Source organism: Mytilus trossulus, chromosome 1, assembly GCF_036588685.1.
Source record: "Mytilus trossulus isolate FHL-02 chromosome 1, PNRI_Mtr1.1.1.hap1, whole genome shotgun sequence".
Classification (NCBI taxonomy): domain Eukaryota; kingdom Metazoa; phylum Mollusca; class Bivalvia; order Mytilida; family Mytilidae; genus Mytilus; species Mytilus trossulus.
In genome coordinates this window covers 64,308,428-64,452,606 of record NC_086373.1, presented here as the reverse complement: position 1 = coordinate 64,452,606, position 144,179 = coordinate 64,308,428, and the positions used below count along the sequence as shown (strand labels likewise).

The window sequence follows — 144,179 nt, the reverse complement described above, 5'->3', positions numbered from 1 at the left end:
TAGTAGAAAGATATTAATACTATCCATAGCTTAATTTATTGATCTGATCGGGTTATGGTTACAATTTGCCTCTTTTCGATTCTTAAATCCAGTAAATTTCCGTAGACCACATGTAAATAAACGCCCCTTTTCCAGCGTGAGACTTCAATTTAAATAAAACTTCAATTTTGGCAGGTCAATGTTAGCATTTAAATTTTAATTAAAGATTTACAGTTGTGTAATGCATATGTTCTGATTTGTTTGGTTGTCTCGAATTGTAAAAAGGTTAATATTTTTATTTTTTAACCCAAAAAGTGTGACAAAAAACACAAAAAACATATAGGAAAAAAATAACTATCCCCAGGATAAAGGAGGGTTCCAACTATATGTCCCCATTCAAATGCATTGATCGTCCCCAAAAAAGGGAGATTCCAATCCCTGGAACCCTATCCCTGGATCTGCCACTGGGAACTATGACTATTAAAACGTATAAAGAATTAGAGAATTATTACTAAAGGAACAAGAATAGAGAAAATTTACCATAAAATAAGTAAAAAATAGAGCAAATGACATGCTAGTCCAAATAATTATGAAGTCTGACAAGACTACTTTTTTTCTGGGACGACTTCCTATGCATTCCAGAAAAAAATCAAAATATTCCTAGCAGCAAGCCAGAGGTCTGGTCATAATCATTTTGAACTATTGATGTGCTAATTTATATATTGAGGAAAGAGAAATTATGGACAAAAAGTTTTAAAAAAAATAAAGACCAATGAACTAAAAGATTAAATGATAAAGAAATGCAGAACACCCCATCCAGACCCTTCTCTATGTGAACAACAGTACTATTATTTTTGCTGAATGGTGCATATGGGCATGTAAAATATCTTTTAAAGATTTCAGGTATATGAAATATTCACCAGTAGGAAAGTATAAATTCTGTCCCTCCTTCCATGCTAAAAAAAAATTATGTGATTTATTGTTGAATTTTATTGCCACCTTCAGTATTGGCTAGGTGTTGTGGCCAGGTTTTATTGGCGCTGGATACATTTATTATCAATTACTGGTATAAAGAATTAAAAATATGAATGATTGAATGAAAATTTATCTTTTAAATAAAAAATATCTGTAAGATAATTTAATGTTGCATATTACGTTATACTTTATTTAAACATTATGTATATCTATTAAAAAGGTTGATATGTTATTATGGTGATGAATTTTAAATACTAAGTAAATGAATTTATAAGTAGAAAATTTTTCCAAACATCTGTTGGTGTGTATAAGTATTACCTTATCTAGAGGACCTTTTTTTTCGGGACGTCTGGATTGGGTATTTTTTAGCTCAGGATTTCGGGATTGATCCTTCGGATTCCAGAATTTCCTTTCAACATTTTTTTTTTAAATTGGGACCTCAGAAGATCATGTTTTTGTCAGTAGACAATTAAAATATATATATATATAATTTACTGATCATATAGCAACTCTAGAGAAGTTTGAAATTAAATTCATTTGATAATATCATCTGCATAAATTATATATTTTCAGATAACAATAGGAATGAGAAGAGCAGGATTTCTATATTGAAGATTAACATGTATGGGACAGAGGACTATTTGACTTGATTTTACTTTAAAAAAAAACTTTTTAATTTTAACAATAGTTCTCCTTAATTGTTTAAAATACTTTTTACATATTTTTCATTTTAACATTATTTTTATGACTTTGTATTTATTCATCATTTAATAAACTTTTATTTCTAAACATTTTTTATTTTCAAATATACATACAATGTGAAACAATCCACCATTTTATATTGATAATGTGGGGTAAATGTACATGAGACACTTTACTGTTGCAAAACAATATTACTCAATGTCATTGAAAAACCTGAGATTCATTGATGCAAAGCTAGCATATTCATAGGGCACCCCTTTCATAGGGAAAAAAATTGATTGATTAAATAGGGAATCACTGGAGCGGGCCCCTCCTAAGTTAGTCAGCAGCAGCAACCCCCCCCCCCCCTCCCCCCCCCCCCCCCCCCAAATAGAAAAAGTTCTGGATCGGTCACTGGTATCAGACATATACATGTATGTACTGTAGTATTTGAGACATAAGAAAAATAAAAGATATAAGAAGTCAAAATGATGGTCTTTTATTCTTTATAAGGTTTGAATGACTTAAATGGAAAGTTTCTAGAATTGTTCACTTCTCCTAGACATAGTGAGGTCTCTTAAGTAGCCTATCATGACATGACTTTTCACTGTTTTGCTTCCATGTAGATTTCAAAGTGTGGTAACCCCTGCACCTAAATAAATCATTTCCAGGTGCTCTGGAAGAGTAAGCAGATCCTGCTCCTTGTGTAGTATTATGAATGAGATGTCTATGTACCCTTTTCCTAGATATGTAAACACATGATTTTGCAAATTATTGCAATTGTGTGCTTTTAGAATGGAGAAAAATGTGTGAAAAGGTATTCTATTGCAGAAAAATCAGCACACAGATATAGGAATGGTATGATTCTTAATAAACTATAGATCCTGTGTCCAAGATTTGTTTTCTTGTAAACTGGTGTAAACTAAAAATGTGGGTCAAGCAGTTATATCAATGCAACAAAACAGGATCACCAAAATCAGAGTGAGACATTCATATACCATTTTTAAAGTAGACCTTGGAAGTGATATAGCATTTTGTTAATGCTTTAAATGGTCATATACATGTAGCTCTAACATGTATTAAGAATTTGATGTACTAGGCATTGGGCATTCCTATTGAATGTTAATCTCAAGTTCTCAAGGGTTAAATATGCCCCAGGGCCCAGAAACACTCAAACATGAATAGTTAGTCACAGTGTACATCAGGTTGCTTGATAAGCATGATAAGGACAGACATTTATAAACATGTGTGAGTGTTTAGGCAGGCAATATCTGTTGATTGACATGTACTTTTTAAAATTGACAAGTTGAAACATTTCAGATTTATAATAATTCACAGAATCAAAGAATGACTGTTACCATTACCCTAAAAATTGGCTTAAAACAAAGACTAGCTGAGTGCTTACACTTTGCACTTTTGCTTATTCAGACAACAACTTTTGACTAACTGAATTTTTGTTGTTGAAAAAAGGGGGGTAGGTCTACTTCCAGACAATGGAAGTTATTTATATGGACAAATTCGTTCATAGATTAAACCAGTTTCAATGTACTACATAAATCTCGCCCATAAATCTGTTATACATCAGCAGCATAATTAAATAACTACAGAAAATGTGATACGAGGAGTTTGAGCAACTTGTAAAAATCAACAAATGACGTTGTAAAGCCTTCAACCACTCAACATTTTAAGTAAAATATGTTTAAAATCCTAAAAACATCATCACCATGTTGTCTCAATCAATTTTGTGCTTAAAATCTGTAAAATATGACATAATTTGCTTGATTTTGCACCGAAATAACTCCCAAAACGTCTGAAAAATGTTGAATTTTGACCTCCGGTTGAAGCATTTATTATGTAAACAAGACTCAGAGTGACGGGGAATCCTGTACATAGTCATGTGCCCATATGTTTCTAGGTCACATTTATTTATATCTCGACCAATGCATTTGTGTCAGTTGTTTGTAGTCGTGGGGATTACCCGCGGATTTTTGGAAATCAACGGAGGTAGTCTTTTGGTTTATCATATTTCAGTAACGGGGCACTTATTTGAATACCGAATTTGGTAGTCGTGTGACAAAATCTATTCTAATGAAAAATTAAACTCAAATACTGATGGATGATAAGTTGTTTTAATAGATTTATTGTCTGAAGCACAGGTTACGTTTTTGTTTACACGCTGGTTACAGCGCCACCTCAAATTTTTTAGATTATGTCCCCTTTCCCGCGGGACTACCGGAAGTAGCTCTTCAATGTCACTGGCTTTCCCACTGTGTCCTAAATTTATTTGGCTCTTTAAATTTTCTTTAAATGCTGACATCTACTTTCACTTATATAAAAAGTATTAGGATTTCAAAAACTTGAACCACACACTTTATCAGAAAAAAACATTGGGTATATAGCAGTTTGACCAACACTAATTTGATAATTAAAAAGCTTAAACATGCAAATAGAAAAAAAATTGTCAAAATTATATCTCGCAGTGTTTTTTCATGAACAATCTTACCAATTTAGGCATCTTTCAGCGACTGATAGCTAGATATAAAGATATGATTTCACGTCCCCTCACGCATTCACGATGTCTTTAATCAATACCGATCCCCTCATGTATGAAATAAAGAGAATTGTAGTTTTTAGATTTATTAAGACGCGTTTCAACTTTGGACAGCGTACACGCCTCCCAAAACAACATAAAATGGGAAAAGGCTCACAAAAAAATCTTGAACCCTTGCTTTAATTCAGTAATAAACATAGTTGATATACGTATGCAACATTTTTAGGAACATTTTACTAATAACAACAACCACAATAAACCTATTTCTCGTATTCGGAAAATACAAATACATTCAAAGTTCCAACTATGTATTGGCTTGAACACTTACAAATATAGATTTATTTCGTCTTCAAGCCATTGTTCCACTACTAAATTGTATATTCTTCTTACCAGTACACTTGGTACAATCAAAAACTGATAATAAATTGTTTGAATAAGGCTTTTCCCGTATTTTGAAAATAGTGGAATTAATTTTGGAGTGTCAAAGACTTGTTGGAAGTACTTGATAAATTGCATACTTATATTGGTGAATTTGAATCTGTTCAAAGTTTTGATTTTTCTACCCTATATACCACATTGCTTCACATTCTTATTAAGAAAAAAATCACACACCTATTAATAATGGGTATTTAAAAACTCAGAAAGTGAATATATGTTCAAACTCCTTTAGCAATAAACAAAAGAACTATGTCAATTGGACATGCTATGATACTATATATATCTACCCTAGCATTTTTACTAGATAACATTTTTGTTCGCTTTGGAGATTCTTATTGCCATTAAAATGGGGGACAAACTGTGCACCCTTTATTGCGGACCTGTTATTGTATTGATATGAGTTACAATTTATGACAAAAATCAGCAAAGACCCATCGAAACAACATCTGATACAAAAAATGTAATGATACTTTTAGATATTTGGATGATATATTGACTCTCGATAATAACAACTTCAGTATGTATACTAAAGAAATGTATCCTGTTGAACTTACTTTAAATAAAGCTAATACTAACAATGACCACTGCCAATTCCTCGATCTTGATATCTATATTATTAACGGAAGGCCTAATACTAAAATTTATGATAAAAGAGATGATTTTTCATTTCCTATCGTAAATTATCCATTTTTAGATGGTGACGTTCCCTTGTCACCATCTTACGGTGTTTATATATCCCAACTTGTACGATTCGCTTGTGTATGTAACAACGTTTTAGATTATAACGAGAGAGTTTTTTATCCTGATTTAGAGTAATTTCTCGCAATTTGATTGGCTGATATTGTCCTAATAAATTTCAGTACAAATTTTTATTACGTCAATTGGAATTATCTCCCTTAGTTATTACGTCAATTGGAATTATCTCCTTTAGTTATTACGTCAATTGGAATTATCTCCCTAATACCATTGACCTTATAAAAAAATAAAAAAATGTGAGTTGCCTTATAGTCTTAATACTTTAAATGTTTAACATGTTTAACAAAACATTTACTAAATTTTATCATCGGACAAGGACATCATTCGTAATATAACTCTACATGCAGACTTCTTATACGTTCAGGTATTTCACATTCAATCTTTTATGGTAATATTTTTTTATAAAGCACAATAATGTCAGTATTCACCTCAAAAGCTGACAAAACCTTTAAATATACTTATTTTAAAAGAAGGGATAAAGTAACGATACTATTGTCAGGTCATTAAAGATTGCATATTTTGGTTTTAATATTGATTCACTAAGGGTCTTCGCATCGGAACTTAACAGATTTATTTAAAAACTAGTTGTTGGCATGACACGGGTGGTGTTCTTCTCATATATGTTATGATGGTATGATACTAAACCCCTAACGGGAAGGAGTGTGCCTGATATTCATATAATGAAGACAGAATCTTTCAATCAGTGTAATTGAAGTCTGAAGCTGGCATGTCAGTTTACTGCTAGTAATCTGTTGTTATTTATGTATTATTGTCATTTTGTTTAGTTTCTTTTGTTACATCTTCTGACATCGACTAGGACTTATCTTGAACTAACTTTTATTGTGCGTATTGGTATGCGTTTACTTTTCTACATTGGCTAGAGGTATAGGAGGAGGGTTGAGATCTCATAAACAAGTTTAACTCCATCGCATTGTTGCGCCTATCCCAAGTCAAAAGCCTTTGGCCTTTGTAAGTCTTGTGTTATTTTTAACTTTAGTTTCTGCTGTATAATTTGGATTTTAGTATGGCGTTCATTGTCACTTAAGTAGTTTATATGTTTATTTAGGGTCCAGCTGAAGGACGCCTTCGGTTGCGGGACTTTATCGCTGCATTGAAGACCCATTTGTGACCTCTTGTTGTTGTCTGTTATATGGTCGGGTTGTTGTCTCTTTGACATATTCCCCATTTCCATTCTCAATTTTATTCCTACCCATTGAAAAAAAACTAAATTTGAACTTGTAGGTCTGTTAATAGAACCCTTTCAAAATATAAATGTCAATTTTTTAAATAATTTCTCGTGGGGCAACTTATTTTGTAGGAGTTTAACTCCATGTACAACAGTAAATGATAAATATATCTTTTTGTTAATGTATTTACCACAGCATAGCATTTTCTGATTTTCAATATTTAGATCAGTTGAATTAGAAAATTGCGATTAACAAATGTACTTAATTTTTGAAGCGGTGAAAATAACTCAACTCAAGCACAACCGGTTTTCATTGCAGAACCAATTGTTTGTAGATTAACAGCCGTGAGACACAGTTGCAAATTTGAAATTTTCAAAACAGCTGTTATATAACAGTGAACTTACCCTATTTCAGTTTCTAAATTTGAAATTTTTGTATTCAATTCGTTACAAGTAAGATCTAAAGATGTTTTTTTCGCCCTTAACCTTAACCATTTGTCGAAAACAAAATGTGTTTTTCACGTGTTCTGATAGTAAGGCGTTCGTCAATTTCTAGTAAATATCTTCTTTTTTTTTGGGGTGTGAAAGAGTATATATAAATGATTTGTTTCGAAATTAACGTCGAACTTGGTTGAATATAAAGCTCTGTGTATAGCATTGCTATGGAAAAAAAAGAACAAATGCAAATAGAAAATTATGATCGAGACTAGTATTGCCTACTACGTTCTTTGGTCTCCTTACTTACTATAACTAATTAAGATAAAATTGAGAAAGGAAATGGGGAATGTGTCAAAACGACAGCAACCCGACCATAGAGTAGACAACAGCCGAAGGTCACCAAGGGGTCTTCAATGTAGCAAGAAACTCCCGCACCCGGAGGCGTCCTTCAGCCTTTCTGCTTCTGGGAGCAAAATAAAACAATTATCTAGAAACCAAAATTGTTATCAAGAATTTTTTTATAATCAAATTCTCATAAAAAATTGTTCGGACATGAACTTCGAATATATTAGACTAGTTTAAAGTGTTAGAATACTAGTCACATGTTTATATGATTATACATGTCGAAAGTCATGTACGCAGTGACCTTTTTTGTATCTAACTGTTTGTTTATCATTTTAAATTTGTTTACATAATTTGAAATAGTACATGTGTATACATTTAATATGCAACACTCTTGACCAAAAATTATTATTGTAGACAAAGAATCGGTTATCAAAAATAGAGCTTTTTAGGTAAAATCAACTGAAGCATAACAGAGGACCAAATAATTTTTGTAAGGATTTTAATCATTCAAGACTACGGTTATAGAGGATAGTTTACATCAATTTCAATAATGACTTTAAACTTAAAGTTTGGGTTGTTATTCCAAATGGAAGCTTCCGGAAAAAGACAACGCTGACATTTAAGCCAGTCGTTTACAATTTTTAAGATGTTTTTGATATTTTTTTATAATTTAATAATATAAAAAACTTTGTTGTTATTTCTTAACTGTTTGTATTTCCATAGTTTATGCATACTTTACTTTGTACAGACGAAATTCAGACAGTAACATATGTTTCAACTAGCTACTTGGATTCACTATGCCTCTTTTATCATCTACAATGAATAAAGGTAACAGTTTTATACCGATGTTCAAAGGTTGATTGAGGGAAAAAAATCCGGTTAACATACTTAAACAATAAGAGGAAAACAACAAAAACACCGAAGTGCAACAAGAACAAACGTCAATGCTACATACATAGAAACGAACTATTTGAGCTCGTAACGGTAAATAATAAATTATACTAATTGCTTTCATATTAACTTTAATAAACCATAAAACACATCTTCTGATTTATATCTAACAAAATAAAATACTTTCAACGTACTTGAATGTGTAAAAAAAACAAAATACAAAAATACAAAAAATGACATTTTGTAAAGAAATTGTTAACAATATAATTTGTCGATCCTATATATACCTTAAATATTAAACTTGCAACATCATTATCTCAAACAAATGACACCGCAAAAATAAAAGATAGATTTTTTTATAATAGTGCTATCAAAACGCGTTCATCGTTTACGATCTGCTTTAGGTGGCGCGTGGGTACAAAATTTTTAGCAAAAAATTAAACCTTTATTTTTTCATTACAAGTTTTATTTATTACACTATTAGTTGTTACTTTATGATATGGTACAAAAAACAACCCAAAAAATTAATTTGGTTTGGCCCCAGATCACTTTAAAAATTGAAAAAGCTCCAAATTATCTCCCTTTGGTTCAAAAATGCCATTTTTTGGCCTTAAATTTGAAATATCTTTTTTAACTTATCGGTGACCTATATTTTTAATTATTGTTTTCAAATAAGCTGTACATAAACTAAATAATTGTAAAATTTAAGCGATTTCTTATATTAGGTTATTTTTTTATTTCGATATTTCCTCTTTTTCTCCTATTAGTTCAACAGAAAAAAAAGGACATTAACAAAAATGTTTGCTTCTTCCAGAGGCAGAGTTTAGCTTAAATGAACGGTGACCCCATTTTTTTATTCCATTTTTCTTTTAAGTATATGATAAAGTTCATTTATGAAAAAATATATCGAAATCCTATATTAGGAAAAAAAAATCATTTATACCTAGGAACTAAATCAATTTTTTTTTTTATTTAATATAGGATTCCGCTATGTTTTACTATAAATGAACTTTATCTTATATTTAATAGAAAAATTAAATAAACAAGAGGCTCTCAAAAGCCTGAATCGCTCACCTTAATTGTTTTGGTTAAATCTGTCATAAATGATTATTTTGGCTTTTCAATTAATTTAAATGTTCTTTTAATCGGCATATTTTCTTCAAAAGCAAAAAAAAATCATTTTCTCCTATGTTCTATTTTAGCCATAGGAGCTTTTGTTTCTTGACATACACAAGGAAATAAAATATAAAATGTTTACTAGATACTCTGAAACTCATTTAGCCTAAGTTTGGCTGAAATTGATACAGCAGTTTCAAAGGAGAAGATTTTTTTTAAAGAAAGTCAACATGATGAACAAATTGTAAAAAAAAATCTTTAAAGGGCAATAACTCCTTAAGGGGTCAATTGACAATTTTGGTCAAAATGACTTATTTGTAGATCTTACTTTGCTCAACATTTTTGCTATCAACAGTTTATCTGTATCTATAATAATATTGAAGATAATATAAAAAAAAACTGCAAAATTTCTTTAAAATCATCAATTCAGGGGCATTATACCTGAAAAACCAGTTACCCAATTTGGCTGAAAATTTCAAGACAGGTAGACCTTGACCTAATAAATACTTTAACTTCTTGTCTTATTTGCTCTAAATGCTGGAGTTTTTGAGATATAAGCCAAAAACTGCATTTTACCCTGTGTTCTATTTTTAGCCATGACGGCCATGATTTTTGGCGAAATAGAAAATAAAACACACAAACTTTATTTTATACACCCTACTGATCATTCAGTTGAAGTTTGGTTGAATTTGGTTGAGTAGTTTTTGAGGAGAAGATTTTTTAAAGTTAGCAAATATGATGAACAAATTGTGAAAAATTGTCATTAAAGGACAATAACCCCTTTTGGTCATATAAACTTATTTATAGATCTTACTTTGCTGATCATTTTTGCTGTTACAGTTTATCTTTATCTATAATAATATTCAAGATAATGACCAAAAACTGCAAAATTTCCTTAAAATTACCAATTAAGTGGCAGCAACCCAACAATGGGTTGTTCGATTCATCTGAAAATTTCAGGGCTGATAGATCTTGACCTAATAAACATTTCTGTCAGATTTGCTCAAAATGCTTTCGTTTTTGAGATATAAGTCAAAAATTGCATTTGACCCCTATGTTCTATTTTTAGCAATGGCGACCATGTTTGTTGATAGATCAAAACTTCGGATACAATTTATAAACTAGATACCCTAAGGAACATTCAGTTAAAGTTTGGAAGTATTTGGCCTAGTAGTTTCAGAGGAGAAGATTCTTGGAATAGTTTACGACGACCGACGACGACAGAAGACGGACGACGACGTACGCCAAGTGATGGCATAACCTCACTTGGCCCTTAGGGCCAGGTGAGCTAAAAAATGGGGTCACCGTTCAACTACGCTTTCAAAAGAAGCATAGATTTTTGTTTATGTCCTTTTTTCTGTTGAACTAATAGGAGAAAAAGCAGTAATATCGAAATAAAAAAAGAACTAAATTACTGAAATCGCTTAAATTTTACATTTATATAGTTTATGTATAGCTTATTCGAAAACAACAATAAAAATTATAGGTCATCGATGAGTTTCAAAAGATATTTCAATTTTAAGGCCACAAAATGGCATTTTTGCACCAAAGGGAGATAATTTTGATGTTTTTCAATGATATTTACATTTTAAAAGTCACTATGGGGCAAACACGAATGGATTTTTCAACATGATTTTTTGTACCATATGATAAAGTTACAATTACTAAAGGTTATTAATAAAAATTGTAATGAAAAATAAATGTTTATTTTTTTTCTGAAAATTTGATACCCGCGAGCCTCCTTAATTGCCACTCGAGTGGTTATGCCGTTCCACATATAGCTACACTATAGATGTTGTGTTGGCGTCCCTAACACGAAAACTAAATACGTCTACGTTCCCACTGATAAAAAAAAAGAACAATAGTAACATGTAGTTTAAATCTGTTCAGTCAATTGTCAATGTCGGCCTGCTGTAGGTTAAGTGTGTGTTTAGTTAGATAATCAAAACGTGGATTCTATAATAAATATATTTAGGCATATAAATTGTTCTGATAAGTATGGATTCAGTTACATGTACATAGCAATTTATTTGTACAAAACTCAAAATATTGCTCAGGATATACGTTTTAAGAATGATCTGTGTTCGAATACAAACAAATGATGTGCAAAATTTGTGTTAATAAAAATTCCGCACTTCAGATTAAATTCAAAAGGGGAAGTCCATACAAAACTGACAAAATCAACATGACAATTCGATGAATCTAAATGTGACTGATATTAATTCAGTAAATAAATTAATCATAGATACCAGGATTAAATTTTGTATTCACGCCAGACGCCAGACGCTCGTTTCTACAAGAGACTTATCTGACATCAGTGACGCTCTAATAAAAAAAGTTATAAAAAGGCAAAAAAAAAGAATGAAAGTGTTTAATATTACATCGAGCGGTGATTGTTTGTCATAGGTATGCGTGAAGTGCTTGACGAGAACTTAGAGGAACTTACAAGAACATTCTTTCACAGAAAACTCTGATTACGTAATTGAGTTTTATGTTTAGGTTTAGTCATTATCCAACAGTAAAGCACCCAATAGTAGCTGGATGTCTTTACTTCAGTAATTTGCAGTATATTTTGTACGATACATGTTTATACGTTAAGAAAATCTCTGTGTAGTATTATTACATGTTTTCCAAAGGGAAGCAAAACGACAATGAAAAACAAAATGTACGTTTTTAAGAATAAGTTTGAAATGAATGGTATATTTTTCCTAAAACTTTTGTTTATTGGGCTATGTTTATGACAGAACTGGAGACGAACCAAACAAATTTCCGTCATCGTCATCGTAAACTATTTCAGGAATCGTCCACCCAACACGAAATAATTACATAATTGGGTAGGATTGCTACGGATGGTTCCGACAACAAAAGTTGGCCTGTTATACACAATTGTGTAGAAAAATCAATTTAGATTTACGACAGAACAAGATTTAGTGGTGTTGACAACCGAAAAATTGGCATATAACGGAATTTCGCGACGGCTGATATTTTTCAAAAACTCGACAAGATAAATAAAATTGAGAATAGAAATGGGGAATCTGGCAAAGAGACAACAACCCGACCATAGAACATACAACAGCAGAAGGTCACCAACAGGTCTTCAATGCAGCGAGAAATTCCCGCACCCGAAATCGTCTTTCAACTGGCCCCTTAACAAATATAATATACTAGTTCAGGGATAATGAACGCCATACTTAACTCCACATTAAGTACCTTGTATTATATTAAGGTATATAGGGAGTTTTTGTCTGAGACAAGTGCTTGTTATATATGGATTTTTGATATTTTAAAGGACATCAATACGCTTCATTCCAACTTTATAATTTTGAGCTAAATTGGGACAGAGTCGAACCTCTTATTATAAGGTATATGCCACCCGAGCTTCCGACTGATCGGATGTTTACATTTTGAAGAAACTATTATATCTTACACTAACTTGTCATTGATTTAGACTCTGTATGGGATAGTTATCGCATTGGGAATCATACACATATCCTTATCTTTTGTTCAGTTTCAGAATGAACCTCAGCAAAAAACAAGCCCCTTGTAGATTTTATGGTCAGTAGGTCAGAGGTAAAAGTGACAGCACATATTAATAATGTTTTGGAAACGTTATTCCATCTTGTGGTGACAAAAACACCCTTATTGGTTTTTAATTTACATTATCAAATATCTAGGTTATAGCGGCTTTTAATAGACTGAAAAAGTGAAAGTATGTTAATGTTTTTTAGTTCCATGAATTCGAAAATAAAAAATAAAAAAATATATCAAAATAATCTTCTGGTGTGCATAATACATTAGAAGAAAGTCAACGTTACTAATTCCTTAAAAAAATCATAGGGAGATGTGGTAGGATATTGCCAATATTGTACGAAAAAAGTAAAATCACAAAAATACTGAACTCCGAGGAAAATTCAAAGCGGAAAGTCCCGAATCAAATGGCAAAATCAAATGATAAAACACATGAAACGATTGGACAACAACTGTCAAATTCCTGACTTGGTACAGGCATTTTCAAATGTGAGTGGTAAACCATGGTATGAAATTTATAGTTCGAATTGTACACTTTAGGTAAGAAATGAGATTGGTATGAAATGACTTACTATTTACTATTTAGGGGCCAGCTGAAGCACGCCTCAGGGTGCAGGCTTTTTTTGTTGCAATGGTGACATTCGAAGCATTTGAAGCGCTTTTCTTGATTTACCTTCATCAGGAACACTGAAAACCAAACATCTGAAGGCAAAGGATTTATAAGAATCGAAACAGCTGGAGATATTATCAAGACGGACCTAAATGTTTACTGACCTGCAAAATTTTTAATCACGTGATTTAATAACGTGTTCCGTCTTGAAACAAGAAAAATCTACAGTCATCGTTTTGCATCCGTTAACTAAGAGTGCATGTATACATCTTATAAGGATAATTAGGACTCTTAATTCATTATCATCCTATTGACTGCTTTTTGCTTAGTCAAATACATGCATAACTTTAGTTCACTTATTATATATAGATGGAAGACATGGATATAAAATAAAAAATCTCATCATGATATTTACAAAAATGTATTATGACAGAGAAAAGTTTAGTTGATATATTACTCCCTATGACTGAACGGTAAGTTTCATGGTTTACTTCTTGGAGACTTTGAATGAATTAATTCAAATAAAAGTTAAATGAACTAAAATTGAGAATGGCAATGGAGAATGTATCAAAGACACAACAACCCGACCATAGAAAAACAACAGCAGAAGGTCACCAACAGGTCTTCAATGTAACGACAAAATCCCGCACCCGGAGGCGTCCTTCAACTGACCCCTAAACAAATATATACTAGTTCAGTGATAATGAACGCCATACTCATTTCCAAATTGTACACAATAAACTAAAATTAAAATAATACAAGACTAACAAAGACCAGAGGAACCTGACTTGGGACAGGCGCAAAAATGCGGCGGGGTTAAACATGTTTATGAGATGTCAACCCTCCACTATATCTCTAGCCAATGTAGAAAAGTAAACGCACAACAATACGTACATTTAAAATTCAATTCAAGAGAAGTTCGAGTCTGATGTCAGAAGATCTAACCAAAGAAAATAATCAAAATGACAATTATACATAAATAACAACAGACTACTAGCAGTAAACTGCCATGCCAGCTCCAGACTTCAATTAAACTGATTGAAAGCTTATGATTTCATCATATGAATATTAGTCAAAATCCTTCCCGTTAGGGGTTTAGTATCATACCATCATAACATATATGAGAAGAACATAACATGTGTCATGCCAACAACTGGTTTTTGAATAAATATGTTTAGTTCCGATGCAAAGACCCTATAAGTGAATCATTATTAACGCCAAAATATGCAATCTTTAATGACCTGACTACAGTATCGTAACTATATCCCTTCTTAATAAGTATATTTAAAGGTTTTGTTAGTTTCTGCTGTGAATACTGACATTTTTTGCGCTTTATAAAGAATATTTCCATAAAAATTTGGATGTGAAATACCTAAACGTATAAGAAGTCTGCATGTTGAGCTACATTTACGAATGATGTCCTTATACCGAAGATAACATTTAGTAAATGTTTTGACTAGTTTGTGATTGATATCAAAAACCCTGGTGTAATAATTTTTCAGTCATACATAAATTTCTCTCGTTAAAATCTAAAACATTGTTACATACACGAGCGAATCGTACAAGTTGAGATATACAAACACCGTAAGATGGTGACAAGGGAACGTCACCATCTAAAAATGGATAATTAACGATAGGAAATGATAAATCATCTCTTTTATCATTAATTTTAGTATTAAGCTTTCCGTTAGTGATATAGATATCAAGATCGAGGAATTGGCAGTGGTCATTGTTAGTATTAGCTTTATTTAAAGTAAGTTCAACAGGATAAATTTCTTTAGTATACATACTGAAGTCGTCATTATTGAGAGCCAAAATGTCATCCAAATATCTAAAAGTATTATTAAATTTGTTTATCAGATGTTGTTTCGGTGGGTCTTTGCTGATTTTTGTCATAAATTGTAACTCATAGCAATACAAAAACAGGTCCGCAATAATTGGTGCACAGTTAGTCCCCATTGGAATTCTGATAACCTGACGATATATTGAATCTCCAAAGCGAACAAAAATGTTATCTAGTAAAAATTCAAGGGCATATATAGTATCAAAGCATGTCCAATTGACATAGTTTTTTTGTTTATTGCTACTAAAAAATGACCTAAAAGTGTTTGAATATATATATTCACATTATGACTTTTTAAATGCCCAATGGCATATAATTAGGTGGGTGATTTTTTTATTAATGAAAATGTGAGGCAATGTGGTATACAGTGAAGAAAAATCAAAACTTTGAACAGATTTAAAATCACCAATATAAGCATGCAATTTATCAAGTACTTCCAACGAGTTCTTGACACTCCAAAAGTAATTAATTCCACTTTTTCGAAAGTCTTATTTGAACAATTTATTATCAGGGTGTTTTTTTTTGTACCAAGTGTACTGGTAAGAAGAATAGACAATTTAGTTGTGGAACAATGACTTGAAGACGCAATAAATCTATATTTGTAACTGACTGTTTCAATCTGTGTTTGACCCTTGTTAAATTGTTAAATAACCAGATGTATTAATCCTCGACCCTCCCAGTAAATTAAAATTATAATATAAAAAAAAAAAAAAAAAAAAGTGAAATCGTACCAGAAATTTGGTTCAATTAATTTTTAAAATTGATTTAAAAAACAAGGATGTTTCAATTAATTTGATTTCTATTTTGTTTGTATTTATTGGTCTTTGTTGATTTTTTATCGTGTAGAAACGATTCAATGCATGCAAAGAGTTGGTAATTTCTCCCAGAATGATAAAAGCGTTTGATAATCTTTAAAGACCAATGTTTGATTTCTAAAGCCCTGTAAATGACAATCTTGGTAAAGTTATTTCTCGGGAGGGGAAGGGACACTTACTGTTTTGAAAGGGTATATATGTTTACTATTCAAAATATATGAATGGTTGAGGTACTGCTTATCAATATCATAAAAAAAATTGAGTGAACCACTTTTTTAAGAGTAGTTTTGGGCCCATTGACGTTATGTTTACTGTAAAATTTTAAAAAAATCCCGCATCATGTTAATGTGTTTTACCGAAATTAAGAAAATAGCCAGTTACTCGTTTGTCACATTTGTGTCGTGTTTGTCATTTTGGTGTTTCATGACGGATCTGTGTTATAGTCTCTTAGACTTTAAATTTTAATCTAAACTTTTATGGATCGAGGCAGCTGAGAGCTTACCATATATTATGATGTTGATGATTCATCCAAAACCTTAATTTACTGATGATCATTAGTTTTTCATTGATAAAAGTATAAACGGAAACTGTCATTGTGCGCTCCCTACTCCCATGTTTAATTTCTACATATACGATCAAAAAGGCATGTACGTGTTCATAGACATCTGGGTCTTAACATTTTACATCATTAGTTAAAGAAAAAATTATCGAAGGTACTTATATTAGTCAATGCTTAAAACCGGTATATTTTTTCTTTGATAGTAAAATTTTGACAGGAAACGGTAGTAAGTGTGATGGATCTAGATTGGTTAAAATTTCCGGTTTCATTTTACAACTTCCACTTTAAAGTTTCATTGTAGTCTTAGTAACATCTATATTTTCTAGTTAGGAATACGATAATATTGATGGTTTCCGTGAATTGGTAAGTTTCCTTTGTTATAATAGAATTACATTGCAAATATTTTTTAAGTTGATTAGTTCTGCTGTTGTAATGCGAAATTTGTAGAAAACACATCGATAAAATCATGAATTCGTAGCAAATAAGGTACAATTTGTAGATTTAGGTTCTTTTTGGTCTAAAAGCTCTGCAACTGTTTCGGTTCTTTTTCAGCTTTCGTAGTTCAAAATTCGACGTGGAGCATTCTTGGTGAAGGAACATCCAGGATAGCGCTACGGACAAATGAAAATCATCATATTGTTCGTATCTTTTTTATTTTAAATGTCTTTCTTAAAAGTATGCAACTCTACAAGATATTAAGTACACTTACTTTTTAAATTATTGCAAATCAAATGAAATAGAGTGTATAATTATACGTAGGAGTGTATCCTCCAGCGTTATAATTTGTTATTGTAATTAACTGTCACCTTAGGTCATTAGTAATAAATAGTTGACAAAACAAGTGTATAGTCATGTCGTAAGTATACCTTTTTATTGAGATATGTTGGGAGATACTACACAATATATTGTTTTATCGAGGTTTAGGACTTGTAATCTAATATAATGTAGTAAGGATTTAACCCACACTATGCTATAGGTTCGTATTAAATACTGTATTTTTCGGGTCCATTTTGGTCGACAGCTTATAACGTATCTAGTTACTAAAATATACATTCCAGCTTTCAAGCGTCTAAAATTTGCTGATGATGGCAAAATCTAGAAGCGTGCTTTTTGAAGTGATGTTTTATATACGGCATCTTTATCTGAAGATATTAAAATATTCATTGTCTACATGCACTGCTATTTTTCAATTAAACGCTTGGTATAATAATTCCACTGTATTGAATCTTTTCGTGGTTTTAAATATATTTGAAGAAATGGAACTTTTATTTGTAATTTCTGCACATTTCTATGCTTAGTTAATCTGACATAATGTATCTAATTGCATAGAAATTATTTTTTCATGAGTTACAATTTTTATTTCCTCAATCATAAATAACAAGAAAAAAATAATAGTCACGTAGTATATGTGTGAGTCAGGAAGAAATAAAATGTAGGAAACAAATGATTATAGTAGTTATGCGGCAGTATAGTTGTGATATGGGGCGTATTATAAACATGCAAATCACATTGTAATGAGATCATTGCTTTGTATAGGATAAAACTAACATGCTTGTGTCTTCTGTTGGTTTTGTGGTTAGCCATGCTTGTACCTACACAACAAAACGTTATTACTTGACATAAAACATATATATTATATTAGATGCTTATTGATCATAATATACATGCATGTTGACAATAAGCATATTAGTTTGTTGACTAAAGCTAAACACATGTAGAAATACATGTATACATACATGATTAATGAAAAAGTCCGTAAAAAACAAGAAAAGGTCAAAGTTCATTATTCAGAATCATCAACGCTTAAAATTTAAAATGCGATAATCATGTTTGAACAAAAACAAACAACCTTATCAAGTGAATCGTTTATGAGCTTTTTTTTTTTAAATTTATTTTTATTTATCATTTTCAAGACAATAAGATTTTCAAGTGGTTTCAAGGAACAATGTTTCAAGGAAGACTTCCTACATATGTATAAACAGGGGAAATCGTCTTAGGGATACGGATACTGTTACAGTAAACTGTTCTTCCTCATATTGAGATGATTTTATTTGTCTACGTCCTCTTAAATAATAACGATACACGGTATATATATTCTTTGCACTTGCCATGCATTTTGTCTATTTGAATATCTAAATAAATGATTTATTGTTTTAAAGGAAAATGTATAAGGCTTGACTGTGGCCGATCCTGGGGGGAATTCTGGAGGTTTAAACCCCTCCATTTTTTTTTGGACGATCAACGCATTTGATTCGGACATATATATAGCCGGACCCTCCCTTTTTTTTATCCTGGGATGGGAACTACCTTTTTGAAAATGGTTGGATCGGCTCCTGCTTGCTATCGCACTCAAGCTGTGTGATACGTTTAACCCTAATTCGGTGCATATGTCTAAAGCTAACTTACAATAAACATGCATTAGAAACAATCTATACCCATCAGTACCATCCCTGAAATGTTTGATCGAAACTTTGTATTCGAAAAGAAATAGAAAAACAATACCCCAAAATAGAGTAAAGTATACACAGCTGCATGACACTGTATATAAAGATGTATACAATATATCAATATCATACCATACAGGGAAATGAAAACCGCTTCTTGGCGGAGTACACCAAATATATAAGAGAAGAAATAGTCCAGGAGCGATCATAGCAATATGGCATACACATAATAAACTTGCACTCTTGGAAATTTTATTTTATTGTTAAAAGCTTGAGAAACAGGAAGAAAAGCGAGAGTCAGAAGATCTTTTCCCTTATTACATAGCAAGCACTTATCAGTTGTTCCTTTCGACGATGAACGTAATTATTTGTTACACGTTTTCGATAGTTATTTATTTAGTCCGTTTCTCCATTCTCGAAGCTTTCCCATGATATTGACGGTTGCCTGAACGCGGACCGTGAGGAGAACACTAAAGAAAGCTTAACGTTAATTTATGTGTTCGTTCATAATCGAGGAGACAATATTTGTATAGTCAAAGATTTGCATATTTTTCTTAGTATATATAGTATAGTTATAGTAATCTCAGAGTACACAAATGTAACTTCTGATTCTTTTAAATTACCCTGTATGTATTTTATTTGACTAGAACAGAAAAAAACCAGTAGCCGATATAGCTGAATAGACAATAAGCAGAAACGAACCGACGTTTTCGCTGTTTATAAGCTTAACAATCGTCCCTATACAAATATATGAGTGACCGGAATTCATAAACATACCATGTATATTTTATTGTTTTGTCTGGATAGACTTTTGACAGGTATATAATGTATGTCAGTGTGTTGACGTCAAATTTATGTAATAACTTTATTGTACCTATATATCTACAAATACATGTAATAACAATGTTACAACGACAGTATATATTTGCAATATTAATAGCATGTTTTCTCGTGCGTGTCAATTTTCTAGAGAAAATGTGTATTCAACAAGTATACAAAAAAGTCATGTATGTACAAAGCTAATTCGACAAAAGTGAATGGGATTATGAATTATTACAGTTTCTTATTATATTCTCATAATACTAGTAATTGAAAACGGTAGGGCTAATTTTCCTTAATTTATTCCTTTTAAACTGATTTTCAAAAGCGTTATTCGATCTTTGCTTTAAAAAAAATGTATGCATTGAAATTCTAATACATGTAGCAGTGTGGATTGTTTTAAAATATATCATCAAGTTACAAAAGCAATATTGATAGATTTAGGTTAATTTGGTGTAATTATCCATTGAATAGACATTAAAATTATATTCGCATAAAAAACAAACTTTGTTGAAGTAGAAATTTTCTTTCATAAGTTAACTAATTCATTTTATTTCATAATAAGTATTTCAACGTTGTTGTTTTTTAGTGCTAGCGTTGGATTTTTTTATGGGCTCACCCTTTTAGAATTAATTTACTTGAAGTTCTCTTTTTGTTAAACTTTTTTTCAATGCTAAATTTAAAACTACAGTAAATGAAGCTCGAAATATAATTTGTTGTTAAGGTATAACATATGTAAGATGAATCATTTTGTTAAGTTTACAGTTTAATTTTAACCTTCTAGTAGTTTTTATTACAACTTCCTTTGGTTGACCCTGTTAGTGAAACAAGTAAAGGGGAAGTCAACCAACACTGTAAGGAGTTGATGTCATCATATCTTTGCTCTTTTACTTCACAAGAAATAGAAAAATACAATGCACAAGGGGAATGTTTTCGGTGGTTTTGAACATTATCTTTCTGACTCATCAATTGAAAACTTAAATTAATCTTCTTAGGACAAGCATATGTGGGACTGTAAATTGTTTAAAAAACTGTTATGAAAAGCGTATCTCTTATTTACTGTTTAAAAACTGCATGCACTCAACCAGCTAGCAAAATAGATGGACAATTTTACAGCGGTTTTACAAGTTCCCTATACTTGTTGGTGGAATTAATGGCCTTCAATGCTCTGCTTCGTTATTTGGCCCTTTAACTTTTTTGATACGAGTCACTTATAAGTCTTCTGTAGACGAAACGTACGCACGCATGGCGTAAAAAATTGCATGTAAATGGGGACATCAGATTGAACCCCCCTTTTTTTCTCCTGGGTTGGAAAACCCCTCTTAAAAATGGCTGTCTTATTTTCACTGTGAACAATCTTCAACATTAAACGATGCTTAAGACATTATATATACTCTATAAATAAAACTATCAGAATAAACAAGAGAGGGGTGAAAAACAAGTGAAGAAAAGACCGATAACACTACAGCAAATTTTTATAAAATACATAAAGGCAACTATCACAAAAAACGTGCAGAAAACTAAAGAATGAGCAAAACAACCCTTAAATTTATCTTGCTCGTATAGTTTATGTTCCTTATTATCTCAATTTTACTGTCAAACTGTAATCTTCATTTTGAATTCTTTCAGGTGAAAATGGTATCAACGTTAGTAAAATCATCTTAAAATGGATACAACGACGACCACAACTTCAACATCAACAATATCAGTAACGTCCACTGAAAAGAATATAACCGATGATGCAGCTGCCACCAACAACACATTGCCATCATCAACATTGATAACAACAGTTCTGACGAATGTTACTGAAACAACCTCGTCATACCTTTCGAATGTTACCGATTTTACTGAAACAACAACACCAAACAATTTAAATGCTACCGATTTTACTGAAAGCATACCGAATTCAACTGTATCAAACTCGTCCATTGTGTCTTCTGAAGGATTATCAGTTAACGAATTAACTAATACAACTGGAAATCTTTCTTTAGGTATAGTGCAATTTAAAGCAGGCGCTAATGACACGGAAATTCGGGATATTACATCAAAATTACAGACATCAACGCCATTTACTTACACGGAACGTTCTGATGACGTGACGATTGTGATAGGAATTATCGTCCCTTTAGTGCTTGTGGCTATTATGTTTGGGATATGTGTTTGTTATCAAAAATACTGGAAACCGTAAGTATTTTGTATGAGGGTCCCAATGGGGCTTACAGAATAGAGAATAGTGATCAACTGGTACCGAATAAAGGGCAAACAAATACAGAATTAAAAACAATAGTTGGAAAAAATAAACCGAGGAATAATGGGGGTTCTCAATATAAAGAATAGAGAATAATGCATGGCCAATAAAACGAAAGAATAGCTAAAAGGAGTAGGTTCAGTAAGACCCCTTTTAGGCCCCAAAATAGAGCAGTTTTACAAAATTGTGAAAATGTATTTTTTTAGCTATTTATTGGAAAGAATGAAATTGAGAATGGAAACGGGGAATATGCCAAAGAATGCTTCTGCTACATAAATATGGGCTGTTATTGACAATAAAATGCACATATATCGGGTACTAGCATCATAAAGTCATGCTAAATTACTGAAATCTTCACAATTTCAGCATTTTAGTTAAATTTTAGACGGTTTCCGTCAAAAATGAAAGTGACCGCATTTGTGTTCATTCATAATATTGAGATGTAAGTTGTATTTGATGATAAAACATAACATGTAGAAAGTTTGAGGATGAACACGGATGTGGCCACTTTCATTTTTGACCCAAAAACACTGAAAAGTGATGTTTATTTTGCATATTTGATAGATTTTTCATATTTAAGCTTAAATTGGAGCGTAAGTGTCCAACATCTTTTGTTAAATGAACCTGAAATTTGAGGCCAAAATCGATCCTTACCGGACCTACTACTTTACGTTAAGAAAAAAGAATACAGATATGAAAGACCCCCACCCAAACCCTCTTGAATGATATATATACTTAAATGAACTAAAATGAGGAGCAAAGGTATGTCATCTTATGAGGAACATCTCACCTTCCCTGCACAACATGAAACTCTTTTAACAGTTCATGAAAGTTTTGTGACTGAAGTTGTCCTAGACTCGGATAAGCATTTATTAAAATACTTGCCACACAAGTGGAGGCTAATAGTTTCCTCTCCAATCTCAGTTATGTTAGGTGGATATTTAAGACGGCTTTGTTATACAACGCCTAATAGAGGTCGGTCATTTAAAAACATCTTTGAACTTAAATTAAAAAAACCTTGTAAGATGTAGTAAATATGGCGATCCGATGGATACATCTGTTGTAGAGTTGTCACTGACTCAGACGTACTTACATTTGTATGAATATAATTATTTTCTGTGAACGTATCTAACGTTAATTTGTAGGATCCTTTACTATAGATAATTTAGCTGATCTGTAACAATAACATCTTCATGCCTTATATATCATGTACTGTAGTACGCCGCTAGATTAAAACTGACGTGGAAAGGTAACACATGGCCAGCGAAAGCTCTATTATTGTAGAGCCCAGGTGGTCGTGTGGTCTAGCGGACGGCAGCAGTGCAGGCGATTTGGTGTCACGATATCACAGTAGCATAAGTTCGAATCCCGGCGAGGGAAGAATCAAAAATTTGCGAAAGCAAATTTACAGATCTAACATTGTTGGGTTGATCGGTTTAAACGAGTTGTATATACATTATGTACACAGCCATGTATCACCATCATTGATGGCGATCCGATGGATACATCTGTTGTAGAGTTGTCACTGACTCAGACGTACTTGTAAATAAGCCACATATTTACTCTTAGAGATGTTTCCCCCTTTAATGTTTTGTTTTTACTTAGCTGTGTACGACTGTATTTTCAAAATATCTCTTTGTGTAAAGCTATAAGTTAACAGTAATTTGCACATTTATATTTAGACCATAATTTGGAGTGCAATGGCTAATTCAGGTAAAATGTGTAAATTTCGACCTGTTTCTGACGTCATATTGACACCAAAAATTACTTGCATCATACTTAACCCTTCGACTTATGTAAACCTGTTCTTTTATCAATGAAATTAACATAATTTTGACAGTCTTGAATAAGTTTACTATTCTTGCAATTACAAGCATCAAATACTGGCTCTATTCATGGCTCCTCCTTTGATGGGTTAATTAATTAATTACAGAATAACTAATCGAAGAAATCAAATAGAGAAAAATATGTATATTTACAAGAAATGTTCAACAAGGCAGATTAAAAACTGTCAAAATAGCCTCATTTTGAGATAGTGCCAATAATATTGGATGATGAGCAACCGCTTTAATCAAATAAATTTTGTGTTAAATAAGTTGTGTATGAGTGTAAAATACATTTTTGGGGCAAAGCTGTGACAATGAGTCATATATATTTTGACCAAAACCTATACGTGATATGGTCAGGTCAGATTTAAAACTGTTTCTGACGTCACATTGACACCAATAGGAACTTTTCTGTACTAAACTCTTTAGCTTCTGTAAACCTGTTCTTTTATCAATGAAATTAACATAATTTTGACAGCCATGAATACGTTTACTAGTTTTGCGATGTCAAGCATCAAATAATTGCTCTTATCATGTCTCCCTCTTTTATGTGTTCATTATTTTATTTGGTGGCATTTTAAGTGTCCATGCAAGGTTATGGTTGTCTTTCTAACATCGTTTCAAATATCCCCCCTTATTTTATTATTTTGTATTAATATTGTGTCGTAGATTCGTTCAGTGTATGTTCACTTATTTGTGGTAATATGTCTTTTGATTGAGTTAAACCTTTTCAATTGATATTATATAGTGTGTCTTTCTATGCTGTGATGTTACACTATTTTTTTCTGGTAGAGTTGTTGAATGTTGGTACTCTTTAAAATGTTTATACCCGCTGCATTTGTTTGCATCTGTCCAACTAGTCAGGAACCTGATGTTCAGGGGTTGTCGTATGATAATGTGGTTCATAAGTGCTTCTTTTTTATTTATAGATAAGACTGTTAGTTTTCCTTTTCAAATGGTTTTACACTAGTAATTTTGGGGTTCCTTTATAACGTGTTACTCGGAGAGACTAAATGCTCCGTGTTGATGACCGTATTTGGCCTGCTTATGGTTGACTTTTACAAATTGTGACTTGAATGGAGAGTTGTCTCATTGGCATGCATACCAGATCTTCTAATATCTAATTATTTTTAATTCGATAAATGTTTACAATAATTATTGCCAGAACCAAATCAGCAGACAGAACATCAATTTGAATGGGCTCTGCTCAAACAAATTAAACCGAAAAAAAAATTGTAGACAAGGCAGTGAAACCGATACTTAATAAAAGTTATTCGCACGCATAACCAGTGAAATGTATATGAACACGAGCTAATCTACTGCCTTAGTGGTCCCTTAGTAGCGTGTTTGCATCGGTTATGGAATGTCATTGGTTCAAACCTAAGCCTGGTCTAACCAAATATTTCAAAAATTTGCATTTGCTGCTTATCTGCTTAGTATACGACATTTATGAATAAGATCAAATACTGGCGGGCTATCAATCAGAATAATGTGTCCGGGGAGGGAGGGGCATGCATGTCTTTTCTGTTGACGGTTGATGTGTGAACATTTCTACAATGTTTACTTTGTATTGTTATTTGGACTTTAAAAAAATGTCTTTGTGCATCACTGAAGTTGTTTTCATGTTGAAATGCGAATATGGTGTAATAAAGTTGGTACCGTTATTTTCATTATACGTCTAAGCGTATTAATAATATTACTAAAGAGAATCTTATTTTTATCTAAATGTTAATTAAACTGATAAACTATGTGTCCTACACTAGACCTGGTAAATCCCTAAAATCTGCAGATCCTCCACCAAAAAGTTTTTAGGGCTGTGGATACGACTACTTTGAGATGGCTTTTTTAGGGAAAAGGGGGGGGGGGGGTAATTATAACTACAAATCTGGTTAATTTTCGTTCAAAATTTATGTTTGTCACAAGATACACTTATTGTGGAACGGCAAATTAGGGATGGGCTTTTATGATACTTCAGTTTTGTAATGAGTGCATTTTGATATTCGAATGGTTAGCCCGATCTCGTCCCTCGCTTTATTGAGACAATCATTAACCTTGAAATCTGACAGCGTTTAAAAATAAAGATAAAAAGATTGCCATGACCTTATTTAGTCTTGACGTTTTTATTCCTATTTTATTTTGTCTCTATGTATATATATTCCTTTATGGGCACATCTGATGGTTGAAATATGGGTCAGTTTTCATCTTATTATCTGTGTTTTAGTGTTTTTTTGTTCTTTTATCTTTGATATGCCCATGACCATTTTTATAAGAAATACGACACTTGAACCACTTTGAGTAAAAGCTGAAAAAGGGATTCCAATGCATATTTTAAAATTTGAACATTTCTGCAAATATATATATATTTTCACAACAAATAATTAAATAAAAGGGTTTGACTAGATGATAACTTTCTAAAGAATGTATTTTCAACAAATGACTTAATGTTGTTCTTCTCTCTTTTCTAAGCCTATATCCTATAATTCTTCAACTTTTGAGAGAGAGAGATATACCCACACTGACCTTAGCTATAGAAAAGGGCACACACACATATCTATATACTGTTCTCCTCATGATAACGAGGCTTCAGAGATATACAGAGATACATGTAAGCATACTAGGATGATGGCGAACTGACCAGTATGCTAGACATATGCATATATAGGAGACTCTTGAAATACATGCATCAAACAAACAGATCCAAACAATAATATTAAAATGAAATATTAGATATGAGTCAAGTATTCAATGAGACAGCAACCGAATTACTGAGAATGCAAAAAGAAACCACTAGAAATCAAGAGGTCCACATCACAGTCTTCAATAATAAACAAGTGTCGATACTATTTCAAGCCTTCAAATTTGTCCTGACATGGAAAGTTGAGAATTCTGATAGAGAATAAAAATAGAGATCTGACGTCCTCACCAAATTCTACAAGGTTTAATAAATTACAATCACTGGGGGCAGGCACATTATCATATTGCAAGTTGATTATATATAATTAAGTTTTTCATATCCCCCTCCCTTTTGGTATTCGTCAAACGATTGATAAATTTGTACTTTGTAAATAATATTAAATGTGTCTTTATTTGTAGGAGAAGTTTTAAAAAGAGGAGGAAAGAAAGAGGGAAAGTCAGTTTTAATGATAATCCGGTAAGTAATATCCGAACTTCAGAACTAAATGAGATGCATTATGGATGCAATAAATTTTCACTTTTGGTGTTATTCTAAATAATACATTACAAATAACAAATCAGACCTCATGCTAAAAAATAAAATCAAAACAAAGCAATGAAAAATGATCACAAGGAATAAATAAAAAAGAAAATAGCGATTCTTTCATACAATTAACAATTTTTAAATAATTAAAAAAATATTGAAAAAAAAAGTTTTATTACAAGATTCCACTTTCTTGCATGAATGGCACGTGTTAACAAGAGGCTCTCAAGAGGCTGAATCGCTCACCTTAATTTTTTGGGTTAAATCTCTCATCAATGATTATTTTGGCTTTTCAATTTATTTAAATGTTCTTTGAATCGTCCTATTTTCTTCAAAAGCAAAAAAAAAATCATTTTCTCCTATGTTCTATTTTAGCCATAGGAGCTATGTTTCTTGACATACAAGGAAATGAAATATAAAATTTATACTAGATACTCTGAAACTCATTTAGCCTAAGTTTGACTGAAATTGATACAGCAGTTTCAAAGTCAACATGATGAACAAATTGTAAAAAAAGTCTTTAAAGGGCAATAACTCCTTAAGGGGTCAATTGACAGTTTTGGTCAAATTGACTTATTTGTAGATCTTACTTTGCTTAACATTTTTGCTATAAACAGTTTATCTGTATCTATAATAATATTCAAGAAAATAACCAAAAACTGCAAAATTTCTTTAAAATCATCAATTCAGGGGCATTATACCTGAAAAAACAGTTACCCAATTCGGCTGAAAATTTCAGGTCAGGTAGACCTTGACCTAATAAATACTTTAACTTCTTGTCTTATTTGCTTTAAATGCTGGAGTTTTTGAGATATAAGCCAAAAACTGCATTTTACCCTGTGTTCTATTTTTAGCCATGACGGCCATGTTTTTTGACGAAATAAAAAATAAAACACAAAATTTATTTTATACACCCTACTGATCATTCAGTTGAAGTTTGGTTGAATTTGGTTGAGTAGTTTTAGAGGAGAAGATTTTTTAAAGTTAGCAAATATGATGAACAAATTGTGAAAAATTGTCATTAAAGGACAATAACCCCTTTAGGGGTCAGTTATCAATTTTGGTCATTTAACTTATTTGTAGATCTTACTTTGCTGATCATTTTTGCTGTTTACAGTTTATCTTTATCTATAATAATATTCAAGATAATGACCAAAAACTGCAAAATTTCCTTAAAATTACCAATTAAGTGGCAGCAACCCATCAATGGTTTGTTTGATTCATCTGAAAATTTTAGGGCTAATAGATCTTGACCTAATGAACATTTTTACACCATGTCAGATTTGCTCTAAATGCTTTCGTTTTTGAGATATAAGCCAAAAACTGCATTTGACCCCTATGTTCTATTTCAAGTAACGGCGGCCATGTTTTTTGACGGATCAAAAATCGAAGCACAACTTTGTGCAGGATAATCTAGGGAACAATCATGCTAATTTTCATTCAAATCCATTCAGTAGTTTCAGAGGAGAAGATGTTTGAAAAATTGTTAACGACGACGACGACGACGACGACGGACGCCAAGTGATGAGAAAAGCTCACATGGCCTTTTAGGCCAGGTGAGCTAAAAATAGCATGTAGCATTTTAAAGGTTTTAAAAATAATAGTAGAACTCAGCGAAAAATGATATCTCTATAAATCATACTTAAAACAATTTTTATTAAATTCTTCCTTTGTAATTAACGACAATAGTATGTCATAAAATAGGTTGAAATCATTTCATATGAAGGTTATATTAAATACATAATTAGTTTTTAATGGTTTATGATCAGAATCTCACCAAAAAATCTTCCCTAACAGTAGTCAGTTATGGCTAAAACTGAGATGTGGAATAATTATTATATCGCTTTGTCTTTTCGTGTACTGCTTAACAATTTGTAAAAATTCCAAAATTGAATTAGATTAATGATAGTTTATTTTCTAAGGCAAAGACATAACCTTCTTGCTTTATAGGTATTTTTGGTTTGAATAATGGTGTTTACATAGGGCGCATACTTTGAAAATAATATTTAATTGGTGTAACTCCGAGTCCATATCAAATCCAACTCAAACTTCCAGACATTTTCTAATTCTGACTACTAGCCCCAACAAAAAGGTATTATCAAATAATATTACCAAGACGATTCATGTTTTTTTTTATGTTGAATTAAAAGTAAAATCACAAAAATACTGAACTCCAAGGTAATTTAAATCAAATGGTGGATTGAACCTGAATGTTTCTTTGACTTTATGTTTTTGAACAGTGCGCCGTTAAAAGAATCTGTTTAGGCAAAAGTAAAATCCTATTATCCATGCTTGCAATATGAAAATAAGAAGATGATGTATGATTGCCAGTGCATTGAAACAAGTATCTACCAGGCTAAATGACGCAGATGTAGATAACTATAATACAACGGTTACCGTACGGCCTTCAACGACGAAAGGGTTGCAATTTGCCAGTTATTTTGCGTTGTTAGATAAAATTATAAAATCGTATTAGATGACGAATTGATACAAATATAAGACGAGTATATACCAGTATACTAGTATACTAAAAGTTGCTACAGGGTATGAATACTAGACATATACGATACAAATTACATCTGTTGTGAAAGTAGACACATTTATTATACCGGCATGCAACAGAACATATAAGGCTACTGTATCATATCTGTCGGGAAGTTCAGAACATTGAACTGTACATACACTATTTGTCAAACGTAATAAAACATAGCTTTCACAAGGTACACTTGTATTTGTTAAAATAGTGCTGCCCGAATTTTGAATTTTACGTCTTTTTTTTTGTGACAAAAGTTCGGAACAGAAAAGAACAAACCGTTGTGTTTTTTGTTTGTTTGTTTTTTAATTTGTTTTTTATTGTTTTACATTTTATGATCAGTTTATCATATCTGTACCTTCTGTAGATTACTATACGGCTAGGATTTCGCTCAATTAATCGCTGCATGACGTATGGTGAACTATAGCCATGTCTTGTGGACTCTGGACGATATTGATACATGTATCATTGCCGGCCAATCATTTTTTTCCTAACATATTTATAGATATGTATTCGTAATCATATGGTTTGAAAGAGCGTCGGCAAAAATGGAAATCAACATATTTTTCTTCTTTAACGTCAATTGTAAGCTTTTAAATTACATTCTCACGAAGTGTAAATCAAAAGTGGTGAAGTTATAAATTTGATGTGGTTTCTACACCTACAGTGATATTGACTTATTAATAAATAAAAAAAGGCTGGGAGTTCTGACTTGTTGTAAACGATCCACATTTCATAAAAATTACGAGCTCCGATATAAACGATCATTATAATCATGCACGTGTTGTTAATCTTTCTTTAATCCGAAATACTATTTGAGAATACTAAGATTTAAACAAAATAAACAAAATATTGGGTCAGTTATCTGAAAGAAATCCTTATTTTTTCAAAGAATTTATTTCAATTATACCTGTTACCCCCCCCCCCCCCCCCAAAAAAAAAACACAAAAAGAACCACACGATTAAATATATGATTATTGCTAATGCAACCATTATATGTCATAGAGCAGTTCAATGGGAATACTATGCTGACCGTTATAATAGGTATCGGGTATAAAAATAATTTTGCATGTGTTTAAATTTTTTTAGGTGGTAACAGGAGATGTGATAAAATCTCCGAGATACTCGGATTCAGAGGAATGTAATAAGAACGTGTTTGCTGAATTACCTGACAAACAAGATGGTTTCGTGACGATAGATCTGTCTGATAACCATAAAGAAGAAAATGGTGGTATAAATATTATGGTACCATCTACTAAAGCAGATAATAATATAAGTAATCAAAACTTAGAAAGTATCTGCGAAAAAGACGAGTTATATATGAGTGATGATGAACATCATGGTCGCAATAGAGCTGAAAGTGTAGAAGTTAAAGAAAGTGTAGTAAAACATTATAATGATATTGATAAAGTTACAGATAATGGATCTGTGGTATGTTCCGAAAGTAACCTAGTTTCAGATAGTTCGTCAATAAATTCAAAAAGTGATAAAAATGACCAACACGTCAATGATGATGACATTGAAAAAGAATCATCGATAGAGCAGTTGAATAGTATAGGAGAAACTGAAGAACAATCTCTGAAGAGTGAACAAAATTGTGTTGACATTGAAAAAGACGCGTCGATAGAGGAGTCTATTAGTATAGGAGAAACTGGAGAACAACCTCCGAAAAATGAACAAAATGATAATGACTCGGATACAAGTTTAAGTGAAGAAAACACAAAATTTTAAGTCAGACATATTAAATACATGTGATTTATGAGAGATCGCGTCAGCAGTGTTAATTCGTGTCACACATCACTGCATGGTTGTTTATCATTGGCATAATATAGGTGTTCTGTATCAGACTAAAGAATCCGGTTGAGCAATTTATTTACTATGCATCATACTTATTATAAATTAGTCATAAGTATATGTTTATATATAGATGTAAAACAATTATTTTATACAATAGTTCCGAAAGTGATTATGTTCAAACAAATCCGGTTTGCAATGTGTTAACTCATTCAACTTATGTATTAGTTTTAAGTATATATACATTAAAATTATTTGATACAATAACTCATTTTTTCTCCGATTTTCAGTATTTACTTCAACTTGTATACAGTTTCTCATCTTTTAATTGTATCTCTAATATTTCTTTCATTCTGGTGGTCTACTAGAAGCGGGCTTGCGGTGAGTGCACGAGATCTTGAGTTCGATCTCCGAACAAAGACTTTACAATTGGCATGTGCCGTTAAAACACTTGCATATATTGGTGGCATAAGTATTCATAAACCCGACAAGTTAAAAGTGTTTGTATCCATCTCTGGTTTAAACAATGATAATTCTATAAAGTGTACATTTATCTTTGAGGATCGATATGCAGGAGTGTGAGAGAGGCAGGTTTGGTTTTCTGGTGACACAATTTTCATTTTCACTTAAAGCGAGGTTTTGACTTATTTTCAGTATTGTATACACATTTATTTTAAAATTTTGTTGGGGGAAATTGTTCCATCCTATTTTGATCCTCAGTATATTTTTTCGGACGTAACATTTGTTGGACGCAATCATGAGTTTGTTGATCGTTATGACGTATCTGTTTTACAGATGACGAAGGATACTCCATTTGTCGTAACTACAATCCTGTCTGTTTTCCCCGGAATGTGACCTACCAGTTTTTATTGCATAAACAACACGACAGGAACCACATGTGGAGCAGGATCTGCTTACCTTTCCATAGCACCTGAGATCAACCCGGTTTTGGTGGGGTTTCGTGTAGCTCAGTTTTTAAATTTGTATGTTATGTTTTGTATATACTATTTGTAATTTGTTCTTTTTGTAGCAAGGGCGTTAAAAACTCAGTTTGTGCGGTTCTTTTGTATCTTTCGACTCTCTTTTTCTTTTTTTTACATTGCCAGAATACCATTTAAGTCATTTTAAAAATCATTAATCTCCCTTATCCCCTCCTAAACCTTAAAAAATAGTTAATGGTCGTTCCTATAATGCCCAGGGAATTTGAAAAGTCTGATCTTCATATAACACTGAAAAATAGAGACAAATTTATAACTTTGAAAGATAGGTATACTTTGTTTTTATTATACAGATGATAATAAAAAGAACAAACTGAGGATAAGAGGATAAAAACGAGCAAGTTTTCGTTCCTTGTTGATAGTTTTCTCATTGGCTACCATACCAATGCTTCCTATATGTATTGAAGTAGGCATCAAGAGTCACGTGATCACACAATAAAAACTACTGATCAAAGGATGATAAAATCACCCTAAATGAATAACATAATTAAGGTGGATACATTTTTTTAACCATACACGGACATTTACAACAAATTTCTGACTATATACAATACATCAGAAAAGACTGAAGGAGGATTTGTGCAGCAATTATCAATAACGTTTACCACATCAGAAGAATTTATACTAGTACTATCATATATGACAAATGCCAGCATCTGATACAGAATTATTTCTCGTTTTTTTCCTCATAACATATAGTTTACAATTCTAATACATGAAATGAATAGGATTCAGAAGCAAGCAAAAATTGATTTCATAATTTGTGACAGTCTCCTATTTCTTATTTCCTCATAATAATGTTAGTTTGGCATGTTCTGACTGAGATAGGCAGTTTGTAATCAAAGAAAATGTAAGATATTGTAGTTTCACCAAAAACAAAATACAGATACTATAAAGTAAAAATGATCGATAACGAGCTCTTATTCGACAATGTGTCAAAAACATGATGACGAAAACGACGATGACATAATGATAGCAATGTCGCAGAATCTCTAAATGACTCGTCATTCGAACAATAGTTATCAAAGGTACCAGGATTATAATTTAGTACGCCAGACGCGCGTTTCGTCTACATAAGACTCATCAGTGACGCTCATATCAAAATATTTATAAAGCCAAACAAGTACAAATTTGAAGAGCATTGAGGATCCAAAATTCCCAAAAGTTGTGCCACATACGGCCTATGTTATCTATGCCTGGGATAAGAAAATAATATTTTAATCCTAAGTTTTTCGAAAAATTCAAAGTTTTGTAAACGGAAATTTATATAATAAAAATGACCACATAAATGATATTCATGTCAACACCGAAGTGTAGACTACTGGGCTGGAGAACACAAAACCGAAAGCCGAAAGGAACATTATTAATAGGCAGTTCGATTATCCATTAAAAAGTTCTGAGACAAGTGTCTGTTTTGTAATATAATATATATCAAAAGAAATACATTCCAAAAGTATCCTTCTTTTTTTTTTAAATTTAAACTAAATGCACAGGTCACGGCCATGACATTTCAATGATGGTCAATTTTATTAATTTCTATCAGTGAAATGACAGTAAAAAATCAAAGTGACATGAATTACGTACGGAACAGTCTTTACTAAAGCTAACTAAACTATGAACAATATACATGTATATACTATCATAATTATTCAAGCTTTTGGAATCAAATTAATTTTATTTGTGTATTACTGAATGTTTCCACATATGGGAACACAGAAAGAACATTGTCTGCATAATGGCTTCGTTCTTTGTCACAATACTTTGGCTCAATTCATATGGTTCTGTGAATGATATCTTTAATTTGGTTTTGAGAAAAAGTGAAAAAAAAACTCTACAGGAAAAAGAATAAACAGTAGCTCTAATGACACGTTTTGTATTATCAATGCGTCGAACAAAATTATTAATGATATTATTTTAGAATTTTGGGAGGAAAATGTGGCACAACAAACACATGAGGTACCATCAAACCAAAATACAAAAAACGATTCAACCAGGCAGAAAAAAAATGTCCGGTGGTTAAGCGACGATGACTTAAAGCAGATAACAAGGACTTGGTATCAGTCGCCAATAGTTGTGTTAAAATACAAATCGACATTCTTTTGGAACGAAATTTCCGGCTGCACGTAATGGAAGAAGCTGCTTCAAGTTATACAAGGACTGAAAAATCAGGACATACATGTACATAATCCTCAAAATAATGGTCTTAATATCTTATCAATTTCAAAGATAATAAAATAACAGAAATGATGTTTGATGAATCTTGGACAAAAGCGGCTTTTGTGAGGGAACTGATATAGCGAATATTGTCAAGTTATCTGGAGAATTTCATATGATGTATAATTGTAATCGCTCTGTTAAATCATTTTCAGAGTTTTTAGAAATTGCTAAAACCTGCAATGATACCCATTGGAAGTCGCAGGTAAGGGTCCCGAAATATTTCTATAAATATGATTGATAAAATGTCTGATATCTTAACGTTTACAAATTCTGCTAGTAAAAATAGGAGCTTGGAATAAAAGTGTTAAAGTTTGGATATATTCAAAAGACGGTAAAAAGAAAACAAACTAGCATGCGAAAAAAGCTAATGACAAATTGTTTCAATATTACAATGATACAAAGGAGTAGGTCCGGTAAGGACTCATTTTGGCCTCAAATTTCAGTTTCATCTGACGAAATATTTTGACCACTTCTTAAACACTTAAGTGTCTATTTCACTTGATTCAATTAGTTTTTGTGAAAGATTTTAACTGGTTTAGTCATTAAAAACGGTCCGATTCAAGCTGAAATATGAAAAATCTCTCAAATATGCCAAAAAACGTCACTTTTCAGATGGTTTTTGTCAAAAATGAAAATGGCCGCATCCGTGTTCATCCACAATCTTTATATATGTTATGTATTATCATAAAATACAACTTACATTTCAATATTAAGGATGAACACGCATGCGGCCACTTTCGTTTTACACGGAAACCATCTAAAATTTAACTAAAATGATAGAATTTTGAAGATTTCAGTAATTTAGCATGACTTAATGGTGCTACAACCCGATATATGTGCATTTTATTGTCAAAAACAGCCCATATTTATGTAGCAGAAGCATTCACCTGTACAATAAATAACTTAAAGTTTACATTTTAATAATTTTGTAAAACTGTTATATTTTGAGGCCAAAAAGGGGTCTTACCGGACCTACTCCTTTTCAAGATATGATTTTTGAAAGGTATGCAGATGATTATGAGGTGTTTAATTTTAAAATGGAATACTTTGGTTTTGACAAAATTCTTCAGAAACAATACATATACAATATAAATGACTGACATATGATGGATATTTTGTTTTTATTCTGTTGAAAAATAAGTTGCATAATTCTCATATAATCGAAATTTATATTCATCTATTTCTTTTTTGTAAGGAAAACGGACTGTCAAACTTTTTTTTATGGTTTTCTTCTAAAAAAAATGTTGCTTAAATACATGTATATATATAAATAAAAGCATTACCAACTGGTACGAATTTTAGCAGAACAGCTGTCTATTTTTATAAATAATGTCTCTTCTGTGATGCCCGTGGTCGAAACATTTAGTGACCAGTCTACACATGCACCTTATTCGAAAGAGACGGAAGATGAAAAAGGGATATTCAAACTCATATGTCAAAGACAAGTTTACATGTACCGACATGATTAGGAATACTCAGATAAACGTGCAAAAGTCAAACAAGATTGCAAAGCACAACATTGAGTAACACCATGGTGAGTAAGAGTGTTCTGTGCTGATGAATTGGTCCTGATATGTTCTGGTGTAGTGTTCATGATAAGTTTGGTACATTGGTCTTGAACTGTACTGGTGCATTGGATCTGAAATGTTCTAGTGTATTGGTCCTGGTCTGTGCTAGTGCATCGGTATTGTCTGTGCCAATGTATTGGTATTGGTCTGTGCTGGTGCATTGGTCCTGACCTGTGCTAGTGCATTGGCCCTGGTATGTGCTAGTGTATTGGACCTGGTATGTGCTAGTGCATTGGTCCTGGTCTATGCTGGTGCATTGGTACTGATATATACTAGTGTATTGGTTCTGCTCTATGCTGGTGTACAGGTCCGGATCTTTGCTGGTGCATTGGTCCTTAAATGTGCTAATGTATTGGTTCTGATCTGTTCTTGTGCATTGGTCCTGATCTGTGCTGGTGCATTGGTCCTACTCAGTGATGATGCATTTTTTCTGACCTGTGCTGGTGCATTGGTCCTACTCAGTGATGATGCATTTGTTCTGATCTGTGTTGAGGCATTGTTCCTATTCAGTGTTGGGGCTCTGATCTGTGATGGTGTATTTGTCCTGAACTGTGCTGGTGCATTGGTCCTAATCTATGCTGGTGCATTGGTCCTAATCTATGCTGTTGCATTGGTCCTAATATATGCTGGCTCATTGGTCCTGGTCTGTGTTGGTGAATTGGTCCTGATCTGTACTGGTGCATTGTTCCTGACCTGCACGTAATGGTGCATTGGTCCTATTCAGTGATGATGTATTTGTCCTGACCTGTGCTGGTGCATTAGTCCTGATCTGTGCTGATGCATTGGTCCTGACCTGTGCTGGTGCATTGTTCCTATTCAGTGATTGGGTTCTGATCTGTGCTGGTGTATTTGTCCTGAACTGTGCTGGTGCATTGATCCTAACCTATGCTGGTACGTTGGTCCTGATCTATGCTGGCTCATTGGTCCTGGTCTGTGTTGGTGCCTTGGTCCTGATCTGTACTAGAACATTGTTCCTGACCTGTGGGGTACATTGGTCCTGGTCTGTGCTGGTGCATTGGTCCTTGTCTGCGTTGGTGCTTTGATCCTGATATGTGCTGTTGCATTGGTCCTTGTCTGTGCAGTCGTTCGTTTGAAAATGTGTAAACAAAAGACAAAACTTATGATATTCGACGTTTTGTTGAATAATTAATGAAAAAAAATAATTTAGGTCTTCATTTTTTTTCTTTAATATGTTGGTTCAAAGGCAGGCAACGAAGATAATTGAAGCTGTATGCCGCTTTAGTATGCGTTATCCATACATGTGCCTCCGGGTGCGGGAATTTCTCGCTACATTGAAGACCTGTTGGTGACCTTCTGCTGTTGTTTTTTATTTGGTCGGGTTGTTGTCTCTTTGACACATTCCCCATTTCCATTCTCTATTTTATGATTATTCTTAGAAACTTTGGGACGAACAAAAAAGCTCCTGCAGTCCCCTTTTCATACAAACATCCACACGACAAAACACTTTTGTTAACTCGATTTGTTGACATCCAAGATAATGAAAATATAAGTAGTATATGCACGCAGTTAAAACACAGTCTTTAATCTCATCTAATTAAAATTAGACTAAAATTTCAACTTCCTCAGTTTCCGTACAGATAAAGAAAAAATCTACGAAACTTTTTTTTAAATCTTTTATCTGTAGAGCTCTTAACCTACTTGATATTAAAAAAAAACAAGTGTATAAGCAGCTGCACATTTAACATATAATACACAGCACACATATAAATATCACATGCATGATATAAAAGTAAGCAACATGCATGATATAAAAGTAGGCACTGGCTACGGTTACATGGAAATGTAACAATAATAAAAATATTATTGTTACATAGGAGACTAAATGCAGGAATGCAAAGGCGGATAAGGAACCGATTAATTGCGAATGTAACAATAATTACTGAGGCTACGGTTACATGGCGTTATTGTTACATGAAAAACAGCAATCATTAAACTTAAATCTTGTATAGTTTTGATGCCTTAATCTTGCATATGTACGAAATAATACTTGTAACAATGATGAATAATAAATATTATCGTTAACAAATGGTGTTTAAATTGTTTTTTCTAACGTATAAATGGTTTTGGTGTTTTAAAGATATTACTTAAGATAAGTAGTGCCAAAGGCGAAAATATAGACCAATGGTTTGTTGTTGAGAACTCGGGCTGAGAAAAGTGTTCGGAATCACCTTAAGTTTAACTGCACAACTCCTCGTATTACTGTCATTATACAATGCACAATGGATGAAGAGATTCTTGTGACCAATTTTGTTGTGGACGAAAAATTTAAAACTTGGGATTCGTTTGAAACAAAACTGAAACAATATCAAGACACAAATTTCATTTAGCTATATAAACGCAGTTCTAAAAAAAATAACGGAAATGTGACCATACTGAAAGATGACATAAAACTACATCACATGCTTCCAACCAAAATATTAGATGAGAACATAAACATTGCTCGAGTGAAAAAGTATTTCTCGCCGGAAGCATGGCAAACATTAAAGGTTGCATTATCATCAAAAAGGGATATCGCAGAATGGAACTGTACAGTATGTGATACGGACGTTCACAGTGCGGCATCACTGGTGTGTGATGGCTGCTTTGAGTGGTTTCACCAAAAATGTGTCGGACTCAGAAATGCTCCAAAAACCACTTACTGGATATGTAGAAAATGTCATTGCAAATAAATAATTAAAGAATTTATATTTAATAATTGTATGTATTGAAAATATAAAATAAATGTCTTTAATTTTTATTATCTAGTACATTTTAATAGACCCATCGTATATTGCTGTTTTTCATGTAACAATAACGCCATGTAACCGTAGCCTCAGTAATTATTGTTACATTCGTAATTAATCGGTTCCTTACCCGACTTTGCATTCCGCCATTTAGTCTCCTATGTAACAATAATATTTTTATTATTGTTACATTTCCATGTAACCGTAGCCAGTGCCATAAAAGTAAGCAACATGCATCAAACCAATTAAGCAAAATAAAATAGTTGGCAATACAAGAAGCATATTCACAGTTAAAACAGATCCGGCCCGTGACTTTCTTTAACCTCATGTACTGGTAATTTAGATTAAACTAAATATGCAACTTCCTCATTTTCTGTATAGAAAAAAACAAGATATTCGAAACTTTGTTTTAAAATTTTTGTAGCTTAAACATTTCAATGATCGCCTGACTAGCCGCTTTGAAAAGAAAGTTCTTTTTTTTTAAGTTCCATTTAAATTCTAAGAAATTCGTAGAATGGCAGAAGATGTTTTTAAAGCAGCGCTTAGACACACATATATGTCTAACATAAGATAACGGTTACTTTAATAATAATTATAGACATGAACTCTATCACAATAAATATCTAAAACAAAAATATACAAAAATAATTATACTTATCACAATGACCAATCTAAGTTTATAATTGAAGATTTTACAACATTTCAATACGATCATATTACTGTTAACTTCAGATCTGTTTTTACATGGATACTTCGTATTATATCTAGGATTCAATGTTTCGGTGATAATAAACAGTTGTGGAGACTTTAAAAAAAATATATTGAAATTCTTCCCCTATGATACAAATGCAAAGGATATGGGATATCCATTCATAACACAAAATCTAAGTACAAGCGCAGCAAAAAAAAATGTTCTGAATGGTCGTTGTTATATTGAACACATGATTTTATATCATTATACATTAAGAATGAAATTACAGTAAAAATTGTTGCCTTTTATACCACGGTTTAACTTCTGTAGTATTTTTCTACACTCCGACTGTCACTCTCCGGCCTCTCAGTGAAAACTGAGATCTCGGCAGTATTAAAAAAGTGTCAAATCCGTCAAGGGCCATGCAAAAGTCGACAAATGAGCACACATTTGGTTAATCGTCGTTCTAAAGAGAACAATAGCATCTTTTAAGTACAAAATTGATCATTTACTAATGGACAAGCATCCAGTGACATTTATTACTTTATTTGTGTGATTTAAATTACGCGCGCTTTTAACTTAAAACCTTCAAAATATAATTGGATTGTCTCCCATTTTAAAAATGGCAGCCTCCATGGTGAAAATCAGTTCTCTAACTAATTTCTTGACAAAGAGTAATAGCACTCGTTTACTGCAGAAGTTATATAGGAACAAGCAATATTGCCGACATGCTAGTTCTACAGAGGCACCAGAACCACAAACACTCCCAGAAGAATTAGAAACATTCGAAGAAAAAGAGTGGGTGATAGAAAGGTTGAGAAATTTTTCAAATTTGCCACAACACCTTCAAGACAAGGAACATGGCCAATTACCTGATAGAGAAATCCTTGAAGAAATGACTTTTAAAGATAACACTAAAAGAAAAATATTTCTAAGAAAACTGTATGCAAAGTATGGAAGTGCTATTGACATTGACCCTGGAGTGTGTTGGCCTTCAAAAGAGGAACTCAAAGAGCTCAAAGAGGATGATATGTTTTTTGAACCATCATTTCAACAGATGTTAGCAGATCTAAAAGAAGAAAAGGGGAAGGAAGCTGAATTCAATATGAATGTGTAAGCAGTAATTTCATGTCATGAGACATATATCTGTCGGTGTACATTTTTGTACAAGAACAGTTACCATGGTTACATTGTACATAATACACGTAATAGTCAAAGTTGTGACTGAGTGCGGAAATATGAAGATAGATAGATAGATACATGTACATGTATCGCAAATAATTATGACGTCTTTAAGGCTATTTTTAAATTTTTGATTTTACACTGTCCTGCGATGTAAGGCGCAAAGAAGAAAATATAATAGCCTTTCAAGTTGTATTTTTAATTTATTTGGACTACATTGTACATGTACATCGGAGATTACTCTGAGTGTCTTTAAACGGCTCATTTGCCAGACAAGCTGGGTCTGGCTCAGCTTGTCTTGCTAAAAGCCATTGGACGTCAGAGAAATCTATTTTGTAATCTTGGACTAAAGAACAGTGTACGGCAAAAAGACCTTAGTATTTGTCTTTCACCATTGTTCACCTTTTATCATCAGCTGATCATGTTTATTATTCATACATGCATGTACAGTCATTGGACAAAAGTGAGTTCCCAGTCAAAAATAGTCCTATCATTTCAACTAAAATCCATATGTTTCAAAAACTAAATAATCCTAAAGGAAAGACAACGCATACTGCTTGGGAGATAATTGGACGCTATTCTCATATATCGTATACTGACCACCATGTGTATCTGCTGCAAACACATGCAATTATATATTTATTTTATAAAAAAAAAATTAAAAAAATTGTCAAATGATGTGGGTGCTTGGGCATCTGAGCAAACATACAAGCTACACCGGTACCACTGACCATGAACACATTGCAATAACTTTTGATTTTGGTATATATAAAATAGGTAGTGAAAAATCACAAGTGAATACACATATACAATGCACATGTATGTACAAACATTTGACAAAACATGTACATTGTAATTTGACATGACAAACCATTAATTTAAATATCAGTTAAGAAAGCTAATTTGATACGTCTGCTGCTATTGTTTCCTTTCTCATTCTGACATTTTCTTTACACTTTATCCCTGACATGTCTTTAACTGATATTGTGAATCAAATATGATACATGTACAATCAAATTGAAAAATTGATATAAAATGTAGTCCCATTATCTTCTGGATCGAGGTTTCATAACCTTTGTTTCTTCGATTTTATTCATTTTATATATGAATACATTTTATACTAGGCTTTCGATTTGAATGTGCACTAATGTTCTAATTAAGCATTTTCAATATTTCTTTTTGACATACTGCAATCATCATTGATAAATATATTGATGTATTAAAAATTAAAACACAACCATTTAATTCTGTATTTAATCATTACAGATTAACAAAAGTAGAAAAAGGTATGGCTAAAATGGACACTTTGATAAAAGATTTCAATGCCAGACAGCAGAAAGAATTAGAAAAAGAAGAAGAAGCAGAGACAAGGAGAAAACAAATGATGGAAATGGCTGAAGAATATTACGGCTATGCTGTTAAGCCTAGAAGTCCAGAGTTTATTAAATTCATGGAAATGAAAAGAAATGACGAAAAAGTGGCTAAAAAGGCACTGAAACAGGCATCAAGGAATAAACGTTCTAGTCCTCAAGTACAACAGGAAGCTGCTAAATCATGATGTATTTTTTTTCCAATAAAAAATATAAATGTTACAGTGAATCAATATTAGATATGAATATTCTTTAAGAACAGGTGTACAGCACTATTCATGTACGAGCAGGCAAATCAATGATTTTGGTTAACAGGAGCTTTGTAAAAACAAAATACATGTAAAACTTCTACTAAAACAGTTGTTTATTAAAAAGATGTGGTATGATTGCCAATGAGATACTCTCCACAAGAGACCAAAATGACACAGAAATTAACAACTATAGGTCACTATATGGCCTTCAACAAAGAGCAAATCCCATACCGCATAGTCAGCTATAAAAGGCCCAGAAATGACAATGTAAAACAAGAAAACTAATGGCCTAATTTATGTACAATAAATGAAACAAAAACAAATATGTAACACATAAACAAATGTCAACCACGTGCACTGAATTACAGGCTCACAGGCACATACATAGAGAATGTGGCGGAGTTAAACATGTTAGCAGGATCCCAAGTTTTACAAGTTATGTATGTTCTTTTCATATATTTTATGGTTTTTGTATGATGCAGACATAATCTTTCAGTCCGTTTAATTGAGGTATGGAGAATGAATGTCAAGTATCTGATAGTAGTCCTTAGGCTTTGTTAGCTCACCTGGCCCTGTTACAAAATCTTCTCCTCTGAAACTCTATCTAGTTTATAAAATGTGTCTGGTGACCCGGTCAACCAACCAAGATGGCCGCCATGGCTAAAATAGAACATAGGGGTAAAATGCAATTTTTGGTTTATAACTCAAAAACCAAGGCATTTAAAGCAAATCTGACGGAAGTTAAATTGTTTATCAGGTCAAAATCTATCTGCCCTGAAATTTTAAGATGAATGGTACAACCTGTTGTTGGGTTGCTGCCCCTAAATTGGTATTTTTAAGGAAAATTTGCTGTTTTGGGTTATTATCTTGAATATCATTATAGATAGAGATAAACCGTAAACAGCAATAATGTTTAGCAAAGTAAGATTTACAAATAAGTCAACATGACTGAGATGGTTAGTTGACCCCTTTAGGAGTTATTGCCCTTTTTTGTCAATTTTTAACCATTTTTCGTAAATCTTAGTTATCTGTTACAAAATCTTCTCCTCTGAAACTACTCAGCCAAATTATTCCAAACTTGGCCACAATCATCTTTGGGGTAACTAGTTTTAAAATTGTGTCTGATGACCTTCCAAACTAACCGAGATGTCCATTATGGCTAAAAATAGAACATGGGGGTAAAATGTATATTTTGGCTTATAACTCTGAAACCAAAGCATTTAGAGCAAATATGTCATGGGGGTTAAATTGTTAATCAAGTTAAGATCTATCTGCCCTGAAATTTTCAGATGAATCAAACAACCTTTTTTGGGGTTGCCGCCCCTGAATTGGTAATTTTAAGGAAATTTTGCTGTTTTTGGTTATCATTTTGAATATTATTACAGATAGAGATAAACTGTAAACAGCATAAATGTTCAGCAAAGTAAGATTTACAAATAAGTCATCATGACTGAAATGGTCAAATGACCCCTTAAGGAGTTATTGTCCTTTATAGTCAATTTTTAACAATTTTCTTAAAATTTGTTAATTTTTAATAACGTTTTCCACTGAAACTACTTGGCCAAGTTCATTATAGATAAAGATAATTATAAGCAACAAGAATGTTTGGTAAATTAAATGTACAAACACATCACCATGTGCTGTTTACAGTTTATCTCTATCTATAATAATATTCAAGATAATAACCAAAAACAGCAAAATTTCCTTAAAACTAACAATTCAGGATCAGCAACCCAACAACGGGTTTTCTGATTCATCGGAAAATTTCAGAGCAGATAAATTTAGACCTGATAAACAACTTTAATCCAGATTTGCTCTAAATGCTTTGGTTTTTATGTTTTAAGCCAAAAACTGCATTTTATCTCTATGTTCTATTTTTAGCCATGGCGGCCATTTCGGTTGGATGGCTGGGTCACCGGACACACTTTTCAAACAACATACCCCAAAGATGGTTGTGGCCAAGTTTGGATTGATTTGGCCAAGAAGTTTCAGAGGAGAAGATTTTTGTAATAGATTACTAAGATTTACGAAAAATGGTTAAAAATAGACTATAAAGGGCAATAACTCCTAAAGGGGTCAACTGACTATTTTGGTCATGTTGACTTATTTGTAAAAATTTTTTGCTGAACATTATTGCTGTTTACAGTTTATCTCTTCTCTATAATAATATTCAAGATAATAACCATAAACAGCAAAATTTCATTAAAATTACTTATTCTGGGGCAGCAACCCAAAACCGGGATGTCCAATTCATCTGAAAATTTCAGTGCAGGTAGATCTTGACCTGATAAACAATATTACCACTGTCAGATTAACTCTAAATGCTTTGGTTTTTGAGTTATAAGCCAAAAACTGCATTTACCCCTATGTTCTATTTTTAGCCATGGCGGCCATCTTGATTGGATGGCTTGGTCACCTGACACATTTTTCAAACTAAATACCCCAAAGATGGTTGTGGCCAAGTAGTTTCAGAGGAGAAGATTTTTGTAAAAGATGACTAAGATTTACAAAAAATGGTTAAAAATTGAATATAAAGGGCAATAACTCCTAAAGGGGTCAACTGACCATTTTGGTCATGTTGACTTATTTGTAAATCTTACTTTGCTGAACATTATTGCTGTTTACAGTTTATCTTTATCTATAATAATATTCAAGATAATAACCAAAAACAGCCAAAATTTCTTAAAATGACTAATTCAGGGGCAGCAACCCAACAACGGGTTATCCGATTTATCTGAAAATTTCAGGGCAGATAGATCTTGACCTGTTACACAATTTTACCCCATGTCAGATTTGCTCTAAATGCTTTGGTTTTTGAGTTATAAGCCCAAACTGCATTTTACCCCTATGTTCTATTTTTAGCCATGGTGGCCATCTTTGATGGTTGGCCAGGTCACCGGACACATTTTTCAAACTAGATACCCCAATGATGATTTTGGCCAAGTTTGGTGTAATTTGGCCTAGTAGTTTCAGAGGAGAAGATTTTTGTAAAAGTTAACGACGCAGGACGACGACAGACGCCGGACACAAAGTGATGGGAAAAGCTCACTTGGCCCTTTGGGCCAGGTGAGCTAAAAATTAATGAGGTAAGACCATGATCTCAAACACATCCAAAATTAAACGGTACATGTACTTGAATGCTGAGAACAGCTGGTATATCTAATATGTTCCTGATACATGTAATGAATAAATAATAATGATGAGTCATTTCAGTGTATCATATTTTATATTATGTATGGAATGATTGTTAGATTTACAAGAGCATCTTATTTACTAATGGATAGCAATTTTCTGCAGAAATTTTGCCTCAAGACTTTTATATCACCTTCTGTTCAGATGAGCTTTAAATAGTGTATTTGGATGTTGAATGTGAACAAAAATCTTCTCTTCTGAAACTACTGGGCCAAATTAAACCAAATTTGGCCACAATCATCATTGGGGTATCTAGTTTAAAAAAATGACCCAGCCAACCAACCAAGACGGCAACTATTGCTAAAAATAGAACATAGGGGTAAAATGCAGTTTTTTGCTTATAACTCAAAAACCAAAGCAAATCGGACAGGGGTAAAATTGTTGATAAGGTCAAGATCTATATGCCCTGATATTTTCAGATGAATCGGACAACCTGTTGTTGGGTTGCTGGCCCTAAATTGATAATTTTAAGGAAATTTTAATGTTTTTTGGTTATTATCTTGAATATTATTATAGATAAAGATAAACTGTAAACGGCAATAATGTTCAGCAAAGTAAAATTTACCGAAATGGTCAATTGACCCCCTAAGGAGTTATTGTCCTTTATAGTCAATTTTCATAAAATTTGTAAATTTTTACTAACATTTTCCACTGAAACTACTGGGCCAAGTTCATTATATATAGAGATAATTGTAAGCAGCAAGAATGTTCAGTAAAGTCAGATGTACAAACACATCGCCATCACCAAAACACAATTTTGTCATAAATCCATCTACTTTCTTTGTTTAATATTCATTTAGATCAAGGTGATATCGAGCGACACAGACTCTTTAGAGCCTCTAGTTTTATTTGTTGCTTTTGGTTGGCATTAGCTGTTAGTATGTACAGAGTATTTTTGTTGTTGGGATGTAAAAGTACCCATCTACTTTGTGTTTCTGTTCATGTATTTCTTTATGTTTCTACCTGATGAGTAAGGCCTTTTTATGCCCCACCTACAATAGTAAAGGGGCATTATGTTTCTGGTCTGTGTCTGTTCGTCCCATTTGAGGTTAAAGTTTTTGGTCAAGGTAGTTTTTGATGAAGTTGAAGTCCAGGCAACTTGAAACTTATTACACATGTTCCCTATGATATCATCTTTCTAATTTTCATGCCAAACAAAATGTTTAACCTCAATTTTACAGTCTACTGAACATAGAAAATTAGTGCAAGTTAAAGTTTTTGGACAAGGTAGTTTTTGATGAAGTTGAAGTCCACTCAACTTGAAACTTATTACACATGTTCCCTATGATATCATCTTTCTAAATTGAAATGCCAAATTAGATTTTTACCCCAATTTCAAGGTCCACTGAACATAAAACTAGAGGCTCTCAAGAGCCTGTGTCGCTCACCTGTTACTGTATTTACTGATGTCGGTCATCTTAGTTGGTAGGTGGGGTCATTAGACACTTTTTTTAAATAGATACCATAGTGATGATTGTGGCCACGTTTAGTTTAATATGGCCCATAGTTTTAGAAAAGAAGATTTTTGTACAAGTTACAAAAATGACGAAAATTTGTTCAAAATTGACTATAAAGGGCAATAACTCCTTAAGGGGTACTCTTACAATTTTTATCATGTTGACTTATTTGTAGATCCTACTTTGCTGAACAAAATTGCTGTTTACAGTTTATCCCTATCTATAATAGTATTCAAGATAATAACCAAAAACTGCAAAATTTCCATAAAATTACCAATTTTAGGGCAGCAACCCAATAACGAGTTGTCAGATTCATCTGAAAATTTGGGAGGGGATCGATCTTATTCTGATGGACATTTAAATCTTGAAAGATTTGCCCTAAATGTCTTACTTTTAAAGATATAAATCAAAAACTGCATTTTACCACTATGTTCTAATTTTAGCCATGTCGGCCATTTTGTTTGGTAGGCGGTGTCATCGGACACATTTTTCAAACTATATACCACAATGATAATAATCGCCAAGTTTGGTTTAATTTGGCCATGTAGTTTCAGAGAAGAAGATTTTTGTACAAGTTACAAAAACTGATGAAAATTTGTTAAAAATTGACTATAAAGGGCAATAACTCCTTAAGGGGTTGACTGACAATTTTGGTCATATTGACTTATTTGTAGGTTTAACTTTGCTGAATGTTATTGCTGTTTACAGTTTATCTCTATCTATAATAGTATTCAAGATAATAACCAAAAACTGCAAAATTTCCTTAAAATAACGAATTCAGGGGCAGCAACCTAACAACGGGTTGTCCGATTCATCTGGAAATTCTAGGGCAGATAGATCTTGACCTGATTAACAATTTTACCTCATGTCAGATTTGCTCTAAATGTTTTGGTTTCAAAGATATAAGCCAAAATATACATTTTACCCCTGTGTTCTATTTTTAGCCATGGCGGCCATCTTGGTTGGATGGCCAGGTCACCGGACACATTTTTTAAACTAGATACCCCAAGGATGATTGTGGCCAAGTTTGGTAAAATTTGGCCCAGTAGTTTCAGAGGAGAAGATTTTTGTAAAAGTTTACGGACGACGGACGACGGACGCCAAGTGATGAGAAAAGCTCACTTGACCTTTCAGGTCAGGTGAGCTAAAAATGATAGTGCAAGTGAGGCGTCTGTGTACTGTGGACACATTCTTGTTTCCAACTGATTTTCATAGAATACTCTTGTGTTGTACTGTTAAACCACTGTCCCAGGTCACATGGGGGAGGGTTGGTGCCTTAAAACTAGTTTAACCCTGCCACATTCTGTATGTGCCTGTCGGGAGCCTTTATTTCAGTGTTTGTCGTTCGTTGCTGTGTTACATATTTGTTTTTCCTTCTCTTTCAGCTATGCTCATTGTTGAAGGCTGTACAGTGACTTTAATTTGTTAATTTCAGTGTCATCTTGTCTCTTGCAGAGATTTGTCTCATAGGCAATCATAGCACATTTTATTTTTTTATAATCATTCCATACACCAAATATAGTTACCCATTTCGAACAGTATTAGAAAAAACAGACTAAAACACAAAAACTTAACTTTAACCATTGAACTGAAATGAGGTAAAGGTCAGATGACACCTGCCAGTTGGACATGCACACTTTACAATCATTCTGTTCACCAAATATAGTTGACCTCTTATATATGGACTTGCCCACAAACACTTGAAATCCTTGATCCATGAAATGAAGTGAGGTCAAATGAAAAACACAGAACACCATCATAGTGGGTCTCATTGGGGTCTAAGCATGACGCAGGATTGCCAATTTTTTTGTAAGTCAAATTATTGTGTCATGAAAACGGGAAATGAGGTCTTGCGGGACCCGGGAAATTACAAAAAAATAAAAATTGCTTTCGTACATAGTGTAAGCGGGATACAGGAATCTGACAAAACAGTAAGCGGGATCCCGGATCAGAACCCCCCAATGAGACCCCCATCATATCCATCTTCCTTACTGTAGCAGTACTTATTGCAAGAAGGTTCATTTTAACACGGTCGTTGTTGTTTGGTTTATTGTTTATAAATGCAGTCACTGAAATATATATGAAATTTTTTTTACACCTTTTTTTTTTATAAATGAGCTATTCATGTCTATGTTAAAATTATGTTCATGTTTGAAGCATCTATAAAAGAAAGCAAGAACTATGTCTTCAAGTTATTTTATTTTCAATTTACATAACAATTTCATTTGCCGTATTTTGATCAATGAAACAATGGATTTACAAATGAATGACTAATGAGAATTTTTAACAATATTTTTTACAACAATAAATTAGTTACAAAACAATATATCTAAATCAGCAAAAAAACATATATCAAAATGAAGACAAAAGTATTTTTGGAGAATGATCTTGATTTGCTGTTCAAAACTAAAATAAACACTTCTCTTGCATGCAGAGAATAACTTTTTGCTTTTCAAATTTTGAATAAATTAGAAAACTGAACCAAATTCTTTTTTAAACTTCAAGGGATTTAAAGGGGCACTAGCTGTCAAATTCATGGTCACCAATTTGACTCAAATTCTCATATTTGATTAATAACAATGTAAAACATTTATCCAATCTATCAAACGTTTAAAATAAACAGTTTACAGAGCATGGGGTAGATGATATGTAGGTTCGTTTCGTGTGTATTTAAATCCAGACGCCATCTAATTAACTATCGATTTGACCTCAGATGACCATATAAGCGATGTAAACACAAATAAAGATATGAATAGGTTAAACCAGCACGTGCAATTGGATTTTTATAGGTCTGTTTGATTTGAATTTATAGATTAAAAATATAAGTTTCTCATTGTTTTTAACCGTATAAGAATGATTTATGTGGATCGAATTAGTAATCAAATGATTTACCGTAGTTTCACTTTCATTGTTGACATTTTTTTTCTTTAAATAACCAGTTCACGTACAATGCATGCGTTGTCAGTCTCTAGCTAGGGGTTAAATTAAGTTCACATGAATACCGGTTAGAATGATGATGACGTTTTCACTTGCAAGTGAATCAGTCAAAAATTATGTATAATCGCTTATTTCAACAAAATTAAAGCAAATTGATTGCTAAAAGCAAATTATTATTTCATTATTCCAATTTAATTAATGATTAATCTAAAAAAAAATATACTTTAATTTTTTATATATATCGTAGCTAGTGCTCCTTTAAAAAATGATGTTTGGAAAAAAATCCACTAAATAAGTACATCAACTTAATATATATTTCATAAAATTGGAATAAACTGAACTGTCTAAATACATGCAAGTGAGATGAAAATCATTGATTTAAAATAACTTCTTTTATTTCTATTAATTTAAAAGAAACTTAAAAGGTTATAAACGAAAAAAGAAAACTACATTCCATTTTACTAACAATTTTTGGGAACGCTTTATAAATTAGCATATAAAAATATAATACACACTGTGATAAAATTAAATATAAAGATTTAAATAACTGTTATTTAAAATTGTAAATATAATAATTCAAATAACTGTTATTTAAAATTGAAATATAATAATTTAAATAACTGTTATAAAGTTCGGATTTCATGGTAAATTTTTGGTAGATTTTAAATACACATTAAAAAAGTATAAAGCAGATAAATAGTTTGGCCTTAAAATTCATTGAATTGCCTGCAAGTTCAAGAAATTTCAAAGCAAAATAGATAAAAAATTCAAAGATCAAAAGAAAAGGTAATCCCCATAAAATTGAAAATGTAGTAAATGCAAATTATTAATGACATTAAAATGCACATATTTTATTGACCAGGTAGATTGGCAAGAAGAAAATGAATTAAATGCATAAAAAATCAGCAGCCTCACTTTCAAAAATCTGAAATGTTTACCTGTACAATAGTAAGTAAGTCATGTAAGTATAATGCTGGATTAAAAATATATGTAGATAATAAAAAAAAATAATTGAAAAATAATTTTTAAAATGTTTTTTTAAATTTAAAATTGACATTTTAAAGATGTTTGCTGCAAATCTTTTGAATAAACGATGTCTTTTTCAATACAAAATGCAAAAATATACAAATCCTTGCATGTATCAAATTCTGCAAATAATAAAAACAGTGAGAAACTTTGTTCTTGTTAAATATAAAAAACAAACATTTTAAGAATTGTCTGTCAGGAAATAATATAAAATGTTAGGAATAAATGAGTGTTCCACTGCAGGAACAGATACATATACATATATCACAAATTTCTTAATATTTTAGTGTATTAGAATTAGATGTTATATTCTTTACATACTGTGAGTAAGTTAACATGATAACCTTCATATCATATAAACAAGTTATAGAAGTTACTAAATAACAAAGAAAAGTTGAAAATATTGCTTCAGAGAAATAAATTCATAAGAATTTTTTGAGAAAATAAATAATTAATTCAATTCAAAGTATGATTCATTATATGGTATAGTTGAGAGAAAAATGTATGATATTGTAAAATACAAGTTTTACAATAAAAAATTTACAAAAATATATTATGCATAGAATACCACATTTATAACATTTAAAACAACCTATTTGTATTTTGGACGGCTCCATATTAGCAGAGATTCAACAATTTATGCATAGGAAAATTAAAACATTGTCACTAACTTCAACTTGTATAAAAACATCAGATCATCTTATTTTGTTGTTGAATTTAATACCTTTAAGTATGAAGGGATCAAACTTGATTTCTTTTCTACAAATTTTCCTTTTTCTCATACATCAAGAAAAAGCAAAATATAGTGATTGCAGCGGTGTTTTTTTTGTTCTTCAGGTCAATTTAAAATCACAAAAGATTAACAAAAATAAGAATGGAATTCATTCATCACCCAGGTTCAATTTATAAAAAAAAATCACAAAATGTTTTGCAAAGCTACAAATTAATTATGTATATCTTTTGTAAATTTTCATTTCCTCCATTTGAGAAAGAAGTTTTTTCTGCACCTATATTTGATAAGGGCTATTCCAGAAAAAAATGTATGGAGGGGTTGGAAGGCACAATGTATTAATAATACATGGGTGATGGGTATCAGAGCAACTTTTCACACTATAATTCTCAATTACAATTGTCTGGGTGGTGGGTGCTGATAAAAAAAACTGCCTTCCAAATCCTCCATACATTTTTTTCTGGAATAGCCCTAAAATAAACAAATTTTCAAATAATAAAGAAAATGTTGATTCTTTGAAAAATTATTCTATGAAATAAATTCCTTTAAACTTGAAACTTGACATACACAAAATTTCCACCTATATAAACCTAAGTTATACCATCTGATATTATAAAATGAAATATACTTTTGTTTTTGCAAGTGTAATCAACCACCCCAATTTAACAATCAAATAATGATATTGGTAAACAAACAAACAAAAAATAGTTATATGCTGCCAAGTTTAAGTAAAAGAAAATCTATTCCACATATTACTACACCCTAAAAACTCTAGTCTCTAGACTGGCCATATAGTTCCATGCCCTGTCACCATAGGTGATCTGATAGCATCTTATAGTCAAACTCGACAACACTTTTACATTAGTCATTATACTGTTGTTTTGACAATCAACCAACTGCTCTTTCTATGTTAAAAGTACTATTATAAGAATGGAATTTTCTTAACAATAACTCTCTCATCATATCACTGTCCTTCACTTGAGGAAAGTCTTTGTCTTCAATGACTGAGTATAAACCCAAAACTCTCTTTTCCGTGAATTGGTTCTCATAGAAACTGTTGTCTGAAACACTATCCTGGAAAGGGTTGTCATAGAAACTGTTGTCTGAAACACTATCCTGGAAACAGTTGTCATAGAAACTCTCTTTCCACGTAAAGTGAGACAGTCTTACTGTTCTTCATCACACCCACAGCATCATCATGTTGAACATTATTAAAATCTTGCCCATTCACCTGCAAAAAAAAAGAGAAATAAAAAATTAAATTACAAAGTTCCTACAAATGTTTTATCCCATTATTTCTGTCTTGAAACAGATTTTGGTATAAATATAGCAGAATGAAAAGAATTTCTTCATAAATACTTGATAATATAATTTCAACACCTAACAATTTTTTCAATGAAGAATAATTACTCTTTCTTAAAAATATTGGAAATTTTTGTTAATTACAGTTATTTGCAATATCTTGAAAAACATTCTGTTTATTTACAACTGAAAATGTTTCAAGAGTTAAAATTTCAAAATGTCTTTTGTAATAATAATAAATAACCACAAATGAGCACTTTTTCAGAAGAAATTGTATATCAAAAGAACAGAAACTCTTAAGGATGTCTGCTTGTCATGTTTTGGAATTTTTGTCAGATTTTCGAAATCCTCTGGTTTTATCCATTTAAATGTGTTAAAAAAAATTTGCCCATGAACCCCCATATTTCTTTTTATAAATCTTTTCCATGTACAATTATAAGCCATTTGTAAAAGTCTTATAAAATTTTATTTATTTTTTAATAGTTTTTGAGAACTTTAACTTGTCAATGATAAAGCTAGGAAAAGTCAAGAGAGAACATTTTCCCGCCAAAATTTCAATGGCTAATATCTCAAAAACTAGCACATTGACCCCTATATTTTTTTTGCTTTTTTGATTCTTCAATTAATTCCCTATCATTATATACTAGTTTTAAGGAAATTTATTTATTATGAAACTTAGCAGCAAACATCCTTAAGATAGGTTTGTTTAGGCTCAACATTGTTTGGATCATGATGCGCTCAAAGGTTTCAAAATTTTGACTTTAAAAACTTTTGGTCTTCAGGATACGATATGAGACTTATTTTCAAACATGACTTTGCGTAGTTACCAAGTTTGTATGTGAGATAATAGTTTTATCTATTTAATTCGTATTATATCACTTAATTTATTAATTCAAATAAAATATCAAAATACGTACCTAAGAGCATAATTTTTTTTTCACAGCAATGAAATATATTAGCATTATACACATAATTGTAATTTTTTATATATTAGTATTATAAACTATGAATATATTACAACAAAAACCAGCCATTTTATCAAATCCAAGTTATCACAAACAAGCAAACATGTTCTCGTATGAAAGACCTACATGCAAGCAGTTATACAAAATTGTATCTTTTTTTAATTTCCTACCCCATAAAAAAAAATAAGTGCAAAATACTACTGGTACAGATATGAGTTACACAGTAGAAAAAATTTAAAAAGACTTTCACATACATTGTTTAAGTACAAACATTTCCTTTACTGATTGGATTTTTATTTCTTTTATTCCTTTTGTTCAGATTTGTTTTTATCGCCAAAAACAATTGATCTCCCTTGTTTTGTTTTAAAAAATATTAAATGAACAAATTAATTCACAACCAAAACATAAAAGGGGAAAAGAACATTAGTGCCAGAGCAAATCATTTGACAATCAAAAATATTTGCAAATTCCCCAAAAAACTATCAAAAATGACCATTCAATAAATCACTGTTAGACTGTCATGATGGTACATTAGTAAGGAATTACGATGAAACTAAAGGTGTTACTATGTGAGCAGTTCTTACTCTCGTCCTCAGTTATAGGGTAAAAGAAATGAGTATCAAAATGAGGGTGCTGTTCCCCATGCTGCAAAATTAAATTATAGACGAATCTCAATTATCATGATTATATTGGCAAAACTATCAGAAATTTGTTTATAATTTATCAGAAAAAGTGATTTTCAAACAAACTTATTTTCTTACATAAATAAGGCTGTTAGTTTCCTCGTTTGAATTGTTTTACATTGTCTTATCGGGGCCTTTTATAGCTGACTATGCGGTAGGGGCGTTGCTCATTGTTGAAGGATGTACCGTGACCTATAGTTGTTAATGTCTGTGTCATTTTGGTCTTTTGTGGATAGTTGTCTCATTGGCAATCATACCATATCTTCTTTTTTTATATTATCATTCTTCTATACAGAATATATGGTCATCATGCATGTTATGTTTTCAAATAATTTTTTTTTGAAAAATCATCTCCTTCTCTCTTTTAAGAAAAATAAATCTATATTAGAACACACAATATATATATTATTATTACTACTAACTATCCATTACTTTTCCACTATTTTTCCAAAGTGTGCAAACGTAATATATACCTTCTCTCAAAAAAATTAACATCAACTATCAATGTTACAGTGCATAGTTTTTAGATGTAATGCTTAAATTAGAGTGTGTCCTTAGTACACGGATGCCACACTTGCAATACCATTTTCTAACGTTCAGTGGACCAAAATTGGGTCAAAACTTAGAAATTTCACATGTGTGCTAAGTTTCATGTTGATTGGACTTCAACTTCATCAAAAGTAAGCTTGACAAAATACTCTAAACTGAAGTGGGGGAGACGGACTGACGAAGAACGAACAAACAATCGTGCGACGCACAGACCGGAAAATACAATGCCGCTATTATATCAAAAGTGAGGCATAAAAAGATTTTCTAACAAATTGTACCACTCATCAATTAAACACAAACGCCTTGCACACTTTGGAAAGAAATAGCCAATAATTCTAACTATTAAACACAAACACTTTGCACACTTTGGAAAGAAATAGCCAATAATTCTAACTATTAAACACAAACACTTTGCACACTTTGGAAAGAAATAGCCAATAATTCTAACTATTTAACACAAACGCTTTGCACACTTTGGAAAGAAATAGCCAATAATTCTAACTATTTAACACAAACACTTTACACACTTTGGAAAGAAATAGCCAATAATTTGATAATTTGGTAATGTGAATGGTTAAAATAGTTATTACGATATTCATTCAAAAGCAGACTGATTAAAGTTATACCTCTAATAATTTATCTCCCGGTCTCAGTGACATAGTGGCAGGACCATCTGATGAGACTTTGGTTATAAATATACCCTGAAATATAAAAAATATATATCTTATTATTTGTTTCTAGGAATAGGAAATAATAAAACATATATGCAATAACACTGCATCAATTTAAAATGTGAAAATGCAAAATTAAGTGATTTTTTTTAATCACAATTTTTTTTTATTTGACCAAAAACACTTAACCCATCAACTGACTAGAGAAATGGAATTATACACTTTTGAAGGGGAGAAAGTTTTATGCATTTACATGTAATATAACATGTCACAGACATGGGCCCTTTGCTGTTAACATTTTAATACTATATCAGTAAATTAGTTGTAATGACAAATATCAATCATATATCCAGATTTTTACAGGCCTAAAAGGAATTTTACAAGCATGTGCTGTTGGGCCTGCGATTAAGCATGAAAACTGAGTGGTATGATTCTCCTGTTAACTCAAACTTTTTCATTACTTTTCTATGACTATAAAATTTTTGGGTAAAATAATCATTGGATAAAAATTCAACAATATTTCAATATTAGTACCAATTTGAACATCTCCACAATAACTGAGAGTGCAAATAGATTTCTATACAAGTTTGTTACTTTGTATCTTATCTAACATTCAAATTAGTATATCTAATTATACAATTATCTAAATTTTTAGTTTACAATATATATTTCTATTGTAGCTGTGACTTAGTCTAAACAATGGTTAGTAATTTAAGAAGTTCCATTCTAAAACTTGACGCAACTCAGTCAGCCAAGTCACAGAATCTAGAAGCATTTGTCTATTCATCCTGAGTTTTTAAAATGTGTGAGTGTAACTCTAGCATAGACTTAATCCTACTTAGAATTGTGCAATACATCAGCCAAATTGACACACATTTGGACTGATGTCAAACATCAACCACTTATACATAATCAGTACTGGCAAAAAAGTACAATATTAAAGTTGTATTGTACTGTTTAGCTAATATATTTTTTTCTACATTTAAAGGGTAACTGAAAACTTAAGGATGCACTGTTTGTTGGCTTGTTCTTTAATAGGGCTCTTCACAGTTAGTTCGGCCATATTGGAAAGGGAGCATATTTTTTGGAAAGAGATGGAAATAGTGTGAAAGTATGGGAAATCATATGCATGTTTCTAAGCAATTGCTCTGTTTAAATGATGTGTTCCCATATTTTCACACCATTTTTACCTCCATTATGAAAAAAACGTGAAGAGCCCTATTGATGTATAGCCTACATCTTCTCTTATAAGAATATATTATAAGAACTTTATAACAAACAGAACCCTCAGAAAGATTTCTGGTCTGTATTACTTAATCAAAACATTTAAACAATTGTGGACAGCTCTGCTGCATACCTAACGCCTATGTCTCACATCTTCAACAATAGAAGGCTAGACAAAAAATGTTGATATTATTAAAAGTGACAACTGCATGTTTGTTAATGTAAATGACTTATCAATATTATTTTGTCATGATTTTCAATAATTAAATTGGAATCATAAATATTAACCTAAAACTTAAAAAAAAATCAAAATATAAATTGACTAAAATTAGTTTCCAAAGAATTTGTAAAACATTACTTTTTTAATAAAAGAGCAGTTTAATTTTTTTTTAAAGATTTTAAATGGAATTCAAATTGATCTAAATTTGATAAGATATGGTGACACACCCATTTAGTACTTTACTATTGTACTTATGTTCCTTGACATTTAACAAGTGATGAATTGTAAGCATTTAAGGATGTTTTTCATTGTAATACTTAAAATAGTTAATATTTTGGAGACGCATGTGCATCATTGCATAATATTGATTGCTCACTTACAGGTACTTATGTTGCTGTAAACAAATAAGTATAAGGGAGTTCTTTGAACTAGCTATAGTTGGATAAACATGAAATACGAGCAAAGAATGTACAACTCAATTTAGAAATGTAAATTTAAGAAAGCATAATAAAATAAAAATATTTTTGAAAGAGAAATACTACTGCCAACTAAAAGATAAACGTCCAAGCTACATGTATGCCACTATAACCTGACAATATCTGACTTAAATGTCTTTGAAATTTCCCTGTTTTGCAGTTTTGCTTATGTCTATTCTTATTTTAAAGCTCTGATCACACAAAAAACAAGACTGCACAAATTGCAGGTCAGATATCTTATCTACATCAGAAACAGAATTTTACTCATAACTGTTTGAGCACTCTTGTTCAGAAAAGTATGATACCTTATAATTAATCCAACTGAAGCATGAACCCTATTGGAGGTGAAATATCCATACTATGGTGTTTTTTTAAATAAGTAAAAAAAATAACTTTTGAATAAACAAATTACATATATTGTACACCCTTAAAATGATATACTCATATTAAACTATCATCTACCAGCAAATGAGTTATATTTTACAAATCACTTTTAAAGGATCTGTTTCTATATTATTTTTAGTTTATTTCCAAATTTCATAATTCAGAGGTTATCTCCAGTTTGCATGATTTTAATTAAATTTGTTTTTATTTTTCACCAGAAAACTGTGAAAAAAATTTTAAAGAATAAAATGAACATTAGCCACTTCCAAAAGTTAAGAAATTGCTATATGAGAAATATCTTCTTGAAAAATAAATGTCAAAACTGATTGCAAGCCAAAAATGGGAAATAACTGCACTGAAAATAGGAAATTGCAAATTTACAATATTATATAAATCTAAATTTCTATGGTGATATTATAACTACATTAAACTACAGTTGATGAAACTTTTTAAACATACATTTATGTATAGGAGTTATTTGAAGTGATTTGTTAAGGGTGTGCATGTCAAAATATCAGAATCAATGCATGGTTTGAGTACAACACAAGATATATATATTATATATATACACATGTATAGTATTTAGCGTAGTCAGGTGTATAAACTAAGAATCAAAATCTATATTTGAGTAAAATTTTAGTACTTAACAGTTTAGCATCTTATACTAAACATGGAAAGTCTCATTTTAAATATTTATTTAAAGTCCAATAAACAATAAAAACAATGCCACAATATTAACGCATATTACAAATGATGGATACCAAAACGCACACCCTTATTTATCCAGTAATTAAAAGGAACCTTTCCCTTTTATGTTTTTTTATTTAAATTATCAAATCACAGATACAAAAAAAAATGATAAAAAAAATACAAGATGTAGGATGATGCCCACCACCGTGATATATTAGCAGATATTAGTCCACAAGGTGAAAAGGTTAAAGGTTAGGAGACACTCACATTGTCGTCTGGTCTGTAAGGGTTCCCTTGGGAACCAATGCCACCTGCGATGCTAAAACCTAACCCCGGATTCTTTGTTATTGCTACATGGAACTGTAAATATATATTTTTATTTTTTTTTATTGAATTTAACAAAATTGAAAAGTTACCCAAAAGAAATGGACATTTGAATGCGCCAGGTAATTCTAACCTCCTTCCCAAATATTCTTTGGTGTTTTTTGAAAAAAAACCATTTTTTATGATTCCAAATACACCCTCATGTTAATAATAAAAACTTTTCAGAAGATAGAAATTCATTTGTCATTTGCTCGACACATTTATCCCCCATTTGTGGCATTAGCATAAGGGTTCTGCAATATAAAGCTGTTATGATACTTTTTTTTTTTAAATACTATTACAAAGGAAACACACTTTAATAAAAGTTAGTGGATTTTAAAAGCAGTTGTGAAAATGATACATAATGAGATGATTACAAATAAAGACAATATGTCACACAACAAAGATTACTTCACACAAGACATATTATTTGTGGCAATGGTTTAGGATGATGTATCAGCAACATTTGATTTTAAAGTGATGGCATCATTTGGAAATAAACTTGAATGAACAATTTTTGGGAAAGTTTTGGATAAGTCTCAACCAAACCTACCTCTTTAGGTTTTAATTGCTATGACCCTTTACTAACTAAAAATGAATGAAAGAGTTGAACAAAACAAAAAATTGAGTTTCCAAAAACTTGAAAGTTTGTGCTACAACTATAAGCTACAAATAAATTTAATAAATAAAATTTAAAAGCTCTAGTCAAGTATAATGGTGTGCAATGGCCACTGGCCAAACTGAGACAAATCATTACTACCTGAGACTTCCTATAAAAATATGAAGCTTTAAAAATTGCCTAAAAAATTACCTGCCTAAAGAAGCTTTAATGTAAAAAAACAAAAAAAACTTAGAAAACTAAATATATGTGTACAAAACACTAACCTTATCATATTTCTTTGGATTCTGTGTATACACTGGTACAGATGAGGATGAAGCTGTTGATGAATGATCTGGTGTTGCCTCCCTTGATGGGAAATCTTTTGCGTTGGGAGTTGAATAAGTGTATGAGGATGGATCAGGTGGTGCTCTAGATGGGGGTGGCATGCCATACCCTGTGTAACAGAACATGCATAATGTATATCCCATGAACATGATCTTTTCATTCAATAATACAATGATAACTTCTTAGATGCAGAAATATGATAAATGTTCAAACAAGTACCTATATTTGTGTCTATCATTGAGTATGAGTAGATCTCAACATATATAGCATATACAAAACATTCTGAATTTATAAAAGCACATGCGTCAAACTCGATTAAAATGTATTGAAATGCAGAAAATGTATAAATTAAACATAATTATCTTTCTCTTGAAGAAGAATTTCATTTCATTCAATATTTTTTTTTTTATAAAATATGCATACATGCAATGACATGTGAGTTTATAAGACATGTAAGATATATGTGAAAGGCAATAACATTAACCATATACATGATATATAACAGGTTTTGCATATTTTTTAAATGTTTGGTCATCATGCATTATTACCATTTCTTGCGCAAAGGCCATATTAGTTTTTCTGGTTCTCAGATATTGATTTCGAAAACATTTTTTTAAAAAAGAGAGAATGGAACATGCAGTCAACTCCATTTAATCACATACCACTCAATTACTTAATTTGGTAAATTACATAACTTTTTCCGGCACAAAACTATTTCCCATTCCTCTATGTTAAATTAACATCTCATTCTGATTTTATTCAAATTATCTCCCTTGTCCCCGTTCAAAAATGAAAAACACCACTCTTTTTTTGCCTTACATTCTATAATTAATTAATGCAGATTTGCTGCAGATTTTTCCCAATTAGGAGTTATCTGAGAACCTTGAAGTATTTTTCATATGATTTAATCTATGAAAAAAAATATGTGAAATGTATACAAGACCTTATGCACAAATTGTAAAAAGAAAACAGCCCATATGTTCAGAAGAATACAGGTTTAATAGGCAAAGGGTGTTCAATTAACATACAAGATGCATTTGATGTTTCTGAATGAACTGGCATAAAAACACCTGGAAGTAAAATTTAAATTCAAGAAAATTTAAACAATATAAATTTTGAGATGAATTCCATTTGTTGGTATTAAAACAAAAATAATCTTGTTAAGGTCAAGTTACAGTAAATGGGCTATGTCTTAGATTTCAGTAAAATTTAGCATACAGCTCTGGCTCGATGAACTTCAACTGAAAATCAAAATAATAATGCATTTATCTCAATTATCATTTGAAATATTACTGATTGAATTCTTACAAAATGGGTGAACATTTGTATAGAAAGCACATAAAATCGGCAAAAACCCTTCTAAAATTTGTCTTAAAATCGACAAATCTCTAATTCTACTCCATAGATTTTTCTTAAAAAAATTGTAAGGGTTCCTCGGAACCCAGTGTCTCGCCTACTTTTGCTGTAAATTGCAGGCTCAACAAAAATGAGGTAAAAAATCAATAAAAATATTCCTCTTGATACTATCTTATGATTGTAAGAAGCTTCTGTCCAAGTTTGGTAAAAATTAAAAATAGTTGATGAATCTAATAAATGTTTTGAAAACTTTAACTGCAGACTGTATGTAATGTTAACTGGAAGAAAATCTAAGTCCATTTAAAAGTAAAATATGGAAAAAATGGATTTATTTTTTACAAAATTTACTTCTGGATACTATCTTATGATCACAAATAAGCTTCTGTCCAAGTTTGGTACAAACCCAGGATAGTTTAAGAAAGTTATTAAAATTTAAAAAACTTTATCCACAGAGTGAATGTAATGTTTCCCCGCAGAAAAACTAAGTCCATTTAAAAGTAAAATACGGAAAAAATGGATTTATTTTTTTTACAAAATTTACTTCTGGATACTATCTTATGATCATAAATAAGCTTCTGTCCAAGTTTGGTACAAACCCAGGATAGTTTAAGAAAGTTATTAAAATTTTAAAAACTTTAACCACAGAGTGAATGTAATGTTTCCCCGCAGAAAAACTAAGTCCATTTATAAGTAAAATACAGAAAAAATGGAATTTTATTTTTACAAAATTTACTTCTGGATACTATCTTATGATCATAAACAAGCTTCTGTCCAAGTTTGGTAGAAATCCAGTATAGTTTAAGAAAGTTATTAAAATTTCAAAAACTTTAACCACAGAGTGAATATTTGTGGACGCCGCCGCCGCCAAAATGTAGGATCGCTTAGCCTCGCTTTTTCGACTAAAGTCGAAGGCTCGACAAAAACTATATGTTGTTGATACATAAATTTCCGTTATAATGATGCAAAATAAAATACAGACTTCGTTTTTACGGTATACACCATTCAAAGTTGCGTTCTTTGTGAAAAAATCCAACAAAACGTCGAAATAATCGTAACTTTATCGCGTTGCAGGCTGTAAAATGTTGATTTTTTACGTTTTTCACTACCATTAAGGTAACAAATTGATTATTAGACAAAAAACGAAGTCGGTGACCCTATGATTATTTTATATCATTAAAACAGAAATGTATGTGTCAACAATATATAGTTTTTTAAGAAAAATCTATGGAGTAGAATTAGAGATTTGGCGATTTTAAGACAAATTTTAGAAGGTTTTTCGCCGATTTTATGTGCTTTCTATACAAGTGTTCACCCATTTTGTAAGAATTCAATCAGTAATATTTCAAATGATAATTGAGATAAATGCATTATTATTTTGATTTTCAGTTGAAGTTCATCGAGCCAGAGCTGTATGCTAAATTTTACTGAAATCTAAGACATAGCCCATTTACTGTTCCTTGACCTTAAGCAAGTTCAAATTTATTCTAAGGTAAACTAATGTAAATCAAAATCCCTTCAATAACATATTCAAATTTAATGGCAGTTTATATTTCTTTTTTTGAACTGCTTAAAATGGCTAACCAGAGAGAATTTTTTCTTGTTGTTGAAGGCTTCACTGCGACTCTGAGATGAAGGAAAGCAATGCTTTTTGTGTGCATTAACTGAATCCAGGATATTAACCATTATGGCATCGCCTTTGTTTTTCTATTATAATGCTCAGGGTGTACAGACATTACTTAATCAGTGGAATGAAATAAGCACATTTCCTGTAAGAATTACATACTATTGCTCAGAAAGTTTTTTTTTCTAGAATATGTTTTTACCTGAGTATTTAGATGGAGAATCAGTTTGATCTAAGTGTAACTGATGATAGCCGCTATCAGTAGAACTAGAGACTTGCGACACCTGAGAGAGAGGATCATCAGACTTGTACATCTCAACATCATCATATGTTGACATCACTGGGTTACGACTATCACCAGGTTCAAAAGATGACCCTGAATTATAGGGGTCATAATATTGTTTATGAGAATGATTGCTATCGTTTGGTGAATTTCGATGACTACTTTGTTCACGGCTGCCATAACCTGATTCTCTTGGCGAGTCTCTAGAATTTCGTCTCTCATCACAAACAACAGACCCTGGTGTCCTTGACCTTTCAGGGTTGGTCTGAGATAATGGGGTCATACTCCTTTTTGACATTTCTGGAGTCCGTAAATTTTCATTTGTGATATAACTAGCACTATACACATTGTCTCCATAAGAAATGTCGTTTTGACGATTATTTGATTGATGTTGGTTACCATGGTAACCTTGTGTCCGATGTTCATTTTGTCTATCACAGTTTTCTGTATTTGGGATTTCATTGATTCTTTGATACATAATCGGTGAATTACTAGTCCTTTTGTCATAGTTATATACACCATTATAGGGGGAGGTTCTATTAGGTGTGGGAGGTAACTTCCTCACTGCCCCTGCACCCTGCAAATAGGGTGGGGCAGGTTTGTATGGTGGTGGTCTATCTGTTGGCGAACTATTCTGTTGTGTCTAAAAAAAGTATTGGAAAATGTTATTTATATCACAAATAAAGACTGTAACCATTGGTAACTGTATTGACATGATTGACAAGTATTACATGTATTCAGAATGTATATATCATATATATATAAATATAATAATAATTTTTTAAGTCCTTCATCTTAGTATAGTTAGTATGCTGTAAATGAAGTTTACGTCAAATATCCCTAATTTATAAATGCATTACTTGAAACTGTTTTTTGGGCTTATCTGCTTCAAGCAACCCCTCCAAAAAATTCAATGAATCTGTCCCAATAACCAAAAGTTCTACATCATGTACATGTTCTAATGCAAGGTATTTTTTAATTGTGTAGCAATTCCTTCAATATTTTTAAACTGTGTCTCTATGATTTAAAGCAATATACACAATGATATGTAGACATATAGACTTCTACGTCATTTGGTCTCTTGAAGAAAAGTGGTCTCATTGGCAATCATTCCACATCTTCTGATCTTTATATATACTGTCATTCAAACTTAGACTCAATTATGAATATAAAACATAATCTAAAATTCATCCATAAAACCAAAATGCATTGACTATACATACCCTTCTCTGATAATTCTGAGGCGGCACATTATCATTATACATATCTTTCCTCCAATCAGATGCCCTCACTTCATTATCGTCATTATTACTTCCACTAGCACTATTTGACCTTGACCTTGAGGTATTAAATGTGAATCCTGATGGAGGGTCGGATGAGACAGGAGTACTTTGGTCTATAATTTTACTGTGATGAAATTGACTTGGTGAGGGCGGCTGATATAAAAGAGTTGATAAATTTTTATTTTCAACAGCTTTTTGACTGTTGTGTTGTAACTGTTGAGAATATAAATCGTCATTCCGTACAACTACACGTCGGTTATGAGACAATTGTGGAGTCCTATTCACATTTTCACCTTGAGGTGTCCGATTGAAATTTTCTCCATAAGGAGACTGATTCACATTTTCTGCATGTGAAGCCCTATTCAGAATTTCTCCATGTAAAGATTGATTCACATTTTCACTATGAGGCGTTCGATTAACACTATTATCACCAAGTGGTGTCCGACTAGCACTCTCAAGCTGTGTTTTCATATGCCCAGGATCAGCTTGATTAGGTCTATTCATATTTTGAGGATTACTATTTAAATTATAAGGAAGACTATTTGATTTGGACTGACTACGTAAAGGCTGCTGTTGCACCCTGTAGGCAGTATTTTGTGTCCGTTGTGAATATCCTTCAACATCACTAGAATATCCATCTTTACGCCTTGGTTTACAAGGAGTCACTGTTATATCACTATTACCACCATACTGTGCTAACATTTGCTGCCTGCTATATCTCGTTACACCAGACTCACTCCTATAACCCGTATCAGAATCGTAATCTCGATGACTTCGATGTTTTCTATTTTGTGATTGATTCACTGGAGCATATCCATACTGAGAAAATGACTTGGCGAGTTCATTAGGAGATGCATATGCAAATCCTGGAGACTGCTGGGGTTTACCTCCCCTTGAATAATCCTGATTTTGTGTCGAAACATTAGGATTTGATCCATATGCTGAATTTGGACGAGAGTTTTCTCGTCCAGAAAATCCTCCATCATCCTCATCTGCTCCATTTATCATTTTATCTTTACCTGGAACTAGAATAATAGAAAAGTCTAAATTGTGCTACAGAATTCTGGATGTGTGTTTCTTTATTCTAGATTTGCGAGAGATATAGGGGGAGCGTTGAGATCTCACATAACGTGTTTTACCCCGCTGCATTTTTTAACTTGTCCCAAGTCGGGAGCCTCTGGCCTTTATTAGTCTTGTATGTTTTTTAATTTAAGTTCATTTATATGTTTTGGATTTTAATATGAAGTCCATTTTCAATGAAATAGTACACATTCTTATAAAGGGGCAAGCTGAGGCCTGCCATTAGGTGTAGGATTTTCTCATTACATTGAAGACCCATTGGTGGCCTATGGCTGTTATTGGCTCTTTGGTTGGGTTGTCAGTGTAGGACACAGCCGTTGCCTGGTCGCCAAATGCGACCAAAACCTTGATTGGGCGATTAGAAACTGTAAAAAGATAGATAGTTACTGACCCAAAAATAAATCATTGGGTGAGTGAATTATTATTCTCAAAATCGTAATTACTCCTATAAATAACACACCCAAACTTTGGAACAATCATTTTCAGAAATCCTCTGATCACATCATTAAAACTTACTAGTTGAGGAGGTGTTCCATAATTGGAAGGATATACATATAGAAGGAGAATAAGTGCAGTAGAATATTTTACATGGCGGGTGACAAAAACGTCGTGCATGATATTGCTTGTTTAGTGGGTCAAATAAGGCTTTACTGGCAATGGTGGTCGCTAAACAAATTGTGTTTAATAAAAGATATCGACAGTCATTGACAGTGAAATCTCGTCTGACGCACTAAACCAAACAAGGACTCGGGAATTATGAAAAAATCCAAACACGGATAAAACTGAGAAGCTGTCAAAATATTTTTCATACGAACCCCCAAGGACAGAAACAAGTGACTGTGATAAGAAAATATTACGTTTATAAATGTTTTGACTTTGTTTTTCACTGACATTTTGTACTGAAATACAAACTTTTGAAATGACTGACCGGATAGAATATCGTGGAAATTCCCAGTACTAATTTCAATAGATCAATTCGCAGAAAAACTGTAATTTTAAACGCAACAACAAAATCTTCATCTATGGGCACGACATCACTATGCAATCAAAACGGTAATGGAACTTCACTTCTGGCTACTCTCATGGAATGAGAGGTAACTTTTTCCTCTTCAAAACCCTATATTGATCTATATTAGGCACTGGACAGTGAGATTTCATTAATTCAGTGACAATGAAGACTGGGAATGTGTTTTTAAGGGTTATGTGTCGGCAAGGTTTGATTGAAGAATTTAGAACATCAATTTATATTGTTTTTTTTCAATTTTTATTGCTCAACACGGAAAAAAATTTGAGTAAAATAATTGGGCTACCAATTGGCATTTTGGGCCTGTGAAGTAATTTTTTTACTGGCCCAAAAAAACATTTTCGGGCCAGCCTTTTGGCTGGCCTGACTGTCCTACACTGGTTGTTGTCTTTTTGATATATTCCCCATTTTCAATCTCAATTTTATTAACATTAACTAGAAATAATGGAAGATAAATAAAGTGAATAATGCTGAAAGTGTGAACAAAACCTGATGTAAAAAAAATGATAAAGATATAACTCTCTTCTAGTAGTTCAAGATGATATACAAGTCTCAGTCTGTGTGACAAAATCTGGAAGCAATTTAAACATATCTTAGGACGTAAACATACCTTTAATAGGAATTTGTGGAGGCTTACAATCAGGAGTTATCTCCCCACTATGTCTCTTTGCTCTCTCTTTAGATAATCTGACTTGAGACAAGTCAAGTGTCAATTCTTGTTCTCCTGAATTCCCTCTGTGGTGCATTCTAGCTTTATCTTTGGCAAGCTTTTCCTTGAAAAAAAAAGAAGATATATAAGAATTAGGTTATCAATAAAATTGAGAATGGAAATGCGGAATGTGTCAAAGAGACAACAACCCGACCAAATAAAAAAACAACAGCAGAAGGTCACCAACAGGTCTTCAATGTAGTGAGAAATTCCCGCACCCGGAGGCGTCCTTCAGCTGGCCCCTAAACAAATATATACTAGTTCAGTGATAATGAACGCCATACTAATTTCCAAATTGTACACAAGAAACTAAAATTAAAATAATACAAGTACATTGTTTTAAACAGCTGATTGCATAATGTCTCAAGATTAAGATTTTTCTATTGGACTAATGGTGTATTCTTTTTTTCTTAATTTCTAATTAATGGTGTCACTATCTTCTTTAACATGGAGAACTGAAAAAAACCACACCTCAAGATTTATCCAAGATTATACCAAATGACCTCTTCCAAAGCCAAATGAACACAATTTCATTGTTGGTGTTTGTCTTTAAGATAAAAAATTACAAAATGATCTTTCTGTACCAGCATATCAAATTTTAGTACTTACAAGCAGAGTTTGAATATGAAATTCAAATATATGCATTTGATTGTAAAAATAAAATAAATCTTCAGATGTGTTAATGAAAATGCATATGAAAGCAATAAATAAAAAAATAATTTTCAACAAAATAATTCAGAGTTCCAATATCCTCTGTGTTGCATATTTTCTATAAGTCCAAGAACAATGGCTTGAATATCAATTCTTTTAAAATTTCTTACAGAAATGAAGGCTTGAGAGCAAATGTGACATTTTTACAAATCAATGATTTTAAATAAAAATAACACTTGTTTTTCTAAATTGTCCAAGACTGTGCTGATATTTTTGGATTTCAATGTGAAGAAAACCTGATAATCTATACATATCGTATCCAACAATAGAAGTTATATTATTGTCCCTTACTTTGTCATAACGGTAGAGTCTATGTGTCTCATGTAATGAAGGAGATGACGGTTTGGTGATTCTAGCTTCTCTCACATGTACATCATTGAGATCAGCTCCTCCTGTTGGGGACACCTAAAAAAGAGATTACAAATATTTTCTTTTTATCTTATATTACAAATGCACATCGTAAAACTTTTGAAGTTTTAATTTTTGCTATTTCATTGAATTAACAGTCATATGTGCTGTGGGCGGGCGCCCTGTGTCATCATTTTAAGATACCATGTAGCTGCCATTTATTCACCTTTCTCCAATAAGTGAGTGCTTTTCTACAAGACTAAGCCAGAGGAGTAAAGTTATTTAAAACTTATGTGAGCGAAACTGTCTCGTGTGATTTGTGATTGATACTTAATTTATTATCTCATTTCATTTGTAGCTTTGTACAATTCTCTTTCATTTTTGAGCTCCTTAGTAACAATATTTACCCATTTAAAAAATATATTCTTGCCTTTTAAAATTGGTAGCTGACGTAAATCTAGCATGTTAAAAATCTAAAATGTCAACATCTAAAAATCAGTCACAACAGAACGAATCTATTTACGGGCCCTATATAGCATGCTGTTAAGTGTGAGCCAAGGCTCTGTGTTAAAAGCCATAAGTTGACCTATAAAGGTTTACTTCTAAAAATTGTTACTTGGATGAAGGATTGTCTCATTGGCATTCATACCACATCTTTTTATATCTATATACAACAATTTGGTTTGCATTTCAGACTACATTTGACCACCAACAGTTCTCTCTGTATATGATTCTGCATGTACCATATACATTTTTTGTATGTTGTCGCTTTATTCATTTGAAAGTAGTGTTGGAATTTTTTTTGATAGCTTTTTTCTTTTTCCAATATTTAATTCTGTTGAAATCTCTTCAATTAATTGTTTCACTCATGAAAATCATTCTTAATCTCTAGAATTTCAATTTTACATGCAGCAATAAAATGTTTTCTATGGTTATCCCAAGCAAACTAAATATCTAATCAAAAGTGCAATAATAAACTGTAGTTACAATGAAATATGATCTACAGCCAGGTTATTCAAATATAAAAGGTGCAAAAAGTAAAATATGACATGCAGTTAGTGCACTTCCACCAAGCTAAAATATACTCCTAGCTGGATTACTTAAGTGAGTGAATGGAAAAAATATTGAATGTTTATTTATTTTTTTATAAAGTTTGTTTCAAAAACAATAGAAAAGTTGAAACTTCTTGTCTACAGTTTTAGTCTATAGAACAGATTTTTTTACTTAAGATTTATTAACAGTCAAGGTATACCAATTCATTTTTTGAGAGTTCAACAATGAAGGCAAAAAGTCAATACAAATTTTTAAAAATACTAATTTCCTGTTTAACTGTAAATATAGCAGTGAATAACCACAGAATAATCACAGTGTAAAAATATTTAAACATAATTATGGTTTTCATAAACAAACAAAAAAAATAAATCAAAAAAATCTGGTGCATCATTTGGATCAATAGAAAATATCACTAATTCAATTTCCAAACAATTTAGCCTATAAATTTGAAAACTTTATAAAAATGTCTGTTAGAATCACTCATGGTTTTACCTCTCCATCAGAAAATGCTTTGTTTTCCGCTCCATCACTCCATGTTACTGAGCCTCCCACCATCCTTTTCCTCATGGCAAAATTTTGAGCATGTCTATTTTTTTCTCTCAATTCTTTAGGGTATGGGGTCGGATGTCTTATTAGTTTACCCTACAATAACCCAGTGTGTTAACAAACAAAACATTCTTTAGGACAAAAATATGTTTGCTGTCTCTTCATATACTGATATCTTGAAATACTTCACAATTAACAATTAATAAAAAATTTTCGAAAAATTGCTTTTGTTTCTAAAAGAGTTCTACTGATGCAAAATAAAAGCAATACACATGAAGCAGCCTAAAAATTAATAGGAAATTGTAAATAAAGACTGATTTGCCTTTTTTTGTCATTTTTAATCGTTTTCAATCAAACTGATGTCAAATTTAAAGTAACAGCAAACATTCTGTTAGTAATAGAACAAAACAACTACATGTACTGTGAATGCATTTGTTATCTAGGCTAGCAATTTTGGTGGATTTAAGGAACATTGCACTCTTTTATATTTGATATTTGGGGTTTTTGCCACAGTCTGCATTCAATGCTACAGAAAACTTCATTAAACATGAAATTTGTGGTTTACCTATACCCATGAAAATTGTCATCCAACAACAAAAAATAAATCCACAGTACTGGACCAACATGATTCATTCACTTGTCATGTTATAAAATTGTATTTAATACACATGCAGCAACCCTCAATGCAGTAATACATGCTTCAAGCCCAAAATGCCTTGCAAAAAAGCATGACAAATTTATTATTTTATGAATGATGCATTTGTAGGGATTTATAAGTATCAAAAATATATCTGTACACATAAACTACTGCTATTAAAGATAAACAAGACTTAAGCTTCAATATGCATATATATAATCCCTATATATCTAATAAGTGTAATTAGCAGGAACTATTAGTAAAGAAGGTGCATTGATATATGTATGTTATCATATTTTTTCGTCTTGATATCTTTTATTCATTTTTCTGCTGTTATAAAGAAAAACCTAAAAGACCATCATTGCTGGAAATTAAAACTGTCTTTCAAATCTGATAATTTTTTATGAATTTCCAATTCATTAGCCAAAAGAGGGTGGTATTTCAAGACAGATTAGTCTCCTCATATTTTTTAAAACTGCCATCATGTAATTTACCCTTTTCCTATGCATATATGACAGAATAAAAAATACCTGATCGCCCACATCATCGTTGAATTCAAAATGTATCTGTTGACGCCTTTCTCGTTCCTCATCCCACATAGAAGGATGAAAACTATCAGTATCTCCTCCATGGTCACCACCTAATAAATTAATCGTCACAAAATATAAGAAAGTCAAATAGATGATGATGCATTGCTGTTTTTGAAAATATCAACCAGTTAAATTTAAAATTCACATTCAAGATGTAAACATGTTAATCTGATATGAACTATGCTTTTTCTAAATGGACATCCTAAGTTTGATTTTTAACATGCTCATAAAACCAAGCAATATTCGTCATTTTTGTGTACTTTAATTTCATCTCATTTAACAGCTATAAAGAGAACTGCTTCTAAATTTTAACAAACTCAATACTTATCAATATTGGTTTTTCAAACAAAGCTCCTAAGAAATGTACCTTAATTTATATTTAAAGCATATCCATCTATCATGTTTAATACCAAGAATCAAGATACTATCTGTGACTATCCTTTTAAGTAAATGTGTTTTCCTCTACATTTAAATCTAATAAATCTCAATCATTTTGTTACAATTTAAATTCCTCAAAAACCAAGACAGTAAAAAAATCTATCATTTAGTTATTTTGAAATAAATCTATTATAAATGAAAATTACTATACACTAAGCCGCAAAAACCAAATAAATTTAATTACCAAAAAATAACTCCTGTAACTAAAAACAAGCTAAATGTAAATCATGATATATATCTTAATCTCAGCATTTTTGTTCAAGCAATGCAGGTTTTATACTTCATATTCCAGTAAATTTCAAAGTGTGTTATTTTAGTATAAATATATAGCGAAAAAGGTTGTAACAGCTGAGGTTACCATACATGAATTCATCCCAAGTGTTTTGGTTGTTGATTTATGTATGATTTTTTAGTTTTCTCTCTTAGTGTTTTGTATGTATTTTTTCATAGATTCATGGTTTGGCCACAGTCTTGCCTTTTCTCTTCTACAAGTTATTACAGCTTTAATTGACAAACTGTATCTTTACACTTTTTCATATCTAAAAAAATCAAATTGCAATTTCCACTGCACATGAACTGTAAGTCAATTAAATCATATGATTTGACAAGGTAAAATTCTTTTAATAACACATTACCATTATCAGTGTTTGGTTCCTGAGGTAGAAGGTAACAGGTCAGTATCTTCCTCCCTGTGTCTGGATCATGGTCTGACTGTAAGGGAACCAGTGGACGTGTCTGAAAAACAAAAAGCATATATTCTTTAGAACCTTTCCAGAATTGATTGTATTGGAGGTCAGAAGACAATATTATCTTTTTTAATCTCAATAATATTAGGAAGTAATCTATCATAATTTTATGCTTGGCAGGGTTAAAAAAAACCAGTACCCTCCCTACCTCCCTCTCCCCAGACATTTATTCTGAAAATCCCTAAAATTTAGGTTCAATGGGATGTTAACATTACACATTTTTACAACAAAATGAATAAAAATTGTTCTGTATTAAAATTCATATTGAATTTTGAGTGTATAAAGATTTGACAAAAATAATCTCCCAAACTGTTTTTCATTTATTAGAAATTTCAGTCATTTTAGTGTTGTTTTCTGACATACTTTATGATACAAATTTATGTCCTAACCCTCACATTTATATTATAATTCAATTTTAGCATAACCATGTCATCAAAATCCTAAACTATATAAATTTTCTGATTCAACAGATAAGATTCCATTTACTTAAAAATAAACACCGTTTACATATAAAATACATTTCTATATGCTTTAATTGGATATTAATGGTCTTAATATGCACATTTTATGTTCTTTAGGTATCCTTCTTTAAAAAAGTGTTATGTAATAAATTTCAATTCAAATCTAAATTTGAATAATTTACTTGGTCAACAACTGTTAAATAAAACTAGTTTTAGACACCACACACATGCGAGAAATTTTATTACATGACAATTTTTTTTTTTTTTAAAGTTTATGATTAACGCATCAAATGATTTTTATAAGGAAATGAAAACAAGATTATGCTAATACATAAAGATGACATAACAAACAGAAATGGGCAGGTAACTCTCTCCTTATTGTTCAATGAGATTAAATTATTCCAAAGGCAGAGCATCTGTGAAACATTGGTCCAGTTTCTCCAGTAACCAAGGACAATGATTGCTATATCTTGTAAAATTTCAATCACAGTAGATATAAATTATCCCTAAAAGTTGTAAGACCTAACCAGCCTAAATATGCAGGTGATTTCCAAGTGCAATATACATGTAATTAAATATTTTGCTTATTCATGCTCTAGCAGAAAAATAGAAATTCCAGAATTACAATGACAACGGGAAAAAAATTTGGTACGAAATAAAATGAAATCAATCTTCTACAAAACTCACTCCTTTTTTTAGAAAATTATTAGGAATAAAATTAGGATGGCAATTATCAAAATAAATAAAACATGAAAGCCTCAGTGACAAATGATATCTGTTCAAAATTTAATTTGTGAAGCTCACCTGATTTTCTGACAGCCACAGTGCTTGTAGTTCTTTCAATTTGACGAAAGTAAATGGCAAACATTTTAATCTGTTGTCACTCAGGTTCAGGACTCGTAACCGTGGAATACGACCTATTTCATCTGGAATGTATTCTAATTTGTTACCCCTCAGAGACAGGACAGTAATACCATTACAACTGCCCACCTGAAAAATAAATGTAAAAAGTATTTATAAATTAATTCAATTTTTTACACATTGTTCAATTTCAGCCATAAGATTCCAATTTTTAAACCAAATAGCCAGAAGTGTAGATGATGTCTGCTTTGAAAATTCAGTTACTGTTTAAACATTTGGAGAAAACTTGATTCTTATCCTTGTAGTTGTAGAAGTTGTCTTCAAAAATGGAATAACACTATTTTTATTTTTTTAAATGACACTTAATGATCTAATAGCAAACTATACAGTTTTGGGTTTTTGTCATGGTTGAATGCCATAGAGGTGGATAGTTGTCTCATGTACAATCATACAACATCTACTTATTTTTATATTAAATCTTAGGTAATGTCTTTAAAGGAAAGTATTTTACAATTAGTTAGTTATTTTGCGCTCTGTTGTACTGGATTATATTTATTTCTTTTATACATCTTTAGAACAGTATGGTATGTCAGACACGTGAGTTATTTCAAATCTTATTTCTTTTTACATCTTTGGATTATGTCTGACACGTGGGTTATTTCAAATCTTATTTCTTTTTACATCTTTGGATTATGTCTGACACATGGGTTATTTCAAATCTTATTTCTTTTTACATCTTTGGATTTATCTGACACGTGGGTTATTTCAAATCTTATTTCTTTTTACATCTTTGGTTTATGTCTGACACGTGTATAAGATCAGAGAACCGCTAGGATTATTAAATGCATATTAAAAAATTTGTGCATTACGCAAATTATCATTAAAATACCAAAACATAATTACCAAACACCTTTTATTACTTAATTGTCACCATGATCAAAGTAAATGCATATTTTTACAAATTACCTAATATCTTTCATTTTTTTTCTTACTGGGGTTCCACTAACAGGAATATTTTTTTACTTCTTCAAGGAAGTTGCAACCGAATTAAGTTATTAATAAGGTATTAAATTTCACCAAATTACTTCATGCACGTTAGATGTGTTCATGCATAATCCATAAAATACCTATTAAGCCAAAAAGAGGCTCTTCTTTTAAGTTTATATACTTTTATTCAATGTCTACCTCATTGATCATATAATTGTTGGAACCATAAAATCTTTAATTTTAATTCTGATCACTCAATCATTCGTAAATTTACATGTTTATCAAACTTTCCCTATAAAAATAATTTAAATGTACATATATTAACCATGTTAAGTTGCAACAGCGCATTTACCCTGAGATGACTTATATTGTAACTTTTATCTTGACTAATTTCTCAAGAGATCTTCACTGAAGTAAACAATAAACGGTTCACTTTTTCAATGATGTGTACACGACAAGTCTTTAGCTGTGTTTTGACATACATGTCATGAATATCAAACATACTTTGAACTGTTTAGAGAAAAAACTATGTCTAGCCTAGATTCTTTACGAATCAGTACCTAGTTAATTTGTAAATATTAAATTGAATGGTTTCTTGAGATCTTTTACTGGATTCAAAGATTAGTTAGATAAACCTCAATCTAAAAACACAAAATAAAATTGATAGACTATTCAAGGTCAACATTCAGCTTTTTAACAATAGAAAAGGGTTTATACAACATGTCTGGTTACAATTCACCTAGATAGTATTTATTAGAAGATATAAAAAAAAACATTTTGGTCTTCCTGTTGCCAAAAAAGCGCTTTAGAATATCAAATGAGATTTTTTTCAAAGAAACCTAAGACATGTTATATTGGCAAGTTTATTTGTCTATGTATATATATAGTGAACAAACCAATGCCTAGTTCATTAATTAACCAAAACCAATTAAAAGTTAATTTGTGCATCTTTTATTTAATGTATGTGAGTCCAATAGCCATCTAAAGGATATTTATTTTTCTTTCTCACAATCAGGAAAACAACACATTTCATTTTTAACTTTTGGAACATCAAGCTGTTCTTGCCCAAGTTCTTTCATTTTTAAATTTCAAGCCTGTAGGTAGAAATTTTCAAGAGGGGTTACATTGACTTGCGACAAACGACGGTGACCTATAGCTAAATTAGGTAAACTACCCTCCTTTGAGAATAGACTAGTTCGACTGATAACCAATCTATCAGTCTGAAGGATTCAGGCTACTTTGAAAGGAGGGTAGTATACCTTACCTGATAATGATTTCATGGTTCAGCTACTGCTAGCAAGCAGGCTAACCAAAGATATCATCTTTAGCCACACTCATTGAAATCGGCTGTAATCTCGATTGTCTTACCTCTGATGGTACAAATTTCAGATAGTTCTCATCAGCATACAGTGTTCTTATATTTCGTAGTAAACCTAGACTGGCTGGTAGATCTTCTAACTCATTGGTACTAACATTTAATTCTGATAATGACGACAACCTATAAATAAAACAATATGGAATAAAACATATAATAATTTATAAATAAGGGTATAAGACAATAAGACAGGAAGAATCAAACATACAAAAACCAGAAGGCAATATAGTGGTGATTTTGCGATGCTAAAATCTTCAAAATTTACAACATGTTTTACCAGTTTCTGGCAGACTCAAGGCCAAAACACTTTTGCAAATTTCTTCTATTTTGTATGCTATTCATCTTTTGAATTGTTTTTGCCTTCCAAATAATTTGGTCCAAGCATAATTGATGAGTCTCGTGTAGTCTGAAACATGCTTCTGGCTTATCATTTTCAGCCTGGTATTTTTTATGACTTTTTGGACAAGATTATCTGACCTAATAATATGTATCTGAGATGTTGCCATCTTAAGCTTTTGAAGTTCCATGTAATTCAAAGCAAAAAATATTATAAGGTCAATTAATAAATCAGTCTGATATTTTCTTCAAATTTCGAATTTCAACATATTCAGAAAATATTCTTAGCTTATAGTAAGTTTTACAGGAATGCGGTATATGTGAGAACCATCTGTGTTGTTTGTACACCCGAACTGTAGGTATTTAACCATACAACATGGGTTACTAGACAGATAGATGAAAAATCAAGTTCCATCTATTGAAGGTACAAGCACTTAAAAATGTTGAAGTGCTCAAGTTTCAAAATAAAGCTACACCCAACAAAACTATCCACAGATAATTGTTAATACTGATAACCTTTTGCCAACCATTAAATAAATAAAAGGATAGTTTACCCTCCTATAGTTGTGGGGAGTGATACCAAGCGATTGTCATCTACTTTCAGTGTCGTCAGGTTCTCTAAATTACCTGTAAAATATTAATGATTATGATTAAATTACCACTTTAATAGATAAATAATGCAAAGTAATTCATATGGAAATATTTTCTTCAACAATATGCTTAATGTGTAATCTAACGAAAACCACAAAAAGGAATCTGCCGAAAAATTGAATGTTAGTATTACAAATGTGTTCGTGCTATTCAACAAGTGTTTCACTCCAGTCCGGCATCGTCTTTCAACGTGTAGATAGCTAATAACAGACATGAGTGCAGACACTGCAAGGAACTTGTGTATAGTAATGTATAACCTAACATTAAATCGTATAAAATGACGCATTATAATGTCATTAAAGTCAAATTATCGTGAATACTGACATAATATGCAAATTCTTTAATCTTAACAACTAACAATTCTATTCTTACTGTACACTGTCATCATTGCAGAAATTAAAGAGAAATGTCTGTATTTAATATCGGATTACGTATGACAATCTGCCGAGGTAATCTATGATACTTTAACATTAGAAATGACGTTACAATGTATTATCCCCAGCCATGGGGGGTTAGATTGATCATTCCCTGTTTAAAAAAAATGATATTATTGAACAATTGACTTAAGATTAGCGATGATGGGGGGCTATAAAAGTGTTATTGGTCAATTATTGAGACCAATGTCAGTAAATGAACCCTGATAGTTTTTTAAAACAAAATTCCTTTAAACAGTCACCAATTTACATAATAATTCTATCCTACATTCCACATGATGTAACCAGTTGACCTATCCTTAAATTTCAACTGCTCTAACTAAGAAAAGCTTTTTTTCCCTTCTTCTTTATCTTAACAATTCAATCTTTAATCATTTAGTTATATATAAATAAAGGCAACAGTAGTATACTGCTGTTCAAAACTCATAAATTCATGGACAAAAAACAAAATCGGGATAACAAACTAAAACCGAGGAAACGCATTAAATATAAGAGGAGAACAACGACATAACACCGAAATGGACCAAGCATCAGACTATACAAGTGTCAGTGCTTTTGAAATTTTAATCATTTTTGCCTTATTGTTTATTTGAAGTAATAAAATACAGTTATAAAATTTCTTTAACCTTTCTGAACATATTTGTTTTGTATGGACATCTTTTTTTCCATAGATCATTGTTTTTATCATACTTGTTTGGTTTCTGTCACCTTTTATCACCTTTACGCCCCCTTTATATTTCCTAGCTATTTTCCATTGGCAAAGGTTGTGAGTATTTAAATTTTGAAATTTACAAGAAGATCTACGGTACTGACTTTTTATCAATATTGACAATAAAACATATTAGGTATGTGTCAATAATCACAGGTAAAGTTTTACACACATGGAGGTGTTTCGATTACCCTGATTTTATTTGAACATGCTATGCACTGAATTTTAAATCGTAGTTACCACAAAATCTTTTCAAATTAGCCTTTTGAAACGGAAGAAAATTGTATGATAACAATTTTATAAATAAATAAATATGAATCCTCTTTTTATTCGAATTTTGTGGATAACCCTAACTGTTAACAAACCCATTTTATAATTTGTTTATTTAATAATTTTATTATTGGAAAAATAAAGCCAGATTATTTGAAAGAATCGAAAACTATTTACACTACATGACAGAAGTGTTTGTTAGCCAGTGTTAGCAAGGCATTGATTGACAATAAAATAACATCAGCCAAAACATAGGCCTCTTATTCTTAAAGTGAAATACTAAATGAAAAGTAGAAAAAACAAAAAGGTACGTCTCATGGGAGTTGGAATAAAAGATTTGAAAACCTGTGAAGTATGAAAGCTGACAGTTCCATTTTAAACTTTCTTTGAATGAAGAAATTTTTTTCTTTCCCTGGTTTTCACACAGTTGGTCAGTATCCTCATAAATAGTGTTACAGCATATATACTGCAGAGTGTATAAAGAACAATGAATTAAGTTTACTTGTTTGCTAGTTAGAGCATGAATCCATTTTTATTTACTACCTATTGATAGAGTAGCAAAAAGTATCACAAGCCATTCATATCATGTGAAGACAAACCAAAAGATATTTTGTGTCCACAGGACACACTTTAGCTCATAAATTAACATGTTCATTGAACCTCTAAAATCTGAGCCAAACCCCTAATTTGTCATATCTTTAAAAAGATCACATGATAATGAACATAAGTGCTAAGTTAACAAAAAGTTGACGTGACCACAAATTTTTGGTTAAGTGCTTAAATTTTGTTTTAACCTGATACAAGAGGGACAGACACACAAACAAATAGACAGACAGATGCAGACAAAAAAAAAAGAAATCTAATTGTCTTGTTCAAATTTTCTTGTTGAATTCCTGTTCACTGATTAAGATATTTCAAATTTGCAATAAAATTGATTCCAGAACTACTTCTATTCAAATCGTAAAGACAGCTTTCAATTACAAGAAAAAACCTCTGCATACAAAATAAATACCCCTTTATACAATTCTTTCTGCTCTGCATTTTTACTGAGTAATGGCTTTATATTAATTCAAATCTGTAGATATTTTAATCTGACAATCCATCAAATTTTGACAGGTTAATCTGCAGGACTTTTGCATATGTAAATGACTGTCAAAAATTCATCCATAAATTTTCAATTAAATCTTTTTGTAATTCAACTACCTTGACTGATTTCTTAATTTTAAGTGATACAAAAAATATTCCTATACATGAATGAGAAACCGGTCTGACCTGTATTTGATAACTTAATATTTCAAAAATAAAAAATTTGCAGAAGTAGAAAAAAGTATCTTTTCAAAACTATTCAGTACATATAGGTAATGTAAAGGCAACAAAATGAGATATATTATGGACAAAACAGATATTTACTTGACATTTACGAATTAAAAACATAATCTGGCCATTTTTTTAACACTCATCTGTCCCATTAACCCAAACCTCAAGATTGCAGTCTTTAAAATTAATATTGTCGCAATCCCCAATCTACATATACCCTTATATTGAGAAGAATCATATTTCAACAAAGTTATGTGAAATCATTTGTTTAGAGTTTGTCAAAATCATTAGTTTAAAGTTTGTAAAATCATTAGCTAATAATGAGTTAAATTTAGATTTTTTTTATTCAAAATCATTGATAAAAGAATTGTCCAAATCATTAATCTGTAAGTTTGTCAAAATCATTAGTTAAAATTTTTAAGAAATCATTAGTTTAAACTTTGTCAATATATTTGTCCAAATATGCGTTATAACAATTTGATAATGAGTCATGATCACTCCCTGTTGCCATTATTTAAACGTGGGGCGAAATCTTTTCATGTGAGATCACCTGAATCGGGTAGATGCATTTTATAATTATCAAAACACACATGGTTTACAATTATTAACATATTTAAACACATTTAAAATCTCATTCCACAAAATCGTAAATTAGTATTTGAATATCGGTTTCAAGGACAGAATCACTATAAAAACTAATAGCGTAATTATAAGAATTCATTTCTTGTTTACTTTTAATAGAATTTATAAATTTCAAATACAAATATGAATATATCGGTAAGTTCGAAGACCTGACAAAAAACTGCAGCCATGTATGATATTAACATGACTTGGCAGGTTACATATTTTTTTCTCACCAGGGTGTTATTTATAATTTTTAACTCGTTAAAGACTTTCACTTCTCTTTTGTCAAGACAATTAGATTATAGTGTATTTCACAATTTTCTACCCATACTAAAAAGTCTAGATTAAAGTCCCTCATTTCCTTTTCCTAACTTTATTGACCATTTTATTTTTACCCTTATTCTCTATTCTTCATGTTCAGAACCCTTTGATCCTTATTCTTTATTTTATTGCCTATTTAAATCTTTTCTTTATGAACATTTTTACCTTTTTTTTCACGAATCTGAAAACCCTATTCATACCCTCATACTGCCTAATGAGATGGCATTTTACCCAAAATAACATCATTTTAAGGTGATTGGTCTATTTTCGTACATTTGCTTTTAATTAATAACTTTTTAAACATACTTTTAATACTAAGTGTTTACATTCTTAATGTACAATGTTATTTTCATTAGATGTCAGTCCAAAAATTCTATTTGAATATATGTGATTATATTTGAGTTTAATACATTACTAGTCTTTTAATTTATTTGCAGAACATTCATGAAATATCTCAACTCTCAAGATACAGACAAATTTACAGTGAAATTAGTTGACAATTCCCTATATATTTATTTAAATAAATATCTGAGCTTCCTTAACAAATTTTTCCATGATTCTTACTAGCTTACTAAACAATTTGTTATTTTTTAACACATATGTTAAAACAAAGTTGATAAACCTTTAAGACTTCGGTGTAAATCAATTTAACATAATCATAAATTTAAAATATTTTAAGGTTGAACTCAATATGTATTTAACGTGACTTTGGTCAAAATAGACAATATAAACTACAAAACATTGCCGATTTATCTTTAGTTATTTGATTAACATCCTATTGTTTTATTGAACGCTTGCCAAAATCAATTCATTGTATTCCAATCGAGGTGTTCATATCGGTCTTCAAAAATATTTCAAATTGATAACCTAAATTAGTTATATAAATATCTAGTTAAAGAACACTTCATTGTTAAAAGTACCATTCGTAAACTGAAATTAATCAGAAATTTTGTCATCGAGTAAATAATGTTAGAATGAACAGGTCATTCTCCAGTAATTCGCCATGTCTAATTACAGCAATCCTATCGCTGATTTATTCAATTTGTTTAAAAAACTTCAGTGATTTTTCAATTCTAATAGGGCAATCAAACACCCCATTCAGAAGTTACAGTTATAAATTAAATATTTTTCTACAATCTCTATAAGTGTCACGGAACTCAAAAATCAATATAATTCTCAACCCATTCTCAGATATAAAAATTCCCAACAATGATGTTGATTTGATTTGAATCAATCCATTTCGGCAAAGAACATTTAATGTGTAATTTTCTACGTTGGTCCTTTGAACGTCAGACATTTATCTTGTCCGCCTTCATTTCGGTGGTCAGACATAAAATTAAGCTTTTCAAGTTTCTTGATTGTTTTGACATATCACTTCATTGACAAAAGAAGTGTTAAAAGCTTTCTCACCTGTTTGGGTCTTATTTATGATTTTGTACTTTAGCTAAAAAGTTTCAGCTCGGGGCTACGAAATCACACATTAACGGGGATTTTAAATCTAAATTAGAGATAAGTGAATTGCCTTTGAAATGTGATTCAAGGTGTGTTTTTATAATGTTTTAGTTGGTGGTTTATGCTTTTTGATTTCCCCTCTGATAGCAGTAAACCAAATATAAACAAAAATCCCAAGTCTTGTTTTCCTTTCCATTATTCCAGACTAAGAGATTATTCTCCCACTTAAACAAAATGTCTAGATTACACAAAAAGTAACCTTGAATGACCTTTAGCTATAATATTTATGTAGGCTTTTTTTCCTTCACTTTTTATGAGCTTTAGTTAAAGAATTTGCACTCCAAAACAAATATTTGCACACCTGTACAACACCTTAGTTATTACATGTTTTATTAACATTGACATTGACATTAACACATATATATTTTTCAAAGACTTTTAAAGCTAACTATGGTATTTGTATTGCTCATTGTTGAAGGTCATACTGTGACCTATAGCCATAAACTTTTATGTCATTTTGGTCTCTGGTGGAGAGGTGTCTGGTTGGCAATTATACCACATCTTCTTATTATCATGTATAACTTTCTTTTAATTTCAGTTTCTTTTAATTTCAGTTTCTTTTAGTTTCAGAAAAAGTAAAATATCTATCTAGTGTTAGTTGCCTCACCTATGGAGTCTGGGAGAGACTGTAGCTGATTGGTTGTCATATGTAGGTCAGCCAATGATGTGCAGCCTTCTATCTCTGTAGGCAAGGATTGAAGTTTATTCTTAGATGCATCAAGAAACATCAACTGCTTCAAATTCCCAAGAGTCTAAAGTAAAACAAAACAAATATATAAGATTCCACAGAGCAAAATTATCCTTTTCTGCAAAAGGTTCACAAAAGATTGTACATCAGAAAATCAGGATCAATAAATCACCATAAAACATTTCAGATGGTCATAAGTAGATTTAAAAAAAAAAATACAATTCACATGCAAAAAACTTTGTAGAATTATTCTACATAAGGCATTTGCCATCCAATGATTTAAACAATTGTAACTAAAGATCTTGCCAATGTTTCTGCATTTTTATAAATGATCTAAAAAATTTATGCAATATAATTTTGCAAGGTGAAAAAATCATATCAATAACATGTGATCAATCTGGATTAAAAGCATGCCATTTTTAATTTGCATTGTGGTATATATCCTGATCAGATATCTGAAATTGCAACGCACAATTTAATGATCTTTAATGTAGACAGAAAAGGATACTTTAATTACTGTCTTTACACTATTGCTTAATCCTTTTCTGCATTGACAGTCTATATAAAACTTTAACAAATTCAGAAAGTATCCATTTTACTTAAAAAACCTTAAATGTCATCAAACAGCAAGTGTGATATCTATAACAAGAAACCTGACACCATATTCTATCAATTTAATGTTATTTTTACACACGTTTAAAAATCAATTTTTAGGTCATTCTTTATTTCATTACAAAATTTAATGGTCGACATTAAAAAAATAAAAGAAATAAAAAATTTATGAACTGGATAAAGACCTTCTTTGATGTCTTTCATAAACTGAAGACCATAAAATCATGCATCTTTGTATTGCTTTTACTGCTTAATTCAACAAATCTAATAAATACTGGTAAAATTAAATTATAAATGACTATTTCATACTGGTCCATACATATCAGTGGGCCCTGGTGTAGACATTTTCCATTTAAAAACTAACAATAGTATATAAGATGTCTTCACATGGTGAATTAAAGTGTATTAAACAGTATCAATATCTAAATTACTCAATAAAATTATTTAATATCGACAAAATGAAGCATTTTTGACATACATTAATTTTTGTACGTTTTGCATTTAAAATAACAAAAATATATAAAATGTTTTCCCACAGTGATACAAAGTGTACAAAACAGTATCAATTTCCAGATATTCCAATGATATATTTTTATATCCCAAACATGAAAAGCTTTTTTTATATCCCAAAAATGAAAAGCTTGTTGCAATGGATTTTGCAAGTTCAACTTAAGAACAGATGAGTGGACATTTTCCCCCATCACTCTCTCAATATATTTCTTTTGATTTTGTTGTTTAGAGTTTGATGCAAGTTCAATCACTCTTGGCTAAATTGTGGCAGCAAGTTTATTGGTGGAGGAAGGCAGAGTATTTGAATTGAACTACAACCTTGGAGAGGAAACCAAGCAATGGTAGTCAGCAAAGAAAGAAGTTTAGTATTTTGTGACGAGGAGATATTTAGCAAACACCTATCAATATTTATTGATATGTTTGTTGGGTTGTTCATATTTTTTATTGATAATTTCCTGCTCAAAGCCCAGTAGCAAATATTTCACACATAATCAGGATGGAAGTATGTTAGGATAGTAGAGCTTTTGAAAAACCACAAAATTCAAAGCACCTTCATGAATCAATGTGGGCAGATATAATACATTTGTTTACCTACGTTTCACTTTAAAATATCTTTTAAGTGAGTGTCTAACACTTTTTTAAAGGATGAATCAAGAAAAATGATATAATCGTTATTGATTTATAGTTACATAATCAATTTTCTCCTGGATATAAATATAAAAATACTAAACTTACATTAAAGGTATTTTATCTTAAAGAAGGACATAAATAGATATTCAGTTAAAAGTCCCTCCCCTATGCTTTAATAGTACTGTTTGATTTTTAGTGCCATTTTGTACTCATTTAACTTTCACAAATGGACTTATACAAATCTATAAATCTATACACTTATCTAAGCATGGACGTACAAATAAAGGATTTATGAACTGCGAATATGTTTATAAATCTTTCCCCATTTTATCTTAATAAAAGCCACACCACAAAACTGTCAATTTGTTACAATAAGGTATTTTTTATTTGGTTATAAAAAATCCTAAATAGGGTATAAATTCATAAAATGTAACAGGCTCTAAGATCATTAAAATACAACTGTCTTTAACCTTACTAGTTATCAAATCTTAATGTTTTCTTCAGTCTTGATCACAGCAAAATTATCTTAGCTATTTATCATAAAAACACTTAATTATTTCGTGAAATGAGGTTATTTTTCGTAATTTTTAAACATAGTCCAACACCTTATAAATCAAGTTGCGTTTATTGAAAGTGCTACCACTCTCAAGAACCATCACAACTGTAGATTTATTATCAGATTATAAACACATGTTTTCTAAAAATTTACACATTTATCAAATTTCTTAATGTTTAATCCATGTAATTTGTGAACTGTTCTAAACTAAAATATTATTGAGAACATTTTATTAAGGGGTCATCCATAATTGTCAACAGTTTTCAAAAGTGTAAACATACACTTTATCAGACCCCTCACCCTCCCTCAAAAATTGTACATCAACCATTTTCAGATTTCAATACAAGAAACAATCATTTTTAATATAAAAGAAAATATCCTGTCTATCATAGTTTAGTTTAATATAGAAATTTGCATTGAAAAAAAACTGAAATTTATCCGACTGTTTTCTATAGTGATAAAAAAAAAAGTGTACGGTAAAAATGTTGATTTTTTACCCCCCTGCACCCAAGTGTACGTTTTGTACACTTTGGAAAATGGTTAACATTTATGGATGACCCCTAATGTGAATAATTAGCTGACCGGGTGAGAATTGCTATAATACTAGTACATACTGGTGTAATCTGTGTTATCTGATTATGGTCACACCATAGCTCTAAAAGATTGCTTAAATTTCCAAGTACATCAGGCTACAAAAGAAAATAGTTTAGAGATTATATATAGCACATCAGGCTACAAAATAAAATAGTTTAGAGATTATATTTAGCACATCAGGCTACAAAATAAAATAAAGTTTAGAGATTATATATAGCACATCAGGCTACAAAATAAAATAGTTTAGAGATTATATTTAGCACATCAGGCTACAAAATAAAATAAAGTTTAGAGATTATATATAGCATATCAGGCTACAAAATAAAATAAAGTTTAGAGATTATATATAGCACATCAGGCTACAAAATAAAAAAAAAAGAGATTTAGAGATTATATAATTCACTTATAAAAATTCATTATGATCTGAATCTAAAAATCTATAAATGGTTGTGCTTTCTTTTCATAAGGGAGTTTCAATGTTTACTTAAGAAACATAATTTTGCATTTTGATCAATAGTTACAGGAAATTGTCATCAGTTTAAATATGTTATTCATTTTTTTTAACACATCTAAAATTCTAAGCTTTAAAATTATTGGGTTTTGGTGTGTATTTTTTGTTGAATTTGCTTGTTGACTTCTGTTCTATTTTATGAAAGCAACATATTTTCCTTGCTTGGAAGTGCATTTTTACCTTTTTACAAGAAACAGGGCAGTTTTAATGACTTCACACTAGCAAAATCAAAGGAGGAATCTAAATCTAATGCCATAGAAGGTCATTCTGAGCTCTGATATCTATAAATACTACAGAACAAGATTTTATAAACATTCTTGCAACAAGGACCTGGTGGTAATTTACAGCTTACATAACATTTCATTGGAAAAAAAAACATAACACATCGAAAAGAGGTAAATAAAATGGTGGGGTTTGTGTTGCTCTAAGTCTTTAGTTTTATATTTTGTGATTTGTGTACTTTTGATTGGCTGTTGATCTGTTTCTGCTTTAGCCATGGAGTTGTCATTTATTTTCAACCTATGAGTTTGAACGTCTCTATAGTATTTTTTGCCTCTCTATTTCAACACTTAACATACATTTTTGTATTTTTGACCTTTAAATACAGATGGGAAACTGCTCATTTGACTACAATCTATTATAACCATAGTCAGACCAAAATATTAGTTTTGTAAATTTATTCAGATCATACCAGTTCTGTGAATTCATTGTGACCAACATCCAGTCTTTCTAACTCTGTTAGTCTGGAGAAAGATTTTGGTAATGTCTTCAAATGATTCTCTCTAAGTTCTAAAATCTTTAATTTGGATAATCTGTCAAAACAAATCATAGAAAAATTAACATTCAATTCCAAATAAAGTGAAAAAATGTTTTTACAAATGTTAGTTCAGATAAGGTTATATTTTAAAAGGTAGTAAAATCTGAAACTTAATAAAACAGAGCTGTAAGCAAATGTCATACAAGTTAGTGTTTGGCTAGATATAAAACGAGGTATAACCCACTATTTCCTTCAGAAAATGTTTGTAGTACAAGTCAGGAATACAGCAGTTGTTTGCATTGGTTTCATTGGCTGATAGTCTATCTTTTAATTTGTCAATTTATAGACTTATCCCTATTCATGCTTTTTGAATATACCTTAGAGTTCAGTATTTCTATTATTTTTTTATGAATCTTCAAGCGTTTTGATGTCTTAAAGAAATGTCATAGCACAAGATGTTTTCTAGATATGAAAGGATGGCTGTCTACTTGAGCCTAGCTTTACTTCTGTAAATTTTTAAAAAGCCAATATTTGAATGACAAGTAACAAGTATATTCAATTATGTCTTCTTTCTTGTTTTAAAAGATTTCATCTATCAATTATTACCAAAGAAACTGATCACTTTGAACACACTATTTTATGAAAAATTGTGCATAAATTCTTTTGAAAATACATGTCAAAACAATTGTGTTGTCATTCTCATGCAGGCTGTAATTTCCTTCAAAGTGGAAATGATTATAAACAAGCTTACCTGCCAAAGTTTCCAGGGAGATAATCCAGAAAGGTGTCATTCAGGAAAAGTTGAGTCAAGTTCAGTAGCTGAGTAAATCCTTCTGGCAGTCTAAAAAAGAAAAGTTCAAAGAAATTACAATACGAAATCAGACAATTATATCTGTATATAAGTCATTTTGTCTAAGGTTGGGACTTTTTTCAACTAAGACTAAAGTGTCAGTAAGTGATGACTTTCTGAAAAGATAAAACAGTAATAAAAGAGCTTTGAATTTTGTTAAAGGGACGCTATAGCTATGAGATATATAAAAAAATCTAAAGGATGATTTGTTTTTGTTCAATCATTATTGAAAGTGAAATAGTGAAATAATAATTCACTTTTAGCAGCTAAAATGGTTCAATTTTGTCAAATAAAGCTAATAGAAATTGAGTGAAATTGGTGAACATGAATTTGACAGCTAGTGCCCCTTTAAGCAAACGAAATGTTTTTGTGCAATGAATTGCACTCTATCCCTTCTTTTTTTTTTTTTATCTAAATCCTGAGGCAAACTACCAGGGAGAAGGGAAAATGAGTTAGTCACCTCATGGATCTACATATGAGATTAATGCATTGGCTTTTAAAAAGTCTCTACCCCTAATTTTGTCCCCTCCTTTTCAAAATCTGATATCAGCATATGAATTAACCAATTTAATCAATCAGAAATGAAATATGTCATAGGCTGTATATAAACTATTGAAGAATTAAATGAAAAAAAAAAACATTTTTTGCATTCTAAATTAAAACTAGATGACAAATTTTCAAGAAGATCTTTGAATGCATTCTCGATTTGTACCAAAATTCAAATTCTTTATAAGAACTGCATGCACTCTGAGTTTCAAAATATATTTTGATCTATCATGCAGGATATTAAAAATCAGGAACTTTTCCTACTTTTTCACTCTTTCTACTATGGCTGATTTTGATCAAGTTGACCTGCAAGGTTCATTTGATAACATTGTAGAAAAATATTTCCCAGTCATGAACAAATAGAGCAAATTGTCACATTACAAGAAGACCAGAGTTCTACACAATTTTACCAATTGCATGATGAATAGAAATTGTAAATTTTAATATACGAAAATGCTGGAAACATAAAAATGTGCATATCAGGAATGACAAAAAAAATCTTTCAAGAGTTACGTAATAAAAGATCTCTCTCCGTTTCTCAACAAGTAGATTGAACTAAATTTCGTTCAACTTCAATCGTGTATACACTCAACTACTAGTAATGGACTCTTTTATGTTTTCTGGACAAAAAAATTAAATGATTTTATACTGTTTACTTTTCATTTTAAGATCTGTGTGACACCAAGTTCAACTTTACAATCCGTTTTCAAGTAAAACAGGATTTATAAATAATAACAAATCCATTTTGATGGGCTGTCAAACCATTTCATACAAATTTCAACGGGACCATTAAAATATAAAGTCCTTAAATAGTGCTCATTTCTATACACTTATAGAAAGAAATAAAAAAAATATTCTTGCCTTTAGCAATTTTTTTTTTAAACAAATTTAATACAAATGACATGTTATAAACTAAATATACTGATTGAAATGTAAAACTGTGCAGTCTGAAATCCATCTGAAAGATTAAATCTTTACATTGAAGCTGCATCAAATTTTAAATATGGAAAAATAAAAGCTTGGCATGCAAACTAAAATTTGTCCTTGACAATTTCAAAACATTTAAAACTTATTCTTGTTTTACACTGGGATTTTCAATTACAATCATATAACACTTTCTTGTATAACGTTCCAAGTTCAAAGGATATCTCATTTTAACGCTTCATGATCACTGGTATTGTTAGACCTATAAACCAAAAGAAAACCTAATACCCTAATCATTTAAGAATCTTTAAGGTTTCGCTAATTTCATTAACCCCCTGTTGACTTTTAAATAACAACACGTCAAATATTTAACGGAGGTGTCGGCTAGCTTGCTTTTGTATAAGAAAAGAAAAACATAGAGTCAAAATAAAGTGTAGATGACTTGTCAGAGATAGAGCTGCTTCGGTAAATCAATTGATATCCATCGAAGCAGGAAAATATTAATTTATAAAATATATTAATTATAATAAGTTCAAGCGCTTTCAAGGTTTGTTTTACAAATTTCCTATGTAATGCCGTAACTAATTACAGAAATTTATGGAACATGACTATAGGAAACCATTGACTTACTCAAATTTTCACGAATAAATCATTTCCGCATCATAATTCGTCCATATTTTTTTCATTACTTTTACATTAAGACATCTCCTGTAGAGAGAAGATTAATGGAGTGTCACTTTTTATATACTCACTATTTTTTTTTAAGTAAAGGAAGTTATTTAATTTTTGTTTACAACTCAATTATCCAAATACCTAACCTTTCTACACCATGCCTAACTATAAATGCACATGAATAAAAAACACATAACCCATAATATTAAATCTCAATCATATTCAGTTCCTTCAAAATTTAGGTTGGTCTGAACTTAACAATATTCATTAATAGTACCAGGTCTTATAGTCATATGCATTATGCCTAATAGAACATCTATTTCGATACAAAATAGGTGCATAACCATTTATGGGACTTGGTTTTTATTTTTAATCTTAAATTGCACTCTCTTTACTGGTATATAGCATTCTTGCTTGTATAGAACTCGAATAATTTATACAGTGGTTTTATTCTATATTATCGTTACCAATTTTTGTTGGTACATGTAGAAGAACGAGAATGTGTCCACAGAACAGGGATATATTTGCCCCTCTCACACTATGTTCAGTGGAACATGAAACAAGGTTTAAATTTGGTTTTAAAATTAGAAAAATAATACAAATAGGGAACATGTGGACAAAGTTTCAAGTTGATTTGACTTCAACTTCACCAAAAACTACCTTTGAACAAAAACTTAAATTTGTGGCAGGACTTACAAACGCACAATGGATGCACAGGCCAAAATACATAATGACTCTTGGATATATAAATGTATTCAGTATTTTTAATCATTATCAAATTCTGAAAACTACCATCTGCCTTGCAACCTTCGAATGTCAAATTTAAAAAATCCCCAAGCTATGACTACAGACTCATGTTACTGCATCAGAAGACAAAAATCAAGCAAGGTGACTCCATTTATTTAAGCGAAAATCAGAACACTAATCAACATAAGCTAAGGGATTATACCAAACTGCCATATATGGTTAAATTCAGTAGTTCATTCCCATTTGGTTGTTATATAAACCTTAAAAGATGTATTCTAAAATGACGTCCTTATTACGCTTTGTTTACAAAGCTGTGTTCTAATGAGCACAAAAAGTATGTTTGACACATGCGCACGGGCTTACTGTTTATATTATAAACGTTATTTCCATCGTTATCCTTTTAAATATTTACATTTAAGCAGCTAACATAAACTAATATTATATATTTTTATCAAACAACATATATTTGCCCTGCTCGTAGTTTTTAAACTTGTCAAATATGAAATGTAATATACAGACTCCTCTGGGAGGACACGAGAACAGCCAAACATTCTTACGGTATTTTCGTACGCTTTGATCTATAGATATATTGTATTTGTCATATAAGAATCGAAATAATTCCTTCATGTCATGCTCTATGCTCATTTTAACATGGGTAGGCATTATATTTGACCACATTTTACACCTCGCTAGCGCTCAGTGTAAAATATCGACAAATATAATGCCTACCCATGTTAAAATGAGCATAGAGCATGACATGAAGGAATTATTTCTTAAGTATAAAAGCCAATGACACAACTTTCCACCAGAAACCAAAGAAGTTCACAACTATAAAATTGAGAATGGAAATGGGGAATGTATCAAAGAGACAAGAACCCGACCATAGAAAAAACAACAGCAGAAGGTCACCAACAGGTCTTCAATGTAACGAGAAACTCAGGCACCCGGAGGCATCCTTCAGCTGGCTAAACAAATATATACTAGCTCAGTGATAATGAATGCCATACTCATTTCCAAATTGTACACAAGAAACTAAAATTAAAATAATACAAGACTAACAAATACCAGAGGCTCCTAACTTGGGACAGGCGCAAAAATGCGGCGGGGTTAAACTATAGTAAACTATAGTTCACAATATAGCCTTGAATGAGCACTCAAAGATCCCATGTTAGTGCACTATACTCATGAGTGACCAGCAATATTTATATGGAACAGGGCAAAAATGTAGACCTGTGAGTCCATATGGCTCACGTCCAAAGATATTTATCAGGAAGACAGGAAACATGAGACAACACTTGGAAATCATGATACAGTTAAACTTCTACCGTTTTGTGTCTCACTAATATGAACTTTCAATTCACCTGATATAAATCATAATTCTCAACTTGACACAAATCCAAACTTTTGACAGCTAAATTCTGGTGAGAGAGCGGCTTTGCAGGGTGTCTGAGATAATAAAGAAAGAAGATTTATAAGGTTTACTGAAGGATAGATTGATCGAACATCTATCATTTAAAATTGGTAATACAAGCGCATTCTATTCAGGTTAAAATTCAATTTCCTCCGAAAACAAAAGTCGTTCCCTATTCTTAGGTATTTCACAATGAAATATCACACAGGTAAAAACTTGCAATAGATAATTATATCCTTGTTTATATTACAATTTGGTTGTAACGAAAAACTTTAAATGCACCTCAACACTACTTATCAAAGCTTTTATTTATTTTACTTCAATATTTAATTTCACCTTAAAAATTCTAGAAAACCCTCTCAAGTTTGGTTTTGATAACCTTAGTATATTTTTCTGTATTTGTATATATGTAATTATATTATTCATGTTATTAGTTATTTAAAAAGCTTGATGACAGTACAAGTATCTTGGATACTTCAAATGTCGTATATCCAAGATCTGGGTACTTTTTGAAACCTTCATACAAAAGATTGATATAGGTGAGATTTGGAGTTATATACACTGAGGAGACAGCAACCAATCAATATAAAACCAGAAAATACAACAAACGCCATCATGGCCATAGAAGTGAAAACAATGACATGTAGAATTTTAGAACAGAAAGGTGGAAATGAATGGGGGTTTTTGTTTCTTAATTTTGTAGTTTTTCAGGTCATTATTCTCCTTTTATTTTTTTTTGGACCAGTATTATCTATTCTTAGCATTCTAGCAAACTTAAATTATTCTCTATGGTTGTTTTTCCATAAGTCTTTGTATTTCTCAGACCCTCAGAAAGATAACATTTAAGTCAAGGGACAGACAGTTGGTTACTATTAACAAAATAAGAAAATGTATGACTAACTTTTAAGTCCCTGCTTTACAAGGTATGAAGAATCAAATCAGACAAGTTTGTGCTTCTCATTTTTTGATAGTTTGTTTTTGATAATTCTATGTTTGACAAAGTTTTCTAGTAAACAAAACTTCACTGAAGTAAAGATAATACTGGTATTATTGAAACATAACTTATGAAATGAAGTGGAAAATGTTCCCGTAAATTACCTATTAAAGTCTCTTTATCCATTTAAAATAAACAGTTAGAGTTAAATTCTCTTCAATTTACCAAGTTAAATAAGTTTTTAAAGTTCCCATTGTCCAAATCTGTCAGTCTCTATATAATGCCCTACTATATTATAAACTAAAGAGATGTAAGCTTCTAACTGGGGACAAAAAGACGTAGAATATCGTGTCAATATTTACATAAAAAGAACAATTTCCTTACACTGGTCATTTCTATGTGTCAAGATTCCAATGTAAAAGAATGTTGTTTATTTTATGTGGGGATTTTAATGAGTTATACACAATGTCAATATTGTTCAATAGGTTCTCAACCTCAACAAGTAAGAAAGGCTTTCGAGTGAAATCCCAAATTAGATACACTGACCTAAATAAGTACCAGTCTTTGTACTTTTATACTTGAAAAAAAAAGTTCTTTCTTTTTCAAATATCTTTAAATTTTTCACACAGTCTTGAGAATTGTCTCAAATCAGTGATATTTAAGTGACTGACATCTTACATGTTACCTCAACAATCAAGCTAAGGTCTCATATAAACTTCATAAAGAGCTAGCCTTTCTGTCATCAATTGAAATTCAGACCTTTATGTCTTATGTTTTGTGTTTTACCCAGAATTCAGTGTGATGAACATTTTGACATGTTTGGTATAGAAACTTGTGACTTACAAAACCTTAACAAGCCCTCTAGACTCCCTTTCCTGATTTTAAGTTGTTGGTTTGCTGTCACATCAATGTATAAAGATATAAGTAGATGTGTTATGAGTGCCAATGAGATAACTCTCCATCCAAGTCACACATCTCCTTTTGTTCATTTCTTTGTACATATATAATTCTACATGTAATCCAGCCTCCTTTAATTTCATGATTATGTATAATTTTATTTATATGGTCGTTTGATTTGTGCCACTGCTTTAAATAACTACCCATACAGAAAAAATGATCACTAGGCTAACTGCATTGCTCAACTAGCCGCCAGTTGAGCTGACAGTTGAGGGACAGTTGAGGGCTAGCTGGCCATCAGTTGAGCAAATAGTTGAGGGCCAGTTGAGGGATAGCTGGATTTTTGCCATGCAAATTAGGTAGCCCTCAACTTATCAATGCTCAACTTTATGCAAATGAGTTGAGCAACGTTGAGAAAATATCATAGTTGAGGGCTAGGTGTCTAACAGTTGAGCAATTAGAGTTGAGGGCTACCTAGCTAACAGTTGAGGGCCAGGTCATTAAAAGTTGAGGGCTAGGTGGCCAAAAGATGAGGGCCAGGTCATTAAAAGTTGAGGGCTAGGTCTTAAAAAGTTGAGCATTATGTGGTGATTGCAAACTGATGACTACACATTGTAGAAAAACATATTTAAATTGTGTATTTGTGTATTTTTATAGCCAAAATACTGCTGAAAGATCTTATCTCACAACAGACTACATAAATGCTATATCCTTGCTTTTTAGAATTTATCTAGCAAACAAAAATAGATCTCTAGTTTTATACCAAATTCATAATATTAGAATATTCTTATTTTATTAGTTATACTTTCTAAAACAAATTGTCTTAATAATAAAACAAACATGTCTCCTGTCTTACACATTTTGACAATATATAAATTAATGCATAAATATATTGTTTCATTTTTTTCTTCACTCTTTTAAGTTTATAAAGAAAACACTATAAATATCACTATTTTGACCTAAAAGAGCATAATTATACACTTTTTCAAAATGGTGGTAATCAAATCTAATCCAATAAACTTACCAACAGATGTTTCCAGAATATGTGTTTAAACATCAATCTTCCTAAATCCAAGAGTCATGTCATCAGAAGAATACACTGCACTTTTCTACTTTCATTGTAAAAGTTATATTTTATTCATGATAGCTAGAAGACATCTTTGCTTGCCATGTGCATGCTCAAACCCAGTTCAAATTTTAAATGTTTGAGGTTCTTTTGGGTATTGTGACAGTGTGATCACTTTGAGATTTACCTCTACTAATAACTGTTAATTACCTAAATCTTAAATATTTTATATGTTCTATATTTAAAGAAATACTGTTTGTTTTTTTATCTGTATGTCAAAGATGTAGTTAAGTTAAAATACAAAAAAAAATGTATAAAATTGAAAACATGTGCTTCCCTTAATTTTGCCTCAAACTTTTGTGTACATTTATAATATACTTCCTGTCCATTTGCACTAAAGACATATAAAACAGATGGCACATAACATTTATATCACCAGGTCATATTTCTAACTGCTCAACTTTTGCTCAACTATAAAAAAAAATCAAAGTCTGAACGCTAAACTTTTCCTCAACTACAAAAATTTCAAAGTCTGAACGCTCAACTTTTCCTCAACTACAAAAAATTCAAAGTCTGAATGCTCAACTTTTGCTCAACTACAATAATTTCAAAGTCTGAAAGCTCAACTTTTGCTCAACTATATGAAAATCAAAGATCAATTGCTCAACTTTTCCTCAACTTAAAGGCCAGCTTCAGTTGAGGGCCAGTTGAGCGACATCTATCCAACATACAGTGCTTGGCCAGGTTTGAGTTGAGCTAAGATGCTCAACACCTAGCCCTCAACTATTTTGCTTAAAACAGCTAGCCCTCAACTGTCCGCCACATGGTCATCAACTGGCCCTCAACTTTTTTTTCTGTAGGGGTATTAAACAATTAATGATCAACTTACAAAACCAATACATTGACATCCTAATTTTCCTTAGCTTCCTTCAATTGAAAATAAGAAGCTCATATAAAATAAATGTAACAATTTCCTTTTTTTAAATTAAAAAATATTTTTAATACTTAGTTTTACAAACTTTAATAGACATGATAGAGGTAGTTACAGGCTTTGCTACCAGGCAAACATTATTACCCTGTCTGGACCCATGACATTTCAAATAGAACTGTTACAGAGAGGCAATGTTAAATATTGTTTTGTTGCTGAAATTTATTCCACTATAGTATTATGCATTCAGAAATATAATTGATTGATTGTTTAGTGTATAGGGCCACTTTGAGCATTATTGACTACATCATGGCAGCTAGTTTTTATTGGTGGAGGACCAGAAGTAAACAGAATGAACCACTGATCTTTGGCAGGAAATGTAACAATCCGTGTCAAATAAGATGGGAGTTAAATACATCTTTTATCTTTTAAAGAAATCTTTCACATGTATATGTCATTTGACAACAAGAAAATTAAAAAGTTAACATATCCATTAGCACATATCTTCAAATTATCATGTTATATCATTTAAGTAAATTCATTCACGGAAAAATCGTTAATCTTTTATCTTAAAATACAGATGACATATATGAAATGCGAAGTCATGTTAGAAACCTCAATTTGCAAATCATTCTATTAAGCTTATAAACCTTATTACATAAGACAGGATAGTGATAATTTGCATATCCAGAGACTAAGAAAATTGTGCATTATGTTAAACTGCTTTAAAATGATAAAATGGCTAACAAAAGATACCAAATGTATAAATTTAAAAGAGCGGAAATTTTATACTTTGCTATCGTATTCTACCTATAAATCATAAATAATAAATGTAAAGATTTCTTTTTGTAAGGTATTTTGTATTTTAGGCAACTTGATAATTCTGGGGTAATAAATAATTCAGACATGTTTCTCCGCTTTAATGTCTTTACAAAAGAACAGGTTTACAAGTCAGCTGGTATTATAACCCTGGGTTTATGTCGAATAATTAATTACAAAGATAATGAAAAACCGAATTACTGCACATTTATTTGTGATTGAAAAGACCGATAAAATAATTCGTGCGTGCAAATTAATTGTAGAACGCAATGCCATTCAGAAAACTCATTTACACTTTAATGGAACATAATGTTGTTTATACTAGCACTCTTAAGTTTAATGTACATCAGAGAATTAATTGAAAAGATTCAGTACACTATCAATGGAAAGTTTTATAAAATGTTTGTACGCAAAACTGAATAAACTTATGAATATATATCAGTCTGATGTAGGCTGTTTAAATATTTTGACTTTTGTTACCTAACCCTACCTAGTTTTCACTTTTAAATTCAATATTTTGATTCAGATTAAGGTAGAATTCTATTGTATTTTCTGTTTACATTTCGGATTGAATAACAACATTTCTTTGTGTACAATAACTGTAACACATAAACTTGTCTTTCAAAATCTGATACATGAACAGCATTTAGAAATGAAAAACATAAGCTTCCAATTTTTCACAGGGGATGAGGAAGGGGTCTAAATGTACAAATTTAGGTACAGATGTCCAGCGTAGGTTTGATAAAAGACAAACCTCATTCATTTATTGATTTACGAGAAAATCCATTCCCATTCGCATACATGTCATAGCAAAATCAATACCCATTTGCATATATTTTCAAGCTATCGTGACATCATATTCAGACATCAACCACATGGGATCAGTCATATACTATTATGTAAATAGATCCCAACACAGTTTTTACAAACAATCTTAACAGAAGATGAAAATTTATGACCCATACCAGCAGCACATCTACTTATATCTTTATATGTGAAGACCCCCTGTGCAATTTTTTCCTATTCTGCAAAAAACTCCATGTTAAAAAAATCCTGACAGTTTGTATACACAGTCAGTTTTTATCATTTCTTGACGAATATTCAGACTGAAATTTCAAACTGTAGACACAAATTAATTTAAAAAAAATATTTAGACTATAAAAATGTAAGTTGATTAGACATTTTGTACAAAGTAATTTATCAACTATAAAGAATTTTTAATATTACTGCAAACTTTCAGAGTAAATAGAAAGTGAAATTTAACAAGTCTTTTCATTGGACCTATCTGATGACACAACTGTCAACTAACTATAAAAAATCTGCTGACCTAACTGTCAACTAACCATACAATCAGGATACTGCCCACAAACATGACAAACGAAAGTGACAGCCTCACTTTGAAACAATGGAAACAAAATGAGAAGACTGTAACACCTTAGCCTAAGGTAGCACTATAAACTATAGTTACAAGTCTTCATGTTACACTGAAGAAAAGATAAATATTCTGTTTGTATGACACTTACTTTCCGAGGGGGTTCACACTGGCATCCACATTTCTGAGGTATTTACAACATTTGATATTCTCTGGCATATCAATAATTCCTGTAAAATACAATAGCATATTATGCATCATGGGGAAAAAACATGGAATACTAATTTCTTTCCCCTAAATTGTTTGAATTTTTTTTTATAACAGACTACATTACGGGTTTTGCTCATTGTTAAAGCTTGAACAGTGATCTATAGTTGTTAACTTCTATGCCATTTGGTCTCTGGTGGAGAGATATATCTCATAGGCAATCATACATCTACCTATTTTTATATTGTAAGAAAACGTTTGAGTGTGTTCACCATGCATTTAGTTCCCTAACAGCCAAAAAAGACCACATTTGAATTATTTAAGCAAGCAATCTAAGGTCCCAAAAATTTAAATTGGGCTGGGAAACAATGTTAAGAAAGTGATATAAATTATAGATAAATTAGACAGCAATCATTATTTACAAAATACAAAGGTTAACAGAACTAAATTTACTAATCTCTCATAAGTGCATAATGTGTTTTCATAATCTTTGAAGCAAACACTTTTAGTAAATCTACATATAAATAACATAACAGACCACTTAATCTTTATATTTTTTTTGCTTTGAACAGAGTGTGAACCACTAAAATAGACCCTTTTAACTTATAAACAGACCAACAGTATTTATATTACAATATATTTTTTGGTTTGATGTTATCTTTTGATGGGACCTTCTAACAAAGATTCAAGATCAACTTAATCCAAAATATGCTAAATGTGAGTGTAAAAGTACAATAAATTGCATCAAATATCATGAATATAAAGTTTGAAATTTGAAATTCAGTGGTTGCCATTTGTTGCTGTATGATCATAACCGGTTTTTTTTTCATTTAAATTGTTTTACATTTGTCATTATATAGCCTTTTATAGCTTACTATGTATGGGTTTTGAGTTTATCAAATTGTAGCTATAGCTATAGACTTCTACATAATATATGGTCTGAGGTACTATAGAGTTGTCTCACTGGCTATTGTACCATATCTTTTTATTTTTTGTCTATATACAAGTCATTGAAAGACTGTCAAGCACCGTGCTACAGCTCAAGTCTAACCACAAATATACTTCCATTTTAATGCATGGACCTCATGTTTCTGTCAAATTTTGTCACATGACTGTTTATTACCTACCATTTTTACTAAGGTCAAGTTCTTCAAGGTTGACAAGACTTGCGATGGCAGGAGGTATCTTTGTAATCTCATTGTCACTAATGCTTAACTTTCTAATCCCATGACAATAAAATAGTTCCTGTAAATATTCATATTTAACTTTAATTCAAACAACTTTTTTTTTATAATACATAAAATTCTACAATGAATAATTCTTAATTTGCATTTTAAAAACATTTCATTTCTTTTTTTTATGAAAGTGACGTCAGATTCAAGTAGATAATTTCCAAACAAGGTTTCTATAAACTAAAATCTAACTTATGTAATTTGTAAATCAAAAGGATATCATATATTTATTCAAAACATTCAATTGGTGACACAGAATAAAATCACTGTAATAAGTCCTTAGAGAATCAATGCATAAAGGTGATTGCAGTGTAAAAATGGTAAAACTGATTTACTACTTCATTCATGACATTATACCCGTATGAAATAATTATATAAAAGAATATATATATTATTTCAGGGTTCAAAATTGATTCTTGCAATAAAAGGTCATGGACCAGTCATTTTTTAACAGGAAAGTGGTAGGTCGTGTGTTAGAAAATTACTCTCAAAAGTGAAAATTGTGGAAGGTCCAGGACTTTTGAATTCCACATATAAAAGGTTCACCTTTGGAATTAAAAGGACTGCAGACCTCAATATGTACACCAAGAGTTCATGAATCCCTAACATTTCACCAGTAATCCATCGTGAAAAATCACCACCAATAATTTTTTTCTTTCTTTAATTATGTTAATGATGTCCTGAATATAACCTAACATGTTCTATGTTTGTTTTTCTGCTTATTTTCATATTCATGACATGATGTATACAAATGTTTTTATTGATTACCAATATATAATTCAATTGCAGTCAGCCCAGTACAAAACTTACCCTTGGAAGATCTCTTATCTGATTGGAATCTAAATATAGATCTTCTAAGGTTCGCTCAACATTAAAAACTTCAGCAGGGACATCGGTTAAACTAAAGTGACGATAATCTAGTTCTCTGATATCTTCCTCAATCTGAGGCTTCAGGCAAGGACACTTTTTTACGAAACCTGCCATTTTCCTTCCTGAAAAAAAAAATTTCAATCTTTATATTTATAAACAAATGCTGATAATTGAAGATGTTCTCCAATATAAAAAAGATGTGCTATGAGTGCCAATGAGACAACTCTAGATCCGTTCAGTCACAATGTATAAAAGTTAACAATTCAATAGGTCAAAGTACAGCCTTCTACACAGAGCCTTGGCCCACTCTCAACAGTAAGCTAGAAAGGGTCCAAAAATCTTAATTTTCAATAATATATATAGATCATTATTGTTACTAATAAGCATCTTGATGTTAAGAAAAAAATGAATTTTCAATGACCTTTTTTTTAACCTTATAGATAATCAATTGATGGGAAAATTTTTCTTATTCTATGGAAAATATTGTATATATCCTATTCAACATGCATTACATGTATCAAATCACATGACATTTTCTTCTTCAATGGTTAATATCCTTGTTACACGCATGAGGTTTTTCAATACGGTCCAATAACTAGCCGAAACATTACTCTGTGTAAATTTATGTTCTCACGGAAATAATCTCTAATCCTCCATGATCCTTCATGATGGTCTGATATATTCAATCATTCTTATAACAAGTATGAAATTGACCGCAAAAATTTATGAGTTTAAATCCAAGTTAATTAAAGTTAAAGATCTTTGAAACTTTTAATTAATGTTTAGGATTAAAATATCAAACCCAAATCTACTTTCAGATACTAATCCACCATTAGGATAAGGACAAATTCAGATCAAATAGCCTTGAGAAAACCAAAACCAAACCCTTAAACATGTCTTGAAATGTAGATAAAAATTAGTCCTTTTGTCTAAATTATATACAAATAGTAAGTTCACGCCTAAATCGTAAAAGTTATCAGGTATGATAAAACAAAAATATTTTAAATCATTTTATAAAGATCATCAAATTTTAACATAAATCAAATTTTAACATAATTTTGAAAATACAGAATTTTTTAACAAAATTTTAATCTTCTCTTCCTGAGGTCAACAGCATAATGCTTAGGTCAATAAATGTACCAAAAGTACCTTTTCATATATTGAAACTGGCATGACCATACTGGACAGAGAAATACAATGTGTATGAAACAAAGTATACTAGTTGTGTTTTTTCCAAATCATTTAAGAAATTGTATATTTATAAACATGATTAAAGTGAATGTCATACAGTGAAACATGATATATTTCCCAAAATAACAAATTTTGATCTTATAATTATAGTGTATTGAACATATCATTCTATATTATACAATTGTGACTTATATATAATCCTAGATATTCACATGCATTTAAGGCATCTTTAATCCCTGGTCTGCAAATCATTTATGGTATATTATGTAACCATATCCCAAGATATTTACATATATATTGTTTAAATATACTTTTTCACGTTTTTGGTCTTTCGGAAAATGTTGTTTGTGCTGTTTTTAGATCCTTCTACAACGAAATTTGTTTGACATGCACACGTATAAAAATGACTGCGTTGGATAAAAACCGCAATTTTTATACGTGTGCATGTCAAACAAATTTCGTTGTAGAAGGGTCTAAAAACAGCACAAACAACATTTTCCAAAAGACCAAAAGAGTGAAAAAGTATATTTAAACAAAACGCATTTGACTAACAGGTCGAACAACTGATGTTCTTCAACCCTGCTGACTGCCATTGACATATATATATAGTTGTGGCATTTATAATTTGAGATATTCTGTAGTTTACATATATACATGTATATTTGTGGCATTTATATTAATCCCATATATGCACTATGTCAAAAGCACTGAGCATTAATGGAAAGTCAGTTCCAGAGTGAATAACATCCTGCTTCAGCGCTATCAGATCTGCAAATAACCAACACATGACAACACAGAGAGATGATGTGATATTACTGTGAAACAGAGTTATTGAATGTGATTGAAAGCTATAAATAACAATGTCATAGATACACAAAAGTGCACACACTGAAATGTCTCGCCTTCTTTACTTATCATTGATATTATGTTGATAGTCCTAAGTACATGTATAAAGCTTTATTAAAAACTGTCACATAAACTTAACATTAACCAAGATAACTAAACAAAGAACAATGAACCATGAAAATGAGGTCAAGGTCAGATGAAACATGCCAAGCAGACATGTACAGCTAACAATGCTTCCATACAACAAATATAGTTGACCTAGCTATTACTTATAGTTTAAGAAAAATAGACCAAAACACAAAAACTTAACACTGAGCAATAAACCGTGAAAATGAAGTTGAGGTCAAATAAAACCTGTGCGACTGACATATAGATCATAAAATATTTCCATACATCAAATATAGTTGACCTATAGCATATAGTATTAGACAAAAAGACCAAAACTCAAAACTTAACTTTGACCATTCAACCATGAAAATGAGGTCAAGGTCAGATGACATCTGCCCACTAGACATGTACACCTTACAATTATCCCATACAACAAATATAGTAAACCTATTGCATACAGTATCTGAGATATGGACTTGACCACCAAAACTTAACCATGTTCACTGATCCATGAAATGAGGTCGAGGTCAAATGAAAACTATCTGACAGGCACGAGGACCCTGCAAGGTACGCACATACCAAATATAATTATCCTATTACTTATTATAAGAGAGAATTCAACATTACAAAAAATCTGAACTTTTTTACAAGTGGTCACTGAATCCTGAAAATGAGGTCAAGGACATTTGACATCTGACTGACAGAAACCTCTTAACATGAGGCATCTATATACAAAGTATGAAGCATCCAGGTCTTCCAACTTCTAAAATATAAAGCTTTTAAAAAGTTAGCTAACACAGCCGCCGGATCACTATCCCTATGTCAAGCTTTCTGCAACAAAAGTTGCAGGCTGGACAAAAACTGTACATGTAATTTAATGTAAATCACCAATGGAATATACATACAGATATATTTCAGACTACCACACCCATAATCACCATCAATGAGAGTAGTGTATGTATTTTTTAAATCAACTAGAACTTCACGGTTGTCCCTTTTAGCTATGCATACAATGTATATATATTTACATGTACTTTTAAAATGGCTCTGGGTATGCAAATCTAGAGATAAAGGTATCTGTCTGTTTAAAACACAAGACACTTAAGTGTCTGATTGTGATGAGTACCACTTAGTGACTAAAAAACAGCATAAGACAGACGACAGACAAGTACATCTGCACTTTAAGTCTATCAAATCATTATCTCAAAAACATGCAGTTTTCAAATTCATACAAAACAAGACATCAAAATTAAAATGTTTTTAATCTCCTTCTTTAAAATCAATTTTTGACTGAAATCCAATTACTTTATATTGGATTAGTTTATAATCCCATTAAAATCCCTACATATACATAACTACTTTTTCGACAGGTGTATATAATTTAAGCAAATATGTGTAGGATGGAAAATCAAAATTCACTTGAATTAGACATAAAGTTGTAAAAGATTGTCACACACAAAACTTTAAGTTGAAATCAAGAGTTAATACGCTGACCTGAATTTATTGTTCACGTAACTCAAATAATTGATCGAAAATGATAGGCGAACAAAGCCGTAGGTCTGTCCCCCATCCTTGAGTAGTCTTATCGTCATATTTTCTTATATTAGAACTTAATGAACTTGAACAAAAATTTAATTATGGAATCATTAGTTTATTGACAGTTAAAGTCTTTCTTGTAATGTCAACATATGACAGAGTTCTTTGTTCCATTACGATTGGTGGCATCTATTGAAATGTTTTAAGTCTACTTATTCATGTGTGAGAAGTCTGAATACCCGAACATTCTCTACCAGCATTAATCAGAGGTCATAATCATCAATTAAATACATAGCATGATAATGAAACTCAAAAGTATGCTCTTGTTCTCAAGACGTAGCCAAATTATGGGTATTACAATTAAGTGTCTCTTAAATCAGCTCTTGTGCGGCACTCAAGTAAAGTTTATAAGTTTTTCACAAATACATGATCCAGTACCTTAAAATGTTTGCACTAATGTAAATGAGTAGAGTTAAATATAAAGCCAAAAGAATTCATACTTGGTCTAAATAATAAGATACTTAAATCGTTATTCAATAAATATGTTATACAATGTGACTGATTCTAAAGTTTTTTATGAACAGATTTTGCATTCTGATTCTATGGAATATGTTCTAGATCTGCAACTTTTATTTTTGTATTACCAGTATACATTTCTTCCTTGGAACTAAAGTGCAATCAATCTATTCTTGCACGAATTAAAAATTCTTTCAGTAAATCAGATTTCTGAAATTAATTCAAGAAATTTTCTGTAGCAGGTGCTCAAGATAAAATATTTGAAACAGAATGAAATTCTCTCAATATTTGCCAAATGCAGAAGAACCCCAATGGTTCTCACTATGGCATGTAGAAACTACATGTATGGATGAGGAATTACCATATTCAACATATAGAGTCCAGCTTGTCCCCAAAACTCCTAGAAAAGTCACATAAGGTAGTAGCTTGTTGTAAGAGAACAACCAGTAGGGACAAGTCAAAAAAAATCTGAAGAGTATATTTTTTGTTTTGTACATGTCCTTGTGAAAATTTTTGATTTTTCTACATAACCCTTCAAGTATAAGTGTAATATTCATTTGTGACAAATAATATAACTATATATGCCTAGGCTATGTCTTCTTATTTGTCATTTAACGTTAAGCAAATAATTATCAATCCTTCTCTTCTAAAATTGGCAATTTGGATATTTCTGAAAGCCCTTTTCATAATATCAGCTTATTTACATTTGAAAATACTTAACCTTAAATGTCCACTTACAAAACTTTACAAAGACTTATAAACTGTTCATAACAAGGTATAGTCCTGATATCAGCATATTTAATTCAATACAGAAGCAGGCACATGTCCAACATTGTCCAATATTTTAAATATACCAACACAGTGTGGAATGACAAATTAATTCCAACATCAAATTTATTACTAAGATAAAATCTGTGGTTATTGAAACCCTTCAATACTATATAAGTTCTAATCATTCAGAATTTACAGATAAAATCCTGGGCCATCCAATAATATAAGTCCTATATTGTTGTTATATTGGATAGATCTGTTGGTATTTAGTATAACTATTAAGGTTATTGCACTAAGCAGATATGATTTGGACCTGTGAGGAGCAGCATCATGAACAATTATAAAAATAAGATGTGGTATGAGACAATTACTCTCCAAAAGATATGATCGTGTAGAAGGAAACACAGCTAACATAGGTTACTGAACAACCTTCAGCAATAATCAAAACTGATACCTTTATAGCTTGAGGCTTAGTAACAAAAGGCTGCTAAATGACAAATACCATGAATACCAATAATTTCATACAAGAAAACTAACAGCCTAAGTTATGTACAATCAACAAACAAAAACTAATAATGAAATACAGCAACTTGGTCAACTATTTAGTTTAACTCATATCTTAAACATACAATTGAGGCAATTGTCCGTGTAATTGAATTATTCAACACTGTTAATCGAATTGAATCATCTGAGTGTAAAACAATCTGTTTCATTTGACACACTTAGTATCAAACTTTATACTGCATCCCAATGTGATAAATTGTAATCAATTACAGCTGATTAACAATTACAATTATCCCAAATCTGCATAACATTGGAACCCCATTGTTCGGGGAGTATATGAATATTATTGCAAAAATGCAGGGGTGGATCCAGCCATTTAAAAAAAAGGGGTTTTCCAACCCAGAGTAAAGGGGGAGGGGTCCATCTATATGCTCCCATTCAAATGCATTGAACGTCCAAAAAAGGGGGGTTTCAACCCTTAGACCCCCCCTGGTTCCGATGCAATGAATTTCAGCCATATGAAAGCAAATGAGGTGAATGATTAGTTCAGTAAGAACATTATAATCTGACATAAGACAACCACTGAGATTCCAGTTGGTTACTTTTAATCAAGGAGGTTTTGTATTTCAAGTTTTGAAGCTTAATGTCAAATATCTGTAAATTATACTTTTATTTACTGATTTCACATTGAGTTGACATCTGAAATCAATTTCACATAATTGAAGAATGCAACACTTGCATTCATTTCATTTCTTTTTCATCATCAAAACATTGGATGTTCACAGTATGAAGGCTCTTAAAAGTATTTTATGTTTGTACTTAAAAAAGTTTAGAACTGAAAATCAATGCAACAATATGCAAAAGCTATGCAAGATTTTCTGCCACTTAAGTAAAACTGCAGGATGGAGAGTTGTCTTATTTGCACTCATACCACATCTTTTTATTTAGATCTATGAGATCAGGGGTAGACACAAATATAATCCTAGATGCCATATAGTGATGGCTGCTTATTCATTTTTAGTTATAGAATCAATGATTTTCATGTTTTTGTAAACTCTTACCCCAATTTGAGCAACATAACCCTTATTGTGGCTACTCTGGAGTTAAACCAAAAAGCATTTCCAAGATTTATAAAATGTGACCTTGTAACTGTAAATTCAGTCAATATAAAAAACAGAAAAATAGGAGACGATTACACAGAAAATTAGAAAAAAAGTTATCATTTAAAACATTCACATTTGTGACAGTTTGTCAATAAAGCACCACAGTCCATTATGCATAAAAAAAGGTAAACTTTTTAACATGCTTTTTATCAAGTTTAAATAAATAAACATCCAGATGGCAATACACAATCATCTTTTTGTTTAACATTTTAAATTTTCTACTTTTTCAATCAATGTCAAGTGATCCAAATCAGACTTACAATCTGACTTTACATATTTTATTATGTTGATCACTGAGATTTTCCTCTTAAATCATCTAATGTATTCAGTGTATTTCCAGTTGCCAAGACCTCACAAAGACAAGAGAACAAAAAAAAAATGAAGGATGTTAAAAGGGCCTTTACATTTGCTTGTGTAAATAGCCTATATACATCTGTATATTACAACATGATTTAGTCACACAAGCGTGCTCATCCAAATTACCTCAGACAGTAACCTGACACCATACAAAAATCACATTTATAATGCCCAATTTGAGGCCTATAATTATTCTCCTTTCAATTCCTCCAATTTAAATGTTTTTGTAATGTTCCATCATAAATCAATTTGCAATGAAAAAGTACAAGGCTACTTTATAAATCTAAGGAATTGCTGTACCTTTATATTAGTGAAAATTGAGATAAAAATATGCCAAAGAAACCAGTATTTTTCCTTCAATGAGGGTTTATGAATATATTTGCCTATGCATTTAATGTAGTTCCCGAAATTTGAAATTCTTGTATACATGACTACATGTCCATGTAGATATATTTAAAATTTTAAGACTCATCCTGGGTGATTTTTTAATACTAGAAGTAAAATTAACCTATGCTGCAGAAATCTAACACATGATTTCAGGTCAAAGTTACTAATCTGTAAAACGATTGTAAGTTTATTAAATAATGAAGTTTAACATAGCAAACTCTGGACTTAATTCAATAAAGAATGTCCACCGATTTGAGATTTATCACATTTCAGACATATTAATTGAAAATTTGAATATTAAAACATGATGGATATTTGTCATAATATATTTGCTTTCCTTACTCAATATGATAAGAAATAACACAACTATCTATTGGTATCTGAGGACCACTAACCGTCATAAAATATCCCTTGTCCGCCCTGGTCGTGTTGGGTAGCAAAACAATCACACCAAACATTGTTATGGGACATTCAAATTTACATAGATGTTTTAATAAATTTCATGTTTATTATTGATGTTAATGATTTTTTTAAATTTTCATTTGGTCATGGATGTTGTCACATATATTCTGACATTATAAAATTAAATCTTTGTCAAATTTACAAAAAAAAGACAAAAACTTTAAAAAGAAAAAAAGGTGTTCTATTTGAATTCTTTCCAAAAGGATAATCAATTGTCCCAAAGTTGGACCAAGAATTCTTTTTATTCATCTAAAACATTTTAACTGTAAATTATACAACATTTCACCTTAAAGTGTTTACATAACATTTATAACTTTGAGATTAAATGTTTACAATTTAAGAAAGGTTAATGTTATTTTCCTTATCTAATAATTTTATTTGACAGTATGGTGCCATTTAATCATGTTGGTACTTGGAAATACATGTAGCTCCAATAACACTTCATTGAATACATATTGTCTATGAGCTAAAGATCATTCATAATGTATGGTATAACCAAGTTGACCATGAATCAAGCCCCTTTAAACAGACTTAATTTATGTGTATCTTAGGGGACAAATACATGTAGCTCCAATAACACTTCATTGAAAACATATTGTCTATAAGCTACATTTGGAAAAGAGATCATTCATAAGATGTTTTATAACCAAATTGACCATGGCTTGATTCAAACCCTTTAAACAGACTTAATTTATGGTTATCTCAGAATATATAACACATAAAACTGTTTACCTTACCAAAATGTGCATAAGAGGCTAATTTTACAACACCTATACATGTACTAACATAACTGTATAGTCTTTAGGTAAACAGTTTATTCAATGTTTACATGCACCCTTAATTAGGGTAATGATGGCTAGAATTCAGGTATTATTTATCAAAGTTCAGTTTCAGTTCGTTTAAAAATGCTTATTTTCTTTTGATGGAGAGGAAAATAACACATTTATGATACATGTATATGTATGTATAAAGCACAATCACAACGACAAAATATCTGTAAACTCTTTAAAAATGAAAAAAAATCCTGTTGACACATTCAAAACTATTAACACTTTATATCAACTGATTGGAATTTAAGGCATCCAAGAAAAAAAACATAAAGAAAATGTTCAAGCTACAGTCATGACAGTCCATTCATAATGCTTTTTTTTTTACAATTTAGATTAATAAAAAGTGTCTGTTTCATGCAAATATGTAATGTAGATATTTTTAAGTGTTTTTTTTTAGTTTTAGAAAGGAATAATAGAGATAATGTTTACCTTTATAGAATATTATGCTCATTTTGAAAACATTATTCAATCTTCATGCAAATGTAACCTACTTTTTTTGTCAACAATTGCACACTTATCAACAATGTTATTCAGGTGTAATGTACAAAAGTAACCTAAGATCTTATATAACTATTTATACCTGCAACTGATCTTTTCCGTCCCATTTTAATATCCTTTCATGTATAATGCACTAAAATCCATAATCCAAATGAAAGATTCATGTTACAATGTCTATAAAGACTTTTATTGAAAAACTTTCTCATATGAATTTCACCTTACGACTATGGACAAGTCAAGTCGTATCAACAGTTTTAAATTGAACTATATAGATTTATTCACAAAATCTCATAAGAACCTGTTACACGCTGGGCTCTTAAATCCGACAAAACATGTATTATCTCTTAAAAGATTCATAGGCTAGCTGATGTCTTAATCCTCTGTCCACGAACCAAGTTAAAGATCCAAAATTTATCGACCTAACAAGCCTGATCTCCTGCGAGCTTTTTACAAAACAAATTATTTAATCGTCGCTTTAATCTCCATGTTTTTGTCCGTCCGGCATTATTGATGTTTATCAACGTAATATTTGAGCTATTACCAACAAAGACCGTCAATAAGAAATAACGGATGGGTTTATTGGGGCGGACCGTTTACACAAAATGGTTGAGTTGACAGGTACGACCTACCGTAAACATATATAGTATACCCCATTAAATTGAACTAAATTTGAAACCCATGAGTGAGCTTTAGTTTTTTAATAACAAAGCTTCAAACTGATTGATTGATGGTTTACAATTGTTGAATTTAAAAGCATGTACTAATTCATTGTAAAGATATTAATTTCAACATTGGACAATTCAAAACTTTTCTGAGGTTTAGAATTAAAGTATCTATGAGTAACCTTGTAAAAAACCTTTTTTGCTTATTCATATATCATTCTGATATAGTTTTTCAGATTAACTTTCACCCTATGAGTTTTTTATTTACATTTTTGTTCTATTTTTTACCCCATTTTTCTGGTTGTTAACCTTTTTTAGCATTTTGATTGATCAACCAGGAGCTTGAACTACAAATGTACATGAATAACAATTTTTACAGACTTAAAAAATGTCTCCTTTTTTGTGTTATTTCACTCACAGCTGAGTTGTAACATGTACTTCTGTTATTTATGCATCATAAAAATTAAATTTTTATCCAGTTTGAAAGACCTTTAAAATATTCTTGTTAATAGAGACTGTGTTAATATTAATTTCAGTATAAGAAACACAAACAAAAAATCAATCATTTCAGTCATTTTGAGATAATAAAGCCCTTCTTCCAAACTGACTGAATTATTCTTACTTTATTCATAGCATCAACAATCTTAAATCACTGTGCAGGTTTTTCATTGTATGTTTTACTTTTACTAAACTTATAAACTTATTCTAGAGAGGCAAAGGGAATAACGGATTGAAAAGTGAAACCAGTGAAATCCCACAACATTTTGTGCTAGTACCAAGTTGGGCTTTCCAGGACCATGGGTTGGTTTTTATTGTGTCTTTGCTTGAATGCTTTTTTTTTGGCAGAGTAGAGTTTTGGTGGTACAATGGTGCGGTAAGTTGTACTGTCAGTCTGTTCAGGTTTTTTTTTATACATCATGTAATCTGATATATTCTTCTTATGCATAAATTATTCATAGCCAAATACATGTACAAATGTACATGTATCTTATCCACATTTCTTAATAGACGTAGACATGTTGTAAATGTTTTAAATAATATTCTTCTGTTTCAAACACTTAGTTAACCAAAATTCAACAATTAGTACCTTTTCAAATTTTTAAAATGGAGGTTTTATAATTTAATCTTCTTCATATATCTACCACACTTTTTTAGGTGACAGATTATTACTGGTATTTAGTGGTCCTGGTACAAGCGTGTTGTTTTAACAATGTCCACTGTGTTTTATTAATAGACCCCACATGGGGCGCTGTCAATACTTGAACATGTCAAAATGTCAACATTTAAACACTTCCAAGAGATAAACCTCTTTTTCTTTTTCTTCGATCAATTGAAGAAATATTTACAATAACAACGGGTCAAGTAGCTCTTAAAAATTGAATTGACTGGACTCAAATGTGGATAAATGATTTTGGACTTAAATTCAAAATGGCTTGTAATTTAGGCACAGCTGGCTACTGACTGGACATGCTAGACAAACTTGACCTGCGTTAATTACATGAGTGAGCAACTGTCTCTTCTAATCATTATTCAAGACTGTCATGACTGTACCTTGACCTCTACATGTCTTTTGATAACTTGCGATCATTGGGTTACTGTCTCATAGCTATTGATCCATAATAATGCACACATATTTGTTTTAATTGATTTATATCAGAAAATTGACCAAATTTCACATCTACTTCATTTGAATTTTGGTGGTTAGAAAACAGTCTCATTATCAATCATACAACACATCTTTATTTTGATATAAGTCATGCTAGTGAACATTTTTTTACATATATTTTAGGGTTCTAGGACTAATTTTATGGCCCCAACTGAAAAGCAACAGCCAGTCATGAAGAGATTTTCTTGACCATCAATTCATCTTTACATCTGTCTGTCCTTTTTTTTGTTTCAGCACTCTTAGTTTGCCTAAAGCAAATCTTACTAATTTCATACGTGCTTTGATTGATTGATTGATTGTTGATGTTTAACGTCACTTTTGGGCTATTTTGTGGCGGTCAGTTTGTATGGGTGGAGGAAGCAGGAATGCCTAGAGAAAACAGACCTTTGATAGGAAAACTGACAATCCTTGTCAATTAAGATTGGAGTCCAGTGCACCCACATGACAGGGGTTCGAACTCACTTTACCTCAGTGTTGACTGGCTAGTGATAACAGTAGTAGAACTACTTAGACCACATGGCCACAGAGGTCCCTCATACACCATTCTAAGAACCAAAATTAACACACAAGAGTTCCAAATTTGGTCATTGAGTCACCAACCATGTGCTAACAGTTCTAGTTTCTAACAATTGCAAAGCTTGAGCAGGGGCATTCATGTCTTCAGTCAGCTTGATTTTCAAAGACTTTGTAAGAATTTAATCACCTAAACTACATGTTCATTGTGGTAATGTTCATGTCTAATCAACAGATATCAAACACCAAGCTACAGATACTGAAATTAAGAGGTATAAAAAAGAAAGGAAGTATGTGTCCATGGGACATAAATGATGCCCCCCATTTTTTGCATAGAATATAGAGATTTTAGAGAAAGGAAATGCAAATTTTGGGACACAATTCCTCACAGATGGATACACAAACAAACAATGGTAGACATGGTAGAACTACATGTACATGTAAATGTCTACTTAGACAGTCTTAGGCTGGGGGCATAAAACAAATATATACATGATATAATGGAGGAAAATATGCAGATTTGTGAATAAAAACTTTAAACACATACATGTAGACCTGTATAACATAAGCAAAACATTAGTCCTTGAACATGAAGAATAAACTAAAAACTACAATATGCACCCACACATGTGTATAATATGGCATTTATACCTCTCTTTAGAATATTCTTACGTCAGAATACATTTGTAGGTGCAAAACAACTTTGTATTTAAATCATCATAAAAGTAGTAAAATACAAAATGTACACATCAAAAATACATAAAATGGGTTGGTATATAAGAATGCCATTCATTCACTACTTAAACACAATCTGCAGGGGGCAAGATTAACAAATTATGTCCCTTCATGATTTGATTTAAAAAGAATACTGCAAAATATACTGCAGTAATAAAATGACTGTCAAATTCAGGGCCAAAGAACTATATCAGTAAAGAGTGCTCAGAACATGACAAAAGTTCATTGTACAAGACTTTTTTCATTATACACACAAAAAACAAATATTTATTTAGAACTTACATTATAACACTGTTATAAAGATCTGTTTAAAAGCGCACAACAGAAACTTGTGTAAATAACAAATCATTCAATATCTGATGTGGTCGTTCAAAAATGATTTATATCATGTGTTAAAAAACATTCTGAATCTTACAAATGAAATCAATTTTAGGATAAACACTCAGACTGTTCATTTTGTTAACAACAAAAGAACTAGAATAGTACATGATAGTAGGTTAAATCAGTTTTTCAACAAAAAAGTACATATATTACAATGAGGGTCGGTTGAAGACAAAACTTTACGACAAAAGAGATGATTTCAGCTTTCCAATTGTGAACTTTCCATTTCTAAGTAGCAACATTCCAGCAGCACCTGCATACGGGGTATATATCTCCCAATTGATACGATATTCCCGTGCATGCATTTCCTATCATGATTTTCTTGATAGAGGGTTACTGCTCACAAGGAAGCTATTAAACCAAGAGTTCCAAATGGTGAAGTTGAAATCATCCCTTCGTAAATTTTACGGACGCCATCACGAGTTGGTTGACCGTTATGGAATAACCGTTTCACAAATGATATCGGATATGTTCCTTACGTCGTAACTACAATCCCCTTCCCTTTCATGAATTTGACCTACCGAATTAGACTATTTACCGGATTTGTAATCACATAAGCAACACGACGGGTGCCGCATGTGGAGCAGGATCTGCTTACCCTTCCGGAGCACCTGAGATCACCCCTAGTTTTTGGTGGGGTTCGTGTTGTTTATTCTTTAGTTTTCTATGTTGTGTCATGTGTACTATTGTTTTTCTGTTTGTCTTTTTCATTTTTAGCCATGGCGTTGTCAGTTTGTTTTAGATTTACGAGTTTGACTGTCCCTTTGGTGTCTTTCGTCCCTCTTTTACATACATGTAAATTAAGAGGAAATAGACGAACTTTGACTAATAATTTTTATAAAAGAGAACTGTTTTATTCAGTATGGTACAAATTAATATAACTGTCCTATTATCATGATAATGATTAATACACAATTTATAAAATAGTAATCAATATTTGGTTTGTACTAATCTCAACATGCGATCTTAATGTAATTTTCTATACATGTATGTACAAAAATCGAAAGTTTTTTTTTAATCCAAAAATGTTTTTAATAGCGACAGGGACAAAAAAAAGTACATCAAGTTGTTATTTGGGTGTTATTAGGTTTGCCATTCTACATGCTTAATATACAAATACAGGTCTTTTAAAAAAAAATACAGAAAATACAATTAGATACAATATATCTTTCGACTCAATCTATGTTGTAATATTCCTTTACTCAAGATTCAGACAGTCATGACGGTACAAATGTACCCATTGCAGTATTGTTCTGGAGCAGTTCAATAATACATGTAATTCTTAACATGCTAGGAGTTGGAACCTAAAATATATCTATTTCAAAATGTCCATGCATGTAGGTGCCAACCAAACAGAGAAATCTGCTGGCATTTATATTTTGCACATCTTTAATTTAAAAAAACATGTTTGTGCATCATTTTTTTAATTGACAAGAGATAGATTGGTCACCGTAATTAATCATTGCACAACTTTTTGTCAAGGACATCATTTAAATGCCTAAATCAATTTCTAATTCCAATTTAAATTTTCAAATTATACTCTGTAAACGCCTTCATTAATTTTCTTTAAATTCTAAACTATTAACAATATTTATGATGTTGTGAAAACTACATGGAGTTATATAGTGGTAAATGGAAAATTCAATAGTAATTATTGCCTTTTTAAAAAATAATTTTCATCTTTAGACACACAACTTTTTTTATTGCTTTTTATATGAAATGTATGACATTGTCAGAATTGAGGAAAATCAATTTCCCTTGAAAAGACTCATTGATAACAAAATCATAAATTTCGTCACAAACTTTTATATCCTTGCATGGTTCTGCATTTTATATTACGATTTAATATCTGCCAGGATTAAAATATGCAGGTAAAATCCATTACAACTTATATAAAAGATATATTACATCATGTAGGGAGACACTAGCTCAATAAATTGGTATCAAATATTTACACACATCAGCTCATAGAAAAGAAAACAGTATTGATAAAATTTTATTTGATAAATTTTATAATCATGCGTGTCAAAAGTCTTTAAAAAACTCACAAAAGAGCCTGTCTTAAAACTGGTAAAACAGCCCCCCCCCCCCCCCCCAAAAAAAAAACAACCTCTGTTAACGATACACACAATGTACTAAAAGTACTGATACCCTAAACCATTGAATATTTTTAAAAGTTTTTTTCATAATTTATTACATGTTAAAATGTAAATTACATTAGGCAGCAACCATTTGATTTTCTGGGGGGGGGGGGGGGGCTATGAATTTTTTTCCTGTGCAAACTTTTTTTTTCGCCTTCTGCGAAGAACAATCTATTTTTTTAGCGACAAACCAAAAACAATTTTTTTCTTTCATCTTTAGCATTACATATAGTGGCAGCTGAGGGTGAAACAAACAATTTTTTTTTCTCAGGGTCCAAAACAAATTATTTTTTTCACCAAAAACTGGAGACAAACTTTTTTCCAAAAAAAACCATAGCCCCCCCCCCCCCCCCCCCCCCCCCCCCGAAAATCAAATGGTTGCTGCCTTAAACAGTTTTTGCATGTCTTGAATTTACACTAATTTTTTTATGTCTTCGACTTATAATATGTGCCACATTCTGAAAAAGTGGTTCATGCCATCTGAAAAGTGAAATTTACATTACAGACACTTTAGAACAACTGGGCCCAGGTTGTATGTTTGAACCACTCCATGATATTTTTAAAATTGAAAAACAGGAAAAATACATAATTTGATTATTTTTTTTTTGTATTTCAAAATATTATCACCCGTAAAACATCGTTTAAAAACAGTAAATACACATTTCGACTTTGATTTGCTATCAAAATTAAATAATTTTACATTCTAAAAGATAACTATTCTAATTCAATGTTCAAAGACTTCATGTCTAAGATTACGTGAATATTGCATTTACCGCTTATTGCATATTTACCGTTGAAACACGGCTACAGGTAAATGAACAGGTAAAAATACTTTGACCAAATGATCACTGTACCTACCTCAGTATCATTTCGTTTAAACTCCAAAAAGAAAATGTTTGTTGTTAAAATCCTATATATATAACACTAAATTAGTCTTCAGTTTACTTTGTTTTTGTCTGCATTGTAAACCATGTGTATCGCCATTTTAGCATATCACGTGATTACGCTAACTGATAACGAGGCCAGTATCAAAGGAAACTTCTTACCGTAAATGTTGGAATACACAATCGTCAAAATTCGACGGTAAACTTTTTTTGTCGATAATTAATAATTATCGGAAACAAGTATTCTTGGTTTCAAATACTGCAGACCACAGGTACAACTAATTTAAACATCTAATCTCAGCCTTAACAGCTTAACAAACGCCTGCTTTCTATTTTTCTATTCTTTCTAAAGATTTTGAATTGTAATTACTTTGTGGGGGGAGGGGGCGCTTTTCTAACAGGCGGCAGATTGGTCGTGAATCGTGATAGATACATTACAGGTTTAACAAAAACAAGTGTTAGGCTATACTCAGGTACTGTATATTTTAGAGCATTAATTTTGTTTAATCAATCGTTTCGAAGAGGTAGTGGCATTTTTGGGGCACGTGCCCAAATACAGAGACGTCAGTCATAACTGTATTAAATATAGGACAATATATAGGTACCTTCCGGACTATTATACTTAATATATTATGCCCCACATTATATCTTACTGTTTTGATCGTTGTAAATAACTCGGTCTCTCCTTACACCTTTGAAATAGGAAATATCCAAGGCTTAAAAATAATAAATAAAAACTCAAACATTTAAAGTATACATGTTAATTGTGAAACAATAGTTAATCCGTTATACCAGGGATATTATCATGGAGTTAAACCATTAAATAAACTTGTTACTGTAATATATAAAAGATAAAAAGATATTTTAAGATCCGGAATAAACATGGAGTTGTCATAATTACTTAGATAAAACAACAACTCTGTGTAAATTGACCTGGGCACTTAAAAACGAAAATCCAATAACGTATATACTATTACAAAGAAAAGCATTAAATTCTAATCTGACGCCTTTGGACTAAATAATAATAAATACCCCCCCCCCCCCCCCCCCCCCCATCAAATCGGTATTTTTGTAGATACTAAGGACGTATGTTAGTTATACATCGTTGTAGATACTAAATTAACAATGTATACACTTTACAAAGTAGATCATTTTAAGTAATAATAAAGTATCATATGTAAAGCGCTATGTCAAATAAGTTAAACTAGAGGCTCTAAAGAGCCTGTGTACCCGCTCCTTGGTCTAAGTGCATATGAAACAAAGCACACAGATGGATTCATAACAAAATTGTGTTTTGCTGATGGTGATGTGTTTGTAGATCTTACTTTACTGAAGATTCTTGGTACTTACAATTTTCTCTATCAATAACAAACTTGGCCCCTTAGATACAGAGGAAAATATTTTGTAAAAAATTACAAAAAATTACCAAATTAGTCACGGAAAACTGTTAAAAATTTACTATAAAGGGCCATAACTCCTTAAGGGTGTCAACTAACCATTTTGGTCACGTTGACTTCTTTTTAGATCTTACTTTGCTGAACATTATTGCTGTTTAAAGTTTATTTCCATCTATAATAGTATTTAAGATAATAACCAAAAACGCCAAAATTTCTTTAAAAATTACCAATTTGGGGGGGGGGGCGGTGGGGGGGGAGGGGGGGGGGGGGCAGCAACCCAACAACCAGTTGACCAATTCATCTGACAATTTCATAGCAGATAGATAATGACTTGATAAACAATTAAACACCTTGTCAGATTTGCTCTAAATGCTTTGGTTCAGAGTTATAAGCCAAAATCTGCATTTTACCCCTATGTTCTATATTTAGCCAAGGCGGCCATCTTGGTTGGTTGGCCGGGTCACCGCACACAATTTTATACAAAATACCTAATAATGATTGTGGCTAAGTTTGGTTAAATTTTACCCAATAGTTCACGAGGAGAAGATTTTGTAAAAGATTACAAAAATTTACGAAAAATGCTAAAAAATTACTATAAAGGACAATAACTCATTAGGCCCGAAAACACAGTTATTTCGTTGTGCATTTCTTTTAGACAATAAATTCAAATTAAAAAAAGTCGCACCTGCTCTTTCTCAAAAAGATTTTTACAGTGTAGTGTACTACCAGTGAGACAGATAATATCAAAATTATAGAAACTTCTACCAGCTCTAACTCAAAATATTGACAATTATGTGTTAAGGGTGTGTAATCAGTTTGTCAGCTTCAGACGTGATACAATTTGACCTTTTTGAACTGGACCAAATCACTACTTAAAATAAAGATTCAGCACCCAAATATTTTTAACAGGTAGTTACACCCCCCTACTTAATATTTCATGCATTTAATATCAAGAAATAAATTGGGAAAGTGTATTAAATAAAACATGCAAGTTATACACTGTTTATACTAGGGACTATATTCAGACAACGAAAACCAAAAGACGATAACTGTGTCCTTGGACCATTAAGAGGCCAACCGACCATTTTGGTCATGTTTGACCTATTTGTAGATCTTACTTTGCTTATCATTATTGCTGATTACAGTTTATCTCTATCTATTATAATATTCAAGATAATAACCAAAAACGGCAAAATTTCTTTAAAATTACCAATTCAGGGGCAGCAACCCAACAACCGGTTGTCCGATTCATCTGAAAATTTAAGGACAGATAGAGCTTCACCTGATTAACAAATTTTACTCAGTCAAATTTGCTTTAGAGTTATAAGCCAAAATCTACATTTTGCCCGTATGGTCTATTTTTAGCTACGGCGGCCATCTTGGTTGGATGGTCGGGTCACCGGACACATTTTTTAAACTGGATACCCGCCTAGTGATGATTGTGGCCAATAGTTATCAAAGGTACCGGGATTATAATTTAGTACGCCAGACGCGCGTTTCGTCTACATTAGACTCATCAGTGACGCTCAGATCAAATTAGTTTGATTAAATTTGGCACAGTAGTTTCAGAGGAGAAGATTTTTGTAAAAGTTAACGACGACGGACGACGCCGGACGCCGAGTGATGGGAAAAGGTTCACTTTGCCCTGTGGGCCAGGTGAGTTAAAAAAAACAGCTATTTATTTTACAGGCATTTTGATAAGTTTTGATAAAATACTTCCTAAAATGTCTGTTAAAATTCAGACATTTTGCATGAGTTGCATGTTAGTACGTTGACTATTTTTTTACATGCATTTTGTATAACACCTGGATATTTTTTTGCAATATACCTTTACATTGAATAAAATTTTAGCAAAAAACTGAGCGATTCACTGAAACTAGTGAATACACGAGCAAAATGCCTTTAATAATCAGCTTGCTGGTCGTCCCTTCGCCCTCTTATGACTGAAAACTCATATTAGAATGTTTGAAAGAAAACAATTATATACTTAGGGAATAATTGTTTGTCATTGTTTGAATTTGATCACCATCTACCGTTATTTTGATTCAATCATTTTGTGACAGATTTTTAATTTTTTGTTAGGAATATCGTATACCCATGATGATCCATGTTTATACAACAGGACTGAAAACTCTCAGACTTTGAGTTTGTCGGATAGTTTAGAACCAAGTCAGGAGCCTGCAATTCAGTGGTTGTCGTTTGTTTATGTGTTACATATTTGTTTTTCGTTCATTTTTTTTTACATAAATAAGGCCGTTAGTTTTTTCTCGCTTGAATTGTTTTACATTGTCTTATCTGGGCCTTTCATAGCTGACTATATGCGGTATGGGCTTTGCTCATTGTTAAAGGCCGTACGGTGACCTATAATTGTTAATGTTTGTGTCATTTTGGTCTTTTGTGGATAGTTGTCTCATTGGCAATCATACCACATCTTCTTTTTTTTAATTTCATTCGGACATAATTTCTTTTTTTATATACAAAATAGGATTTACAGTGCATCAGTAAATATGTTTGCCCTCTTTTGTGTTTTGGAATAATAGTCAACAGTTTATTTGGTCTATTATTTTTTTCTTATTCGAGTGTCACTGATCAATAAGTCTTTTGTAGACATAACGCACGTCTGGCGCAAATACAAAGTTTCAATCCTGGTATCTACGATAACTCTATTTGCAAAAGAAAAAACCCTGATTACTTCCTTTAAAATATATAACATCACACATTACTTGTTTTTATACAAGTAGCAGGGCCCTATGCGATGACTTCCAATACATGACCCAGTTCTTTCCCTTGTCCTTAATATGTTTTATCTTGAATGTATTAATAATTTTCATTTCTAGTTTTATTCACAATTAAATTTATTAAGCGAAGATCCTCAATAAATATAAGCATTTTAAACTATTAATATTTTCAGAAAATGAAAGAAAAAGAAATTGTAACTACGGTATAACAAGACAAGATAATGGTCAACAAAATGCCGAGGGAAAAATCAAAACAATGAAGATCAGTTATTGATGCATGTTGAAGATGCAGCTTACACTACAAAAACAATAAACGAATATTGTGAAGACCATGTGGAGAGTAACATTATGAAGTAATTTCCAAAGTAACGAAAGAAATAGCTGACTTTGGATTCCTTCTGTATCTTTTGATGTTTATTGATGTGATAAAAACAATACCGGTATATACAGAGCAAATGCTGTAATTTTAGATGCACGTTGTAAAACGATACCAGTGTCTAAGCAGAAAGTTGCTGAACCAGGGGTATAGGATAGCAAGTCTCGTCCTTTAAAAGAAAAAGTTCATCGGACCATAATGCAAAAGGGTCTTGAAGTATAGAGTCTGACTGGGTACTGACGGTAATAACGTGTTATAGTATTCTTTTATTTTTCCTTATGAATATTACTTTTACTGAATAGACTGGGTTTTTTTGTGGTATCTATTTGACGTGGCTCTGTACTCATAAATCCCGTCATTGTGTTATTGTGCTATTCATGTCAAATGCTTGTAAATATGCTTTAATTATCTTTATGTCTTTTAATGTAACTTTGTTACATATGACGTGGCTCTGTACTTGTACATCTTGTAAAAGTGTTCTTGTTCTATGGTAAATGTTTGTTTACATATTGGTTTATTTGTAAAGTGATGAAGATAATAACAGAATTGTGACTGTTGTACCCCTATTTTATGTGAATAAGTTAAATATACTTTCCTAATACATTTACATTATAAAATTGAGAATGGAAATGGGGAATGTGTCAACAACCAGACCATAGAGCAGACAATTATAGAATACTCGTAATTATGGATGGCGATGACGACAGGCACGATTCTGACAGCAGCGAGGCACCAGAGTTTAAGAGGTGGATAACATTCGATCTGGGGAGCGTAGACCACCACTTATCAGTCTAGAACCGAACTTGGATAAAGATTTTGGGTCTAAACATGTTTCTAGAAACAGAGTCTAAATGTGCTTTCAGAAACATCTATCAGTATAGGTGATAGAGAACACAACGAATTAGATATTCCTTCAGATGATGATGATGATTATAGTGTGTCTGGAAACAGTACAGTTAGAAGAGCACTAATCAAAAGTCAAAAGGTGAAAGATTTTTGAAGTATGTAAATGTACGCCATGAACTAATACAGTTACAAGATCGTGAAAAAGTTTAGTCTGATGAGAGGCAGACAGCAACTAATGTTTTGGCACACATATTTATTGAAGATCTGAGCAAAGAAAAGTCTTCAGTAGGACTTATTGTAGACCAATCACAGGTTAAAATATTAGAGAGTTCTTAGCGTTGTCAGATTCCAGAACATCTATCTGCATACACAGAGGAATACAAAAGTTAATACGTTCCGCGTATTTGAATACTTTCATCGCAAACACTCGGGTGATTCGGAATTAAAAAAAATACCGTATCCGCTTCCGGGTGTAATCCCTATCAAACTACTATCCTGAGTAGAAATCACTCGGGGAAGAATTAGTTTTAATGTTGCGTTTTATTGATAATATAAATTATCAATCATACAACACAAGAAATTAGTGAAGGGGTGCATGGAGGCGGATTCAGGCAAGTATATTTAACTAATATATTCACATATCGTTGTGAATACATATAATACAATTTTATGCGACTGTCATACAAGTGATACGTTTAGCTAGCTACCAAACCAGGTTTAATTCCCCATTTTCTACATAAGAAAATGCATACTATGACAGTTTTTGTCCATTCGTTTGAGGTGTTTGAGCTTTTAATTAGATTTTGACGTTTGATTTGAGACTTTCAGTTATAAATATTCCTTGGAGTTCAATATTTTTGTTATTATACTTTTTTAAACAGCACACAATTGTATCCTTCTTCTTCTCTTTTTCTTTAGGTTTCTAGCGATCCTTCAATTATTGAAGATTATTCGCCGGGCGTCGACTTTAAAATTTATAATTTACACTAATTAAGCAACAAACAATCAAAAATAATAAAATAAAAAAATCAACATAACGTATGTACATTTGAAAAAAATAAATTGTGATAAAACTTTATACATTTGATAACAGAATTATAGTTAAGTATAAAATATGGGAATGAGGACAGGTTCTGAGATCATACTCTTGAATCCCTCTACTGTACTGCATGATACTATTTGTTGTGGCATATGATTCCAATTTATATCAGTTTGTGGATAAAATGAATATTTATGACTGTCTTTAGATGTTTGTATTTGCCTAAATTAGTGTGGATTGCTATGTCTGGTTCTATTGTCTAGTGGCACCAAAAAATTATGTGTAGGGACTGCAACAATTTCATGAATAATTTTGTAAAAGAAAACAAGTCTGTATCGTAAACGCCTAATTTCGAGTGAGTACCAATTTAGGTCGGTCATCATTCCAGTAACTGAACTGGTGCTACGGAAGCGGTTGCATGAGAAGCGTGCTTCTCTTCTCTCAATTTTTTCATTTTGTAGAATATACTGTTTTTGATGTGGGTCCCAAATTGTTGAGCAGTACTCTGATTTTGGTCGGAGAAGAGCTTTATATGCACGAGCTTTAACTTTCGGTGATGCTATTTTTAGGATTCTACGATTAAATTCAAGGGACTGGTTTGCTTTACCTGTCATGTTATCGATATGTTTGTCCCATTTTAAATTTGATTGAAGAGTTAGGCCTAAATATTTTGTAGAGTCAACTTTTTCTAGAGAGTGATTGTGTAATTTATAAGTGAATTCTAAAGGTTTGCGTTTTTGAGTTACACTGAGAATGTTGCACTTATCAGGGTGAAAATGCATGAGCCAGTCCTGCTCCCACCTGCCGGCCGCTTCTAAGTCAGACTGTAATTTAAATGTGTCATCTGATTTTTTTGATTTCCCTATAAATAATGCTATCCTTTGCAAACAATCTTTATGTACTGTGTTCAATATATTCTGCCAAATCATTAATAAAGATTAAAAATAAAATTGGAACAAGCACTGTGCCTTGAGGTACCCCAGATGCTACAGTAATTTTATTTGATGTTTCCCCTTCAAGGTCTACTGTTTGTGTTCTGTTTGTTAGGAAATCTTGAATCCAATGATATGCATTACAATTTATACCGTAGAAACCAATTTTATACATGAGATGTGAAACTTTATCGAATGCTTTTGCAAAATCCATTATTATGATGTCTTTTTGGATGTTTTTATTATTTGAATTTGCAAGATCTTGAATAACTGGTATTAGCTGAGTTTCACAGGATTGGGAGGATCGAAAACCATGTTGTAAGTCATATACATTGTAGTATTTTTTTCCCCCAGATGTTTCATTATACTAGCTACAACATGTTCTAATAGTTTGCAGCAGATGCAAGTCAATGATATTGGGCGATAATTTATAGGATCGTGTTTGTCGCCTTTTAAGAATGCTAGACATATACTTGCGTGACGCCAGTCAAATAGGATCTTTCCAGAGTTCGGTGATGTTTGGAATATGATTGATAAGATGGAAGTAATAGATGATTTACACTCTTTTAAAATTTTTCCATGGATGAGATCAGGCCCAGCATCTTTGTTTATGTTGATATTTTTTAGAAGTGTTTCTATGCTTTGTTTTTGTATCTTAATATCAGGCATCTGGATGTTTACTGACGCCCTTGTCTGGTATTGGGTCATCTGTTACAGGTGTAAATGCTTTTTGAACTGTTCATAAATTTAAAATACTAGCTTTTGCTTTTGAGTCAAATATGAGTGAGCCCTCCTTTCGGAGTGGTGGTATGTTAGAGCTTTCAGACTTTAGTGTTTTTATATAACTGAACAGATTTTTTGGGAAGCTCTTTGATATAGTAGTAGGGTTGTCAATTTGTCATCAACTGGTATACCACATATCATATTTTCAATACAATTCCAATAATTCTTTCTTGTTTTTGTCTATCATGTTTTAATTTGTTAAGTTGGTTTAATTTCCCTTTGCCTTTCAATTTGTACATTTGATATTTTCTTGTACTTTTTCATTTGCCGTCTAATACTGTCTGTTATCCAAGGTAATTTTTTGCTGTTTCTCATCATTTTCGGTGGTATGTTCTCAGTAATAGTGTTTTTTTCCTAAATGCTTTTTTCACAGTTTAGATAATCCAAAGAATAAACAATGGGCATATGCAATAAATTTAATTTGTCTTCATCACCATCTGTTTTCTTTTACATTAAAAGTTCACTTTTCGCCCATAGAAAAAAGTGAAGACAAAGTGACCTCGAGATTTACAACCTAATAAAGCAAAGAACAAGTGAGACGTTTAGCTAGCTACCAAACCAGGTTTAATTCCCCATTTTCTACATAAGAAAATGCATACTATGACAGTTTTTGTCCATTCGTTTGAGGTGTTTGAGCTTTAGATTTTGACGTTTGATTAGAGACTTTCATTTATAAATATTCCTAGGAGTTCAATATTTTTAAACAGCACACAACTGTATCCTAAATACTCTTTTTCACAGTTAAATTTGATTTGTCTTCATCACAATCTTTTCTTTCACTTTCACATCTCGCCCATAGAAAAAAAAGTGAAGACAAAGTGATCTCTACAACCAAATAAAGCAAAGAACAAGAGATGGGAAGAGACCAGAGGCTCAATCAAAGTGACAGGCAGCAAAGCAAACAACCAACTTTGTCTTGACATTTAAAAAAAACGAACAGAAAGCCCTTTTCAGGAAGCAATAGGTCAGAATAAAAAACAAGAACTAAAGAATATTCAGAAAAAGCAATGAAACATGGAACTGAAAATGAAATAAATACGTTAGCTAAACTTCAACCAAAGTGACAGGAAGCAAAGCACACAACCAACTTTGTCTTGACATTTAAAAAAAAAACCTTTTCAGGAAGCAATAGGTCAGAATACACAACAAGAACTAAATTATATTCAGAAAAAGCAATGAAACATGGAAGTGAAAATGAAATAAATACGTTAGCTACCCTTCATTCAAATGTTTTGCATCATATTTTCCAAGTCTAAGTTGTTACGAAGAAGGTTTTAGAATTTAAAAAATTAGAAGTCGTGATATCGTTGGGATGTCTCCCGACGGATGTTTATAAACACCACAGAAAAAAATGATTATTTCAGAAAATATCAAATTTGTCGTAGAAGTTAAATGCCCGATATCAGTATACAAATACAACATTCTTGTTTATTATTAGATTCCAGAAAGGTATATTTACCAGGTTAAGTTTGAAATGAGAGCATTGGGTTGTAATGAGTTCTTGTTTTGTTTTTTGGCATGAAGAAAGCAGATCTGTGTTTAGAGTTCAAATAAAGAAAAAGCTTACTACATTTATCTTCAATGACACCATGGATGTTTATTAACACATTACTAAAGTCCACCGTCACGTTTTTCAGTGAGAACCAAAGACATGAAAGAACTCTGAAAAGACATATCCGAACAGTCAGACGTAATGGCGAATTACCATCAGTATACGGGACTGTAACATGAGGGAATTTCAGGTCATGTGCTGGACCTTACGTTGTTGGAGATGGGGAAATGCTGGCAAAAGCACGAGAGTAGAAGATCTTCTTCAAGCAGTTTTGTTGTCGTTAAAAGCATGCAAAGAAGTTTATCAGTTGAGACTCAAAAAAACTTTAGAGATTATTCCAATTTTGATTTCCAGGTTGGATAGTAAATTTAATGCCGAAAGCGGGCATTTGGTTCCAATTGGTTATTTTCTCAGAGGTTATAGTCTTTATACCCTAATAATTGCTGATGACTTCATGCAAATTTGCCATCAGCATGGATTACACTCAATTTGATTGGATTGCACTTGACTGTACAAACTGTTGACGGGCATATGATAAATCTTGTCACAATAGATTTCAATGGAAACCCGCCGCTTACAAATCTACAACTCTAAAAAGAGGAAAGAAAGAGGATAAACAATTGAATAAACAAAAAATGAAACGTCTCAAGATATCAAATACTAAATGTCATAGCCAAATATAGTCTTCGTCGCAACTAATCAAATCACATCATGAACTGATTTGTTGTTAAGTTGTAACAATTTTGGAACTTATTGGATGTATTGAAATAATAACGCGTTGATCCCTCGTGTTCACTGTGATCTATTTCAAAGTTTCGCCATGTCCCTTAAATTGTTTAGGAGGGAGAAAGTGTGTCCCTCAGCTCATATAAGTCGAATACAATCAGAAACACCATGGTCAAACGGGAAACGACAAACAAACAAAAAATAAACAAACAACCAAAATAAAATGAAAATAGGGAATGTGCCAAAGAGAAAGCAACCAGACCAAAATAAAATAAACAACAGTCGAACGCCTACAATGGCTCTTCAACTCAGCGAAAAAATCCCGCAATCGGAGGCAGACTTCAGCTTGCCCTTAAACATTAATCTGTACTTTCTCCTAAAAAATGGACGTCATATATACCTAATGTGCGTATTGATGTGTGATTGTTTTTAGGACCTTGACTAGAGGTATAGGGTAAGGGTTGCGATCTTAAAAAAACATGTTTAACCTCACCGCATCTTTTGCGTCTGTCCCAATCCAGGAGCCTCTGTCCTTTGTTGGTCTTGTATGCTTTTTAATTCTAGTTTCTCATGTATATTTCGGAGTTTAGTATGCCGTCCATTATCACTGAACTTTTATACATTTTTGTATAGGGGTCAGCTGAAGAACGCCTCCGGGTGGGGAGTTTCTCGCAGCATTGGTGACCAACGGCTGTTGTCTACTCTTTGGTCGGGTTGTTATCTCTTTGACACATTCCTCATTCCAATTCTCAATTTTATTAACTCATACCGATTTAAAACAGGGACGAAAGATAAAAGAGGGACAGTCAAACTCGTAAACCGAAAATAAACTGACAACGCCATGGCTAAAAATTAAAATTGACAAACAGACAAACAACAGTTCACATGAAACAACATATAAAACTAAAGAATAAGCAACACGAAACCCACCAAACACTGGAGTTGATCTCAGGTGCTCTTGAAGGGTAAGCAGATACTGCTCCACATATAGCACACGTCAAATCCGGTAAATAGTTTAATTCGGTAGCATTATAAACATTTAAGTAATATAAATGAACTCCCCTCTACCCCCTAGCCAATGCAGGTTGAATAAACACACAGTAATACGCACAGTAAAACTCAGTTTAAAAAGAACACCGAGTCCGATGTCTGAATAGTTAACAAAAGAAACTAAATAAAATGACAATGTTATATGAATTAACGAAGGACTACTAGCAGTTATTGACAAGTCAGCTCCAGACAGAAACCCAACGATTTAGCTACAAGAACAACACAAATTATACTATAGGAGCAAGATGCTCTGGATGGACCAGTAGCTACAAATGCCGTTATTCGGTTATAAAAGAACAGCGGTCCGAAGATCCCGAAGATGCATATTTTTTTTTATCTGTCCAAGGGCAATAACCCCAACTATTTTTTTTTGTATTAGGCTCGTGAGTGATCACAATGCAATTTTCAAACGGATACACTTTTTTGGCTCTCTTTTCTCCATTCACACGTTTCGACAGGGACAAAAACAAGTTGAAGATAATTGTAAGTGATTATATATTATATAAATACCGATAGGTTAAGTCTCTTGTCTGACACTAAAACAACAGCAAAAGTAAAGAATTTGAAACAATTAAATTATCTCACCCGAACTTTACCGATGAGAAAATTTGAGGAAAACTGATTTGAGAGAAAAAATGACAGACGCCACTGCTAATGTTATAGAAACAATGCATATATTCAAATGAATATGACAATAAACAAGATGAACATTAAGGCATTGTTATTTGGTTGGAGAGTTGTCTCATTGGCACTCACATCACATTTTCTTATATCTAAACACAAAATGAACCCCGTTTGAAACCTAATCTACATCTGTTGTCGTGTTGCATGTTGTAAATGAAATTCCGAAACAATTGCTTTCTATAAAACATTTAAGGGATTGTTACTACTTGACACAGATATATAGCATAACAGTCAACAAACTTGGGATGGTGTTCTTCCTACTTTCAAAGAGATAACACCAAATTTAACAGTATGTTAGTAAATTAATAAAGTATATAAAAATCAAGTCATGAAGCTCTATCCAATTGATATTAATTTATTTATTTTGTTAAATGACAAATCTGGATAAAAGTTCCAAAAGGACATTTTCGTTTTCTATTATGATCGTCTCCTATTAAGGACAAACTAAGTAATTTAATTTCGTTAAAATCTGAAATTGATGCGACTGTCATTCAAACAAGGGGTTAGCTAGCTATAAAACTATGTTTTAATTCTTCTTTTTCTACGTTAGAAAATGTATGTACCAAGTCAGGAGTATTACAGTTGTTATCAATTCATGTGATGTGTTTGAGCGTTTGATTTTACCATTTGATAAGGGACCTTCAGGTGTAATACCACCAAATCATGGTACGTCACATCCGGTTGCATACGAAAGTAGGCCTAAAAAAATATTCCCTTGAATTTGACAGTTGTAGAAAATTAACCCTGCATTTTAATGCACTTAAATTTTTCTGAGTCGTAAATATGTATGTTGGATGTCTGAAAGCATCATTCTTTTTTTATTTGATGGTCTTATAAAATAATTTGGAACGTTTAGGTTACATAGTTACCAAAGCAGGTAACCAGTAAATAACAGTGTAAAAATTGGGTTGTTTACTTCCGGTGATGGTTACTTTCTTAAATGTAATGAAATGTAGTGTGACATTTTCACTGTATCACTGGAAAGGATTGAACTTTACACATGCAAAGTATTTCTTTGGTTGAAGTAAAGGTAAATACTGTACAATTTTTTTAAATGTGCCAATTTAACAAAGACTAATAGGGAAAATCAATGGTGGTATTACACCTTCACAAGACTAGTGTGCTGCTTAAGACCTATAACAAATAGTATGTTGGTGGGTTGGCCACAGCCTTAAACAGAAATGGTTATTACATGGATCGTCTTCTAGTCATCTTCAACAGTGATTCTTCTTTGTCCTTTAACACGATTAATAATCTGTATGTGTTTTTACAAAACAAAGGGATATTTTTCCACTGTTTGTCTCAGATTAAATGATGATCATCTTGCAAGCTCATATATGTAAAAATGCACTATACAAATACATAACAAATGACTTTCATATTGGACGAGATATTTTCTTACCGATTTAGGGCCATAGGGGACACATCATAAAACAAACGTGTACATTAAAAAAGAGGGACGACAAAGAGTTTCCTGATTTCCACGTGACCCTTTTGTATCTCAACTATTTCTCTCTAATCACAAATTCCTCCCTTTTTACTCGAACAAGGCGTTGTCAGAAACCAACCAATCTAGCAAAAATTATATGTAAAGTTGTTCTACCCAAAAGAGTGACGAAAGATACCAGAGGGACATTCAAATTCATAAATGAATTGTGGTTGTGATCTGTCAGGTGCTCTAAACAGGTACGCAGATCCTGCACCACATGTGGCAAACCGTCGTGCTGTTCAATTATTGCAAAACCGAAAATATTCAGTAGGTCTCATCCGTGAAAAGGGAACGGGGATGTAGTTACATAATAAAGAACATACCCGATATCATCTGTGAAACGAATATTCCGTAACGGTCAGCCAACTCGTGATGGCGTCCATAAAATTAACGGAAGGATGATTTCAACTTCACCATTTCAAACTCTTTGTTTGATAGCTTCCTTGTGAGCATCAACCCTCTATCAATAAAATCATGATAGGAAAAACAAACAGGGAATATCGTATCAATTATCCATAAATCATGCAATGAATAGTACGTTTTATAAAATTGTAAACGGATACAATCTTAATTTTCATGAATTTATCAAATCAAATCAAATCAAATATTTTATTGTCATATAAACTTTACAGTTTGTGACCAACATATATTAACACAATAAACACAATAAACATATTAAACATACACAATAACAACAGCATCAATTTTTTTAACAACAAACAAGTTGTTAAGAGTCCCCTGCCCTCAGTTCTAATGACTTTTTCAAGAAAGGTCCTAACTTATTTGTTTGTAAAGGCGATGATGGATTTAGTAAATAATGAATTTGTTCTTCTTCATTTAAATTATTAAAGTTATTATTTTCAGTAGATATGTGATGAAAAAAATCATTTCTTAGAGTTTTATTATACTCACAAAAGAGTAAACAATGTTTCTCATCTTTTAGTATTTTACATTTATGGCAAAGTTGTTTCTCTCTTGGGATTTTAAAATATCTCCCCTTTTCAATCAAGAAGGAGTGATCACTTATTCTAAATTTAGTGATTAATGTCCTTATCTGAAAATTAGATGTATTTAGGCAAGATTCTAGGTTTTTATCTTTTTAAAAAGAAAAAAAATACTTTTATCATCAATGTTTTGAAATTTAGTTTGAATTAAATCTGCATATCTATTTTTCATTTTTAACTTTATATCGTTTTTTATTTTAATTACATCTTTTATGTCCTTAAAAGTAGAAAGAATATTAAGGTCAAAATTAGTCTCTTTAACAATATTTTTTTGCATATGTATATCATGAGTAAGTTTCTGTCAAATCTAGAGATTGTGCTAGAGAAAAAGCTTTCTTTATCAATGGATTAATATCATTATGATATAGTCTAGCTAAATATAAAAGGGTTTGTGTTTTAATAAATCATTCTATAGGCAATCTCCCTAATTCAACTCTTGCTCCTAAATTGGATGCATATTTTCAATGGGGGTTTTGTCTATAAAATCAAGTTGATTAATTTCATTTCCTGAAGATAAAGCTCTGTTTTTGGCTCGATGAAAAGAAATATATGTATCCAAATATGTTACTTCTGAATAATAGGTCATAATTGGTTTTACTAAAGTATCAAAAAGATTATTTGCTACTTTTATAGCTAGATTATTCAATGATTTAGTATAGGATTTTATTGCAAAAAATACTTTTTTTGCCTTTTTTGTAAGCTCTTTGAAAGTGCTGTGTGATAAATTTCCATTACATTTTATCAACATTCCCAAAAGTGAATATTCTGTTACACTCTCTATGGCTTTATTCTCATAGTAAATATGTGATGTTTCACTCTTTTTTTTTGACTGACTAAAAATCATTGATTTAGTTTTGTTTGTATTCAAAGAGAGTTGCCATTTGTTACAATATAATTTAATATTATTTAAACTGTTTTGAAGACCCTCTATTGATTCTGACAGGATTAAAAGATCATCCACAAAAAGGAGGCATCCCACCTTACTATTTATAAGCTTAAGAGGGCTTGAATCATTTCCCTCAAAATTTGTTTACAATATCATTTAAAACGACATTAAATAAAGTGGGGCTTAATGTGTCTCCTTGTTTAACCCCTCTATCAATATTAAAATATTCTGATACATAATCTTTTTTTTAAAGATGATTTAGTATTAAAGTATTGCTGTCTTTAAAACTCTATTAAAAGACCTGCCAGCTTCCATTTTACATAATTTATAAAGTAAAGCAGTTCTCCATACTGAATCAAAAGCCATTTTCAGATCTATGAAGCAGGCATAAATATTTTTTTTCTCTTTATGTAAATATTCATTTATCACGGACTTTAAAAAAAAAGATGCTATCAGCTGTTCTGTGATTTTCTCTAAAACGAAACTGACAATCACTTAATTGTTTGTTAACAATCTTGATTAGCCTATTATTCAATATGGCATTTAAAATTTTTGGTAGATTACTTATAAGAGAAATTCCTCTATAATTATAAGGGTATAATTTGTCACCTTTTTTATGTAAAGGGATAATGAAAGATAATTTCCAAGAATCTGGATAATAACCCGTTTTTTAAATCAAATTAAAAACTTTTACAATAGAATTAATTATCACAGGTTGTGAGTGTTTGAGTATTTCATTCACAATTCTATCTGGACCTGCTGATTTGTTTACTTTAAGGTTTGAAATGACCAATTTTACCTCAGCAAATGAAATTGGTGCATCAGTTTCCACATTCAATTCAATATTAACTTCTAGAATGTTTAATTCACGTTCCAGTTTATTTACAAAGGATTTATCATAAGAGGCTGGTGAACCCTGATCCTGAAAATGTTTTTATGATTTTTTTTTCATTCATTAAAATTTCAGGAATATCTTCTTCAATATTTGGTTTCTTTTTTATTGCCTTTAGAACATTCCATTATTCTTTTGGATTATTTTTTAAATTATCTGAAAGTGATTTATATAGTTTTTAGTGGTATTCATTTTTTTTTCTGTTTAATCATTTTTTAGCTCACCTTTCCTAAAAGGAAATGTGAGATTTTGCCATCACTTGGCGTCCGTCGTCGTCGTCGTAAACTATTTTAAAGATTGATTGATTGATTGTTGGTTGCTTAACGTCCAGTGGCAAATATTTCATGCATATTCAGGACGAGATCAAGTTCACAATGAATACAATAGGTAGGTTGATACAATCGAGGCCATATGGGATGATGGTCGGAGAAATTTGGACTGCCACCGGAAAAAGAGGGTATATTGGATATGGACAGAAATTTTGCCTAGCAACAGGTCACCTACGGACCCCTCAAAGAGTTGTTGCAAGGGTTCTTAACGTGCAAAGAGTGTGGCACTCTCTTTACACGAGGCATCGGATTTAACGTCCCCTTCTGACCGGACGTGACTGCGAACTTAATACATCCCGCACAGCCAAACGGACGCCCCACTTCGGCAAGCGTTTTACTGCCGGTCAGGAGAAGACCAAGTGACCATATTTCTATACCCCAGTCACCCTTGGGGATCTATTTCAAAGATCTTCTCCTCTGAAACTACTGAACCAATTACAACAAAACTTTAGCTGAATGATCCTTAGGGTATCTTGAATAAAGATTGTGTTTTATTTCTTATTTTGTGAAAAAACATGGCCGCCATGGCTAAAAATAGAACATGGGGGTAAAATGCAGTTTTTGGCTTATATCTCAAAAACGAAAGCATTTAGAGCAATTCTGACATGGGGTAAAATGTTCATCAGGTCAAGATCTATCAGCTCTGATGAATCAAACATCCCATTGTTAAGTTGCTGCCAATTAATTGGTAATTTTAAGGAAATTTTGCAGTTTTTGGTCATTATCTTGAATATTATTATAGATAAAGATAAACTGTAAACAGCAAAGTAAGATCTACAACTAAGTTTAATTGACCCCTTAAGGGGTTATTGTCCTTTAATGAAATTTTTTCACAATTTGTTCATCATATTTGCTAACTTTAAAACATCTTCTCCTCTAAAACTACTCAACCAAATTCAACCAAACTTCAACTGAATGATCAGTAGGATGTATAAAATAAAGTTTGTGTTTTATTTTCTATTTCGTCAAAAAAAACATGGCCGTCATGGCTAAAAATAGAACACAGGGTAAAATGCAGTTTTTGGCTTATATCTCAAAAACTCCAGCATTTAGAGCAAATAAGACAAGAAGTTAAAGTATTTATTAGATCAAGGTCTACCTGTCCTGAAATTTTTAGCCGAATTGGGTTACTGTTTTTTTCAGGTATAATGCCCCTGAATTTAAGAAATTTTGCAGTTTTTGGTTATTATCTTAAATATTATTATAGATACAGATAAACTGTTAATAGAAAAATTTTTAAGCAAAGTAAGGCCGTGTTCACATAGACCTAAACTCGGTGTAGTGTTAGTGTAACTCACACATAAACAAAACACAATTACGTTCCCATTGATAAAACTCAATGTTTAGTTTAAATCATGTTTTGTCTACATGCAGTCGTTAGTCGATGTAGGCCTTGTGTAGGTTTAGTGTACACACAACTAGGCATTCAGAGCTTTAATTTTCCCATGTATATTTAAAAATGAAACAATTTTTATATAAAATTGATTTATTAAAAAAGTTCTTCACAAAAATATTTGTCTAAAGTTGTCTGTATTTGTTTAGAAGCCAGCTGAAGGACGCCTCCGGGTGCGGGAATTTCTCGCTACATTGAAGACCTGTTGGTGACCTTCTGTAATTGTTTTTTTCTATGGTCGGGTTGTTGTCTCTTTGACACATTCCCCATTTTCATTCTCAATTTTATTTATATTTTTTTTGGTTATAAAAGCACGTTACGTAGCCTTATTAACCCCTAATCAAGACTTAAATCATCATTGCCGAACACATAATTCATTTGAAAAGGTCTTCCCAAATCGATTGGACGTACACACTGACAGAAATATTTGCCACTGGTCTTAATACTTAAACAACGATTCACTCATAAATGCAATACTGAAAAAGGGTGAGGTTAATTGTTTGTTTGTGAAGTATTTCAGATCCGTTAAAATACAATTAGAAATAAAAAAAATAAAAAAAAATACCCCCAACCCTTTGCCAAATACTGTTGGGAGAAAAAAATACCATTTGAAACAAACAGAAAAAAATAGAAATGTAATGATCCTTAACATCGCAATTCTTCTTTTTTTTCGTCTGTAAGCACGCTGATGGCGAGCCTACGTTTTAATGCGTAATCGACACATCTTTAAACTACTGCAAATCATCCAAAATGAGAGAAAAGGGGGGGGGGGGGGGGGGGGGGGGGGGGTTCGATGGTACCAGTACAATATTTAACACTGTATGGGGAAATTTTGGATTCAGAATATTTTTTCATTCTAATCATCTGAATAACCCGATTTTTTTTTAACTCAATTTGGGGAAAAATCCACTCCCCATTTTTTTTTCAAATGGTCGTTCCCTAACTGCTAGAAAATGTGTTCAATAAATTGAATTCGGTTCTACGTAATGAACATTTAAATGACATATTGTTTACAAGTGTGAACAAATCTTATGTACAGGGAGCTAAACAAGGTGTATAGATGTGAACAAATTTAATGTGAAACTAGTGCAGATTACATTAAACAAAATGTAAACATGTTTACTGTACACTGCGTTTGGTGTGAACACGGCCTAAGATCTACAAATAAGTCAATTTGACCAAAATTGTCAATTGACCCCTTAAGGAGTTATTGCCCTTTAAAGACTTTTTTCACAATTTGTTCATCATGTTGACTTACTTTAAAAAATCTTCTCCTTTGAAACTGCTGTATCAATTTCAGCCAAACTTAGGCTAAATGAGTTTCAGAGTATCTAGTATAAATTTTATATTTTATTTCCTTGTATGTCAAGAAACATAGCTCCTATGGCTAAAATAGAACATGGGAGAAAATTTTTTTTTTTTTTGCTTTTGAAGAAAATAGGACGATTCAAAGAACATTTAAATAAATTGAAAAGCCAAAATAATCATTGATGAGAGATTTAACCCAAAAAATTAAGGTGAGCGATTCAGGCTCTTGAGGGCCTCTTGTTTTTAGTTGTTTACATAATTCAAAATATTTAGGTTTTAAACTTTTGTCATTTAAGTTATTCTTGATTTTATTTCCTAAATAGTTTATTTGTCTTTTTGTTTCATATACTACATTATCTGACCATACTTGTTTAATTTTTTTCTTTTTCTTTTTTTGTTGGTTTCGATATGACTGTACATGTGTTTTCTGCAATAGTTTGTAAAATTTTGGTAAGTTTTTCAGTTGCACCATCAACGCCTAGTTTGTTGCTATTAAAATGTTGCATCTCTAAATCTAAAATTTCCTTTTAACATTTTCTGTTGATAGAACATCAATTAATTTTGAAGATGACAATTCTGTCCATTTGTATGATTTTATCAAATGCCATCTCTTTTCATCTAAACATTTCTTCATACATGTATCTGATATAATAGAACAATTCATATATGAGTTTATTTGAACATGATCTGATAAATATGTAAAGTCATTTGTTTTAAAGTATTTTACCTCAGGTAGGAGACTCTCACTTGCAATATATAATCAACTGTACTGAACCCAGTATTACACATTTAAGTAAAATATCCCAGGGAATCTCCCAAAAAACGACCATTGAGTATACGTAGCTTTGAGGACGAACACAATTCAAGTAATTTATTCCCCAATGTATTCAAAGTGCTATCTTGGTTTACTCTTCTGATTTCAATATCAGTAATATAGCTCTCTGGAAGAAGGTCAATACCATCAAAATTATTTATTTCATCTGAGTCATTTTCTATGTAATCTGCTTTCATTGCAGTTCTAGAATTAAAACCTCCTATCAAAATAATTTGTCCTTCATTAGAAAATGAACTAATTTCATTTTCAAGATTTTTCTAATTCACTATCATAATGTGCTGATGAAAAAGGGAGAATATAAACTGCACAAAGATATAAATCTTGTTTAAGTCCAAAGAAATACTAAAAATCAAACTTTAACCATAATCTATTCTGGGATGACGTAGCATCTTTAAGATAAGAAATTCCCTTGTAAAATTGTCTTTTAATTATGACTATAATGCCACCACTATGTCTTTTGGCTTTTTTTGTTTTTGCGTATTTTAGAGATAATGTTATAGCCTTCAATTTTAAAATCTTCTGATCACCCCTTCCAGGTTTCTAACGGTATATTTATATCTTTATTTAAAAAATCCAGAAACATTGGGTCTTTCATCTTATCCCCAAGGTCATGTAAATTCCATGAGGAAATTGACATTTTTTTATGAATTCTGTTCATTTTTTAATATTTACTATTGTCAGTTATATATTAAACCTTCTTGTTAGCCTGCAAACCTTCAATTATAATTATAATTAAACAGTTTGTTTAATGTTTCTAAAAACATGGTAGATAAAGCAATAATAATACATAGTTCCAAATAATAATATTTTTTTTTATTATTATTCATGACTGCTAACAATACAACAGTCTAAGTCTCTTTTCATTGTTAAAATGAATATTTAAAGTGTTCTGTTTAACTAAAAATTAACTGGATATAAGAAGTATTCTGTAAAACTAACTTTCACATAATAAATCACCCCAAAAAATATATATACAGATATTTCTACATTTCATCATGAAACTAATGTTTTTCTGAAACACCCATCACTTACATGTACAATGTATATTGAAAAATAAGCAGTTTTATTTCATTACATGTAAAAAAAAATATCATTTTATTGTTGTAATAATACTAGTTAATCCATTTTATTATTTTGACTAAAATTTTCTTATCAAAACTTGAATAATTACATTCTAATAGTAAAATGCAAGTGTACCTAAATGCACATTTGATATCGCATAATTTTTTTGGTTATTACCTCATATTTCTCATTTCTTGGAGCATATATTCCATCATTTCAAGCATTCTATCTCTTGTTTCCATTACCCTCAACTTGATCTTTCCTATAGTTATTAGAATGATTGCTTTGTGAAAACATGTTTTGATTTTGATTATGACCATAGTAACTATTAAATTGATCTTTTTTCATATAATTACCAGTGTTAGTCTGATAATTTTTTTGCATATATTGTACATCTTTCTGACCATAATTTGGTACTTTTCTATAATCAGATGCATGTGTATTCTGATCCCTTCTATCTCTTGATTTTACACCTATTAAAGGATTAATGAACCTTTTCATGCAACTAACAAGTATTGCAATACCATAAACTCTTAGATGTATGCCATCGCTAAAATGATCTGGACTAATATAATCATATTTTATGTGTGGACAAGACGCGTTTTTGGCATATTGAATTTTAAACCCGATGCTTTTTGTTATCTATTAATCATGTTTTTCTTTGTCTAATATGTTCTCCTATTTATTTGTATTGTAGTCCTGTAATATTATGTTGTCATTTCAATGTTATATTTAACTATGCCATTAAAGTGCGAGGTTTGGCATGCCATAAAACCAGGTTCAACCCACCACTTTTATTCCCTTTTAAAAGTGTCCTGTACCAAGTCAGGAAGATGGCCATTGTTATAATATTGTTCGTTTCTGTGTGTGTTGCATTTTAACGTTGAGTCGTTTGTGTTTTCTCTTATTTTTGAGATATTGAGATAAGACGTGGCACGGTACTTGTCTATCCCAAATTCATGTATTTGGTTTTGATGTTATATTTGTTATTCTCGTGGTGTTTTGTCTGTTGCTTGGTCCGTTTCTGTGTGTGTTGCGTTTCGGTGTTGTGTCGTTGTTCTCCTCTTATATTTAATGCGTTTACCTCGGTTTTAGTTTGTTACCCCGATTTAGTTTTTTGTCCATGGATTTATGAGTTTTGAACAGCGGTATACTACTGTTGCCTTTATTTATGAAATGACAATTTGTTTATTTACACAGTTCTGACAATTCTAAATTTAGAATGTGTCCACGTTCATTGAACTCCTCAGTATGTAGTTTGTCACTGTATATTCTTGGTAGGCTTTCCCCAAATGTTATAGTAGCTTCAGGTACACATTCTTTAGTGTGTTGTATAAGATTTTCTATCTCCATAATGACTTGGTCTGCCTTTCAATCTTCAATGTCATTTGATCCAATCTGGAATACAATACTTTTGGCTTTCACCTTGCCTGATGCTATGAATTTGGTTGCACCAAAAACTGTCGTCATGTAAAGTGATTACTTTTACTCTTTTGTATTGATAATTTTTTTTGCATCTAAGTCTTTGATGATCGAAGATCCTATAATCCATACATCTGTAATGTCTTTCATTTCATTTTTGTTTTGTTCTGTTGAGCTGCTATTTGAAGCTGTGGCGGAATTTTTCGTATTTTTGTTGATGGTGTTGTTTTCATCATTGGTTTTGCTACCAATGTTGGTCAATGGTTTGTTGTTCGCGTGTATAGTAGCTAAAGTTCAGTTTGATCTGCTATCAATTGTTGAGTTTCAGTAATAATTTTATCACTAGTGGATTTTACATGTTTTTATTTTACCCACATCTCTTTTATTTCTTTTCCAATTCCATTTAGTTTCTCTATATTTTTTGCGTTATTGATGTTGTTTTCTTGACGCACATCTAACTCTAATTGTCTGTTTTGTTGCTCTAGTTGTGTAGATTTAACTTGAATTTGTTCATTTATTTCATGTTTTATTTTCTCTTTAATAATATTCATTTGCATACTCAATCAATCTTTTCATTTTCCATTTTGTCTACCCTTGATTTAAGTTCTTGACATGCACTTATAACATAAGTTTCAATGTCATAAATCGCTTGTCTATACGCTGCCGGTTCCATTACTCGAACGAGAGAAAAGGGTGTACCCAAGCATTTCAAAACTGGTGGTTTCACATGAGAATCGACGATCGGATGCAAAATAAAAGGCCAATGTACTGTAAGTCCGAAGATATTCACGACAAACCAGTTAACAAAACTATTGATCAATATTTTATTCTGAGCTTCTTGACGTTTTACTTTTGTCCAGCCTATCCTTATATATCTACTTTTACAACCCTTCATTCAGAGATATGTAAACATGCACTTACTTTATGCCGTAGCCAACATGATTTGTATTACTATTATCTATTTTTCTTGTAAATTACAAGTATGTTTATTTACAGCAAAATATATTCAACTTTCATTCAAACTTAAATATTCTGATATCCTACTCGCAAAATTGCACAGATGAAATTTACCATTGTGGCTCAAAGAACGCACTTTATTCTTTTTTTTATCATTTATCACGCTTGTATAATGTCACAAAATTTGGTAGCGACATGGTCTTAAATATTCAAGCTATTGTTCAATCAAATGATATCTCATCTAAATAACAGACGGAGGCGCTTTGCAGTGGCCAAAATAAAAAGATTATTTTGATTTTGAGCAACCGTAAGCGTTATCCGTCGTCTGGGCATTTACAACAGAAAATAGTTTTTAATATTTATTATTACATTCACTTTTATAAAAAAACATGTTTAAAGTTAAGTATTAACAAGGCCAAATGTTAAAAGGGTTGGCATAGACATATTGTTATTGAATTCAGCACAGAGAAACGCGCACCTCAAACAGATAATAGTCGAAACAACATGCATATACATCACACTATTACTTAATTATGTGGAAGAAAGATGCAACATGAAAATTAATCTTAAAATATATCGAACGTGCACATTGTCCCAAGAACACAGCCAACTAACATCGGACTATCAAAACACTTGTATCATCCTCTTTGTGTCAAAACTTTAATTACATATTTTATATGTAAAATGTATGCAGTCAAAAACAAAAAATGACAACAACACGTTATTAAATTGATGGGTCAAGATTTAAATACTAGTAATGACTTTCTGTATTAAAATGATCAATAAAGGCAACAGTAGTATACCGCTGTTCAAAACTCATAAATCCATGGACAAAAAACAAAATCGGGGTAACAAACTAAAACCGAGGGAAACGCATTAAATATAAGAGGAGAACAACGACATAACACCAAAACGTAACACACACAGAAACGGACCAAGCATCAGTAATATATAATAAGTCTATATTTGTGTATACCTATTTTAGTCTTTGAAAGATTTTTTCCATTTACTATTTTTGTTTTAATCAAAACAACCGTTCGAAGCATTTTATTGGATTTACCTTCATCGGGAACGCACAAAGCCGGATACGTGAAGACGAGGAAGCGTGATAATTGAAACATATGAAAAGCTATCAGAATAAAATGACCAAGATTGTATATGTTAAAAAATTTATCATAACACCAGATGTGCCACATGCTTGACTATCACGATATACTGGAGTCAAGAAACACAGTCACACTTTCTCCTGATGTTACATATTGACATTAAAATATTTGAACATATATAGAACAAAATTGTATTATTGAAAGGACATTGAACTTGAGCGATTTTACAGAGGTTATTATTCAAAGAAATCCTATTACAGGTTTTTTTTTACACTGATGATTTGTATGATATTAATAAACCAAACCGCCGTTGGATAATTTGTTTTACTGATACTGATGGAGACAAATGAGTTCATAAAAGCTCTAATTATCTCTCTCTGCTTAAGGTAGCACAATACAAAGATTTTATAACTCCCAACTCCTAAGTTTTAAAATGCTGTAACTTTCTCAATAATGCTTGAAACTGTATAACAGTGGTAGTTATGGTTAGCTAACAGATTACTCTTTCAAATTAATTCAATGTTAGTATTATGCAACAATTATGTAAACATTTATAATGTTAACTGTGTCTAAAATATTTTTCACCAAATTTCCTCTTTTAATTGAAATTAGCTTCTGCATAGGTTTTCCTAAAGGGCTGATTTTATTATATGTTGTTCCTATGGCCATTATCTATAAAAAGGTGTATCAGATATCAGATAGCATGTATAGAATTTTTTTTACACATAATTAAACATTATCTTCTTTCATGTGGTTAGGATGTTATACTAATTAGAGATTTATGAGAGAATGGAATACCATAGGGACAATTTGAGACACCCTTTTGAAGCCCATGATGTGTTGATTAAGATTTCGTTAAAACTTTTTGTATAGTTAAAGAGATGATGGAGCTAAATTCATTCAAGTGAACTGACCAAGATTTAGGCACTAATTACATAATAATTGATTACATAATAATTGCATAATAAAAATATTGCATCCATTTAAAAGATTAATCTTTTATCTATTTATATATACCTCATTTATTAATTTTTATGCATTAATAAGAAAGTTACAGCATTTTAAAGGTTAGTGATTGGAAGTAAAAAAATCTTTGTATTGTGCTACCTTAAGGCAGTAGTCAACACTTTGGTGTTGACATGAATATCAATAAGTTGATCATTTTTATAAATTTCCTGTTTGTAAAACTTTGAATTTACGTTACCGTAAAACAAAGGATTTTCTTATCCCAGGCATAGATTACCTTAGCCTTATTTGGCAAATCTTTTTGAAATTTTGGATCCTCAATGCTCTTCAACTTTGTACTTGTTTGGCTTTATAATCATTTTTATATGAACGTCACTGATGAGTCTTATATAGACGAAACGAGCGTCTGGCGTACTAAATTAAAATCCTGGTACCTTTGATAACTATTTACACCACTTGGTCGATGCCACTGCTGGTGGACGTTTCGCTCCCGATGGTATCACCAGCGCAGTAATCAAATACCGAAATGAGTGTCAATTATTTCCTGTTTACAAAACTTACAATTAACCGAAAAACTAAGGATTTCCAATGCCAGGCATAGACTACCTTTGCCGTATTTGGCAAATTTTTTGGAATTTTGGATCCTCAATGGTCTTCAGTTTTGTACTTGTTTGGCTTTATCAATATTTTGATTTGAGCGTCACTGACGAGTCTTACGAAGACGAAACGCAGGTCTTGCGTACTAAATTAAAATTCTGGTACCTTTGATAACTATTTACACCACTGGGTCGATGCCACTGCTGGTGGACGTTTCGTCCTCGAGAGTATCACCATCGCAGTAGTGGACACACATATCAATAATGTGGTAATTTTTATAAATTATTTTTTTTACAAAACTTTGAACTAACTGAAAAACTAAGGATTTTCTTATCCCAGGCATAGATTACCTTAGCCGTATTTGGCAAAACGTTTTGGAATGTTGGATCCTCAATACTCTTCATCTTTGTACTTGTTTGGCTTTATGAATATTTTTATATAAGCGTCATTGATGAGTCTTATATATGTATTGAAACGCGCGTCTGCCGTTTTAAATTAAAATCATGGTACCTTTGATAACTTTTTCTACACCGTTGGGGACGAATCCTTAAATCCATGGCGTTTCAAAGTATAGAACAATAAGACAGACCATTCAGACAAATTTTGCATTTAAAC

General features: G+C 31.5%; 3 protein-coding genes across 10 annotated transcripts; 2 read left to right on the top strand and 1 right to left on the bottom strand.

The window, feature by feature from the left end:
• Nucleotides 1–17,000: 17,000 nt before the first annotated feature.
• LOC134682044 (uncharacterized) lies at nt 17,001–31,859 on the top strand. 5 transcript variants are annotated; one of them, XM_063541667.1, is made up of 4 exons: nt 17,001–17,074; nt 21,604–22,158; nt 27,142–27,199; nt 30,888–31,859. In XM_063541667.1, exons 2-4 carry the CDS (start codon nt 21,641–21,643, stop codon nt 31,527–31,529), a joined length of 1,218 nt encoding a protein of 405 aa, XP_063397737.1. In that variant the 5' UTR covers nt 17,001–17,074; nt 21,604–21,640; the 3' UTR covers nt 31,530–31,859. The 5 variants fall into 5 exon arrangements, with proteins under 5 accessions (XP_063397737.1, XP_063397745.1, XP_063397729.1 ...); XM_063541675.1 differs by lacking the exon at nt 17,001–17,074 and adding an exon at nt 17,517–17,567; XM_063541659.1 differs by lacking the exon at nt 17,001–17,074 and adding an exon at nt 17,576–17,687.
• An 8,555-nt stretch (nt 31,860–40,414) lies between these two features.
• On the top strand, nt 40,415–42,584 carry LOC134682031 (large ribosomal subunit protein mL64-like). Its single transcript, XM_063541635.1, has 2 exons — nt 40,415–40,923; nt 42,259–42,584. The coding sequence occupies exons 1-2, from the start codon at nt 40,433–40,435 to the stop codon at nt 42,548–42,550; spliced, it is 783 nt and encodes a 260-aa protein (XP_063397705.1). The 5' UTR covers nt 40,415–40,432; the 3' UTR covers nt 42,551–42,584.
• Nucleotides 42,585–52,042: 9,458 nt separating this feature from the next.
• Nucleotides 52,043–117,303, bottom strand: LOC134681997 (erbin-like). Of its 4 annotated transcripts, none has more exons than XM_063541615.1 (22): nt 117,170–117,303; nt 100,985–101,166; nt 100,070–100,187; nt 98,887–98,965; nt 88,321–88,410; nt 87,504–87,624; nt 86,322–86,396; nt 83,319–83,463; nt 77,428–77,500; nt 76,531–76,660; nt 74,119–74,304; nt 72,743–72,842; nt 71,610–71,719; nt 70,389–70,538; nt 68,787–68,900; nt 67,686–67,848; nt 64,912–65,996; nt 63,608–64,331; nt 60,368–60,537; nt 59,387–59,479; nt 56,081–56,155; nt 52,043–53,186 (listed from the first exon to the last, which is right to left on the bottom strand). In XM_063541615.1, the coding sequence occupies exons 2-22, from the start codon at nt 101,156–101,158 to the stop codon at nt 53,085–53,087; spliced, it is 4,077 nt and encodes a 1,358-aa protein (XP_063397685.1). In that variant the 5' UTR covers nt 101,159–101,166; nt 117,170–117,303; the 3' UTR covers nt 52,043–53,084. The 4 variants fall into 4 exon arrangements, with proteins under 4 accessions (XP_063397685.1, XP_063397679.1, XP_063397692.1 ...); XM_063541609.1 differs by lacking the exon at nt 117,170–117,303 and adding an exon at nt 110,296–110,791; XM_063541622.1 differs by lacking the exons at nt 59,387–59,479; nt 117,170–117,303 and adding an exon at nt 110,296–110,792.
• Between the last annotated feature and the right edge of the window lie 26,876 nt (nt 117,304–144,179).

Bases quoted from the DNA above. Each gene is read 5' to 3' on its own strand.
- LOC134682031 (XM_063541635.1), top strand. From the start codon at position 40,433: ATGGCAGCCTCCATGGTGAAAATCAGTTCTCTAACTAATTTCTTGACA. The intron at 40,924-42,258 runs GTAAGCAGTAAT...TAATCATTACAG, and splicing joins GCTGAATTCAATATGAATGT to ATTAACAAAAGTAGAAAAAG.
- LOC134682044 (XM_063541667.1), top strand. From the start codon at position 21,641: ATGGATACAACGACGACCACAACTTCAACATCAACAATATCAGTAACG. The intron at 22,159-27,141 runs GTAAGTATTTTG...CTTTATTTGTAG, and splicing joins TATCAAAAATACTGGAAACC to GAGAAGTTTTAAAAAGAGGA. The intron at 27,200-30,887 runs GTAAGTAATATC...AAATTTTTTTAG, and splicing joins TCAGTTTTAATGATAATCCG to GTGGTAACAGGAGATGTGAT.
- LOC134681997 (XM_063541609.1), bottom strand. From the start codon at position 110,320: ATGGGACGGAAAAGATCAGTTGCAG. The intron at 77,501-83,318 runs GTGAGGCAACTA...AATATTTTACAG, and splicing joins GTCTCTCCCAGACTCCATAG to GTAATTTAGAGAACCTGACG. The intron at 70,539-71,609 runs GTATTTTTTATT...GGGTTATTGTAG, and splicing joins ACGATGATGTGGGCGATCAG to GGTAAACTAATAAGACATCC.